The 133,122-nt window shown below is 38.8% G+C and overlaps 2 protein-coding genes and 1 long non-coding RNA gene across 6 annotated transcripts in view; 1 reads left to right on the top strand and 2 right to left on the bottom strand.

Annotated features, from left to right (window-relative positions):
- The window catches only part of LOC129349188 (uncharacterized), a 6,041-nt gene extending 1,362 nt beyond the window's left edge, over positions 1-4,679 (top strand). The window contains exons 2-3 of the long non-coding RNA XR_008602086.1: positions 3,132-3,280; positions 4,205-4,679. This is a non-coding gene — a long non-coding RNA (uncharacterized LOC129349188). The remainder of the gene's footprint in view (positions 1-3,131; positions 3,281-4,204) is intronic.
- A 7,430-nt stretch (positions 4,680-12,109) lies between these two features.
- nos1 (nitric oxide synthase 1 (neuronal)) lies at positions 12,110-69,291 on the bottom strand. 2 transcript variants are annotated; one of them, XR_008602074.1, is made up of 30 exons: positions 69,020-69,291; positions 65,157-65,933; positions 61,408-61,510; positions 51,806-51,943; positions 43,737-43,882; positions 43,006-43,168; positions 41,928-42,019; positions 38,594-38,735; positions 38,366-38,505; positions 37,210-37,384; positions 35,955-36,056; positions 35,084-35,278; positions 34,744-34,829; positions 34,131-34,275; positions 33,132-33,236; positions 32,995-33,053; positions 32,754-32,870; positions 30,612-30,786; positions 30,123-30,261; positions 28,607-28,685; positions 28,229-28,422; positions 26,113-26,282; positions 23,582-23,792; positions 22,589-22,676; positions 21,567-21,688; positions 21,106-21,254; positions 20,064-20,258; positions 19,543-19,661; positions 13,997-17,512; positions 12,110-13,100 (listed from the first exon to the last, which is right to left on the bottom strand). XR_008602074.1 is itself a non-coding variant. In XM_023276244.3 (29 exons), the coding sequence occupies exons 2-29, from the start codon at positions 65,876-65,878 to the stop codon at positions 17,497-17,499; spliced, it is 4,287 nt and encodes a 1,428-aa protein (XP_023132012.2). In that variant the 5' UTR covers positions 65,879-65,933; positions 69,020-69,291; the 3' UTR covers positions 12,110-17,496. The 2 variants fall into 2 exon arrangements, 1 of the variants encoding a protein (XP_023132012.2); XM_023276244.3 differs by having other exon boundaries at positions 12,110-17,512.
- A 19,635-nt stretch (positions 69,292-88,926) lies between these two features.
- ksr2 (kinase suppressor of ras 2) overlaps positions 88,927-133,122 on the bottom strand; it is a 142,095-nt gene continuing 97,899 nt past the window's right edge. For 2 of the 3 annotated variants that reach the window (XM_023276278.3, XM_035950986.2), the window contains 8 exons: positions 129,340-129,409; positions 124,055-124,103; positions 122,700-123,061; positions 117,640-117,736; positions 117,415-117,548; positions 113,407-113,541; positions 109,588-109,717; positions 101,362-105,816 (listed from right to left, as the gene is read on the bottom strand). In XM_023276278.3, the coding sequence (XP_023132046.1) occupies positions 105,670-105,816; positions 109,588-109,717; positions 113,407-113,541; positions 117,415-117,548; positions 117,640-117,736; positions 122,700-123,061; positions 124,055-124,103; positions 129,340-129,409 (1,124 nt within the window). In that variant the 3' untranslated portion in view covers positions 101,362-105,669. Of the gene's footprint in view, positions 91,698-101,361; positions 105,817-109,587; positions 109,718-113,406; positions 113,542-117,414; positions 117,549-117,639; positions 117,737-122,699; positions 123,062-124,054; positions 124,104-129,339; positions 129,410-133,122 lie in introns of those variants that run through there. The other variant, XM_023276279.3, reaches the window with a different exon arrangement.

Raw genomic sequence — 133,122 nt, 5'->3', positions numbered from 1 at the left:
CGGGTCTTCTCCAAAGCTGGAGAGGTCGTCAGCCACAAAAGAAACAGACAGAAACCATGCACTCCCTGGTTTACACTCCATTTATACTGCCACAATGGCAAAGCTGCAGAAGCACTGCCATTCACTTCCACATCACATAATACTAGAGTCCCACACAAAGTAGCACAAGCACTTTCCTGTCCCCCAGTACCTCTATACACACCATATGTATGTATATCTATACACACACACACACACACACACACACACACACACACACACACACACACACACACACACACACACTTATATATATATATATATATATATATATATATATATATATATATATATATATATATATATATATATATATATATATATATATATACACAAAAACACATATACATGCATGCAAACAAACATATATTCCGTTTTAAAACGTTTATTGCAAGTACAAAGCAGTGTGAGACCAGCAGTCCTGAGGCTTGTTCAGTTTTTTCCACTTAGATGCAGTTCTGGCAGAGAGCCAGCAGATGTCACTCTTCTGGTTGTGTCAAATGCTTCGAAGCAGTGAGTCATTCTGAAAGCAGTTGTGTCAAAGTGGTTCATTGCTTCGTGAAGCTTCGATTTCACCATCACTAGTAAACAGCAGAAGCCAAAAATGTGGGCGGGACAGAGTCCTCGGCTCTCAGTCAGTCTGACCAATCACTGTTCTCCGGCTCTCAGTCTGACCAATCACTGCTCTCCGGCTCTCAGTCAGTCTGACCCATACATAGATATTCATATCTCTGGTAGCTGCAGCTCCCAGTGAACAGGAGGATTTCATTAGAGGAAGTCAGACACAGTCACTCAGAAACATTAGAGCTCACACTGAAACGGAGCTACAGCTCTGTGTCTTGTAGAAGATTTATTTTCAAAGCTACACGTGTGACGGTAATAATCCGTGCCAGAGCAGACCTCATTAGCACTTCCGCTGGGTCGGCTAACCTTTCCGGTCACTCCAGGGATGCTGCTGTCGGTAATGTAGCCAGAATATGGATTAATTTTCGTTTGGGCTTGACAAAGACGAGAACAAAAATATTCAGAGCAGGTGGAGCAGCTAGCTAACGCTTATTACAGTTTGATTTACATTTTTAAAATCACATTTTTGAAATCACGTAATTTTTCCGTAAAACAAATCACGGCTTTTATTTTGAAAGACATACCTGGAAACGTTGTTTATCCGTAATTCCGCTAACTTGACTGAACGTGGGCTGCAGTTCCCGTTATTTAAACATCAATATGATGTATAAATGCAGATGGACTTCATATATTTCACTATGCAGACATTTTTATTGATGTTCAGTACATTTTATAGACATAAACATATTTGATAGAAATATTAGAAATGGATTTCTGTTTCCTCATAACAATTTAACTAATGCAATTAAATGTTCATCAGTGATTCATCTTTAGTGTGAAACTTTTACTTTGCACCTATATATTTTTTTTAATGTAGGTCATTTTAAGGTAAGACATTAAAGGATGGTTTTCTTAGGTAAATGAATTTAAGGTTTAATTGACTGAAATCTTTCAGTCAGCGTTGTGTTTCTTTCAATTTGAAATATCTCGATTTAATTAATACAGCTCAGTCAGTTACATTTTATATTATTAAGAATTCTTACTCAGTTTAACACAAGATGACCTATCAGTTCATTGAGTATTTCAGAGCCAGTTTTTTTCTTTTCAATTATCTGTATTTAAAGTGATATTATTAAAATATAATTGCAATGAAACAGCAGCAACATAAGAAACGACCAGATATACAAAGGAAGTGCAGCTATTTTAATATAAAAAAAAAAAATCTATCAGAACATGGTGAAACTGCAGCTAAAATTAAGTTAGCGAAACTACAGATAAGCAATGTTTCCTTTTACTTCCAGAAAAATAAAAGCCTCATATTTGATATTTATTAAAAAATCACTAAAAGTAACACTTCCACCAAGTTTGTTTTAGTTTGTTGGTATTTATCAGTGGAGTAGCAGCATATTTTCCACAGACAGTTTTACTGTCCATTATCTTGTTTTAATCAGTTTTCAGTTTAGTAATTCAGTTCTTCGGCTGATTGGACCAACAGACACTGAAGGACTCCGACAGCTGGTCGGTAATAAATGATAATTTACTGATCAGTGCCGGTTTTAATGAACTTTATGTTCAACTTCAGAGTCAGATATAATGTGAGCAGTGAACTCCAGGAGTTGGTGGAGTCTATTTGTATGTGTTGACCAGAGAAGAGAGTTAGCATCCAGTGAATATTAGCTTTAATGTGAATTAGCAATGCTAACCGAGCCAGCTGACCAGTCCTGATTAGCAGCTAAATGTAGCATCAAGCGAACGATGTTTGTGTTGTTTCCTGTCAGCAGCTGAAGTGTGTTGTGTTCCTGTAATGTGGTTCATTAAGTTCATAAAACTGTGGCTGGTTGACGTTAATGTCACATTCAGGAAACTTAAATGTGATTAAAACAGTAACGTTAATGTTCTTGTTGTGTTGAAGACACGTTTAGTTCTAGTATCAGAAGTACAAGAAGGAAAATGGAAGTTTAATTCTGCTACGTCAACGATTTCAGGAATAAAATAACTAAATGAGTCTTTATGCCTCAAACTTTATTTTATAATAATGAAATAATGAAATAATCACAGATAATAAAGTATAAATAGCAGAGAAAACCTGAGAGAATAATTTCCTGAAAAGTCTGTGAAGGAAAAGCAGCTTTTATCCTGAAAGATCAGAATCAGCTCCGACATCTGCATCTGACAGCATCAAGTCAACCAGAAAGAAAAGAAAAAAAGAAAATGACTTCTTTCTGATCACATCTGTTCCGCTGCTCACAGTCTGCTGCTGCTCACATTCTTCACATTTATAGTCCACTTTTAAAAGTTCAGCAGACAGGTGCTCTGCTTTGGAGTGTGACGATGTCGTCAGTGATGTGGAGAGTGAAGTTTCCGTTTCACCCACAGCGTGCTTTAGGGCAGCCGGGTTGGACTTGATGTTTGAAATACTGACCGACAGCTCAGATTTAACTGTCTGTAGTTTCGTTTTGATGGATGTTAAACTTTCACTCAAAGCCACCAGGAGCTGGGTCTTTAAAATAACCACCGTCTCGTTACAGAGTGAAAGTAGCAGTTCCTCCTGAAGGTCAGAGATTGCAGCATCTGAGGGCCTCTTCAAAAGAAGACGTAGTTGATGAAGGCGTTCTGGAGCAGGACCAGAAAGACCACGACCAAGCAGCCTTGAGATTTTAGGCAGCGTCTCCCTCAGGTGGGTGTTAACGGTGTTCACAGTCAGGTCTGTGGTAATCCTGTCAAAAAACAAAACAGAAAAAAATCTAGATTATAAATCAACATGTAACCAAAGCACTCTGTGCATAACGCCATAGTATAGGATGTAGTTCAGAAAATGTCAAAGTATAGTATACTTTTCAAGAATAACACAGTATAGCCTGTAGTTCATAGTTTAGCATGTCGGCAAAAAAAACCCCCATAGATGATTATGTGGTTCAAAAAGCGCAAAATGATAGTATGTTGCCTAAAATTGTCATGTATTATATGTGGTTCAAAAAATGTCATAGTGTAGTATATTGTCAAAATAGTATGTAATTCAAGAAAACATCAGAGTATAAGATGTCGTCTGAAAAATGCCATAGAATAATATTTCATTGCACAAGTAAAAGTATAGTAATTTTTAAAACTGTTCACATTCTTATAAAATGTTGCTAAAAAACAACAAAAAACCTAAAACAAAAAACGTCATAGTAATATGTCCACTAAAAAAGCGTATAGTATAGCATGTCACTCTAAAAACATCATAGTATAGCCTTTGATCCAGAAAACGTTGTTATGTCCTGGCTGTCTGAAGTAGGTGAGGAGCAACACAAAAACAGTCCAAACGCTGGTTTCCAGAGGGTTAGACGAGGATTTATTTGAAAGAGTAAGTTTACAACAACACAACATGTGAGGGGGTTAAAAGCAAATGGGTGTTAGTAAAATAAAAAGAAATAAACAGAACTAAAAGTAAACTTCACCTTGACATTGATGGGCATTCCAACCAGGAACAAAGTAAAAGACAATCAATAGGAAAAAAACTCTTCCTGTTCACCTCTTAAAACCCAAAAACACACCGCAGTAGCACCCTAAACTAAAACTACCAATGTGTTCCCTGTTTTCCTTTCTGAACAATTCAAAGGTCCCTCTCTATCTCCCCACACATCCACCAACCACTGGAACACATCTCCAAAGTTCTGCTGGACCAGCTCAGCTTCCCCTCAGAAGAAGTGCTGCCACCTGACAGATGAAGGAGCCTTTTGAGAGGCAGCTGGCATCATGATTGGACTGTACTTTGGTCTGTTCCAATCCAGCTTCAGCTCCAGAGACGGCAGGCGGGACGAGTCAACGGAGGCCGGATGGACGAAGGCATGCAGCTGAGTACAATCTAGAAAACAACAGAGGAGGAGTACAGCAGCCCAGGACCAGAACAAGCAGAGTAGCATGGTATGTCTCTTAGAAAACATCATAGTATAACCTTTGGTATGAAAAAACACCATCATATACATCGTAGATTGTACAAATAACAAGTCAAAGGAAAGAGACATACATTGTAGAATTGTAGTAATTGTGGGCTGACTGATTTACTGATTATCAGTATTTTATTTTTTACTGATTTACGGTATTAAATCAGTTTAAGAATGGCACTACTTTGGCTCTGAACCTTTATCTACCTGTGGTCGCTCTGTCTTCTGGAGTGATTTGATTGGTTGTACGTCACGAATGAAACTCTTTTAACTTAACATCTGTTAACAAAACAAAAACGTATCAACAAAGTTTTCTGTTAGAGTTTGTGTTCTTCTGAGTTTAACTCCAAGATTTTAAATACTTTCATTTACTGCAAATGATTATCTACTCCAAATCTCTCACTAATAATCATCAGCCTTAAAAACCCACAAAACACCCCTCTATACTCCACCACACTTAGTACAGTCCAGTTCCCCTTCTATAAATCTACTTGGAATCTTCCACTTCCTGTTTGTCAAAGTGGCCTTCTACCTGGACAGGTTTTGTTGGAGCTCATGAAACAAACATTTTGGGTAACTGCACTTTAATATGGATGGATGACACTGAATTAGAGTCTGTTTTAATGAGACTGAGTTAAGATGTGTATCTCTGTCATTAAATAGGAAATTATTTCTCAGAATTCACAGAGAAAAGTCTGAAATGTTTGCTCGTTTAGCGTCCCACATGTTCTTTGGCTCAGCTAAAGCTAACTCTCTCCAACTTCTGGATCTCTTGAGTTGCTTGTTGTTAAAATATCTTGCTACAGGTGCTGAAGCTCCGAAAGTCTGAGATCTTTGTTCAAAATAAGCTCATTCTCAAGTCTTATCTGAACTGTCCTCTTTTGTTTGAACTTTCCCTAAACTTAGGAGTTAATGACAGAGCAGCACATCCAGACTCAGTGTCATTTATGTAGAGATTAAACTTCGGTGTCATTCATTGATGTTAAAGTGCAGTTTTTCAAAATGTTTGTTGCACATGCTCCCGACCAAACCAGTCCAGGTGGAAGACGATGTGAAGAGAAAGCTCCAGAGGATGAATATCACACATTTACGTTGGAAATAAATGTCCTTTAATTAGACATTGTCATGCAAAAGTTGGATTTCCCTTTAATGATGTTCAAATCTTTGTTGAGTGTTTTGTTGATGTTGGTTTCTAAATGTTTTCTGACACTCGGCACCAAAGATTAAAACCTTCTACGGCTCACAAGCTGCAACAATTCACACATTATCAACTATCTTTCTGACTAAATGAAGATAAAAAGTGAAAAACTGCCTGATTCCTGCATCATGAATGTAAATCTTTTTGGTTTTTATGACAGTAAACTGAATATATTTGGGTTTGACATTTTATAAACCAAAACAAGAAATGAATTATCGGAGAAAATAATCAACAGATTAATGGACAAAGAAAATGTGTTTTCCAACATATATGCTTGAATTACTCCATTACAAGATACATACAATTTTAATTCAATTTTATTTATATAACGCCAATTACAGGTCAAATTGTTTCAAGACGCTTTATTTTTATATTTTTTGTCATATTTAAAATATGACAAAGTAAGAAATATAAACCTCTTGACTAATCCAATTTATTATTTGGTTTTTAAGAGACTAATGGACGATTAAAATAACTTTCTCCACTAAAATTAATAAAGATGAGGTCAAATAGAAGGAAGAGTTTAAAATACTGCAGTCCCACGACGACAAGAATAAAGTTTGTCAAGAAAAGCTAAACCTGCTGGTGGATTCCATTAAAGTCCAAATAAATGATAATAAAGTGTGATACTAAAGGTTTGTGGTGCTAAAAATCTCAAAGAGATCAAGTTGAACATCTGGATGGAGGTTGATAAAAGTTGACGTCCCTTCATTTCTCTGGAGCGACTCCATGAATTTTATGGATGGTGGTTAAAGACCTGCTCTTCTAGTCGTCTTCCTTCTAGTCGCTGTAAAAAGTCAGTCCATCCTGGCCGACTTCAACACCTCTTCATGACAACTTGTTCTGCCTCCGACCTGGTGGAAACTCAAGAAACTCGGAAAAACCTGTGGAGACTCGAAGAACTCGTGGAGACTCGAAGAACTCGTCGGGTGGGGGAAGGTGTGGTGGGCGGTGGGGGGCGGTGGGGGAGTAGAGGGGGGAGGCCGCCACCCACCTCCCTGCCTACTCTCCGCCCTGACTCCACCCAGACTCCGCCTTGGCTCCACCCATGTGGTCACTTCAGGAACTACGATGCCAAAGGGACGACGAATTTATTTCTTTGTATCTGATCTGTAGCTCAGTGAGTTAAGGATTTGCCTGTGGAGCTGCAGGTCGCCGGTTCAAGACCAGACACTTCATAAATTTTTCTCAAAATCCTGACAAAGACAAAGAAAGAAAACTGCCGGTGGCTGGTCTCGAACCTGCGACCTTCCACTCTGTAGTCTCTCTTCTTATCTCCCTGAGCTATTCGCTCAGATACTAATTCTTCTTTTTTTTGCGCATTTATCATCTATTTTTTGTTGTTTTCGAGTTTTTTTTTTAACTCGAGTCTCGACTCGACCGTTTTTCTCGGGAGGTTGGACTTCAGCCTTTGTGCTGGAGGGTGGAACCCTCAGTTCCAAGACTTTCCAAGCCCCCAGACCTCCCGAGTCCTCAGGACCTGAGCTTTCACACAGTCTGAGGGCTGAAATTTTCTAAGTCCCACAGTAGATCTCTGTTAGATTGAACTTTCAGACAGTCCAAGGACTGATATCTTCTAAGTTCCTGAGTAGTTCTCTGTTAGTTTGAACCTTTCCACAGTCTGAGGACTGAAAACCTTAAAGTTCTTGAGTAGTTCTCTGTTAGTTTGAACCTTCAGACAGTCTGAGGGTTGAAATTTTAGAAGTTTCTCAGTACTTCTCTGTTAGTTTGAACCTTTAGACAGTCTGAGGACTGAAATCTTAAAAGTTCTTGAGCAGTTCTCTATTAGTTTGAACCTTCAGACAGTCTGAGGACTGAAATTTTAGAAGTTTCTCAATACTTCTCTGTTAGTTTGAACTTTCTGGTTAACAGAAGCCTTAAAACTTGTGACCATGAGTCTTGATTTCACATTTAGACCATCCATCTGAGTTCTTCTCAGACCTTCACCTGTGGGTTTTTTAAAAATCCTCAACAAACTTTGATTTTCTTCACTGAACAGTAAAGTTTGTGGAGATCAGAAGGTAACATTAGTTTGATCCATGCCTTCAACTACTAGTAGACTTTATCTAGAAAGCAGTTTTCTGAAATCAGTTCTTAGTAAATCTGTCCACAATCAAACCAAGAACTTAGAAGGAGGAAATGTTTGAACAAACAATTGATGTTTTCATTTCAGACTAGAAAACGCTTGAAGACTTTTATCTGTTTTTGCTTTTTTTGATCGTTTTATTGTCTCTTCTGTTTAATTTGATCTTCTAAAGTTTAACTGGTGTCTTTTCAAATGTTTTGTCTTTAGTTTGATTCTTCTTAAATGTTTAGTTTTGCTCTTTTCTCACCTTTTATTCTTCTCTAATGTCTGATTTGATTTCCAAATGTTTTGTCTTTTTAATGTTTGTTGTTTCTTCAAATGTTTTATCGGCTTGTTTGAAAAATTTCCTTTTCTTTCCCAACGTTTAATTTTTCGATTAAACTTTAAGGTTTTTCTTTTTAAATGGTTTACCACCTTTTAATGTTTGATTTTCTTTTTAAATGATTAACTGTATTTTCTGTTTAATTCCTATTTGAAGTTGTATTGTCTTTAAGATTTAATTTTCTAATTAAACATTGAATTTTTTAATTAAATGTTTTGTCTTTTTAAAGGTTCAATAATCTAATTTAATGTTTTGTATTTTTTTAAGTTTAACATGATTCTTGTTTAAAAAGTATTTTTTAAATGTGTAATTATGTAAAATATTTTCTCTGTAATATTTGATAATGTTATTTTAAAAATGTTGTTTAATTTCATACTTACATGTTTTGTATCATGTTTAATTATCTAATTCAATATTTTGTCAGTTTAATTAAAATAAACATTAAATAAAATTAAATGAAATTAAACTGACAAAATATTGAATTAGATAATTAAACACAATACAAAACATGTAAGTATGAAATTAAACAAATTTTTTAAAATAACATTATTAAATATTACAGAAAACATATTGTACATAATTACACATTTAAAAAATACTTTTTAAACAATTTTTTAAATTTTATTGTATTACATTTTTTCCCTTTGATTTAATTGCTTTTTGTTATGTAGTTTATTTCTTTAATCTTCTTTTTCTGTCAAGATTTTAACCCCAACCTTAAAAATGAAACAAACCCTGACATCACAATGAAAATACTTCTGTTGTCACAATCATGAGTTAGTCAATTATTCAGTTTATCAATTCAACTTTATTTGTTTTGCACCTTTCACACAGATGACAAAACTAAACAAGCAAAGAGAATAAACTATGCTAAAATAAAGATTAAAACTCAAAAACGTATTTTAAAAAAAGAGATTTAACATGGTAATAAAATATGTTGTGTCCAGGGGATGGAGGGAGTTTATTGAAATTTTCTTGGGCTCACATGGGAAATCCTTTAAAATAGAAATTTGATATTCAGTCTAAGGAAACTGGAAACTGCAGAGCGACAGAAAAACCAACAATATCTCCTGTTTTCTCCTTTAATGAGTTGACTCTTCTCGTGCTTTCAGACCAAAGAACTACAGACTCTTCACAACCTGCTCAAACTCTTGGTACAGGACCTCACCACACGGGTCAAGAAGGTTTCCTTCTCATTTCTACTCTGAAGCTCACCTTCTCTAACTGCTGACAAATGTTTCTGCTGCTCTAAAGTCTGGTCTCCAGAACTTCCTAAAAACTCTCAAAGTCTCTTCTGCTGCAGGTTGCTTTGTAGAACTGTTCCAGAAAACCTCACTAAACCACATGGAGGGGCCTCAAGATAGTCGTCCAAATGAAACCGTACAAAAACCAAACTAGCACAACCCAAACGCTAAAGTCTCCTGCAGCCTACCAGAGAACCTCTGAGAACAGAGAATCAGGACAGGAACTCTTACCTTCCGGACAACCAACGCTGGTTCTCAAACAAGAATACAGAATGTGTCTGACCAAAAACCTCTAAAGACTCACTACAGCCAAGATAAAGACACAACTCAGCTGCACCAAATCCACTAATCACTGCACACATTAGAACCATGTGCTAACTGTGGCTAAAGAACCACATTTACCAAGACAACTATCCAGTACAAAGCCCTAAAACACACCAAGAAACACATTAAAGATGATTTTACTGCTGGAAGCTGCAAGCCAACACCTAAAGAACAAACTAAACCAACGGAGCCAAACCCGGATCACTGGTGAAGAGAAGCAGAGGAAATGTTTGTAGCTGCAGCTAAATAAAGCAGGAAGACACTGAGCTGCTCAGGTGTTCCTGATAACACCAAGCAACCACCTGAACAGCCAATAGGAACACAGCTTCCTGGAAGTCCAGAGGGCTGGCTTAGTCAAGGAAATTTAGTTTAAAGTTGAAGCAGAAAGTTAACAAAGAAAGTTGAAAACCACCTTCTGATCCCTGAAATCTCTGAGTTTTCACACAAAGAACGCCTGAACATGTCAAACTGGTTCCATAGTAGAACCATCATTGTAAAAACGTCATAGTATGGTGTGTTGTTCAAAAAACAATACGACCCAGCTGTTTAGGGTTGCAGAGGAGCAAAACAAAAACAGGACAAACGCTGGTTTCCAGGGGGTTAGGAGGATATTTATTTGAAAGAGGAAGTTTACAACAACACATGTGAGCAGAAAAATCACAAAGTCTGGCTTTAGTTCAGCTGAAAATATTAGTTTTTGTCTTTTTTATTGACCAAACTATTCAGGAAGTAGATGAAGAATAATTAAAGCTCTCGTGTAGAAATCCAACTTATTTTGGATCCTTGTGGAGAGTTTAATCTTTTGTAAAGCTGTTGAGTTTTTAGAGTCACATGGATTGTTTTGACATTTAATAACCGAGTCCTGAAATAAAATTACAGTTGTGGATTTCTGTCATTTAGTCTGGACTAAACAAATAACAGCAGCATGAATCTCAAACGTCATTATGAGGCATCTGGATTGAGGTTTCTCACTTGATAATGATCAAGACATGAAATTTAGGTTGGTTTAAAGGAATATTCCACCTTAAATCTTTGAATGTTGACCTAAAAGGTTGGTTTCAGGAAGTATTCCACCTACAAGGTCCTCACACATCCACCTTAAAGGAACATTCCACCAAAAATCCTTGGACATGCACCTAAAATGTTGCTTTAACCAAGTATTCCATCCAAAATCCTCAGAGACCTGAGGGGCTGGTTAAAAGGAATATTTCATCTAAAACCTCAAATATAGACCTGAAAGGGTGGTTTAGAAAAAAATCCTTCAATGTAGACCAAAAAAGTTAGTATGGAGGAATATTCCACCTGAACTGTAGACCTGAGAAGTTGGTTTGGAAGAATATACCATCCTAAACATCCTTAAATGTAGACTAAAAGATGGTTTGGAAGAAAATTCCACCTAAAATCCTCCAATGTAGAGCTAAAAGGTAAGTTTAATGGTATATTCCACCTAAAATTCACTACTGTAGACCTTGGAGGTTGGTCTGATGCTATATTCCACCCAACATCTTTGAACATAAACTTAAAAAGTTCAAAGGAATATTCTACCTAAAATCCTTCAATGTAGACCAAAAAATCTTGGTGTAAAGGAGTATTCCACCTTAAATGTAGACCTAAAGGATGGTTTGGAGTAATATTCTACTCTAAAATCTTCCAATGTAGACCTAAAAGGTTGATCTGATGGTGTATTCTACCGAACATCCTGGAACATTTACCTAAAATGTTGGTTTAATGGTGTATTCCCAGAAGAACCCTTGAACATTGGGCTTATTGGTATATTCCATCCAAAATACTTGTACATATACCAAGAAGTCAGTGTAAAGGAAATGTAGACCTAAAAGGATTGTTTGAAGGAATATTTAAACGATTATTTTCATTATTTAATAATCTGTTTTCTGTCAGAACCCTGGCAAACTTATTTTCATCAGTTTTTTTTAGTGGAAGTCACAAATAAAGGAGCTCTTGGTTTTTCCTGGCGTTACTGAGTCCAAAGCTGCTGTTTCAACACAGAACGTTCACATGCATCCACAAACCTCTCAGCACTCAAACACCCACAGACAGGCGGCCGGCTGGACCGAGGCTCGGCGGCGTCCTCAGACCCACGAGTCGGGGAGTCGCTGAACCTGTTGGTCCAGTTTGAAGGCCTCCGTGTGGTCCAGTAGAAGTCCACGTAGTCGGTGTCGGCTTTGAACCGCAGCGACTGGCCGCCATCAGGTGGACCGGCTCGTCCTCGTAGGACTCCTCCTGTAGCCTTGAGGGAACCACAGGAACATTCAGTAGCTGTTGGAGTTCTTCCTGTCAGGCTCGTGGTAGAACAGCTCTGAAGAATCTTGTACTTGTCTTATCTGGAACAATCTAACAGCCTAAACTGTTAACAGCAGTGTAAAGAAGCAAACACTCAGGCATAGATTAGGACTCAAACTAGATTTATTTTAGAAAACAAATCAGCTTAGAGGCATTTGTTCACACGTGGCTGAATAGGAGGCCGTCCAATCAGATTGGAGGTCTTCACTCTGTAGGTTGTTTGTTTGGTGAGACTCTTGGACCTTCATCAGCTGACGTGGATGTTTGATGGTCTTCCTCTCTAGTGCCAGATGATTCATCCATGAATTCAGCAGCTACAGACTGAAATGAAGCTCATGCTGCCGTTATTGAATTCCTGTTCCAGATCAAATGTTCAGAGCTCACCTTGAATGCAGCCGTCTGCTGTATAGTTTTTCTTATTGTAGTCTTCAAAAAAGTCTTTTTCCTCATGTAAGGATGTGGTGAGACTCTTTCTCAGTCGCTGCAGACGTCCCTCATTGTGCATCTCCAGAGAAGAAACAGAAAAACTGGTCACTGCTTCAGCATCACAAACGCTCTCCAGCATTGAGAGTGTTTTAGGAATTCATTCATTGTGGAAAAGAAAAACTTTTATAAATATTTCATTTGTATAAGTACTTCTACACGTACAGATACCTCTTTCTAAGTTTGATCAAATCACGATAACTGCGTGTCCTGTTGTACGATGTTTTCCCAACAGATGGCGCTACCCTCATGAATGGAGCATCAACAAGTGACGTCTACAACACAACAGAAATGTCTGGAAGCCAGTGGCCTCCACTTTCAGCACCTCTTGTAATTGTAGAGGCCAAATATAACTTTTATTAATCTGGTGATGTGTGAATAAATTTGGTATTGAAATATTTATGCAAGTTTTTCTTTTCCTGATGTGTGTAAACATTATTTTGGCTGACTCTGTATAATGGGTTTCTGACAGGTCACCAGGCAACATCTTTTTATAATAATGACAAACATACCTGCATTCTACAGGAGTGATTTTCCTCATGTGCAGGTAAAGATGTGTGAGGAGCTTAGAGATGACAGGAGCAGGAGTCATCCTCACTAATTCAGCTTCCACCTAGAAACAGAAAGACCACAAACAAACACACTGATATACTCTCAAACGTTCAACCTCACAGCCTCAAAATATCTGTTTAGGAAGTGTTGTGTTTCTAAATTCTGCTGAAAGCATTGACAGACATTCTCTTACAAGGTTGTATAAAAAGTAGCCTGTCCTCTGAGCTACTGAGAAATCTTCCTGAACAAAGTTTGTACGTGTAAATCAGCTAAAAAAAAAAACTAAAGCCTCAGTCAGAGATGACAGGTATCGCAAATTATAAACAACTTTCTTTGTTATCTCAGACTTTCTACTTCAACCTCACATAAAAAGGGGAGTTTAACTCGTCAGGTGACTGAAAATAAACAGGCTTGTACAGTTCTAGATCCAAAAGTAGGATGTTTCATCTCATGTTTTACTACAAATACATGCAATAATAAATAAATACAATGGCTGGTTGTTATGTTATTCATTATTAATATCACTTTATATACTGGATTGAACTTGAGCAGTGGGAGAGAAAAGGAATTTAATGAAATTATGGAGATTCAGAGAGGTAATGTGCAATGTTAAGCGCGGTTTAATTCAAACCAGCTGAATGTTAAACTTCAGTGCAGCTGAACGGGTTTCAGTTAACCTTAAAGTAAAATAACTTTTTTTAAAGCTAAAATACACAGCAGAGAAATACAGGTTGAGAAGGTCATTCTAATAATGAGGACAGCTGCAGTAGCAACTAACACAGGTGTTCAGCAGTAAGTTAGCCACCAGTGTTAATTAGCCCGCTAGCTAACTTAGCCGCTTAGCTAGCTAACGGTCCGGACCAACTGCTCAAACACGACAAAACACAACTCTTCACAAGTCGCTGACTTAACGTACAACAAAAAAACGCTACTGGTTCAAAGTATTTATCTTCTTACCGTGTTTTACTCCAAAAACAAGGTCAACAGCAGCCAGAGATGCTACCAGACGTACCGACCATAGATATACATAGCAGACTAGATACGCTAGCGCCCTGTCTTCTATAGATATCTATGGTCTGACCAATCTCTGCTCTCTGGCTCTCAGTCAGTCTGACCAATCACTGCTCTCTGGCTCCGCCCCCTGAGAATCTTGCTGTCGTTTGGCTCCACAGTTGCTGATGACCACTTCCGGTCTGAGAAAATGAGAAAACGGACCGTTTTTTGTTTGTCTCTTACTGATTTTATTTTTTTGTTATTCTAAATACAAAATCAAAATCAAAGCATTTTTAATATTTCGTATATCCCTTTTTGATCATGAAAAGGAAAAACACCTTGTATTTCAATTTTATTTTTTGTATTTTAAAACGAAAATCAAATAACCACTCGTTTTGTTTTTCAATACCCATTTCAGAACGGAAAATCCAATTGCCAAAATATACACGAACCATAAACCTTTCCAGTCCGGTTTCTATCTCACATAAACAAGAAACACACAACAAACCAAGCGAATAGTGTTTACATATTCTGTAAATGTTTCTCTTTATTCGTAAGTAAATGCAAAGTCCTTGCAGTTGATGCATTAAAATGGAATATCCTCAATCAAGTACACAACAAAGGTCATTATAGCAGAGGCTGATTGGATCAGAGTTGTTCATAGCAGCAGCGATATGCAAACACAGAAAGAGAAAACCCCCCTCGAGAATGTTGTTACCAATCCAAAGCCCAGTGAGAAAGGCCGGACAACCTCACGATACAGTCTCACTGACTGACACAGTGCTGGTAAATAGACAGAGCTTCTTAAATATCAACAGGAGACAGAAGATCACCATGCATTTATTTAATGCCACTGTTTTATCCTCATACCTAAAGGATATGAGTGACACCATATAGAATAGGCCATTTTTTTTGTTCTTTTCAAATCAAGCAGAATCATAGTGCTCATTTACATAATCAAAATACATTCTTACAAAAGATTGAAGTGGTACTCTTTATAGTTTATACTTTGTCTTTTAATATATATATATATATTTATATATATAGAAGCTATATATAGAAGCTATATCTTGTATCAATTCTTTTCTTGTTGCACATTTTACATCACAGACATTTTCTTGACGGCTCTCATTCCAGTTCAACGAAACCAAGTTTAAACAAATCATATAGAGGAGACATTCATCCAGAATGAACAGTGGGGACAACGGGAATCACCCATTATATCCCACTAATAAGAAAAGAAATACACAAAAAAAACATACCCTCAGCAGCTGTTCGGGACATTTAAAAATCACATTGAAATCATTGAATCATGCTGACAGCTATCTTTAATTTGACAAAGAAAGGAAATAAACAGGACTCAGAAGCTGACGAGAAAAAGCATTAATCCAGAGTTGGCGCTCAAAAAACCCTGCGCGAATATTTTCAAATCACAACCCTGACTCATTGGAAAGCAGCAAATGACCAAAGCGGCAGTTGGAATTTGAACAACTGAGCTGCTAAAGATCAGAAAAAACATCAAGCCAAGTGGGCCCGTTATCGTCCGTAAGATTAACTTTGCAGGCTTGTGTGACTCGAATATCATGCTTAGTTTAAAATCCGACCAGTTTGACAAGGTAACAGACGACGAGCAGAGTAACTAATGTCAAAAACACACACCTGAGATCATGCATGTTCACACCCACTCGTATAGAGATGGTTTTCTAGGGCACACGTTTGCACGCACGCACACACACACACACACACACAGTGCTGATGCCACTGAGCAGGTGTCAGGTCACAGTGAAGAGGTGGCACATGAGCCACAGGGAAACACAAAATAAAAAACATGCAACAGAGACTACAGAAAGAATGAATGTAGGCAAGTAGTTAATGTAAGGCAAGAGGCAGAGAATGCTGTTGATGAATAGGACGAGCTGACAGCCGTCGGATATGATCTGGGCAGCGTCCTTTTCGCAGATATGTCACGTTTAAAGTGAGAAGATGCTTACTTTTTCGACTGATATCACCATCCTGCTTCCAGTAAATATGATGAGGAGCCAATTAGTCGACTGGAAACGGAAAACAACCAGCCTGGCTCTTTAAACAGGTAGCAAATTCCTGCAAGCGCATTTAAAGCTCACTAATTAGCGTGCTGCATTAGCTTTAGTGCAGAAACTCATGCATAGAATTTGTAAATTGCAGTTAAATGTCGAGGGTTAAGGGATAAAAAGTCTGCCAGATCGTTTTGTTGCCTGTTAAAAGAACACGATATAATGCCTTAATGTATTTATGGTGCATTATATTGTTACATTTGTACAGCTGTTCCCTATTTTTAGTTCTTATGTTAAGCTAAAGCTGCATGGATGAAAAAAATGCAACCTAGTCACAATGTCCGTGGCAAAAAATAAGCTGGATTTGTCTTAACACAACACAAAACAGTAAACAATCTCAGTTGCTACCCTCTGATGACCTCCCAGATTTGTGGAATCCTCAAGAAAGTAAGCACAACACCCCAAATATCAAACAATTCCTTTAAATTAACTAATGATTTAGCCATCGATCAGTTATCTATAATTCAAGAAGCTGCATGATTATATGATTTGGCAGCACACTGTGAAAACACATCAAGACTGAGATACTGAAATTTGAGAGTGGTGAAGAAGTTTGAATATTTTTTTGAGTTTATTTAAAAACGCACTGACGTCAGGCTCCTTGGCAGCTGCTGGAGGTTCGACCAAGCAGCAGCTGGGACACACAAGATTATGATGTGACAGAATAAACAGGCCACTGAAAAGAGCGCTGGCACAGAGGCTGATGCACTTTGATGGATTGCCAGTGAAGAGCTAGATAATACATTTATTTAGGGTGGAACAGAATTGCTGTTTTCATAATTCAGGGTGACCTGTCAACACGTCAAATTTTGTTTGCAACACATCTGTCTTTCTGTTTTTCTGTCTACATGCCTGTACATCTTTCTAACTTTGATATCAATAAAAAAACAGCCCAAATAGATCGGACCTGTCCTGATTCCTTCCCAACAAGCAAAGTGAACAGAAATGTCAGTTTGTTATCAATGCCACACATTTCTTTGCAAATATAAAACCTCAATAAAAGCCTTTTTAACATTAACACAGAGTATATTATATTTTTTTCGAGTATATTCGTGTCTTGGTCATGCATTCACAATGAGGCAGGTCATTACACTAGGTGCTCACATTATGAATCAAAAATGATCAATTTATAATTTTTGGAAGTACCATCGACAAGCAAAACAGATTCTCAGAAAACAGAACATTTCCAACTTGCTACAGACAAAATCGCAGCGCCCAACAGAAACATTAAAGTGGTATAAAAAAAGAAGAAAGAAAGAAACCCCTTTTTGTTTTGTTTTTTACAGTACAAAAATTGGCACAGTATTCTTTAACCAGCGTCACTGTGTCGTCTTGACTGGTTGTTGTCAGAAAGCCTCCTGATTCATCGACCTACAAGCAGAAAACCCTGAGAGAGAAAAGACAGAAGGAGGGACAGTGAGACAGACAGACAGACAGAGAGGAGCAGAGACATGGAAATAGAGATGTTACAGTCATTACTCATTCAGCGAGCAGCGGCTTTGATGGCCAAATGTGAAATTCAAGTGACAATCCACCCAGGAACCATCGCCTGTGATGCATTATGTTGGCACTTAATGAGCCATAGTGACTATAGGGCCCTTGTTGTGCTCTCATGGCGAGGGTATATGAAGTATCTAATCTGGAATATGCACAAATAACGTCGGAAACAAAAACAGAAATGGAACAGAGCCACTCGCTTTCACTCTAATCCTGTTAGTTTAAAGGCCCTTCTCCGCAGGTTTCTATGGTTACCCACTCTGTTTTCATCTCAAACTAGGGGTTTTAACACGCCGGCAGAGCCAACAACTACAGGTTGCACATTCAAGTTGACTTACAAACATCTATCGGATAAAGAGCTGCTCTGGTGATCTCACTGGTTGACATAAATGTTACTAAAATCTGCCAATTTTCGTTGTTTTTTTTCTCTCAAAATATGAACTGACCAGCTGGCAAATTTGAAGAAGAATCTCCGGAATAATCATGAATAAATATGAAAACCCATCATCCTTGTATTTGTGCTCTGTGCGGACACTAGACATTACCATGCTTCCTACAATCCACTAAGACATACAGCAGCAATTAATGAATGAGTGAGTAACCCATGAGGAAATGAATGAATGTGAGTTCCTTTCCGGTTTCATTTGGTGCACGAGATGCTATTTTCAAACATGATTCATGCCTTTGAGTCAGCAGGGTCCCTACATGGCTTAACAAATCAGTGAAATGCTAGTATGATACTTGAACAGATCTAGGACTAAAAGTCAAGCCGCCTGCAGGCCACTGTTTGGGTATTCTGAAGGAATTTATATTTACACCTGAAATCTTAAAATTATGATAGATAGATAGATAGATAGATAGATAGATAGATAGATAGATAGATAGATAGATAGATAGATAGATAGATAGATAGATAGATAGATAGATAGATAGATAGATAGATAGATAGATAGATAGATAGATAGATAGATAGATAGATAGATAGATTGATTGATTGATTATACCTTTACTAATCCCACAGGGGGGAAATTTACAATGTAACAGCAGCAGCAAATAGAACAGAACAGAAGTTAAGTAAAACTGAAGATTGTGAAGGCCATGGGACTGTCTTAAAGTATTTATGGTGCACAGAACCAAGTGTTAAATGGAGTTTTCTCATAAAATGACATGATTACTACAAAATAAAAGCTTTGGGGAAAAAAATCTGAAATTATGAAAACAATGCATTGGAAACAACTAAACTGAAATTTCTTAATCTGTTTCTTAATTATCAGTTTATCCATGTAGCACTTGGGTCAGCAGCTGATTGATTTCTACAACTGTAGAACAAATTTCCGGTATTTAACCCTCATGTGCCTATTAGGGCATTTTTGTCCTTTACATTTTTGATTTTTAGATAATTTTATTTTTATTTTTTGGGGGGAGGGGGGTTATTTTGAAATTTTAACCTCAGCCCCCATGATACATTAATAATACACTGTGTATACAAAATTGTTATACTCAGGACCTTAAGGACTAAGATGGCCCCACTGAAACCCATAAAACTGCTACTTTTGATCCCTCCACCATTACATTATGAAATCATGCATTCTGTGCTATTAGGTTTTGATTCTGGAGCTTTTGCTTCAAAACTGTCATTTTTACTAGATTATATTTGATGAAAATTTGGTAATAATGATCAGGATTGATGTAGATCTAAAGTGATAAGTCATTGAAAGTGAATAATAATATATATTGTTTTTCTGGACATTTAATTACCTCAGTATAACGTTTTTTATTTGACACCTGAAGGTTAAGAGCAGGATTGTTACCAATTCTTATGCCTTTTGTACTATTTTCCTATTAAACTTTCGTCTCGATTTGCATTTTACAGCAGTTTTTCTTTGCGCTTCCTCTGCAAAACACTCACAAGCCACTTACTCATCTGAGTCCTTTTTGCTCTCCTCATTGTAGGCGATGGACTCTGAACGAAGCCGGTTGGTGACCTCGTAGGTGCGTAGGGTGACGCCGAAGATGTCCTCATGGTAGCGGTTCTCATCCTGGTGACAACAGGACACGTGAAGGCGGAGAAAGAGGATGAACAGATGTTGGATGTAGCGAACGATGAATCAAGCAGAGCTGACAATCATCTATTCATGTGTTTACTACACAGGTAAGTGTGTAGTAGCAAGTGTGGTGACGTGCGTCGTTATTCTTAGTTTTTTTCCAGCCTTTTTTACCCTTGAGTTCACTCATGAAAGTAATCCAGTGGGTAGTGTTTTTCACCCTTTTTTAAAAAAACAATGACTCAATATGGCTTCATTTTTTTCAACTGTTCCATGCTTGACACTCAGTTACATACACTTTTCAACTACTTCATGTGGGGTTCTAATTAAAATCAATATCCTCCTCGAGGGGGTTTAAAAGTGAACATAATGTTGACAGTGTTGTACATCTCTTACCCGGAGCTTGCTGATGAAGAAGCCAGCATCCTCCAGGCTCATGCTGCCCTGCTGCTTGATGATTTGCTGGACAGTCTTGAGAACATCTCCGGCCATTGTAACGTCACCACACACATAGATGTGTCCACCTTCCTCCCTCAGGCACTGGTACACCGTCTGTGACAGATGCTCTCGCAGTACATCCTGTACGTATTTCTGACACAGAGGTAGGGAAGAAAGGATGAGTATGCAGCAAGAAGTCAAGTGTGAGAAGAAAAAAAAGCAGGGAAGGAAATACTGGGAATTAAATGAGTCAGGAGACTGGAAAAAAAGGTCAAATTTGCAAACTGCATTAAAAAAAAATGGTGCGTACAGGAACAGAATATTCTTAGAGTAATGGGAAATTATACTCTGCAGAACAGGGGTGTCAAACTCGTTTTAGTTCAGGTGCCACATAGAGCTCAATTTGATCTGAAGTGGGCCAGACCAGTAAAATCACAGCATACTAACCTAGATATAACAACTCTAAATTTTTCCCTTTGTTTTAGTGCAAAAAATATATTCTGACAATGTTAACATTTAAGGAACTATCTTTTTTGCAAAACATTAGGAATAACCTGAAATTTCTTAAGAAAAATAAGTTAAATTTCAACAATATTATGCCTCAGTTATCATTTACACATTACAACTTACAGATCACAGTGTATCTATAAAGGCACAAAACATTTAGTCACCTGGAACTGCACTTTATAGTATTTTATTTTCTAATCAAAGCAACTTGTCACGGTCTAGAAATCCTTTTAAATACCTTATTTTACAAATGTACAGTTTGCTGAAATTATTGCTAACATTAACAAGAACCATTCAGCACAGCAAAGGAAGCAGAGGCACGAAGAAGACTTAGACGATAGAACAAAAACTAGAGTGGAAAGTGTTAAAATGGAAGCATACAGTGTCAATTGGAGCGTTGACATTTAAGAATATAACCACAGCAGTTCTTATTCAGCCTTTTCTCCACTCTGTGAATTTATTTCAAACCCACACAGCAGTTTAACAGTTGCACCTTTGGTTTGCCGGGTTCTCTGGAATAGGCCGTGTAGAGCTCCTTGAACACCTCTTTGTTCTTGGCCTGGATGGTCTCCTCCTTGTAGATGTGGTCCATCTCCGACTGCCGACAGCCGAACACCAGGATCATGGGGCATGACTCAATTCCTTGGAGATGACAGGCAGAGTTACTGTGTTGTTCAGAACAGGACAATGTGAAGTGATAGTGTATTATCTAAACCACTGATGGGGATTTGGTCTAAATTCCATTATTACACCCAGACGTGTGCGATAGCGTTTTAACTGGAAGAATAAATCCATCAGCTTGTCCTGGATATTTTCACAATGAGACATCAAATTGAAGATTTTATCTAAAGGCTTTTTTTACAGCAGTGAAAATCCACCACAAAGCCTCTCTACAAGTTGGTGACAAATAAATCTCTAAAGAACAAGGGGGGAAAAAAGAGAAGTATGTCTAACCGTTGTGCTCAAGGTCGTATAGTCTTTGCTGCCAGAAGCTTCTGAATGGGGCGATACCTGTTCCTGGACCCACCAGGATACACGGTGCTTGGTTGTCTTTGGGAAGTTGGAATGATGGTGCACTAAAACAATACAACAGACAAAATAATTAATGAAAAGAAATATCTTAAAAGTGCCCACAAAGCCTATACAAGTCATATCTTTCTTCCCAAGAGTTATATGAGAAGACTTTCATGCCTGTATGCTAAATATGAAGCTACTTCCAGAAGCTGATGTTTAATACATCATGCTAAGGTCTTCAGTATAAGACAACTTTTTGGTTCTTGGAGAGTTTTTCACCTCTAATCCAAGAGACTTAGATGGATGAAAGTCACCTGGAACAACAGTTTCCAAACAGAAGATGGGGAAGCCACTTACCAGGTGCTTATAATGCAGTCTTGAGGTACCTCGTTAGAAAATATAACCCCCATTAACATGTTGAGTCATCACTCTACTGGCAGTTTCACAAAACTCCACAAGTTGTTGGGTTGTTAATGAGTCAGTGCCCAGTGCCACTGGATGACTGAGAATCAAAACAGATTTTCGTAGCTTAGCACACAAAGCTACCCTGAGTATGTCTAGCGGTAGTAAAAATCTGCCTAGAATACATCTAAAGATCACTAATTAAGACATTAATCATGTTTATTTACTGCAAACTAATACATTTTCCTACACATAACCTCTGGTAAAATGGTAATGTACCATTTTCAAACTTAAGCTTTTGTACAACATCCTAATTAGTGAGCTTCAGTGGCACAGTTTTTGTGATGTTTAGACATCTAGCTCTTGTTTTCTAGGGGGTGAATATCGCCACATATTTAGCACATGGTAAGAATGTGGTTTTAATTTTCTCATCTAAGTGTTGGCAAGGAAGCAAAGCAGATTATTTTCAACAAATGTCAAACTTCTCTTTTAACATCTCAAAATACAAATTTATTTGCAATTTGGCAAAATTCCCTTAATAAAAAGGTTTTGATATTTACCCTCGGACGAAACATGGCACCATCTCCCCCTTCTCTATCCTGTTGAGCCACGACGAACATACTCCATGGTGGACAGGCCCCTCTCCATCTGAAAAGGATGATTACCAGGCAAGCACTTTACCTTTTTTCCTCCCCTCTGCCTCCCACTCTTTTTAAGTGTGCAAACTAACAAGAGGAGATTGGCCTGAACGCGCTCACAAGGCTAGGGCTATTTCTCTCGCTGTCTCTCTAAAGGGAAATTGCAGTAATTCAGCTGTTGCTTAGACAATCATAGTAATATGCTTGCACAATTATGTGAATTATGTGTGAGAGAAAACAGCAGTGAGCTGCTATGGTAATGTTTACTGGCTACTTCAAAGACTGAGATTACAGATGCTAACTGCAAAGGTTGAGCTATAAGAGCCTTGTGATACTAGGCAGAAAAGCTTACACCAAACCTGGATATCTAATGTATTTTACATACTGTCCCCACATACCTGCATTGTTTTGTTTTAGTTGCGTTTGGGCTCATATCTCTGAATTGAATCCGTTCACAGGTATACATTCTTCCGTGGTATCTCTACATCTATGTTGCTTGTAATTATAGTTGTGGTCTGGCTACCCTGTGAAGCTTTCCAAGATAACTACCGATCAGTTTTCTTTGAGGCATCAGAGAGTTTTCAGAGACGCTGAGTCATTTGACTTTTTGAGCCTTTGCAGCAGCCTTGAAGAGGCCGCGGCACGGTGCCTTTTATGCACAGCATAAACTGAGCATACACAGGACATATATGAGTAAAACTGCAAAAATACTGTTTTCTTCAAACAGCAGCATGTGAAAAAAATGCTGAAGACCAATTTCAGACCCTGAAAAGCCTCACAGGGCCACTAAACTTTACCTTTCTAGGCAGCACTGTAACCGAGGCTACACCTACGCCACTTTAAAATGCTTGGAGAGGCATAATAGCTGTTCTTGAACTGAAAAAAATAATCCTGCTTCAAGAAGTGGCTCCTTACCTCTGGCACGATAGGAGACCACAGCCACTGTGAGGTGGATCTCTCCTGGGTGCAGGTCTGGAGAGGAGCTGATGGAGTAGTAGCGAGGCTGAAGCAGGGGCAGCTGGGTGAGTAGGAGGGTGGAGGGCATCTGGATGGAGGGGAACTCCTCCATCACCTCCACCAGCGTGGGATTGTTGTACCACTTCCACTCTTCATACTCCTGCAAGCCCTGGGGTGTTAAGAAGAAAGACAAAGGAGGATGAAGCATGAGTGGATGTTTCTTAAACCCTTGTCAGACACTGGATGCGTACAGTAGAATTGCTGGATTCATCAGCCTGTTAAAGCTAATGTTCCTGGCAGCTTCCTTCAATGATCTCAATCACAGTGATGGATATTTGTCAATGACATGAGACTGGACAGCAAATAACATGATTTTTAATGCATAATAATGCACTAATAAACAAAAGACAATATCTAAGCTAACAACAAGCTCATCAAACTGTCCAAATAACCAGCAGCCTCGTTTATTTACGAATTCCTAATAACTGAAATTTCTCTTCCCATGATATGATAACCTAGAAACCACTTTACAAACGAGAAAAATAGAATATCCCAACAGTTATGATGGAACCCAGGACCAAATCTGATAACAAACGATTTAATTCCAGCTTATAAACTGTGGCTCTGAATCGACGAAAAGTATACAGCATGACTTGTTGTCCTGATTGATCCCGTCTCCATGTCGAGGATAATTTATGATTTTTAGTATCTATTGAAGTTATACGGTGCTGCTGTTCCACATCTGCAAATGCATGGTTGTTAATTAGCTAAGAGGAAAGATTCCTGCAAACAGCTGGAAGCAACAAAGTAAACTTGCAAAAGCTCCTGCAAAAGCTTTGTCATAAAAAATAAAAACCTACTGTAATTATGGGTCAGTCTCATTAATCTGAGCTGTTGAGTCTCTGTTTTCATGTCGGTAAAGTTCTATCTGTACACCATTTCCATTCATACCCTAACAGATGTGAAACTGAAGGGCAAAGCGATTGAGAAAGGTGTGCTCTAATTTTTAGGATGCAAGCTGCCTCTTTGTCACCGTCTGTGATTTTTCACCATTAAAATTAGTGCTGAAATGTGGAAAAAGCCTCAAATCACTTCATTCAACTCAAAGTAAATGATGTGACGACATGCAGTTTAGACTAGTGCTGTGTTGAAAGTGATACAGACACTTACTACATCCGACCTAGTGTGATTACAGAAAAGTGACCAAGGTGCTTATTCAGACATGAAACTGACATGTTCAGGTTAATGGAGAGGGCCTTTAGATATAGTTTTTACCTTTCTATGTTGTTAAGTTGTTCTGATTAAGAAGCCAATGTAACTGTTACGATCACAGAACAAACAGACGGTTGTTTCTTCTTTTGGACCCTGTAAATATTTGTGACTCGAGACAAGGAGGCAGCCACAAGACGAACCATTCACCATTCACTGCCCAACTGTTTTCTGTGTGTCATCGCTGACATTTAGATGTGATAAATTTAGAGCGCTGCCACCAGGCTAAAAAACTTTGATAGGGTACCGACTTCTGCTTTGTTCTCAAGCCGCTAATGAGCGACACAGCACCCATTAGGAAGCCCGCTGTGGCCTCTATTCTCAGCCTAAGACACAGTTGGAAGCACCTTATCTACAATTAGCAACATTTTAAGACCAAAAGTACTTTGGCGCCTGCGATTTTTGACCTTGATAAACAGATGGGGTGTTGGGACTTTGCACATGTTAGGAGCTGCTATCTTTTTCTTTAATTAATTAGTTCTTTCATTCTTTTGAAAACAGACATTATAACTTGTTTGCTTTCTAATGCATGTGTATGCTAAAAAGAAGGTTAAAAAAGGCAGAAAACTCTGCATAAGTCCTGAAAAGAGGTTAAGATTGAGCGCGTACAAAAATAAAAATGATCTGCAGTGCTGATTCTACTGTACAGTTTCTTTTTCCGAATGCAGAAGCCTTCCATCTTTCCCTCTTGCTTTGGTGACAATGATTCTGTGTATGAGCATATGAGTCACTGCTTGGCCTCATCCAGCCTTTTCCACACATTGACAAAAATGGAGAGTGAATTGTGGGAGGCACTGCAAGGGGGAACAGCTCTGGGTTAGAACGATCAACCGGTTTAATTTGGCGCCAGCTAACTCCTACTGTACGTATTTCCATCAGTGCAAAGTGCATCAAATCGGCTCGCAGACACAGAAACCATCTCCCATATTTTCAGAGCAAACACTGTGAATGTGTTGGTTGCTGCTGAGCCTTAAACACATGGTGACTTTTTATAGGCTCGTGCTTTAAAAAGAGTTCTAATAAATAAGTGAATAATGTCTGCATACATTTGGCTGTCGGACAGAAAACAAGAGAGGATATGTTTGAATTTAGCCTACGCTCATATTTCACAAATCCCATATGTGTCTGGTCACGACCCAGGCTAAGCACTCAGCACTGCAGCAGCTCAATAACTCCAAAGGTCAGTGCTGATGGTAACACAGAAGACTAAGTGAATTTACCTTACTGAGGATCTCTAGTTTCGTTTTCTGTTTGTCATTGGTTGCCAGAGAAGCAAACTGCTGCAGCAGCACGGGGCTCGGTGGGGTGGTGATGTCCAGGAAGTACTGGAAAGCCTGGTAGATGGTGCAGGGAGGGATACGAGTCTCATTGGTCCAGTTACTGATCACACCTGGAGACAAGGAAAATGTTAAAGCTGTGTTCATTTACATATATAGCAACAGCGGATCAGATGATCTATGTGACATGAAAGGGTAACAGACTCAGATAACTATCACACAGAACTCTGCAGCTCCTTCCACCTTCATGGCATATTTTTGCTTCTTGAAGGTCTTAGTTTTCTTTAATCTTCTGGTCTGTAGCCTTATAAATATTTTTTTCTTGCATCAGGCAACCATTTAATAGAAAAGACGTTTCTCTTAAGAGTTAGTTGAAACCAAAACAAAGGTACAATGATGGTGAGGTGAGCAGAATCGCTTCTACAATTGGAAGCTAATTGTTTGCTAACAACATCTCCACAACACTTTCAGGAAGTTGCATTTTGTCAACAGTCTAGTCTGCTGCCCCCAAGTGGCCAAAATAAAAGTTACACACAACATTTTTTTGTTGTTGTTAAATATGCAACTGTCATTTTAGCTTAGACTCGAATTCACCAAATTTGCAACATGCAAGGTGTATTACAGAACAACAGACCATTATGTCTAATTCTCTTGCACTCATAATAACAAACTTGACCAAGATAAAGTTTAACATAAGATTTCATCTAAATCATTTTATTCTCACATAGAACTAAAAATTCTGAATTTCACAACACAACTGGAAAGCCATTAGTGACACAGCTGTTACCTACAGTCATGTGATAAAAATTCAGGGACCTTTAAGCTGAACTAGGATGAACTGCAGGCTGTGTTTACACAGAACAGATAGGAGATAAGTATGAAAACTAATTCAAAATGTAAGTGGCAAAATATTAGTAGAGTCACCATTTTTCTTTTCCAGTGTTGGTACCACATTTTGATACTTTTTAAAGTGCTGTACATGTTGATTACATACTTTTCATTTTTGTAAATAAATAATGTACGAAATTCAAGGTTTGCTTTACTTTTTTCCACAATTTATGGCATTATAACTTTGTCACATTGCATAAAAGACAATGAGTTCTCTCTACTTCTGGTCAACATTGTGCTGTTTCCACAGAGGTGCAAGACTTCATACAGCAATAAAAAATTAACTCACAGTGAGTAAAGATGTGACAGGAGCAAAATATGCCCCAAATTTGCTTGGGGTTCAGAGGGTTAAATAAAGACAGCGACAGTGACATTTAAGTTGTTGCCTCTTATGGCCCTTTGATATGTTTTTCTGGGATTTTAAACATGTTTGTACATATGGAGTCTAATTATTTCTAAACAGTTTAGTCTTGGTAAATTATGTAAACATTTTGTATTTATTCAACCCTAATTAAAGCAGGAAGTCTCTTGAGATAGGTAAAGCAGTATATAAACACTTCAGTAGATTACATTACACTATAACAGTACTGTGTAGTTGCAAGTTGACATAAGGGATTTCATTGAGTTCACTGATGCATCTGCTTACAGCTGTAACTACTCACATCAAGTAAATAATTGTGTAGGTGTATAAACACTTTAATTATGTCCTTGTTGCTTGAAATGCTAAATTGCAGGGGTGAAATAAAGAATTATTCTTGAAACAGTCCAGCAGTCTTGTGTAGTATGGTTGCTGTTGGAAACAGGAGAAAGCATTTTCACAGAAGAAGGCTGGAAGTTTAATAAGCTATTATCAAGAGTGTCTAATTGTCAAGATACATTTTAATCAATTCTCTGTTTAAGAAACACCTTCCTTCACAGTCGCAGTGAAAATCACAGTTAAGTGACCCAGTGTCGCCACAACTGTCGGCCAATACACAGCTTCACTGGAAGATTTCTGGACATAGACACCTTGCTGAAGTGCGACTTCGTGGTGTCTGCTGAGGAAAGAGAGACTGTTTCTTACTCGCCTTTTGAATTTTGACATTCTGCCCAGATTTCAAACTGCAACCCTCCTGATTTCACGGCTACTGTGTTCGCGGAGTAGCATGACGTCGCTGATAACATCACCCACCTAGAGCCGTGTTCCTCTCCTCCAGGAACTCCACTTTGACTATTTGATTGACAGGTGAAGCGTCCTCCAGCTTATCTATGAGAGCTGTCACCAGGTCCTCGTGGTTGCCAGGGAAGATGCCCAGATGGTCGCCGGGTTTGTAGCGCAGGCTGTCGTGGTTGTTTGCGTGGAGCCGCACAAATATGGTGGAACGACTATAGAAGAGATCAGAGATTTAGGGAAAAACACTGCACCACTTTCAGTCTGTTCCATGTAGTTCACACACCACTATAAACAGAATGAACAGGTTGGACACCAGGAATTAGATCAACTAAACATTTTACAAGTTAAACAAAACATGGTACTAATGATATTTTTCTTGTGGAAAGTGTTACTTACTTGGATTTGGGACTTTGTAAGTTTTGCGATTCAAGCATCTTTGCTCCATAAACTTTCTTCTTGTGAATATTATACAATGCTGTGGGCAAAAAGATATAATACTGGATTACATATAATTACATTATTTATGGATTTATCAGACCCGGTCTGCTTGCAAAATGAACTTGTGTGATTTCTTTCCGAGAGTTAGATGAGAAGATCAATACCAGTCTTGTGTCTGTACATGAAGTACAATTCCAGGTCAGGACAGAAACTTTACTAAACTTTGCATAAAGATTGGAAACTGGGGGTGGTTTAGTGGTTTTAAGGGTGCTATGTGGGGTAACTGCTGTATATTTTTGATGAATTACATCTGGACTTCCATAATAAGTTACTTCACAGATGTACAATATAACATATTAAGGGATTCAAACACTATTATATCCCATAGCACTTATATCAGACAACTATATATTAAAATCATATTGAATGTACCCACTTCAGTGCATATTTTAACAATAGGAAACACAAAAAACTATGATTTTGTTACTTATGAAATTTTCAGACTAATTTCTAGATGTAGCTTGCAGGTATAAACCTGACATTTGCAAATTATTGTTATTAAAATCCCCTCTGCTATGAGAAACAACAACAACCTCCAATCTAGCAACCTACCACACTGACAATCATACATTTTCCAGAAGATCTGGATCATTCAATAAGGAATGTGCTTGGTTCTTTTGATGAATTAGTTAATTTAATGACAATGCTAGCTTGTGCGCATCAGAACAGTTTCCCTGACATTATTTTGCGGGGGCACTGTTGCTGCGCCCTGGGCTTAGCAACATCCAAGATGACAGTAACTGGTTAAAAGTCATACAGATAATCAGTGCGTTTGTTTCCCTTCTATAGCAGAATGATACTGAGGTGCAGTCAGACCATTCTCCATGGCTTAAACAACACTGGAGAATGGTCTGACTATGTGTGACTATTTGCATATAAATTGTACAAATTTCCTCCTGGCAGTTGCTTATACTTCTTGTACAGTTTTGAAAGTGATGTTAACTTTCCCGTCTAACTCTCAACCAGAAATAGGACAAATGTAAATCCCAAAATGCAATCTTGACATCTTCAACTGGCATGATTCCTTTGTTATGATCACATAATAACCTCTTAAAAACACTGTTCCTTCTTGCATCTAAAAAACATTAGACAAGATAAAATGTGTGATTTTCAATGGACAGGGGAGTTTAAAGTTTACAAGTTCCAGTACTATATTTTGAACTCTGGACCTCTACAGTAAAAACAAGTCTTGATATCACATCACATTGTAATTTTTTTCATTCTACAGCAGAGCCACAGATCTCAGCTCCAGGTGATGTAATGGCTGAGTCACTGGTCTTGAGCAACAACCATTCCATCCGTCTACAGATGCATTAGGTTATTTTGTGCTGCAGTACTTAGTAGCGCTTATCGTTTCTTTAAATACCAAAAAAGCATCAGCAGATCATGATTTGTTTACTGCAGGATTACGTACCTTCGGTGAGGACTGGGGCCTCGGCTGTGTACGTTAGGCGGAACTTGCTCTTCTTCCAGCTGCGATCATTGCTGATCAAGGAGTCGTTGGCCTTCTCAATGTTCACGTCGTCGCCAACACAGAACACGTCACAGGCAGCCTTGATACGAAACAACAACAGCAAGCACAGGAAAGAATATGTGCATTTTACAAAAGCATCCCTTCACATTGGGATAACAAAGGATTGTTAAAAAAAAAAAACTTGGACTGCCTCTGCAAGGTCTCAAGGTTAAGTACCTCGAAACAACTTCAAAGTACTACCTTGACTGTTGGGTTGTTTAAAAAGAGCGAGATGGCTTTTTGATTTCGATTGTATTGATGTTGTTGCACAGAAAACAGGGATCACATTAGCCTCTAAACCTTGACAAGAAACCATCATACTCATCTTGAAATAAAGGACAAAAAACCAACCCTTTCCAAGCCCAAAGGGTCTCAGCCCATGAAACCAACCTTAAAAACTTTCTTGGCCCATGTTCTGAATGACTCCTCCTGGCCACACAGCTCATCTCCTTCTCCCATGCGTAGGATGCGCTCACCCCCCAGCTCTTCAAACAGTGTGTCCACAGCGTGGGCAAAGGCGCAGAAGTGTGGGTAGGCCCTGGAGCCAAGGCCAAACACTGAGAACCTAAACAAAGGCACATGAAGAAAAAAAACATGGAGATGGAAGAGAAGCAGGTAGAGAGAGAGAGAGGAAAAAAAGCAGAACTCAAACATACACAAACCCATGTTGAAACTCTCGAAATGCAGTTGAAAACAGCTGACGTATTTACAAGTGCTTGTCCTGTCTGGGTTTGGATAGATGCAAACATGAAATAGATCACTATTTCACTGGGAAGAAGTCAGTCTACATCAGGTTCACGTTTGAGCAAAATTCCTGTTGTCTCCTCTATTTTAACAGATCAGCAAACTGTCCACTGCAATAACATTTGTCATCCCAAAGGAGCTTTACAGATGCTCTCCTATGGAGTGGGCACTGAGGCAAGATTATAATGAAAAAGCTAAACTAAGAGGAATACTGTGGTTAAGTACGATAATGGCATATTATAAAACTGGCAGAACGGATCAATAAAGTTGCAACTTGTGCATTTTATATTATTGTATTGCTAAGAAATATGATTATTCCCTTGGCCTTTCTTAATTAATGACTATAAAATACAGTCCATGTATTTTCTACTCATTAATCAGTGAAAATGTTTTGTCTGCTTCCTAATTTAAGGCCAAGCTTTTAAAAACCAATCTCATTTGCATCCAGCAGATATTATTGGTGCAGAAATGTTTTCCTGTGCCATGACTATGCAACAACAGGCAAGAAATGGACAAATAATGACATTCCTAAAGCTGCTAGTTACCACAAAAAGGTAATCCAAGAAGATAGTTAAATGCAAGCAGAAATAGTCAAATCGTTAATGTTCCTTAAATATATTCTTACTTCTGTGTACTGTGCATCATTTTTGAATAGTTATACAATATATCAGTGCTGAAATGCTACATGACTGACTGGTTTTTAGCTTGAAAGACAGAAAAGCTTGTTAACCTTTTCAAAATCTGCTAGTGGGTTTCTGAATCAACTTTTTAAAAAAAAAATCTATTAAAAAATCACCAAAATTACACAATTTTTCAGACTGTAAAAACTGTAAAAACAGGAAGAAAAAAACAACTCGCTCATCTGTGACATGTAGTTCTGTCAAAAAAATTGCCAAAAGTACAACATTTAAACTGTAATAACAGAAAGAAATGCTGGATTTTCAGTTTTCTGATGGTCAAGAACTACTCATCTGTGACATGCCGCCAGAAAAACTGAACCAAATCTAAGCTGATATTTCAGCATCTCATTTAAAAATTTGTCAAAAATGAAATCTTAGCTCTATCCAGATTCTGCTATAAACAAAAAAATCTGCATTTTTCAGTGCAACTGTGAAGCCATTAGTGACTCAGCTGTGACCACCAGTCATATAATAAATAATCAGTGACCGTTCTGCTGAACTGGGTTGAACTGCAGGCTGTGTTCACACAAATAGAAGCAACGTATGCAAGCAAATTAAACATTTAAGTAGCTAAATATGTGTAGTATGTAGATTGTTTTTTCCACTTTTGAGATCACCTGTTGAAAAAAATGTTGATCTCAGTTTTTTCAATTTTCATGAAGCAAATGATCAAAGAAACTTTTTCTCAGATTTATGTCATTATAACTGTGTCAAACTGCACAGAAGACATTTTTGAGCTCTTTCTACTTCTAGCCATGGTAGTGCTGTTTCCATGAAGGAGCAGGACTTTATACTGGAGTGAAAAATGAGGCCAATGTGAGTAATAATGTGACAGCCAGAACTGCTTGCAATTGAAAAAGGTTTAAGCCCAGATATAAACACCTGTATGAAAGCATTTCAGTGACTACAGATTAAAATGCGAAGCATGTAAGAACACGTTGATCTTGTTGACTTGACCATATTTTTTTTTTCAATCTTGATGTCTAAATCTCTTATCCTGCAAATCGCCACATTGTTTTGAGCTTGAATACTTAGTATTCTTTAGGCAGGCGAAGTCACACAAAGTCCTGTTAGGGCTCTTTGATTTAATCTGGTTCAGTTTGTTTACCTGACATTAGCGAGGGGTCCAGTGCTCTCAAAGTTAATCCTGGCCTCCGGTTCATCGCTGGAGGACTTCCGAGTATCAGAGTAAGAGGACACGCTGTTGAAACGGACCTTGTAGCTCCTTCCCAAGGGGGGAGCAAAAGCAAAGAGAGATGAAACACACGATGTTTATCTCAGTTGGATAAAAAAGATGAAAACTGGCATTGATGAATTCAAACACAGGTGGGTTGAGGGACCGAACTCACTTTCTGTCCTCTGTGTTGGATGTTGGGTGGCGCATTTCCATTAAGGCAGCTCCAAATTTCTGCAGCAGCAAATGCAAGATGGTTAGCATTCTGTGTTGATTAACTAGAGCTGGTAAATATCACATATCTATACATACTTCTCCATTCTCAGGTGGATCTCCGTTTCCAAATGTGCTGGTCACCACTAAAACCAGCGTCTCGTGCTCCAGATCCACCACATCATATTCATCCATGGACATGACCTGCATAAAGAAAAGACCATTGTGCTGAGAGAATCTTATACATGGTTGCAGTCTTTATCTCGCTCTTGTGTCCTATACACACACACACAGACACACACAGACACACACTCCAAATGACAGATGACTTGAGCGTGTAAATTAAGGCCGAACACACAGCCGTTGGCAGAGGAGGAGGCTGTAATGACCACTCTGTCCTCACCTCTAACGAGATGATAATATGCTGCTGCCGCACAACGAGCAGCCATGATGCACACTCAGCGTGATGGTGTTTGTCTGCCATGGGCCGCACTCGCATTTCACATACATGCACAACCACACACACGACCGAAAGGCGTGAAGAGAAAACAGGCTTTAGCCCCACAACAACGGCGATTTGCCCCTCGGCGTTCAGCATCTGCCCTGTGATCCATCTACAGCACACCCACTCAGTGACACACACATTTGCACACTTGCATGCATCTTCTTGTGTGATTGATCACACTGGGGAGAGCAGGAAAGGGAAAATAAGACATGACCTGGAGGAAAAAGCAAATAGTGTATGATTGAGCACAGCATCTTTTTTTTTTTTTTTTTTTTTTTTGCTTCAGGATCTCGTCTCCAAACTACTGCTCTGCTCAACGCTTGGATGGTTAAATCTTGCCTTTGACCCTGCGGCGCTTTTTGCTGCATGAGAGATGTAAGGAAAAAAATGTGACAAAAGACACACTTTCTCCTCCAACCCTTTTCCCGTCGTCTGTACTCAGCTGGCATCTGCTTGGCTTCATCATCCGGAGAGCGGGGAGGGAGGGGTGGCAGCGTTTTTGAATTCCTCCGTTTTTCAATTAGACATCGGTACAATGACACATGCGCTCGAACTTTGGGGAAAACGATGATGCAAGGTGGGAGCAAGCGTACCTTTGCGTCAAAGGCGTGCTTGAAGATTTCACACAGAGTTTTGGCATAATCTTGCGATTTGCCCGTCTCTGTGGCGAACAGTATGGTGGCTTTAACCCTCTTGGCCATGGCTTGGCCCATGAGCTTCGCTGAAAACTTCACAGCCCTGCAGAGGTGAGCAGACACAGATACAGATCAGACAACAACCTTTCGAGAGCTCTCTCATGCTCATATGTCCGATAAAACATTTCCTTTGGAACCAGCGACGGAAGGTGGTGAGGTTCACTGTAGCAGGCAGCCATGGATGGATGACAATTGTGATTACCTAGCTTGTCATATCCTCGAGGCAATTATATTAATAGCACAACATAGACGAGCACAAGTGCATGCAAACACAGACAAAACTCTGATTACTCCCCGAGGGGTTGATTGGATAAATTTCACTGCTGAGTACACCAGCTTCCTTCTCGTGTGTCTAACTTTTTATCAGGAAAGTGATTACCCGTTTGGCCTTAAACTAACAAATACACATCATTATTATTATTATATTTCACATTTAGGGTCACAGTTTACCCTTGAGTCTATCATTGAGCCAAAGTGGGAAAACAAATTAAACAAAAACAAGTGCACGTACTTGGCGAGTTTCTTGAATCCGATGGCTCTTTTCTTAGTGGGCGTCCCGTTGACTCCTTTCCACACATGGGTATTCCAGGGATCAGGCTTTTGCAGGTGGAAAAATACATTAAAGTAATCTTTCATTAAGGATATTTCATATACAGAGGTATATTCTGTGGTAGTCAAGAGTTTTCTGGGGATTCTGATTGTAATTTACCCTAATATTTTCCTGGGATCCTGCAACGATGTTAACGTAGAACAGATATTGACACCTCTGCTTGTTCTATTGCAAATTCATCATGTCAGAAGATGATAAAACCACTACAAGCTGATGTTTAGGAATTCCAGGAAACTCTCACCTGGTACTCAAAGGACGGGGTGAGGCGGTAATTGAGCATTTCTTGGTGAAAAACCGGCGTGATGCTTCCTGACATGGGAGGAACTATCCACACCCAGTCTCCAGGACAACCTCCTCGAACCCGATACTCGTTTTCCATGTGCTTCATGAAGGACTCTGTGGCTGAATGATGGTCGACTATGGTCACTTTGCAGGACTACAGATAGGAAGCAAAGACAGGAGGGATCATTTTACAACCAAATTTGACATGTTTTATTTTATTGATGAATGCTTTTTAGGTTATAATCCACTTTAGAAATAATGTACGTATGTGTACGTACAGAAACAGCTAAACCTGAACCAGGTGTATTTTCATTTTAGCAAAACTACAAGTGCCTGCTACTTATTGAGCATAAAGTTGAGAAGTCTATTATGTTCTAGAAGCAACTTGAGATCTTTATATATAGATGGTTAGACTTTTTTCACTATAAAACTTTGTGAATCCAAGAAGCAACGGGCAAGTGGTCTGAGATGCAAGTAGATTTCTGCATCTACTCTTGACTCAATTTTCTGGCGGTAGAAAATCTAGACTTCAGCCAATTACAGGGCTTTTGAGATCAGGTGAGATGGCATAAGAAGCTACAAAGTTACCACAGTGAGATTAAAAAAATATTTTACTGAAGACAGTGAGGCTTGAATCCTGTGTGAATTCAGAATTTAAAGGTGCCTTTAATTTGACTTTTTTGCACTTGCATATGGCTGTGCTCATCATGTGGGAGGGGCTTAAGTCACAGAGAAGAGCTGCAGGAGAACGGCTGTAGATTTCTGCCTACTCCAGATTTAACACCTGTTTTTGTTAATGTTTTAATGCTCTAAATGAATGCTTCACGTACCTGGAAGCTGTAGAGAACAGCAATGTTGATCTCCACCAGTGCCTGGTCTTTCCAAAGGGATGAAGTCTTCCTGGTGTCTAAGGCCATCTTGTTAGCAACCTCCTACATAATACAGAAAGGAAGGATTGACATGACAGTTGTGATGTAAAAATCATTGTGCAATTGGTAGCCGTAATTGCTAAATCTCCTCTTTCTCTCTTATCTAAACTTGATCTGGTAATTCCTGGAGCATACACTTTAGAATTAGATTTTAAAACACAACATATTAGTTTTATTTTACATGTTCGACTTATTTCGACATCATCTGTGTATCCTTAGCCTTGGTTATGATGTTAAATGTTTGCCACATTAGTGCAGAAAGCAAAGGGACGATACATCTGTTAAGGTTAAGGTACAGGGTTTAGATTTTCTGAATCAAATGTACTATTCCAATATGTCTCATGCATCTAGCAGGAGCTCAGATTAATAGTGGTTCATTTTTGAAAATAAAAGGAAACATTTTCTATATGTTCCTCCGCATCTTTGATTGTGTATCATCAAAGTAAAGACACCTGCAACCTTTCATTTACTGCTTGTTTTCTTCTTCTTCACTAAATAATTTATGCACAATATGCTACAGAGAAAAAAATATATAGTGAAGTGCAAAAGCCGAAAGAACTCTTTTTAACTTCAAGCACAGTTTCCGTACTTCATTTATAAGACAGATCCACCAAAGCTGGCACCCGTGTGCCCTCAAGTGCTCTTCATAATTGGACCGCTCTGGTTTGGTCTGAGATTTTTGGATGGGAAACACTCTCTTTCACTTGTCTGAGTAATGTGATACATGCAAAGATAGCAGACAGTCTGGTAGCCTAATGATGTGCCTTATCACAAATACATTTTTGCTGCATGCTCTCCACAAAGACACAGATTTAAGCTGGTAAATGTTACAGAAGATCTTGTAATTATGTTTGTCCCTCTAAGTGCATATATAAATACACAAGCACCTATACAAATCAACACATTCTGCATTGTATCAGGCAGGTTTTTTCATGTTAAGCGAGTTTGCAACAAACCACAGCAAGGATTATTGACAAGTGTTGTTAATCAGCTTTCTCCGCAGCGTGCACAATTAGAAGAATGGCATTCCGATTGGATCGTTTGGTGACACAACACATGCTCATGTCTGCACAAGGCTTGAGTCAATCTGTGCCTCCAATTCTTTATCCCCCCCCCTCCTCGGATCATGAGTCTATGCTTTGGCATGGCGAACTACCTCCAGAATATTGTAGCGCGAGCTGTCGCAGAAGTCCCTCACACCAATCTCTGTGCCCATGTACCAGCCACTGAAGGGGCAGCCGGTGAACTCCAGACCACCGATCTCCAGCAACATGTTGGAAACTGCCGGGAGTCCGTACCACTTCAGGTCCAGGTCTTTGAACCACTCATACCTGAACAGAGCACACAGTGAGGGATGACGGTGAAGGAGTGCAGCTATTTCACATAATTCAATTCACTGCATTCCCTACTGAGGTCAGGAAATTGTCAATTTCCACATTTGCGATACACACAGAGCACAGATAATTACCCCAGGGACACATACTACAAAAAAGAAGCGCAGCCAAAACAAACATCAACACAAAGAGAACCACTTCTGACAGCTTTTTATTACTGGACAGAACCACTGGACCTCAATCTACTTCCCACCACTCGGTCCTTCCAGCCTCTAGGGGGATTGATAACACTGCTTTCAGTGTATTATTTGCAGCGCTGGGTCTAATCTCGTGTAATGATGAGACACTGTTGGCGGTCGCGGCCTGTGCCAAGCGGCTGCCAGAGAGGAGGGCCAGCTGATGCAGGGTTCGGAGCAAGAGTTGCCAATTTTGGGGGGTGTAGGGGGGAGTCTGGCAGAAGGATCTGTGTGTCGAGGGATTCTGAAGGGCTCTCTGTGGCGTGCAGCGATGTAGCGATAGCTCGGCGTGCATCTTTGTGTGTACGAGCGATAATACCCAATTCTTTGCTGTGATTATGGAAATTGCAGTGCAGCAGCAGCTTAATGCTTAGCATCTCAAGGGCATTATGGGGTTTTTTTTGTACAGTGGCTACCACTGTTAAAAAAAAAAGTTTTCTGAAAAGTAAACACATAACAATGAAAAACAGGAGGAAGCTTGAAATCTCAGTAACAAGCCCCATGGTTACCACAAAAAGCTGGCATAGCAACAGATCAAGCGCGGCTCGTTGTGTTTTCTGGGAATAATCAGCACAGTTGGAATGTGACCATAACCGAATCAGACTTCTTGGCTTAAAAATACTCCATTGTTTAAGAAGTGTTGTTTAAAGATGTGCAAGTGGGTGGATGTCTTTTTTGTGCGGCCGCCCTCTGTTCTTGTTTTCTTTTTTGCTACATCCTGTGGATTATGTGCATAACTCACTTTGGGTGTGTGATCGGCACCTCCAGAATGAGGTCTTCGGGGATCTCAAACAGCTCGGGGTCATTTCCGTTGGCTTGCAGCAGGAGGGGCAGGACATCAAAACGACCCTTCGGAGCTTTCCATCCGAGCTGCATGCAGATCTGGTGACCAAAGAGCTACATGTGAGCTGAATGCAAACAGTAAGAGAGAGATGGTGAAAGTAAGAATGCTGCGGTTTGGATTTTTAACCTCTGTGAATTCAACATTAGCAGGATCTCCCAGGATCTGTCCGTCAGGTTGCTTGTAGCCTGCATAACGAATCAGCTGACTGTTCCACACTCGAAAGTCATGTTTGCCATCTGTCCTCGGAGGGAATATGGTGATGGCCGACCTGCAAAAAACAGAAAAAGACAAACAAAATCTAAAGTTGAAGTCAGGATTGTTTACTGCAGATACTTGAAGCATTTCCATATTAGAGATTTTTACTTGCTTGGGTTATTTCTTCTTGAAAAACATGAGATATGTCAGCTGTTCAACAACACATCAATAGCAAGATGGTCTCTACACGTGCTGTTTATCTAGTTAGAGGCTATGTGATAAAGTATTGACTGATGTATATGGATATATGTAGATTAATGAACAAGATTGCTAAGACGTGGCCAGCACTGGAAACGTAATCTGCCTGAAGGCATTTTTAATTATGTAATGTCAAAGGACTCGTAGCAGTGTCAAAGCTTAGCTACCTTTGCTCAGATCTGCATCCCAGTGGTGTTTTAATGCTGCGACCGGGTAAAAGTGTTAATGCTGCTAAGCTGGTTGTAAGTCGCTGAAGAGGGAAAACACTAACAGCTGGTGTGAATCTGGGACAGTGTTAACAGTCCACATGTGAAGGAAACCAAGCTTTGCATCATAAATAAGTAGTATAGCCACCATAATCAGACTTTATATATAGAAAATCTGCAATTTAATAACTGGTTGTTAAGTTATAAGTTAAAATTGTAATTGCATCACATTTTTAAATAAATCTTTGGTTAACTATGATAACATGGAAAAATGACAAAATGGGAAGTTAAGTTATATTATTCAACACTTTGAACCCCAAAAGCTGATGTTATCTTGAAAAAAACAAAGACAAACAAAAAAAACACCAAAATGCACAATTTTGCAGCAACGGTTTATACAGAAAGACTCACTGGATTTTGGACTTTACAGCAGTCCTTGAACTAATCTTCAGAGATGATTCACTGCATTGAAAAAAAAATCTAAATCTAAGCTTAACATTGTGAAATTTTTTAATCAACAATTCATTTATTCTGCTTGTCTCGTTTAAAAGGTCACCAAAAACAATTTGTTTCCACTAATGAGATTCTGATAACAAAAAAAATTCTGTGTTCCTCAGCAGAACCGAGAAGCCATTAGTGACTCAGCTGTGACTAACAGTGACTTGACAGAAATTCAGGGACAGTTCAGCTGAACAGCAGGCTGTGCTTACACAGAGCAGACAAGAGACGAATAAGGAAAAAGATTTAAAGGTAAATAGTAAAACATCTATAGTATGTGGAGCCACCATTTTTAATTCTATCCAATATTGGTAATGCTTGGAAAAATGTTTTACATGCTGACTCCTGGCTTTTTCAATTTTTGTAAAATAAGCAGTAAAAGATTTTGTTTTCTTTTTCAAATGATTTATGGTTTTCTAACTATATTTTACTGCACAAAAGTTCTCTCTACTTCTAGTCATGGTTGTATTGTTTTCCTAGAAGGGTAGAACTTTACATTACAATGAAAAATGAGCCAACAGTGAGTAAAGGATGTGCAAAAAATGCCCAGAAATTGCTGTGTTAATAGAAATGAGCCAATAGAGTAAAAATAAGGCAGAAGTAACAGACACACAGAAATTGCTTGAAATTCAAAGGTTTAATCCTACATTTTTAATCAGTCCTACACTTTCTAAAGTAATAATAACATTCTGGTACAACAGCAGTATGACATAGATACAGCTTCTGAATATGGGACATTTTGAAAATTACGACCATGCGATAATGAATGGCTCTCTAATGACTGATGAAGGCTTTATCATTGCTTAAGAAATGGGTTTTTAAGCAAAAAATAAGAACAAAGGGGAGAAAACTCATTTTCTCTGCTTAAGTATTTTGTTTGGTTGTTAATTTATTGAAAGTACACTAGTGTTCAAAAGTTTGGGGTCACCAAGACAATTTTATGTTTTCCATGAACATTCACACTTTATTCATGTGCTAACATAATTGCACATGGGTTTTCTATGCAGATATTCCATTAAAAATCATCCGTTTCCTGCTAGAATAGTCATTTACTACATTAACAATGTCTAGACTGTATTTTGATCGAAAATTCTGATTAATTTGATGTTATCTTCATTGAAAAAAAATGCTTTTCTTTAAAAAATATGGACATTTCTGTGACTCCAAACTTTTGAACGGTAATGTAGGTGCAGATAGTTTCCACTCATCCATCTATAAACATCCTAATAATACTTTAAACTGCAAACCTGGTTATTTAATCCCATAAATCATAACTTATGAGCAAAAGACTTGACAGTCATTTAAAAATAAGTAATCCATCATCACTAATTGATTTAAAAAATAAAAATATATCATTATCAAAGACAAATGGTCAAAAATAAGCAGCTAATGCGATTTTTCACCTGATCTCATTGATCATGCATGACTGATTACTTCCTACAGCTTAGTTATAGTTTATACCAACTGATTAAAAGGTGTGATGTCGTATTGTTCAGCGCTGGCCAACATGCATTATCTTTCAGTTCACTTGCAATCTATTTAAAAAGCAACTTTAATAACATTCTGATATATTCTTGCATAATAATCGGATCATTTTGCTGCAGGAAAAACACATTTTTCCCATTAAAACTCATAATCTCGGGTTAAACATTGTTTAACCTCTTCTTGCAGCATATTTATATTCTTCTATTGTTTTTCTCATACCAGCAGGTGATTGAATGAATTAAGCTACTCCAGAATTATCGCAGCAGCTCTAGATTCTTATTTACATGTCTGTTTGTTTACATTAAAGCGAGCCAGACCAAGAGAGCCGCAGCCTGGATGTTCTTCTGGCTCTTTTCAACATGTGTATCCCGGCTGTCTTCTGAAGGCCAGGCTAAGTGTAGTAATGAGTCAGAAGCTATCCATCATCCAAGAAGTAAACAGGAGGTGTCACATGTGATTAGGACTTGGCAGAAAGTGAGTGAGTGCTGCGCAGGTCTGACAAATGACTGCTTGTTAGCAAGGTCTGCCGCCTCACCAGCAGGGCAGCGATCGGTGTGGAGACGCCGACGGATAGATGGACAGGCAGCAGACAGTGTCAGATACAGCGTTCAGAGACGGAGCTCTCGCTGACAGATGGGACAGCGGGTCAAGTCAGGGTAGTCGGAGACAGAGAGGGGTGATGGGACGCATGGAGCGACAGATGGAACGAGTGTAGTCGGAGGAAAATACGAGCAGAGTTGAACCAGACAACAAAGGAAAACAAGGACTTGGATGGAAGAGCTGAGCAGTGTTGGTATACGTGTGTGTTTTCTTTGTACCTCAGGTTGCCTTTGTTGGTGGCGTACTTGATGTGGTTGCAGATGTAGTTGTACATTCCATGGGCTGTTGTGCAGTCTCTGGCATCAAACACCTGCAAAGCGAACACAAAAATAAGAAATCCACATTTACACCACCGTTCAAAAGTTTGTTTGTTTTTTTTCAATGAAGATAACATTAAATGAATCACAAATACAGTCTAGACATTGTTTACCCTTAGATGCATGAATAGGTCAAAAATCGTTTTCATGCAATGTCTTTGTAATAAAAAAGTTTTTTATCATTTCAAATTCCAGCTATTCCTCATAAAATATGTTTCTGATATCATTCCATTTAAATTTTTAAGTTCCCTTTTACACTTTAAAAAAAAGTGTGATATTTGTATTATCATCCCAAGCTCTTTATCACTGATAACATGATACGAGAGGTGATGAAGTGCATAAACTTGGAAAGACGGAGAGCAGCAACAGCTGGAGGAAAAGAGTGGAAAAATGTCAACAAAATGGATGTTGACATTCTTCTACTGCTGGTCTGTATAATATTCTTCTTTTTCAATTATCAAATATATATTAATAAAAACACACCGAGTCTTATACGGGTCATTTTTGACCAACATATGTAAGAGTGCAGGGTCCAATCTTTCGTGCATCTAAGGGTTAATGTGGTAAATGACTGTTCTAGCTGGAAACAGCTGATTTTTAATGGAATATCTCCATAGGGGTACAGAGGAACATTTCCAGCAACCATCACTCCTGTGTTCTAATGCTACATTGTGTTAGCTAATGGTGTTGAAAGGCTCATTGATGATTAGAAAACCCTTGTGCAGTTATGTTAGCACATGAATAAAAGTGGGAGTTTTCATGGAAAACATGGAATTGTCTGGGTGACCCCAAACTTTTGAACGGTATTGTAAGTGCATGCAAAAGTGTCAAATACTGCATTTTTCTTGTACAAATTCATCTCTAGACAATGTGCAAAAGAAATGCATCCCTCCATTTTATGTAACTGTCAGATACAGCATGGAAACAGCATGAAGCTTCAACAAAAGGATGCATTAATTTCAGGTAAATTGAACTCTACCTGTAGTTTGGACCACTGGATCCTCCCCACACATCGGGCAGCATTCCTCCAGGCATGTTTAGCTCCATAAATGAGCTCAGTGTCTTTCAGCTGATAAGTTCCTGAAGCTTCGATCTCCTTGGTCACCTCCTCTCGCCGGTCCACATGTGCCTTCGAGCCATACCTGGAGGTGGACAGGTATAATGTAAAACAAGATCAAACAGTAGAGCACAATGTAAGAGGTGCTACTTGTATAACTGTACAGTCTGGTAGGGATCATTTCAGGTCCATGAGCAAATGTGGGCTTGTTTCACTCATATCATTAATGAACTCTCTGAACCTCAAAACACGTCTGTGAAAAATTGTCAAATTTACACCATATATAAGAGTCAGAATCTGTAATAACAGAAGGAATCATTGGGTTTTCAGCTTTCTGTCATGAAGTACTCATCTTTGACACTCCTTTCTGTGAGCAAACATGCCCAAACCTAAGCCTAAAGTTGTGACGTAAATTAAAAAAAAGTGTTCATCTTTAGTAATAATCTAAAATGTAAAAAATACTACAAATAATTAAAAAGAATTGAATGAGAAGGTGTGTCCAAACATTTGACTGGTACTATACATAGGAGCCACATAGACAAGATCATATAGCATCAGTGATACTTGTCCCCTCTTCAAGTCTCTCTTTCTGTTTCTCTGTCACAAGAACATCTGATCTTTTCCCTCTCTGGGTATTTCCAGGCTGCTCTTGCCTTCTGATGGAGGTGTAGTACTGGTCTATGAAGTCAGTGGCCAGCCGAAGAAGCTCCTCTTTGGTTCTGACCTCGTCTGGTTTGCGGACGTGCTGGTTGGGCATCATCACGGAGCCGATGCACACGTTTTCTGTGCAGATTGGCATCTAAAGAGGCAAACAGACGACAGATGAGGGAGTGTTTTTGGGTGGATTAATTCTGCTTGTTTTTCCTCCTTCAGCGCCAACATGCAACTCCGGAGCCAGGTGATGATGACATACGATGTGATTCTCTGGTAATATGTCAGCAAATATCAACAGAATATACTTCCCAGCATTGAGCAACAATAACAGAAGCTACCACATTTTGTACATGTTGAAAAGTGACATTCATTAGTTTTCTTGCAGTAGCCTTCAGGATTCTTGTTTACTCACAGGAGACATTTCCAGCTTCCATCTGTGTTTTGTTATTGAATGCAAAACGAGCACATCTTTTTAATTAACAAAAGACAGCGCTATCACGTAACATTCCCTCTCTGTTCATTTTAACCTGCTAGATCTTCACTCTGCTTTATAGAAAACGGACCGAAATCGTGAATTATCATGTCTGCAAGAAAGTGAACCCTTTTTTAAATTCCGAGACTGTTTTACTTGTTGTCCTTTTAACTTGATTCTAATGAGTACGCCTTTATGAAAGAAGAAGTCTCGAAGTGCCAAGCCTGTTTATATTTTCTTGCTGGAGAACACTACTAAGCATCAAATTAAGAGTCACTCTTCACCCCTGACAGAGAAATTTCTCAATCACTCCATCTTTCACCCAGGATGGAAGACAAATAGCAGCATTTTAACATGCAAGGCCGACAGGCGTTTGATAAATTACACCCACTTGCACTGAAAGACTTGCAAATTTACCAAGTTCCACTTGATTCAAATAATATGACTTTTTTAAGTAAATTCTGTATAGAGGGAATATAACTGTTTGATTTTCTTTCACTATATCATTCGCACATGGCTGGCACGCTTGTTAATGAATGAGTAAGTGAGTGACTCATGGATTGGTATCCTTCCATTAAGTGGAGACAGGAAGACGGAAAGAGGGAGGAGGAAAGACAAAAAACAAACAAAAACAAACAAGAAAACAGACAGATGCAAAGAGAAAATTGCTCATAGCTCAGAGCAACCCTGTGTGGTCAGTTTAATATAATTAGAGTTGAAGTCAGCTGTCGCTTTGGTTTGCCGTCACCAGCTTGGAGAGAGAAGGAATGAGTGAGCAGGAGCGGACGATGGCAACGATAGCGCAGGCGTGCAGTCCAACAGGAAATCTGACAGTGACCCCGGCGGTGCTAAAATTGGCTTGTTACACTGTCCAAACAGTCAGGCGTGGGCCGGCAGTGTGTCCAAAAACAACAAAAAAAACTTCCCTCTGTGACCCTTCCAACGATTCCAGCCCTCACTCACACAGAGAGAAAAAAATCTGCTAAACAAGACAACAAACACAACATCACAGTCAATCAAAACAGAGTAAATAGGAAAGCACTAAAGGAAACACAAATACATGAAACATTCATCTTTAATCTGAACTATTATATCAATATCAGTTGCAATATTTGTTTCTAAAAAAAATGCATGATGTGTAATGTTTCAATTTCAGATGGAATATTTAAGTTTAATGTTTCATGTGCAACTGTAATTTTCATGTTCAGTATTTCAATTAATGTGCAATATAGCAATTTTATGTGCAGTATTACCTTTTCAGGATCTTATTTCATTGCAGTTGCTATATTTCTGTTTCATGTTTCATGTACAATATTTCAGTTTCACCTGAAAACTAAATTTTCATATTCAATATTTCATTTTCAGGTGCAGTTTTTCAGTTTTAGGTTTCATGCTGAATATTTCAGTTTCATGTTACATGTGCGATATTTCAATTTCAGAGGCAATATTTGTATAAATGGTGCAATATTGCAATTAAATGTTTCATGTGTAATATGTAATTTTCCAGTGCAACACATTAATTTCATATGTAATGTTTCAATTTTGCATGTGATATTATGGTTTCATGTGCAATATTTCATTTTCAGGTCCAATACTACAATACAGTACAATATTTCAGTGTCATTTTTCATGTACAGTGTACAAAGTATTTCAATTTCATGTGCGATATAGAGATTTTGTGTGCAATATTTCATTTTAAGAGGCAATATTTCAATTTTATGTGCTATATTTCACTGTATGCTGCAATTTTTCTATTAAATGTTTAATGTGCAACATTTAATCTTCCAGTACAATATTTTAATTTCGTGTTTAATATTACTTTTTGATGTGTAATATTTCATTTTCATGGTGCAATATTACTCCACTATTTGAGAATCATTGCCAGTACTTACTTTTCATATTATAGCTCACTTCAGTTTCTTTTAGTTAAACTTTTAGTCATTTATCAAACTTACACCAAATCCCTTTCCGTTAGGGAGTCGTTTCTTATAACGTTTTAATTTTTCTGGGCAATATCTCAGAAAAAATTGCCTTCAAGATGAACAAAGCTCTGTTTTCTATCATATATCTTTCCGTCTACACATATATATATATACATATACATATATATAGCTACAAAGAAAAAAATAAGCCAAGAGATGATAATTGCCAACAAGCGAGGACAAGAGAACAACAAAGATGAGACAGAAAAACAAGTTGAGTAAGAGGTGACGGACTAAAAGGGGGGAAATGGATGAGTAGAGCAGGGAGTGTTAAAAATAAAACAAAGGAATCACTCGTGCTCCAGCACGTCCGCTCATCATACTGCTCTGGGCATTCATGCCAGCCAGCTGTCCTTTTCGAAAAAGACGGATCATCCTCGAATACAGCAGCGTCTGTGATATATAATAAATCTGAAGATGCTATTACAGGCCATTCATTGGGATGCACACAACAGCCCGTCCGATAAGTCACCAAAGTAATTAGGCTGCTGTTTGCTGTTTACAAATGGCTGCAGTGTTTTGGAGGATGAATGCTTAAACAGTGGGCCTCACCTTGTGCTGGGTAGACTGGCTTACTAACTAGAGGAAGAAACTGTGGCTGCATGATAAAATGTGGGAGAAATGGATGGACAGAGCAGCCGAGGAATGAAAATTATCACAGAAACACTTTTTAATAATAATGTCTTTGCAAGTAGTGAGGAGGTTCCAAAAGTCTGAGACCACTAATGTGGATACTGCTCTAAATTTAATACTAAATACTTTTAATTGCATTTCATACCAGCTTAAGAATCTGAGCAAAATGTCGAACCTCTATTGCTTGAATGACGGCAGGCACTCAGACTGGCACCATCTTTATCGGTCAACAGCCTGGTGACTATGGAGGAAAATCTCCAGGTAGTTTTTCAAAGCTTTAAGGTGTGTTTGGTCTCATTATCCTGCTGCAGTATGAATCCTTCTCCACAAAGATAGAAACCAGAGGCTGTGACATGCCTCTGAAGAGTGGAATCTCAATGCAACAATTCCCACAGTCATGTTTCATTGTGGGTTTGATTCACTGCAGCATCACCGTCTCTCCTGTTTGTCTCCTTACATACATCTCTGTGTTACAGCAACAAATCAAACTGGGATTCTTCAATAAATAAGACATTTTCAAGTTATCCACTGTGAAATGCTGCCTTGTCCCCAAGTATTCAGCCCCAGTCTCCCTATTGAGAAGTGGTTTAGAGATGCTCCTCGTCCTCTGAGACACCACTAGACTGCTTTCTTTTGACTGTGCTTTTGCTTTTTCTATCTTTCACTGAACAAAGCTTTATGTGTTGATCTACTGAAGTGGCTACTTTTGAGGTGCAAAATTCTACACTGGATAAAACTGGTTAAGGTTCTATAAAGCACTTTAGAGTGTCATGCATTGCCCCCTCACGGCCTAGTCTTGATTTCCATATCCCTGTGTTCTGAACCATGGGGATGACATTAATAATAGGCCTACAATAGCATAGACATGAGTAGCTCAGAAAGAAACCCATTGGACTCCTGTGACTTTGCACTTTTTAAAGGCTTTAGAATCTGGTTACAGATTGAGCTGTAGCACCAGGTCAGTGATTATTCCTGAGGAGTGCTGAGAACAGTGGGTGGACACAGCACAGGACTTCTGGACAGTTTAGAACTTCCCACTCTCTTTGGGCAACTTAGAAATCGAAGCACCTCCACAGTCCGGCAGCGACTACTTCCAACGTTGTTAATGCTGATTTCCAAAGGTGTGGTTGGTGGAGTATGTCTTACACAGTCTCTCCTATAAAAAAGCATTTACTTTGACATCCATTTGTTTTCCTGACACATAGGTAGTCGGTCCACTTGTAGTGCACACAATCTAGAAATTTTAGGCTGCACAAGGATGTCCGCTGAGGGGATGATAAAACCTCTGTCACAAATAAACTTGTAGACCCTTGCAGACATGTGGAAGAATAAATTGGTCTTTAAAAACTTTTAGTCTTACCATGATCTGATGCCGAGAAAGCCCCTCTTCGTTTGGGATAACAATTTGAATTCAAACTCTTTTACATGATGCTATGTATTTTATGTACAGTACCGCTGAAAAGTTTGGGGTCACTTAGAAATGTCTTTATTTTTGAAAGTTTTTTTTCAATGAAGATAACATTAAATGAATGATAAATCCAGTGTAGACATTGTTAATGTGGTAAATGACTATTGTAGCTGGAAACAGCTGATTTTTAATGGAATATCTCCATAGAGGTACAGAGGAACATTTCCAGCAACCATCACTCCTGTGTTCTAATGCTACATTGTGTTAGCTAATGGTGTTGAAAGGCTCATTGATGATTAGAAAACCCTTGTGCAGTTATGTTAGCACATGGAGAAAAGTGGGAGCTTTCATGGAAAACATGAAATTGTCTGGGTGACCCCAAACTTTTGAACGATAATTATATTAGTATTATTGTGACAAAGATATAAAAATGGACTCCTAGCTCTCATAAGCTTGTGATTTTGAACCAAACCCAACTATTTTTCTAACATAAACCAAGTTTAGCCCAGTTAATATACAATACCAATGATGTATTTCTTTATTTATGTGGAAAACATGCTGTGAGGGTGGCGAAATTTCTCACCATGACATTGGATTCGATATGGAAAACTAATGACATCCTCAGTCTCAGCTGTACTTTAGTGTGTAAAAACATTACAACAATATTAAAATTGTGTGAGAGCTAACAGCATGTTTACTATTAGCTCAAAGGAAAAAGTCCAAAACTATTGAGCAAACTGTCAAGTGTCCATCAAGCAGGATTTTGGACATAAATTCTGATCCTCTGACAACAAATGTGGGAGAAAATGCCATTATTCTGCAATGGTTATGAAATCGTCTGCTGCTGAGACAGATCTTGGATGGAGGGTTGGACAAACTGGTTCTGTTGTTACAGATTCATGAATGCATCAGGCATTTTGGGCAGAAATATCCACTCAACGTCACCTACTCAATTTCTCATCACTGTTTTCTAAAAATGCTGAGTCACTGCATGGCCATGTGAGCTGTCCCCATACGGCATGTCACTGATATGCTGTTTTTGTATTCTGAAGGATTCATTGTTTCATAAGCTTTACCCAGATTTATCCAACCCTCCCTTACACACACACACACAGACACAGACACAGACACACACACACACACACACAGACACAGACACACAGACACACAGACACACACACACACACACACACACACACACACACACACACACACACACACACACACACACACACACACACACACACACACACACACACACACACTCTGGCTAAATAGTAACGAGCTGAATCACCAACAGTTCGGGTAAGAGTCTTCTAATGTATAAATAGTTAGTGAGAAGTGGAGAGAAGGAATGCCACACTGTGCTTTTATTCTTCAATCTACTTGACTTGCAAATTACGTGTTGGTAAGTCTGCAAGCTAAATGTTTGTTCAGTCTTCCAAGATACTGTATTAGATGTTCATCAGATACTGTTCAAGCCACAGATATCATACGTGTCCCCTTTGTTTGCTGGCTTACAGTACTACAGCTGTGCACATCTGTGACGTACCAAAACTGACACACAGGACTTCTGCCTTTCATGTATTTGTCCTGGTAAACTCTGATTTATTGTGTTATAATGGCAATCTGGTGTCATATTTAGTCATTGTGCTATGCCAACAAGTGGTATGTTCCATTTCCGAATCAAATATAGTAGCATCAGTGTCATACACTTAAAGTAATTTACGACACAGCCATTTCCAATGTTATCTTTCTGAAGTTTTACTCACGGCAATAAAAACCTGCATATTGCACACTCCATCGTGGGCACTGCACAACTAGCGCAATCCAGCTCTGAAAAACAGATGACCAAGCGTCTCAGACTTGGCACAGTGATTATCAGTAGAAAACAGAGTTCCTGTGAAGCTCAGACAGCGTGAAGGACACTGAACAACATCAGCTTCTTCTTAAATATGGCTGAAGAGCATGAAAAGAAACCTGCTGAATATTGGGAACACATAATTTGGTCAGGTGATATCAAGATAGATTTGTTCAGTTTGCACGAGGTCTTACATGTTTGCCGTAAATCTGGCCAAGACTACCACAGTGAATACACAGTCCTGACAGTGAAGAACAGAGGCGGGAGTGAGGCTGCATGAGTGCATTTATAGATGCACCATGACTTCCTGTGGATATAGCAAAATACTGGCTGATAGGATGACTTCCAGTTTGCAGACGCTTGGTAGAAGATCAATATTCCACCATAATAATGATCAAAAGCACACTGCCAAAATCACCCAAGAGTTTCAATAAAATAAAATAAAATAAAACTATGACCTGGACAAATGTCACCCGAAGTCAATCAAGTAGAAAACATTTGGTTTGTAGTCTAAAGAGAACCCTTCCAGCGAAGACAGTTAAATACGAGCTGTCTCTGAATAAAGGCAGAACATCCCTCCAGAAATTAATGTCACGCTGATATCCTACATGGAAAGGAGAATGGAGTCTGCCATCAGAAATAAAGTTAGACACATTTTGTACTAAAAAAATTAAAGATTTGGGTCTCAATTATGAAAAGTGTGCTGATTTTGTTGCACTAAGTTCCTGCTGTGTGGTCTGCACTTTTAACTGTTAAGTTTTTATTTTTACAGAAGAGCAAATATTCTACTGTTCAATTTTCAAGAAAAGCAATGGCTGCAAGGTGAATTTTTTAACATTTAAGTAGTTTTGCACATCGGTTCTAGTCCATTCTGCTGCATACTGTATATACACACTTTCTACTGTATGAACTTCTCATTTGGGATGATTTGTTTGTGTGATGTCAATTGCAAAATGAACAATTTTGGGTTTGGAACAGCTGGTTAAACAACACAAAGATGTAAGATTTGACATTTTAATAAGTTGTGACTTTGAGAAACTTTTGTTTTTCTGACATGTATAGACTGCCCAAGAAAATACTCATCACATTAATCAGTTAGGAATATAATCATTACTTGTAGCTCTAGAGAGCCCTAAAGAGAATTCAGAAGGTAAATATCACCAAACTAATCACTAACAGTAAAAGCAAGAGTCCTCTAATGTATGAATAGTTAATGAGAGGCAGAGAAAAGGCATGCCATGCTGTGCTATTATTCTTCAATCTACTTGACTTGCAAATTATGTGTTGGTAAGTCTGCAGGCTAAATGACTGTTCAGTCAACCAAGACACTGTATTTGATGTACATCAGTGCCTTTAAGATACTGTTAAAGTCATAGAATAAGGAACAGGCACAGCAAGTTGCAGTTTTGAGGAACTGTGCTTTTTCTGAGGAAACAAATGCAGTAAACGCAGAAATTTAAACATTTGTTTTCATTGCATGACTGGATATCGGGGCATTGCATTACGATTGCATCATATGGGTCATTTGGTGTTTAAATTCAGTGACGGATGTCAAGATGTGAAGAAACAATAGCACCTCAGAGCCTTCATCCTGGTTCAACAGTGGCTTAGAAACCCTAGGATGGCTTGAATCATGACATCAAATTTGTTCTTTTCCCTCCAGCAGCCTGCATTATGCAACTGTTAGGTGGACTAGTTTCCATGTGTCTTACCTTGCTGGAGTTGTGGTGGAGCACGTCGCTGTAGATGGTGCCAGTCTCCCAGTTCTTGATCTTTATAAAGCGGGGGCATTTGGAGGGGCTGCCATTCTGCAGCGACTTAATGGGTGAGGTCCTGCCTTGGGCCGGAGGCTGCAGAGAGCACACACACATTTACACATGAGTCATTACTTTATGCCTTTGCGCTGTATCTGGCTAATAGGTTCTGACCCATGCGACACTTTTGGTGCAAGCTGGATAAGTTGTTTATGACTGGGAGTCATACTAAACTAAGCTGAAAAGTGACGCAGCCCTCCCACTGCAAAGATGAAGTGGATTTGAATGCAACAACTGGACATTTAAAGGAGGGTTTAAGATCAGAACAAAATGAGTTTCAGCTGCGCTTTCTCTGTGGACTCACAGTGGGAAAATTGGTTTACCATTGTGCTTTAGCCCCTCTCACATAGACTTATGCACAGAAACCATTTGCAATCTCTCCCACCTCCATCTCTGTTTTATTTTCCGCTGCGAGATAAAGGCAATCAGCACTGATGGTGAGCTAACTCTTGGTTCACTGAATTTTCCATGCTGTCGCTATTGACTGATGAATGCCTGCAATTTAACCCCTAAGCCAACTGTAAGCTTTCCTAGAGAAAGGCACGAGTGATTGCCAAAGATCAGAGCAATCAATCGCACACCTTGGAAGCTCTTTCATCATCTGCCTCTGCATTGTTAATCATACCATGGAACGGCTTCTGAACAACAGCGGCACAATCATCGCACTCGCTGGGGAGACGAATACCAACAGTGTCAGACCAGAGGAGTCTTGGTGCCATTTCGTGTCCTCTCAGACAGCACAAAGAAATGAGGAGGTTTCAATAGAATTTGATTTTTGCACACACAAAGAGCTTAGTTCCCGTGTGTTCATGCTCCAACAGCAGCAAACCCCCGCTGTGCCGCTCAGATATGACACATGGTTAACGCTGAGGTTGTGGACAGGAAGAAAGATCACTGTTCCATAATGACGCTCTCAGTCAAACAGGCAAAGAAAATCAGAGAATTAAGGCTTCTTGACACAAAGAGTGGAGCAGTTGTGTGTTATGTGGATATACGGCTGGCCGGTCACTGACCAGAGGATAGCTTTGGCATTTAGATTTAGGACATTTTTTATATTAATGTCACATTCAGAGAATCCTGAATGTGAACAACTTGTAAATGTCAGTGTATTGTTTTGTTTATACACATAGAATTACTGTGTTTTGCAGGAAGCAGAACAGCTACAGCTTTAGTTGTAATAAACACTACAGAAAGAGACTAAGATGGATAAATAGTGTAATAAAGTAACTGTGCATGTAATTTGGTTTGTGTTAACCAAACTAAACCAAAAAACACCAAAGCATAACAGCAATAGTTAACTTCAATTTCATGTTGCACTTTTAAGTTACAGTTGCTGACATACTCTACTTTTTAGCTTAGCACAAATAGAAATGACTGACCTTCACCTCAATATATAAAATATATTTAAAAAGATGTATTTTGTTGGGTTTCATGTAACATTTAAAAAAAATCTCATCTCTAAGTAGAACAATTAAATGAGTTCATCATACGTGCTGTTTTCTATATGATTTGGGGATGTTTAAACTAAAATGTCATCTGGAAACTGCATTTTATGTAATGTACTTAAAGTATGAGTATATATAAGTATTGCTCCCAATTACAAAGATAATACACACCAGAACAATCTGATCATGAAGAAAAACAGCTTTGATCATAATCAACACTACAGAAAGGCATCAGGACAAAAAAAAACCAACAACAACAGTGTAATAAAGTAGATGTACATTTAAGTTAGTTTGTGTAAGCCAAACTAAACCAAAAACATGCATCTCTAGCCAGAACATTCAAGGAGAGTTAGTCATTGATGCTTTCTAATTCAGACAGATAAATAAGTCAGATCTCAAAACATGTCATTATGGTGTCTAGAGAAACATTAGAAAGGGAGAATAAAAGATAAAAATTGATGATTTGCTTGGCTTTCCTTGCCTTGTTCTACATTATCTAAGCTGAAATTTGTGACATTTCATCAAAATCACGTTTGTCTACATGTGTCATTGAAAAGTCCATCAAAAATAAACTGGCTGCTCTGATCAGATTCTGTCAAAACTAAAAATTCTGAGCCTCTCAATGCAACCGATTCCCCATGACTGACTCAGCTGTGACCTGCAGTGAAAAATTCTGATATTTAAACCAAAAAAAAGTCTTCTAGAAACTTCATTTTCTGAAATATACATCAGATCAACCCAATAATCAACATTTTTTCATCCATGCCATGCATCCATTTCCTTATCTGAGTCCGGACATGGTGGGGGCAGAATAAGCAGGTCATTCCAGACATCCTTCTCCTCAGCATCCTCCTGAGGCGCTCAGAGGCCAGATAAGATATGTAATCACTGCAGAGAGTTCTATATATACCCTGGGGTCTCTTCCCGCTTGGACATGCCCGGATACCCTCCAAAAGGAAAGCACCCTGTAGGCATCCTAATCATCTGCCCGAACCACTTCAACTGTCTCCTTTTGACGCCCAGGAGCAGCAACTCTGCTCCCTCTGGACATCCGAGTTCCTGACCTTAACTCTCAGGCCTTAGTTGGGGATCTTTTACATGCCACTAATAGCATTCGGAACAGATACTTCTACTTCCAGTCAAGTTTCACCAAATAAACCAGGTACAAAAAGCTGGAGGCTCAGGGAATTTTTTATTGAAAAGACAACCAAAATGGGATCACAGCTGGGCACATCTAAAATGTATGAAAATGATTTGCTTCTTTGTCCCCACAAGCTCAGCAGCAATCTATCTGTTTTCAATTTCTTTTGGGACAGAGCACAGAAATAGTAGATTCCATTTTTTCATCTGAACTCACTCTAAGAATTTTTTCACTGTTGATCAAGTGTCTCATCTTCTTCTTACCTCTTAGCCATGTTAACCCTTGTTTCCCATTTTGTTTGAATTCAATGTACTTTCTTTAATAGATACAGATAAATAGATACTTCATTCGTCCCATTGGTCAAATTCAAGGTATCCAGTAGCTCACATAAATGGCTTTTTTGGAAGGTTTGTCTTTGTATCCATTTATACAATTTTCCCAATATATTTTTAATTTCTAAATATGCTATGTAAGTGTAAAATGCTGTAACCCTAGACTAACCTTTAACCCTAACCCTCACCCAGGCCAAACTTAAGACTTTAAGATCCTGGAAGTTAAAAATTGTACCTTGACATATAGGGTTTATGACTATAGTGTATTTTTGTGTATTTATGGAGCAGAGATCCAGTTTTTAAACCTTTTGTCCTCCTTTTTAAGTGTAAATCTGGGACCATATGTGAACCATTTTGAAATGCCAACAGCTTTCCTCCAGTTATATTGCTTAATTTGTCTAGAAGAAATCAAATGTATATGTGCAAAAAATTGTATGCAAACTTATTCAAGTGCAAAACAGTAAAGTTGAACAAGTCAGAGATATACAAGTACAACATAAATAGTGATGGATTCAATTACTTGGATGGATTAAACCAGCGGTTCTCCAATTTTTTGTCAGGCCCCCCTTCAGAGGACAAAAATCTTCTGCACCCCCCAATAACTTTGTATATATACAAAGTTTATATAGATATATATATATAAAATGTTTTTATATTGAAACGTGAATATGCAGGGCTGTGTTATTTTATCTGATTCCATTTTGTTGTTTTTCCACAGTAAAGATCAGGAGTGTCAAATTCATTTTAGTTCAGGGGCCACACAAAGTCCAATTTGTGCTCAAGTGAACCCCACCAGTAAAATCACCGCATAATAACCTATAAATCCTCACAACTCCAACTTTTTCCCCTTTGTTTTAGTTAAAAAAACTACATTCTGAAAATGTTCACATTTAATGAATTATCTTTTTACAAAACATTAAGAACACCCTGAAATTTCTTTATAAAAACAAGCGCAATTTCAACAACATTATACCTCAGTTGCTCATTTCCACATTACGACTTCCAGATCACAGAGTGTCTACAAAGGAACAAAACATTTAGTCACCTGGAACTGAACAGTCTAGTATTTGACTTTATGATCAAAACAACTTATCAAGGTCTAGAAATTATTAAAAATGTACAGTTTTACAAATGTAATGCCTTCTCTGTCATTCTCTGTCATTTTTTATCCTTTGCATTTCGCCCTGCGGGCCGAAATGGACCATCTGGCGGCCGTTTTTGGTCAGCGGGCCGCATGTTTGACACCCCTGGTAGAAATAATCAGAGTAGATGAGCCAAGGTGGTGACCTGATCAAGTACGCCGCTGTTCTATTTCATCTTTACGATGCGCTCTCCCGTTTTCAGGAGCCCAGCACAGTTTGTGCGCCGCGAAAACAGGCCGACGTTAAAACAATAGTTCAGTTAATTAGTTCCACGTAGACGGACCTTTTCCTCCCAGTCGCGAGAAACACTGGATTAAACCATCAATTATTGCATTGTATTCATGCAATAATTAAATGTATTCATTGCTTGTTCAGTCTCCTCAGATCTAGCTGGTGTACACCAACCTAATAAAGGCCTTTGTTGTGCAGCTTATTTCAGATTTGGAAGAGCTAGACCGCCTCTACTTTTTGATAACTAGTGTCTTGTTAGTTTTATTTCTCATATTTATCCAGAAAGTTATTCATTTCATTCTCAAAAGTGTTTATCTGGTGCTTCTATGGGTATTAACTGAAAAGGACATATTCCTATTGATTAATTGATTCAATAAGCTAAGACGTAAGTATTCTACCAAATTCCAGAATTTCTTTGTTAAAAGGATCAATAACTACTTTCTACTAATCTGGATAAATCTTTGGGGAAACAAGTTTAACCAACTTTTCACCTCAGCATCATTGGGATTTTAGGGATGATCCTGGCAATAGCTGAAACTAAGAATCTGTGTCTTTTAGACATTTAACTTCTAACCTGAGCGCCAGCAGGGATTGTGTTGGGCTGCCTAAATACACAAGTACACAACTACATCATCTGCAAACACTTTCTGCTTGTCTGCCATTTTCAGCCCCCTAACTGTATCATTCTGTCTTCTTCTGTAAGCTAATGGCTCAAAAAAATTGCAGAGAGGCGGAGACTCAATAGGCAGCATCAGCCAGTTGGTCACTCGAGGATAAAAGATTCTCAGAGTTCCTCATTAAATCTTGAATCGTGCTGATGGCCTTTGATATAACCTTTCCACTATTTGGTTTATTGCCTCAGTGAAGGCAAAATTTTCCATAATTTTAATAAGAAACCTTCATGAGCCGAAGGCTTTTTCTGCGTCTAGACCCACTCTGGGTTATAGATCTGATTACCAGCAGTGTTCTTCGAATATTGTATTGAGTCTGTCGAGTCCAAATAAATAATTTTTTAATCCATATTGAAAATCAGTGGTAGAACCTTTCCTATGCTAGTCGCTCTGATGGAAATAAACAATTCATGACTTACATTTACTTATTGTTCTATAGCTTATCTTTTCCAGGTTTTCTATGACTAATAGTGTTGCCTCTCTCTGTTACATTTCTCTTTTAAACAAAAAGACCCAATGAAGTGTTTTCAGTAAGAGTCAGAGCATCTTTCATGGTTTAACAGCACTCTCTCTAAATCCATTTGAGTTGGGGATTTGTTTGAGTTAATTCTTGCTTTCGCAGAGTTTGGGCATTGCTCACGTCTTTCTGTAAGTGAAAGCAGGTTTGATGATTATAAAAATGTTTACTTTCATTTTCAACCTGTTATTGAGCATTCAAGTTTTCATAGATTTTTAATATCATTGAAATCTTGATATACATCATATGTTGAATTTTCAGAATAAATTTGGGTTTTGTCTGTTGTTTATGCAGCATAAATGCTAGTAGCCATGTGTTTTACTGCCTCCATGTTTTTGTTGGTGCACATTAACCATTTTTTACATTTGGGGGGATTTGTCATTATTTTTGTTGTTGCTGTTTTAACTTTTTCTGTTTACCCAGTATTTTTTTTTTAAATTTCTTGAGCCAGTCTCTCAGAGAAATTAATTTACTCTTCATTACCACTTCACACCCACTCTAAAGCACAGTTGGGGACACCCTAATTGCCACTATACCCCTTGGCTTAATGCTCAACCAGTGTTTATTTAGGATATTTGAGTTGAAATTCAAGAATGTTTCTTTCTATATTGACACATAGGATTCAGATTAACAAGAACTTTCATGACGATGTCGCACGAAATTTACGTAACTAATAATTCCCTTTTTGCCCATCTAGAACCCCTTTTAGTAGCAATTCTTTGCATGTCTTCATACCAAGATACATCCAACATTAGTTAACTTTTAACTCATATGGTTAAATGTAATCGCTTGTTCTCAGGTCCTTGCTTTAAATTTATTTGCTCTGTAGTGGTCAAGCAGCACTGTGGGACCAAATAAGGTTGTATCTAACAAAACAACAACCTTAGAAATAGATTTGACTTGAACAGAGTAGCTGAAAGTATTGCTTAATAGTTGCTGATTAATTGGAATGATAAAAAAAAAAAACTCCCAAACTTTAGTGGTTTATGCCCTCATGTGTGTTTTTATAAGAGTTTTACCTGATAACCTGCTTTGTTGTAGATTGGTGCCGTCATTGCGGTTTTTCACCTGTAGACACCTCACATACATCCCATCCTCCACCTGTTGCCATGGGAATGCTTTCCTTACATTTTCCTCCATGCTCGTATCTAACAAGACCTTTATGGATTTTCCACATTGATCTCATGCCTCCTCATCTCCTGTGCAGCCTCTTGAGTGTTTGCATAGGTCCTGGTATTTCTACGGATACAGATTTTTGTGGTGGAGATTTGGAAGCGTATTTAATTTACATTTAATGTCTTCTTGATCCTTTTGTAGGCTCAGTGTTTGTGCATCACCTCAGTTGCATCTTCATGGTAAAAAAAAAAACAAACAGTTTGTCAGTAACCTAGATCTTTTGTTTCCAAGTTTTAGTGCTTTTTAGTCTTTGATTTTCAACCGAAGAAAGTTCAAAACAATAGATCTCAGTGGAGAATTAGTGCCACATTTTGTAATTCATTGCTAATTTGTTGACAAATGACTCTGTATCTACTAGGATACACTACTGTAAATGTTACTTCTCCAAGGTCTAGTCACTAAATCTTGCTTTGATGTTGTTTTAGAAGAAGCAGAAGAGCATCTTTGGTTACTGTGCTGCTGGCTCCGGTTTCTTGTGCTTGTACGGTTCCATTAGCTGTTTGCAAATATCTTGTTTTTGTGCAGTTAGATCTTGTATCTCTTCAAAGATAATGGAAATCTAAAAATGTCTCATGCATGCTGCGTTTAAATTCCCGGAGATATTTTGCAACTAAACTCAGTTCCCAAAATAAGTCAGAGTTTTCTGGTTAAAGCCCATTAGCATCTCATCACCATTTTTTTCTTCCTTCACCCTCTACTTCAGGTTGTTCAGCTGATAGAATTTTCATTTTCTGATTTTTCATTTTCTGCTACTTCTCCTCTCACAGTTATTGAACACAGTCACCAAATTGTCAGTAATTCGAGTATAAGATGATGTTGGAGCTCATGGCTGTGGCTGCATTCTGTATTTCAGTCTCAAAAAAGAAAAACTGCCAGCACTGCCAGTACTTTTTAAGAAAAGCTGCAGGAATTTTGAGAGGTAAATCTTCCACCGTTCAAATGGTCTGGTACATAACTGCATTGCATAAATGGAAAGCTTGCCAGTACAGTAACAGTAATGTGTCTTGGTGAAAGATATTACACTTTCTGAAATATAACTAAAGTTAAAGCTAAACTTAAGGTTTAAGAATGAATTTGCTGGTGCATATTGCATGTCCACTATGTTAGACGGCTCAATCTTCCACTGAGTATTGCATACTACTGAGGGAAGCTGCTGATCTACACTTACAGACAGTGTAAATCTCATCAAGCATCAATCAGCAGCCTTCAGTGTCAAGAATAAGGTGTGGACATAACAGAAGTGAGGATCAGTGGTGGTAGAAAAGAGGAAGAAGTGACACTAAATGGATGACGATAGTTCCATAATGTGGCTTAATCACCAAAGTCTGTCTTGTAAATGCTGCTATGTGGCTCCTCATCCACTTATCAATTAAAACTTTTGCTGGGAAATTGAGATGATGAGCGCAAGACAGGGAGTAAATGGGAAAAGGGAGGCAGAAGAAAGTGAGACTGACAGCCTGGGAAATGGAAAGAGATGTTATGCATTAAATATTTATACGGTTTAGTCATGGTTTTTCAGAGACAAGTAAATTTCTGGTTTGACAATTGACACCTTATTCACTGATGATTAAACCACAGCGTGACGAAAAAAAGAAACGAAGGCACAGAGGCATATTTTCTGCTTTCAGTGGATCATCAAAGGTGGTGTTTCCAGAGCTCAGTAGCTGGTGGAATTTGACAGAACATTCTGCCACCTTTCCTTTGCAACAGGCTTATTAAACATTACATTATGCAGAAGCAGAAACTCAAGCTGGAGGCACATGGACAATCCTTCACCAAAGCGAGAAAACTAATTTGCAGGCCATCAATGTGTCACTTGGAATCCTTGTAGTTAAAAAAAATGACTTCCATTTTCAGAAACTATCTTACTTGTGGGTTTATTTTTTTAATGAACTTGGTGTCTGACTTGAGTCTGTCAAATTAAACGCTTAGCAGTGAGCCATCGAAGTTAGCATCAGCGTCTAGCAAAGCGCCTGCAGGGGAACTTCTAGCTGCATGAGTCAGTGCTCATGCAAAAACTGGACTCAAACTGATCTCACTACCCCAAACACACCTTCTTGCCAACAGATAAGTCCAAGCAGCCACACACAAGGATAGACATATGGCTTCCTGGCACATTATACATGCATCCAACTGCCGTCAAGCATGCATCCTCCATATCTCCCCGCTCTCTCCCCGACACTTTCACACACTTATTCTCACAAGCATGCACATTAACACCGTTCTCTGCAGGTCTGACAGACTGGATCAATTTAAGAGGAACCACATTTGATGGAGAGAGACGGAGCAGCAGCTGCTGGCATTCATTAGGAAATCATTTCGCCCCATCCGGTCCCATTGATGAGGGGCTTGAGCAAACATCAGAAGTGGGTGGATAACGCAGACCATGTGCAGATTATGACACTATCCCTGTCACAGACACTCAGACCTGCAACCAGACCCTTCTGTGGGGAATGCATAAGCTGGATTTAATGCTGCACCAGCTTGCCAGCGGAAGGATCTAATGCCTAGGTGATAGGATCTTAAGCAAATGCTTTAGCACCATGTGCAAAGAAGCGACACGGATGTGCGTGCTCAGTTTCTGAAAGCACGGAAAGGGCCAAGAGTGTGGATTATTGTACGAGGCTAAAGAGTCAGGCAGGCGAAGGCAGCCATGGATGCACATGCATTATACAGCTGCAGGGATTCACTGAGTGCCCACTCATGAACACTTGTACACAGACGAGAAAAAACTGCTTCGAGTTATTGATCCAGCAAAGAAGACATGAACAAACTTATTTGATTTTACACATGATCTTTTGCACTCTAAATTACTTCAAGGGTTGAGCATTTGTTTGGTTTTTACCTTGTCACTGTCAGCTTTGTTGAGCACCACCGGCATGTTTTCCAGCATTCTGTCGTTATCTGGCGCCAGCTGGGGGGACGTGCCGTTTCCCACGCCAAGGTCCCTGCAAGTCATATACAATTTTCTGTCAGGTGCGTGAACTCGCATCTTGTGCAAACTGTATTCTCATTTCAATTTAAAAAACAAAACAAAAAAAAAAAAAACAGCCAAAGCATGCACACACAAACACAGACACATACAGAGTAAACAAGCCTCAATTCGTTCTTTTTTTTTCCCAGCAAATAAATAAAACATGGACTTGTACACTCTCCAAAATGCTGTTAAATCAGGAAACCCTTCACAATTTCTGAAGGCTCTGCACACCCACATAGGGATTTCTCTGTTCAAGACATGGCGGGTGCACGGAGACCGGCATGGTTCCGTGCAGCAGTGGGACTACTTGTACCTGACTACTAGGTCAGGAAATTCTCACCACAGCTAAGTGAGAAAAGCCAAAAAAATAAATAAACCCCTGTAAGCTTGGGATGTAAGAAATCAATCACAGAATATGTGGGGTTTTTTTTGTGAATTTGTGATTTGAAATTGCTTTAGACTGAGTTTTGTGTCTTAATTTCTGATATTTCAAATCTAAACACCTACACACATTTTATAATCAACAAAGGATGAAATATAAAGTAAATATGCTGCTGACAGGATTTAGTCTTGATACCAGGCTCATATGTGTCATGACTAAGGTGATGCTATGGTGGGACACTTTTATCACTCAATCCTTTGGCAGTGGCAGTAAATATAGAGGTGCAGTGAAGAAGTGTGTAATTATGGTGACATTTAACACTGAATGTGGGGAAAAATGTCATTTTACTCATGTTGATACAAAGACATAGGCCAGCAAAGTAAGTAAAAATGGTTATAAAGGAAATAATGAAATAAATAAATGCCGCTTGGAGGGAGATTCGTGTCCCTGGGATCTTCTTACGTCAATTCAATAATATATACCTCCATTTCATTTTTATTTTCAAAGCCCTCGATGCTGAACATGGCTGTTTACTGCCAGTATTTCGCCGGCATTTTTTGAAATTTCAATTCGAATAATTGTAAACTAAACAGGAAGGCTCTGTGACCTGTTGATTCCTCTTCACTTCTGCAGTAGCTGGCATGTTCTGAGTGGCTGCATACATAAAAATTAGCATACAGAGCGGCATATCTCCATAAATCAGTTTGCCCTGTGTGTTTGTCAATGTGTCTCCAAGAGCAGCAACACTCATCAGACGAAACTGGCATAACCTTAGATCACAAGCGGATTGACGAGTAGACCACTTGTGGCAGCCAACTACAAAATAGTTCCCTATTTAGTCCCATTTTCTGAATACATTAAGCTTTTGTAGACATGCATTGGCATAAGATAAGGTAATATACGACTTCATTAATTCCAAGCAAAATTCTTGAAAACAATTCTATTGGACTATTCTTGCGGAAATTGCAGGTGTGATTGTAGAAAGTTGCTGCAACTTGTAGTCGCTAGAGCTCTTAAAGTTCAACATATCTACAGGTGGAAGCTGGTTTAAAACATGCAACAGATCAGACAGGAAATCACTAGTATCGCACATGACTGCTACTCAGATCCAGACTTTTTCAGGATTTATTGTCTGCAAATCAGTGATCTTGAGGATAAATGTCACTTTTTCTGACTATATGTTCCTAGATCATTTAATGACTAGATTAACTGTAGGTGTAATCACAAGAACACTTTTTTTTTTAGCCTAAACTGGACTGGGAGGAAAAGACTGATCTGTCTTTTAATTCACAAATTTAAACAGATATAAAATTGTGTAAATAAATAGTGAATCACGATGTCTGATTGCCTTTCTGTCTTTCTTAGAATAGATCACAATCACCACTCACCCTGTAAAGATGAAACCATACGATCCTGAGACACTGAATGTTTGGAGGGGGGGGGATCCCTGAGCTGCCTCAGTGGCAAAACCCCACAAGACACAAACGAACTGAGAAAACTCGGCTCTTGTTCGTGTGCTTTCAAGTTTACATTCCTCCAATCGAAAAACACCCACACACACTTTGCCTCCCACTGTCTTTCACACTCCTAACCCCCCTCCTCCTCCACTTGTCAATGCTAATTGTAAATCCTCAAAGGCTTTCTCCCATTCGCCTCGCCGTATCTCTTCATTGCCACAGTTTGCAAGAGTGTATTCAGTCCCGCAAATTCAGAGGATCGGTGTTCAAACAGGCAGAAACAACAAGAGAAGTTGTGTCATTTGTCATTAGCTGACGTGGAGCGTCATCAGCCTCATGCTGAATTGTGAAATTGTAACAGCTTGTCCTCTGAAAACAAGCGGCTTTATTATAATGTCCTTTTCTATTCCTGGCAAACAGTCATCAGGACATAATTTGAGATGTTATTGCCAAACAGTTGCCCAGAGATAACAAATACTGACTATTCTCTTCACAGTAACCTTTCTGTTGAAGTTCTCGCCAGAAGTCTTCTTCCACAGCTCGCCAACTCTTCCTTAGCACAAAAATATGACATCAGGTTGTCTATAGCTTCACATGTATTTGAAAGTCCTCATTCCTGGTACCTCAGGTGGCTTCATTACATAAAGCCACTCTTAACAAGACTTCTCTGTTCATGCTGAGTTGTTTTTTTTTCCGGAGCACACGTCTCCCCTAGAAAAACAATGAATCACTCAAAGGGTATGTATGAGGGAGAGGAGGATGTGCATGGCTTGGTCAAGAATGAGATATTGATTCAAGGAAACTGCAGCTTCAGTTTGATTTCAATTGGTCGTGGGAGTACAATGACAGAAAAAAACGAGATGCCGATAACTGCAGTGCACTGTGCAGACCATTTGACAGAGTCAAACGCTGACTCTGACCGTGGAGAAAGAAGCTCCAGAGCAAACACTTCAAGAAACTTCAAGCAACATTTATGACTCCTCATCATCAAAACCTGTTAAATGTACAGAACTGTCGCCAGTTTCACACTTCACAGCTACTTTCTTGCTGCGTCTGACCTCTGTATCCAAGAGAGAAGTGTTTGGAAGAAATTTGGCTCTAAAGCAGGCTGAAAAAGAAGGACAACTTTATGACAAGCTCTCTGTTGCAGAATGCTAGTTGGGATTTAAAATCAGTATAAGGGCTAACATCCAATACTGATGACGCACATTCGAAAAAGCTCAAATAAATATGAATTGTGGCAAAACTTCCACAAATAAATGCAGATTGGAGCAACATTCAGACATATTCATTGCTAAGGACTTTCTGAATAACATAAAATAACGCTAGATAGAGCTTTTAAAAGAAAAAAACTGCTTTTACCTACATAAAGAAGCAGAATCAGTAACTGCAGAATAACAACTAAAATTTTTAGGACGAATGTTGTGAGGAAACTCATCAGGTTTGCCGGAGACCAGCATGCAGACAGTAATTACTTGGCACTGTACACTGAGTCATATTAAGCAAATGAGAGGCTGTCTGTAGCTGCTAATGTAACACAGATGCGTCAGGTAGCTAAGAGACTGCAGGGCGGCACAGTGAATAAGGATGCTTTCAATAACAGGACCAGGTGCAAGTTCTTCTATCAGCCAATAATCATCTTCTTTAAGAATCCTTGACCTAAATCGTGATTCCAATTCTGTCTAGGCTCTAACTGCTACCTTCCCTGTGCAGGGGGCATAGAGGACAAAGACACTTTAACGAAGGGATCAATAAGGTAGTATCACATCGCAAATTACCAGGCCACTTGAATCTCGGCATCTCTTCTCCCAGCATTCCTCTGGCCTTCACCATTGATCTCCTTTTTGCTGTTTTTGATGAGGCGCAGCACCGGCTCGATCTCCTTCAGCAGCTCATTGTTCTCCTCCAGCCCGTTGCACAGGAGGCCTCCGCGGCTACCGTCCCTCATCAGCAGAGGGTCCTGGCCCTGCACGCCTCCCCTCTGCAGGAGGGACTGGGTGATGGACGGAGAGGACAGGTTCTCGATGGCCCGGAGCTGGGGCTCCTTGTTGACCTGCTGCTGCTGCCCGGGGCTGAGTGCGCTCAGAGGGGACCAGTGCTCGTAGGACTTGGAGGCCGGGAAGGTGGGGCGCGTGACCCTCACTGTGCGCTGGCGGCCATCTCCAGACAGGGTGGTCTCCAGGTGGGTGGTGAAGCCCTCGGGCCCGCGGAGGATCAGCACGGCGTGGCTCTCAGGCAGGACATTCTTCAGCGTCTCCAGGGCTCGCTCGTAGGACAGGTCCACCAGGGGCTTGTTGTTGACAGCCAGCACGATGTCGCCCACCTGCACCAGGCCGCACTCCTCCGCCGCTCCGCCTCGGATCAGATCTGACACGATGACAGGTGGCTTGGACACCCTCTGCTTCACCAGGAAGCCCAGACCGCCGACCTTCCTCTTGAAAAGGCGCACAGAGATGATGTTGGGCTGCAGCTGGCACACTGTAGGCTCCGATTCCTGCATGTTGCCTGTGTGTGATTATGCGCGCTTGCAGGTGTTTGTGTCCCCAGGGATGTTTCTGAAAAGCAACAGAAGGGGAGGAAACACAAGTTTTGTTAGGTTTTCGGAGGCAAATTATCTTTACTGCATGATTTGTTTACAGTGAGTTGATTGAGCATCAGTCATAGAGATTATATGAGTCATTAAAACAGAAGCTAACAGATCATTAAGTTCTGTTGAGCTACAGATGCAAAACATTGTTGTGAACTTGAAAAACCTACAATCCAGCTGATGAAACTTGTTCGCACATCTGTGATCCTCAGTATCGGCATCACAGATACTAAAACCTTTTCTCAAATTCAGGCACCATTTGAAAATCTTTCTATATACTGAGCTGTTTGTTTTCTCTAGTGGGGAAAAGTGGCTAAGCATCTTTGCAAGCCTTGAGTACAATTTTGTGCTATTTCAGAGGAAACATTCAACTTTTAGCAACAGATTAAAATTTTAAACTGGAAAACATTTGAAACCTATGAGAAGTTTTTTTAAAAAAAATGTGATGTATTTCATAGATAAAACCACCCAACAGTTAAGCAGCTAACATGTTAATGCATCAGTGATAATGATCCAATAACAACCTAATGTCACTGACTGGGGGCATTCAGCATAATGAGCAATTTGCATACGTTTAGAGTGCAAGATTGGAGCATTTTTACGCAGTGGGGTTGCTGTTGTTACTTGAAGCTGGTTTAATCCAACTCCAAGAGAAGCATAAAGTTTGTTTTTTGCTTGCCACTATTTTAATTCTACTCAAGTTTCTTTAAAAAAAAAAAAAAAAAAAAGGGGGGGGGGGATCCAGAAATCACAGACTTATTCATGCAAACCTGAAGTGTCTCTGATACTGAGCTTGAATAGAGCTTAGAAACTGAAGTTTTTGTCGGGTGCAGACAGAGGATATGCCTCCACGTTGTGTTTAAATGTCTAAATCGCTTCTTTTGTTAATGCAAAATCGTATATAAGACGTTTGCATGTGTTTTTGCAAGATCACAACAATCTATTTAACACAAAAGGCACTAAATCCGATCATCCTGCAGCATGTGCTCGTCTTCTTTCACTCCGTGCGTCATTGTTTCTGCACTCGAATTGAACTTTACCAGACGCTTACATGAATGCGTTTGACTCCTTTAGATGCAAAAGACACTACGAGCGTGTTATGGTTGCTCTTTGAAAAAAAAGAAAGACATCGTTGCATCTGGTCGCGTGGGTGGCGTCGCCTTGAATGTACAGTTTGTCAACATAAAAAAGAGAGAGAGAAATGAGTGGTGCTGCTCTGTGAGCCCGCTGTGCGCTCCGTACAGGAAAAGCAGCGCAGCGCAGGAATACTTCAGCACCAAGGTCAGCGCTCCGCCTTCACAGCAACACAACAGCATCGAGACCGTCTCCAACAACTCAGAGAGGCTTTCTGAACTCTGTCCCGCAGACAGGAATCACTGGAAAATGTGCGATATAACGCCAACTTCAACTGAAGCAGCGAGGCTTCATAAGAATGCAAATTTATTCTCATCTTGGCCACAAGTAGCTGTAAAAAGTCTTTGCGCAGCAGTGAAATCACGCACTCAAGAGGTCAGGTCCTCAGTCAGTTCATGGCTTTAGGTGGGGAAAAAAAGATGGCACTGGTTCATAAATGCTGCCTGAACTGTCCTGGGGCGCAGGAATAACTTACATAGCGGCCCTTTAATCTTCTCTCTTTGTAGCTGCACCCTACGAAGATAAGAAATTGGCAATAATGGATGAGGAAACTGGTGGAAATGTGCTCTGAATACGAAGATTAAAATCAGGTTTTTTAAAAGAATACTCTAGGGTCTGGGTTGGGTAGGATGATTGCCAATTATAGGTATGTGGTTACAATTCTTCTACTTAAAGCAATAATAACCACTGGTTTTGTACCACGTGGTAGCTGATTCACATCAAAAATGGACGTTTCATTAAGAAAACTGTGCAAATGCACAATCGCAGATGCATCATCTACAGTCACAATCCAGATTATTCAGGAAAAAAAAAAATTGAAACTCTTAATTCCTACATGGGGGAGAAAGTTGAACGATTTTATGGTTTTAGTTTCTGCACTGAGCTTGTAATACACGTTCTAGATGCTTGAATTAGCTACACAGTTCAAGTATTTATACTGATAATTTTAACATATACAAACGGGGGCAAAAAGTTGTTCTCTTTTCTGTAAGGCTACTTTTGTGGCCTGTCTTGTAGAAGCTAAAATCTATAATACTTTGCTCACATGTTGCACATAAAGTTGAAAATGGCACGAGATGCCACAAATCAAGTGGGTGTCAGGTAGTATTATTCCAACAGGTTGGTCTTCACATCTTAGTACATTCTACCTGATGGGAACTAAGAGGTTACATAAACAATGCACAATGTGTGGGTGATAATAGTGACTGAATGTCTGTTTTTACGCATAAACGGTTAATCCAGTAATGCGCCAAACAGACAGAAAAGATGACTTTAGTTATTTTTGCTGCAGCATCAACAACAAATTCAAGATTCGCATCTCCACTACCGCAACGCATAAAAACGAAACAGATTTCTCCTCTAACTCACTGCCTGCAAGAGCAAGGATGTCCTCTCTCTCTCATTTCTGCTGTCAAGAGAAGTCCAAAGCACAACTGTGTGGAGCCATCAGGAGAAAAGCATTTATCAGTCTTTAATAAAACAACATAGATTTGCAAAGAAGGAAATTGACATTTAATTTTCTGCTAAGCACGTAGATGGCTTAACGTACATGTAATGACCAGAAATTATTTTTTGCACTGCTCTCCAGCACGAATGCACTCGACAACAAAAATGCACAAAATGTTCTCACCGAGCATGAATTTTGTGTCTATTTCTCTCTGCAACAAGTTCTGGCGACTCTTTTGCAAACATGAATAAAAGAAAAACACCAACAAAGGCTGCAAACTCCAACAATTTGTGCGTCAATTTTTATTTTTTCCAAAATAAAACGCGCAATAGTTGAGGGACGCTCCGTTTATTCTCAAGCTCTCCATTCTTCACCCAATACCACCAGCGGAATGCGCAGCCTAATTTTCCCCAGAAATAAATGAACCAAGAGAAAAAAAAGATGGAGCAGAGTGAATTAAAACTACAACTCACCCCTGAGAGCGAGGTCGCTGTCACAACGACCTGCTGCAGTGAACTTGGAATGAAACTCCTGCGCTCCCCGTGTCTCTTCCCTTTAACAGCGGCTGCACAGATCTTTCATCCAAATAAAAAAATAAAAAAAGAAACGTCTCCAAGTCGCGGCAGCAGCAGCAGCAGCAGCGCTCTGCCTCTCTAGAGACGAGGCATGCTTGTGCCTTTTCCGCGCACCGGGGCGCCTTATAAATACAGAGCAACGGGAGACACAGTGACGAGCTGGGAGAGAGCCGTGCGCGGGCATTTAAATGAACTGTAGGTGGGTTCAGTTATCTCGGCTATCGTCATCACTCAGCATGCAACAGCAGACTCTCCCCGCACTCCTCCTGGACCCACTGTAGGCCTTCAGAGGGAGCAGAACGGAAGAGGTAAGACGCATCAGAGCAGCTTGTGGACGCTTTTCACCAGGAGACTCTGGAACTTGCAGTCAAGTCGGATTAATCGAGGAGAGGATGAAGATCTTTGCGCAGATTTGTAATGGAAATAAGATAAGAAAGGCAGTAATTTGGACAGAGCGTGCAGCTGGAGGCTTTTAAAGAATCCACACTTGGTTTTAAGACATGTAATTGGCCATACATGCCATGCAATGCACCGTTTAATGTGAAGAATCCACTATTTGTGCAATATTCCAGTTGTGCAGCAAGCAAATGAGCACCATTACCCAACAATGCAGAGAGGCTGAGACTGAATTGTTGTTATTTATATTTAGCCTTCATCTATTCAAAGATCCTATTCAAATTAAATCCTTTCTTAAAAGACAAAGTGCAGAGTTCCCCTTGGATTCCCTTTGAGCAAACACTGCAGCTGACTGCTTGCTCAAAGGGGATCCAAAGGGAATTTTAGATTATTGATTTCTCTGTTTAAAATTTATCTATGAGAGGCAAATAAAAGCAGCTTTATGGTCATTTAGGGTTTACCTTTCCAAGGTTTTTGAACTGCATCAGGTGATTCCTTGTAAATAATCATACAGGGAGCTTTAGAAACAAGGATCCAGGTTCTAAATATCAGGTTTGCTCAGTTTCAATTGGTAATTTGACTTAAGAAAAAAGATTTTAGACAACTATTAAAATGGATCAGCAGCAGGAGATAGAGATGCGTGTAGTCCATAAAACTATAGCTTGCAAAAGATCCTGATTTCATATTTTCATTTAATCAATAAATAAAGAGATTAAAATTTAGAAGTCTTTCAAGTCATTTCGAAAGTAAAACCCCCGTTTTCTAATTAATATGTTGCAAAGTTGCCAAAGTTTGAGTTGAGAAATGGAGTAAAGTTGTATCAAATGACATGGGAGTGACCATCTTTCCTGTTTGTCAAGAAGCAGGCTCCTTTTATAGTTGTGTTTCTCTGTTAGACAAAGACAAGATGACCAGTTTTACACTCAGTGAACCTGGAAAACAGGAGCCTCAGGTTTGTAGTCAATCATTTCAGAGCTCATTAAATGTTAAATGTTGACCAGTTAAACACTGATCAGTTGGTCAAACTTCACATGCATGTCATTTTAAAGTAAAAATGTAAAAAAAAAAAAAAAAAAATAAGAGCAAAAATGTCATAATACACAATAACACACATGGCATGCATTCATTTTACCCTCATGAATAACTGCAAATCATCATAATGGCCTTTAAACCAGATCAGGGATTAATCTATAATTACGGCTCACAATGAAACACATTTCCCACTAAAATGTAGTGCAAATGTCTAACATAACTACATCAAGAAAATGTGTATTACTATGTTTTCCCATCCAGTATGTGAATTTTATGGCATGGACACAGCTGGTTGATGAAGTCAGATGCCAGTAAACCACTGCAGAGAGCACAATGAGATCATTAATTAAGAGTCATTACACTCCATGCGGTAAACATTACGGAAACATGGCATTTGTGATTTTTTCTTCCTGGTTAATTGGTTCACATAGGTTTGACGTCTCATCTGCTTTTACTTTTTTCTTTCCAATCCAAACGTGTGATACAGGAGTCACGTTGTTCATCATTATTTAGAGGTGAAATCCGGTATTGCATTGTGTATTTATCAATTTTTCCACCTCAGCCATGTCTAAATCCTCTTCTTTCCTTGCATTTCCACTTGTTTTTTAAAGAAAAAATGTCAAAATCTGAATAAAAAGCAGACATGTAGCAGCTGATGGGCACGCTTTAGTCCCAACACACGGCAATGTGTTTGCAGAATAACTACAGCATAGATCACCATTGTTGCACTGCACATCTTTGCACTTTTAAACTTTATTTTTATTTTTATTTTTTCTGTTAAAAATTTTGCCACCCTTGTATATATTGTAAATAAAACTGCTGTAACAATGTAAATTTCCCCTGGAGTGGGGAGAAATAAAGAACTTTATCTTATCTTATCTTATCTTATCAGCCAGCCTCCCTCTTGATGTAAATTAAGCTTGAACATTTGTCTGAACCCCCCCACCACCGTGTCTACCCCACTTTGGTAACCGAGTGATAACAAATGGTGTCACTCCAGACATTATAGCGCCTCTTCTCTGCATGCAAGTCTTTTTTTTAAGTTTCTCCCCAGAATAGAAGAAAATAATTACCTCCATTCATCATAACGGACTGAAAGAGACACCAGTAGAGTCCTTGTGTTCTCTCTGTTATCGTTCAGATGAGATATTTAGGGAGTTAAAGTGGCAAGAAAAGTATGTGAACACTGGAAATGCTTGCTTTGTGAGTCATAAAATGTGAAATGATGCTCATAATGCAACTGGTTGAACTTCTTTTGGCAAGGCTGACCTCAAACAAGTGCTTCTAGTAGTTATAGATCAAAGCTGCACAAAGTTTAGGAGGAATTTTGGATTCTTTTCACAGCTGCATCTACTCAGCAACACTCATAGGATGTTTCTACTGGGTTTGGACTCGAAAAGGTGGATTTTTTTTCTACAGTAGATTTACTTTGTCCTAAGTCACCCAACTTTTCCAGCCACTCTGACACTGTCTTTTAAGATACCTGATAAACTTGGGAATTCATTTTCCCCTCATTGGTGGCAAGTAAATCCAGGCCCAGAGGCAACAAAGCAGCCCCAAAAAATGATGTTCCTGCCACTGATCCTCTCCTTTGGGATGATTCTTTCATGTTTCAGGGCCTTTTTTTTTTTTTTTTTTTTAACACCATACATAGTGCTGCATGTTCCCTCCAAATAATTCAGCCCTCTTCTCACCAGTCCACCAACCCTTTTCCCAGCAGGTTGAGGAGTGCTAAGTGCTGTTAGGCAAACTTCAGGCAAGCATTGATGCTTTTTTTCCTCTTTTTTCTGGGGAGCAGACATGGACATTGTGCCCAAAGATTTGCTTCTGGCAGACTCATGAACAGAAATGTTAAGCAGCTCCAGAGACTCCATTAAGCCTTTTGCTCTTACTCAGGCCTTTCATTTTAACTTTGTGCTTTTGATTTTTGTGCTGTTAGTTTAAATGGGTTTTGAATTGTAACTAAAATGCGTATCAGACCATATGTTAACCATGTTTTATGGATATTTATGCACAAATGTAGAGTTTTTTAAAGGGTTTTGTTACCACCTGTAAATGCTGAAGTGATTAGATACATAACTGTTGCTGAAAATTGATGCATTTGGGAAAAAAATCATTCAAAGAGATGCTTTTTCGCTGTACGTTGCTGCATAATGGCACCAGCTGTTTTTGGCTCTAGTCACTGATCGGCTACACCCTTCGCTCCAATGCTAGAAAACTCGGTTCAGGGTAAAAGTTTCAGAAAAACCAAGGCCTTAAAAATACTTTAGATCATCATCGACCAATCAGGTGGCAATGCACAAACACCTGAAGAGGAAACACACATGCACTATTCCAGAAGATGCAAACCCACCTTCAGTGGTGTCTGTTCATTCATAGAAAGAGCTTCTTAACGTGTTTATCCTTGTAGCTGCTATATACACGCATAAAGCCCTCAACACATCGGTCTACTACCTTTTGATAAATAAGCATTTGAGAAAATGTTTGGGCTAAAATCTGGGCTTGTTCTACTTTGGCTGTAGCTTCATCTTGTTGGGACATTAACAGCATGAAACAACAGATAACCTGTGAATAATTGTGATCAGTGTGATTAGAGGCATTAGTTAAAGGAATCTGACTACATACAGATCGTTTGTGTAGATAGGTGGAGGTGAACCCCTCCTCATTTGGTCTTTCTGTTTATTAATGTTGACAACTACAGGGGCTACAGAGAAAACTGTACTTCCTAAAGTTAAGTTTACCTGTCTGATTAGAGTGAGACATGAAGTCTAAAGAAGCCATTACCTGTGTGAGTTTCTTCCTTGCAGGTGCCATCTTGTCCTGGAGCTTGAAGAAGGAGCCACGCCTCCAGAGCTACTCTCATATTGGTTCACTGAGTAGGTGGGATCTCAAATACACCTGGATAGAAGATGTATCCTCATTGGTCAGTTTAAACTGGAAAGGCACACCCCCTGCCCTTTATATATGAGTGTACTGGGAGAGAAATGAGGAAATGGTTTGTTCCAAAGGCAGCACAAAACCAATTTTTGAACGTTTTTTTCCTTTTGCTAATTTTTAAAAAAGATTTGCTGTTTGTTTAAAAACTACATTGTCCAGCACCTCTCAAGATTTTCTACACTTGTCCTTGCAACAAGTACACAGAGAATATTATATACTAGTATATCTATCTATCTATCTATCTATCTATCTATCTATCTATCTATCTATCTATCTATCTATCTATCTATCTATCTATCTATCTATCTATCTATCTATCTATCTATGTTTAGAGAAAGAGCAGATCTAACGGTTTTACTTTAATGGGTTTATTAAAAGCCAGACTTTCTTTGGAGTTGCACTGCTGGCCAAAAAAGCTCTGTTCTCAATTTATTTTGTGACTTTCGATCTGCAGTTTTGCTCTAAAGGTCATATAATTCTCATTTTTACTGTGTTTTGTGCTTCTAAACTTGGAGGTGTGAAATAACAGCACAAATAATTAGCATCCCAGTTTTACACATGAATAGAAATTTGACCCAGAGGACATTTAACACCTAACTAACCAAGAGTCATCCAAATCGAATTGGGACTGCCAGACAGAGATAGTTTTCTTCTTGAAGGGAGCACAAGCAACTGCAGCTCTTCAGTTTTTAGAGCAAAACAGCGTTAAAATCAGGTTTGATCCAGTTATGGTGAAGTGAACTGCAGCATTTTGAGCTGAAAAAATGAAAAAACACACTGTAAAACTTTGATTAATTGGCGAAATAGTGGCACAATATGGAAGCTTTAACGTGTAAACCTGTGTTTACCTTCAGTTTTGTGCCTGGTAAAGGTCAGTTTGATTTTTTGGGGGGGGAATTAATTACTTAGATTAGTTGTTTAATTGAAAACATAGTCGATAAATGAATGGACACAGTTGCCGGTCACAAGTGGAGTCTGTTTACACAACTCAATTGAAAAGTTTCACTTATTTAGTTGTACAGTTGAAGTCATAGTAGCGTTCCAACTGTATGTGGTTGTTCGTGAATGATCAGCGAGGCAAGCGCCGCCTTGTATCAGCCGCCGAATGGAGCGCAGTTCCTGGAAATCACACAGCAACAGTAGAGTTTAAAGAAAGAAAAGAGCGATGCCTTTGAATCCACTTTAAGGGTATATCTTTAGAAACACACAGACATGCATACGCTCATTCAGCACACACATACACCCACATTCCACGGTCGGCCATGTCATTATGTCAATCACTTCCTGCTTGAGTGCTACCATCTGCCCTCTCATAAAGCCACACACCATGCGGATCTCTGTGCAAAGCCCCTGCTTAGCCCAGTTACGTTGCCCAGAGTTAAGACTCCCCGCTTAAAATTACATTTGTTTCTTTTAATACATCCTCCGCTCTGCTCTTCCTGCTTGTCCTTCGAACCTTAGTCTTTTTATTTTCATTTATGCATTTGTGTGTGGCTACCGGAAATGTTTCCTTTGCATGACTATTTTTATGGTTGCATGGAAGCACATAGAAATGATTTACTCAGCACACGTAATCCAGAATTCACATCTTTTAGGCTTATTTCAGTCTTTTTCCTGTGATGATGATATTTTATCAGCCTATTGAACCAACAACCAGTCACCATTTACCAGATTTTGAAATGATACAGTGGCGCATTTATCTCCTAAACTGAGGATTTGATCCACTGGAGAAGTTCTAGCATTACTGCAGAACCTGTGGATGTAGAGCGAGTATCTAGAATGATGTAGATGCACACATTTCATGATACTATGCAGTGGTTCCTACCATCTTGCCATGGTACTACCCCATCTTACTCCATTCCTTAGATAGATAGATAGATAGATAGATAGATAGATAGATAGATAGATAGATAGATAGATAGATAGATAGATAGATAGATAGATAGATAGATAGATAGATAGATAGATAGATAGATAGATAGATAGATAGATAGATAGATAGATAGATAGATAGATTATTCTCTAAAAGATATGCTCTACAACACTTTAAACTTTAAACAGTACTATAAACAGGCAGGTGCTCTGTCTTTTTTTGCAGCTTTTACTTCAACATTTTTCTGTGATGCTTCTGGGTGGACTAGGTGGGTCTGTTTACAGTATTAACTGCATTCTAAACATCCGTCTAATCAATAAATGCATCCTAAATTGAATAATTGTGTTTTCAGTCAGCATCTGGATAAAGTTTCACTCTCTAGTGTCACTTGTAAATAAGGGATGATATACATTGCCCGGCCAAAAAAAAAAAAAAAGTTGCACTCTAATATTTTGTTGGATTGCCTTTCGTTTTGAGTACAGCACTCATTCACTGTGGCGTCATTTTGATAAGCTACTGCAATGTCACAGTATTTATTTCTGTCCAGAGTTGGATTAATTTTTCACCAAGACCTTATATTGATGATGGGAGAGTCGGGCCACTGGGCAAAGTCTTCTCCAGAACATCCCACAGATTCTCAGTGGTGCTGAGATCTGGACTCCGTGGAGGACAATCCACAAGTGAAAATGATGCTTCATGCTCCCTAAACCACTCATTCACAATGTGAACCCTGTGAATCTTGGAACATGTCCATGTCATCAGGTTATTTTAACAGTAGCAAAACAAAGGCTTGCCAAAAGTGATGAACTGATCAACAGACCTTTATAAATGTAATTTACATGTAATTTGGTATTCAGACAGAACATGCACATGCAAAACACATGCTTGTGCTCAGCACAAGGTCATTTTTATTGAAGATTTCATCCGTCAGAAATGATACTTCAACTGAGCAGCCTTGGCGGAGTACTGCGCTCTCTGAATGCTTTTCTAGTTATTATTGTTATTGTATTTATACTGCAATAGTCCAAAATTATGTGAATATGCATGTAGGCTACATAGTTTTAGTGAAATAACATAACCTCTGCCTCATTGCCTCTAGTTCCTCATTTTGTTTCCTGTCATTCCTGTTGTGCATTTAATGTCTTTCAAGGTTTGAGTTTTCATTTGGTTTTTCATTATATTCACTTCGGATATCTTTTTCCACACAACTTTTTCTGAGAAGCACGACTAAGAGAGCTGAAGAGAACTTTAGATGATGTCAATCTGAGAGCTCCGGAAACGTCTGCCAATAGAGGCAGTTTTGCGTCTGTCGTTTCGAGATATACGACTACCCCTGAGCTTGTGAGTGCAAGGGAAATCGTGAGTTCATTCAATTTTTTCCAGACTTGCGAGGATTTTGGCTCCAGGCGGATGTACCTCGTTCTCTCTCTACACTCTAGGTCTGTGGGCTTATCAATGTTAAACTGCATTACAAACCGAAGAGACCAAAAGGACAGATGGCCTCTTTAATGTATATCTGCTTTTTAACCAATCCCATGATGTAGCGTTAAGCTGCTTCCCCCAAAAACAGGAATCGGCAAAAGAGTGTAAAAAATAGTTCATGACTCTTAATGCTCTGCACCAATCTGACTAGCTAAGAAGGGGATTATTTCACAGAACATGAGAAAGAAAAAGTTGCTAAAAATTAGGGGGTGGGTTTAGTGGGTTTATGAAATTACAGGAAAAAGACGGATGGAAAAAGGATTTTGTGTTTTTGCAATCAACACTTTTAACGGACTTCAGAGCTGTTTTGAGAGCTATGCATATGAAAAATTAATAGTCACATGACAATAATTTTACACCTGTTGTGCTTTCTTTTTATGCATAAAACTCTGTTTCTGCCTGTCCATAATTTCATTAGTTATTTGGTTCATGTTTGCAAGATAAAAATGTTGAAAAAAGTGTAATAAAGCAAAGATTTTTTTTTTAATGTACAGTGGTGCCCAATGAGCAGTGCAAATTTTCTTCTTTTCTTAAAATCATACAAAATGAAAATGCACATTTTTAACAAAACTAAAGCTCAAATTCAGTGGATTTTGGATTATTTTACTGCACCTCTACTGTGGTGCATGCAAACTTACAAAAAAAGATGATGTTGCAGGCAAATAACTCTGCTCATCACACACAGACTGAATGTTTTAACTGTAAATTCATTAATGAACGCTGATACATTGATCCCTGAAGCTTGGACTGTAATACAAAGCATCTGAAAAATTGTGGTGTCTTTTGTTGTTTTGTGCTCTGCAAAGTATTTGACTTGGCATCAGCTGACACTATCTTCAGTGAACAGCAGATGTGGGCAACGTAGTAAAATATACATCCATATAAATGTGACTGCAACAGGTGCAAATGCAATTATTCTTGGGGTCTGAGTTCATCATCTGTGACGCATTTCTTTTCCAAACTAAACCTTTGATCTTAACAGGATTCTCCTCCCAAAAATAATTTCAGTGAAACAGGTGAGAAATTCCCAGTCGCACAAGCTGAGAGGGATTTTTTTTTTTGACACTATGAAATGTCAGAGAAGATCTATAATACGTTTTCTTCTCAGCATGAACGTTCGAAGCTCAGAAGTTGCCAGCTTACGTAGCAGTGTTGTGGGCTTGAAGATGAAGTGGGCAGTGCAGGCAAAATAGTGATAAAAATGAGATTGTCTGAACATATGCAAGATGATTCCAGGGTTCTCCTGTTGGCTACGATGTGGAGCCCTCGATTCTTTTGATGTGATCTGCAACGTAAAATCCGAGTCGATTCCCCTGCTGCTTCTGGGTGAAGCTAAAACCCCGTAAAGACCAGTGGGCCTGTGAGAGGCAGGAACTCAGCCGGGACTTGTCATGCAAAATCTCTGACTTGAAAAGAAAACACCCACTCTTTGTTGGCATCCAGATCGTCTTGTAAGCAACAAAATTGAGCACAGCTAAAAGGGTCAAAGCTGCAGAGGCAAAAGAGAAGAAAGAAGCTGATTTGAAAAGACCCAAGGGCGACGCTGGATATATGCTGTGTGCACTTTGTCAAGGTCATCGGGCAAAATCATTATCGGCACAGATGAGTTCCACTTTGTTTCGTGTTTGTCGGCTTCACAACAGACTGTCAGGGGTGATAACAGTGGCCTATGGTGCCACCCCTGAAATGCTGGTGGGTGGTATGTAAAAGCTTAGAGTGTTTTAGATGTGGGAAGTCTTTTATCCAAACCGTATCATATTTGACTGTACTCTTAACATTTTTAATATTTTATCATATGCAGTATGAGCTATCTAAGTTTAAAATTTTCTGTGTTTTACAGCCGTTTCACACACTGTATTCCACAAACTTTGTCAAAGATTTATTCATTCCTATCTTGGTGTGTGTTGTACATTATTTATCCAACCAAAACAAAGAAATCAAACTGCTGTCAACCATTGTGCTGAACACATGTGGACCATTTGTTTATATAGGACCAAAGTCACAGCTGGTCAGTGTTTTCAAATTTGCACTGAAAAACAAAAGGCTTCTTGCACAACCTCTAAAAAAAACCACATTTAAGACCCTAGATGGTGAAAATCTAGCTGTTTTACCTTGTTAATGTCTTCATATGGTGTTTTTTTATGCTGTAAGACACACCATGAGCAAAACAGTGGCAAAGTCGATGCCATGACTCCACTTTATGCCAATGATAGTCTCAAAACACAGATTTCTTGGGTTTCATATGTAAAAACCCAAGGAACTAATCCTGTCAACTTCATTATTCTTCCTCAGAATGGATTTCAACATGTATGGCTTAATTATTCCGTAATTGCAACTTGCTATAGTGTAGCGTAGTTTTATAGTGTTTGAGCGGAGCCATAGGTGAGCTGGTGTGCTCGAGCATATAGATTTGCACATGCTAAAAGAAGCAACAGTGTAGAGTTACATACACTTTAAGGCAGGAATGGATTGTTTTCATTGAAAAAATCCTAAACTTTTTTACTTTCTAATGGTTTAATCATGGTTGTAGAGGAAGTTTAAAAAGTGAAGTGGCCTCATGGGCCTCTTGAGTGCTTCCAAGTGTTTCTTAGCAAATTCAAAAGCAATAAAGCAATATTCTGAGCAACGACTGTGAAATCTCACATTTGAAATTGCTGGATATGATGAAAATTTCAGGAAGGGCACATTTCACTGTGGTCCCAGATGAATGATGAGATCAAGGTGCATGTCCGGCTTTAAACCTTTTGAAATCTTCCTCCTGTGGCGCCAACAATGAACTCAATATGGTCAGATACATTATAGTCCACATGAGGCTGCTTTGACCCATTACCATTTCGGAACTAATCTAACTGAGGTGTTGAAGTTACTTTGCCAAATTCCAGCAAAGGGCAATGATGGGTGCCATGGGAGTGGCAAACAATTTCACATTCATAATCTATAAGTCCAAGGATGAGTGGTGCTATTGATCTCTGGAACTTTAAATTAGTTCTGCAAAAAACTTCCTCCAAATGAGACGCTTGTATGGCTTCTGTTTTGTGTTGTAGATATCTGAACAAACAACTGTAATGGCTCCTGCACACATCTATTAACACATTACAATCTCAGTGGGAAAACAACAGCAGTGTGTATTATTTGGACGAGTCGGCTAATGTCATTATCTAGTAAATGGCTAACATTACCAGTACATTTATCCTCCTGCTTCTTTGTGGATGGTGCAGAGTGATTTCCATTTTTACTCTTGTGACATCCCCGTGTTGAAAGATAGTCTCCCTGCAACATCTTCCTGTCTTAATGCAGACAGTTAAGCTTAAAGGTGTGTTTTATGTGTGTCTCTGTTTCAAAGTGCTTCCATCTGCTTCAGAAATGCTGCCAGGTAGAAGTCTATTCTTGTCCAACCCTGAAAGGTCAAACTTGTGATTAGCCACGAGGCTCTTCAGTGCTTCACCTCGCACACTTCAGATGCCCTCTGCAAAGTAATTGCTGCAGGGATTCACCTCAGGCTCAGTGAAATGTGTAATATCATACAACAAAAATAAAACTTCTCTGCATTTTGTAGTTCTAAATTTGTGGCAACATTAAAGAAGCTTTGTGTTTAAACAGCTCACACTGTCTGCATGTCAGGGCTTTCTTAATTACATTATACTACAGTTTGCTGACTGCTGATCTTACATGCACACACCACAGAGCTGCCATGCAAGTTGGCTGCCTGCCGTTGGGAGCAACTTATGGTTCAGTGTCTTGCCCAAGGACTTGTGGAGGGGCAAGAGATTGAACCATCAACCTTGCGGTTAGCAGACAACCCGCTCTGCCACCTGAGCCACAGCAGCCAAATATGTACATCCAGATTTATGAATGGGTATCAGAGCCAAGGATGCACGACTCGTTACTGGAGTAAAAGTCCAAACTATTCGTTGTACACTGAAGCACAATCAGGCCAAGTATCCAAGATACATAAGCAAGAATCAGTGGTCAAAATACAAACAGGAAGTTCTAGGAATCATGAGAAAAGGCTGAGATGCTGGCAGGAAGGCACAAGATGAACTGGCGAGGAACAAGAAGAAAGGGATGAGTATATGTGGAGACAACGACACCCAGGTGGAGCACATTAGGGCGGGGCAGGTAATCACACAGGTGGAAAAGCAGAATGGCACTGTAAAGACACCTGAAGCAAGACAGAAGGTGGGTACAGACACAAAACAGGAAGTGTTTGAAGAATAAAACAGGAAGAATGTGACCTAAGTCCGGGAGCTGGACGCGACACATCCCATACATGCTCCCTTAGCTTTGCCATTCCACATGACACCACAAGTAGTAGGGGGTTAAATTTGACCCCATAGGTGGGGTAGTTGTTGCTGGACACCGGGGCAAATCCACCCACCACTGTGCGTGTGCATCATGTTTCTTGTGACCAATGCAGTTCAACTAGCGCCACCTACAGCTATGCTATAAGGATATCTGTGACCAAGACTTCAAGTACTTCAAATCAACCCTGCCAACGTGAAAAATTCCAAACAGGATGGTCTTAAATGGCAACATGCACCCTACAGTCAACTGCTGGCCTGCAAAACCTCCTGAAAAGTAAAGAGAGTAAAGAGGAAAATGCTGCAACAGGACACAACCACACTATCAACATCATCAGGGTCAGTCTCTCCTGAATGGAACTGCACAACCACAAACCTGTCTCTTTAACATTATAGTCTTGCACACTTAAAACTGCATTCTCACCTAAGCCTTGAAAATAAATGGAATTTTGTTCAGAAATTAAGACATTTCTGTGACAATACAGCAAAAGGATTCCAGTTTGAAAGAGCCACTAAGTCTTAGATTAGCTTAGATTCAGCAAAATATCATAAATTGGATTAAAACGCAACCCTTTCACCACATTTTTAAGCTTTTCTTGCATTTTTTTTTTTTGTTTGTTTTTTTGGCAAATCCTGCTAAATTTAATATGTGGTTGGCTGGAATGGACACCAGTAAGAAAATAAACAGAAAAAACAGACATTGCAACCATAATCTGGCAGAAAACACTTCTCTCAAAATGTAACTTACAATGCAGTTTAATTGTATAGGAATGTATTTAATGGCATGTGTAAAAAAAACAAAACAAAAAAAAAACATTGAATTTGTCTATTTTTCTTCTACACATGTATCTGTTCTTATGGAATGAACAATGTTGTATTTTTTCAGCATCAGGTTTGCAGAAAAGTTGTTTTCAAGCCTGATCCAAGGCTTCGGAGTTGTGCTGGTTCTCACTCAAGCCATCTCATCAGGGACTGATGTATACAAGGTGACTGCAAGGTGAACCTGAATTACTGCAATTAACCCTAATTAACTGTAATTAAGTGTGTGGTTGGATAGAAACCAGCATTAATCAGAGATGGGATTTCGGAGCTGCTGGTTTCCACTCTTCGAATTGCAGCAACAATAGCACAATGATCTTGTTCTTTTTCTCATCTTACTTCTACATGCATGATCAAAACACAGATACCAATAAACTATGGTTGCCTTGTTCCTCACAATTTTTAAATATTTTTTTAGCATATTTTGCTGTGCTGCACTTTCAATCGGTCGAGCTATAGGAGGGAAGTTTGTCAATATTGTTTCACGTCATCAATTAGGTCTGCCTCAATTATTAATAGTCAAGAATAACATGACATTAATAGCTTCTTTAACGCAAACACATTTTTTCTCTAAGTAAAAAGATTAGTGATGGCATGAATGCAGTGTAATCAGTTCAGTTTCAATATTTGGGCTTTTTGTGAAGTTTTTTTTTTTTTTTAAGAGAGTTAACAATAGAGAAATGAGAAATCTATTCTCTAGCTCACAAAACAGATTAGAGATATGTTTTTATAAAAGACTACTCATCCAGAGCTTCCCACTAATGTTTTTGTTAATATTCTAGTTTCACAAAATGCCCAGCTTCTTTAAAATGACATCAAGGCTCTTTCCTATCCAGTCATAAGTAAAAAGCAGATGAAAGTTTATTAGTGAGACAATATACCGCTCTGTATTTGCCTCTACAAAATATCAGCTGAAGCATCGGTCGGTGGTCCGACGGCAAATGGATGTTTACTTATGGTAATATTAAGTTGGGAGTCCACACAGGCGGGGAGGTAATTTCAGCTTTTTTTTCCCTCTTTCTTTTATGTCTGCTGATTTGCATTTCCCCTCTGAAGTCTGAAATTACTGATTGTATCCAACAGGGAGGCTCATGAGCCAAACACACCTCCAGCTGACACAGTCATGCCATTCCCATGAGTGCGACGGCTACGTGCCTTTCATGGTTCCGGTTTATGACTGAGGCAAAATGTGCCTCATCGTGATGGTTGTGATCCAGCTGACAAACCTGCAGACAGGAGCTCTGGAGATCATTAAGGAGATCCTGAGGGGATTTAGATACTGGAGATGGGGTAGAAAGGTGATGACTTGTATCAAAAATTATCATGACATCTTTACCGATGTCAAAGTGGTTATTTCTTAACTGTCAGGTCATGCTTGTTCTAGATTCCTCAGTTTTCCAACCAGACTGTATTGTTTCACTTTGTTTTTCATCCGAGAGTTTCATTCATTTCTTCACCGAGTTTGCACCTAAAAAAATGATGCAGCCACACAGAATATAGTTACTCATCACAGAAAATATACTAATTAGCAGGCTGTTTGTTTAAAAGGTGATTAAAGTCAAACAGAATCAGATCCATCCATCCATCACTTTACCTTATTGAAACTTACTCACCAGTCCATCACAAGGCTGCAAAAACACTGCCAATCACTAAATGTCTAGCCCTGAGTTCCTACCAGCAATCTAACTCAATTTCAACTTAATTTACTCACTGTTGCAGAATCTGGAAATATCTACTCCTTTGCACCTTGTATTTATTTACCAAACCTACATGCTCACATACTAGATGTTCCCATACAACTGCACCTTGTATGTTATTTTTGCATTACTTTAAGCCATTACTTTTTCATACATGTTCAACAATGCAATATCAGTTACACTGCTGTTTTGATTGTTCTTAATCCACTAAATAAGCTATCCTATTGTTCTCATAGATACACATTTTTCTACTAGATTTTCATTCTATTCATACTTCTGCACTTTTAAAAATGTCATATGATTTTGTGAATGAACCGACAGGACTGCTGCGTAATTTTGTTGTACACTGTGCAATGAAGTTCTACTATTCTACCTCTAACACAGAGACAGACAACCATGCACACTCACATCTGTGGCCAGTTTACACTAACCAGTCAAGCTATCATGCATGTTTTTGGACTGTGGGAGGAAGCCAGAAACCCACACAGACACAGGGAAAACATGCAACCTACCCGCAGAAAGGCCAAAGTCAACCTGCATAACCTTGCAAACTACTGTACCATAATGCTACCCAGATACAGGAAGAACTAGTACTTTTGCATATTTTTGGTTTATTTTCCTACTGATATTTCCTAAATGTTTGACTATCCCCTTTGCTGCTGTAACAATGCAAATTTCCTAATTGCAGAATTATAAAGGTTTACCGTATCATATTTTTATTTGAGTAATTAAGAAACAAAGCCAAAATCAACGCTGGTGGCTCTGTGATGTTATACTTAAGCTAACATGGTCACAATGAATGTTTAGCAGATATATCGCTTGCCACGCTCTCCATCTCAGCGTGATAGCATTTACTAATAAGCACTACATGCAAAGTGCAGCTGCAGCTAACAGGAATGTCATTAGTTGTGCACACATCAGGTCATAACGCAAACACAAGCTGAAATTTTTGACCAGCTGTTGGCTTTAAATCAAAAGGTGAGGGATTCCCAAAGGTATTTAAATCCATCTACGCAGGACTTGATTGTTTGTACAGCTCTACTGGAGCAGTTCATCTTTAATGCTGCCTGTCTCTGCGTGTTGGCTCTGCAAAAGGTAGTGCTGGACGGAGAAGTTCATGCTGTCTGGCTAAACACAACTGTAGCACTTGCAATGGAAATATGCTATGATTAGGAGGGCTAAGGGCTAGGCTATGGAAAAAGTTCAGCTCTGGGAGCTGTGTGAAAATTAATGAACACAAGACACAGAAATTAGATTACCGGTAATGTATTAAAAATAGTCAACAGAAAATACCTGAATATATCAAGGTAGAACAATGATCAAAATAATAAATTAAAACAACAACAGAAAATCAGAAAATCAAACATTCACCTGTAATTCAAGCAATTCAATCATAATACAGCAGCTTCACTTTAAACAATTTAAATGACTATGTGCTATATTCAATTCAATAATGCAAAGACGGTTCTTAATTCAGGTGAGTGTGGTTCCACTGTTGCCAATGGTGTTAGTCAAAGTAATTTATCCATGACACAAGTCCATGAACAAATCCTAACAAGTCCAAATAAATCCAAACGAGTCTAAACAAGGTGCAAAATATAAACAGGGTGAAACAATCTAAACAAGTCCTACCACATCATTGGGGAAGGGATGAAGCTGTGAGGCTTGAGGCCTGCCAATGAGTGGGGTGGATGAAGGGGTGAACCTTTTCAGACTGTTCCAGTTCTTTCGAGGGGCTCTCCATCAATTCAAATCATCCATAGGAGCTTAACCTGTTCAGCAGACAGGCTGCTTCATCATCATCATATTTTTCATTAGTTGCTCACCAATGTTTGGTTTATGTTGGTGGAATCCAGAAGTCCAAGAGCTGGTTGTGGAGTTGAAGGCCTGTTAGCATTAGCATGAGTATTAGCATGATACCAACAGCTTCAACTTGCTTCACATGAATTTTAACTCACTTTCTTTGATGCTGTGATTTCCAGGATTCCAGGCTTGTGAAAAGTGAATGTGTTTCCAGAGATGAGTGAATGTGGGGTGATCCTGCTGTTCAAGTACTAAATGTGATTGAGTGAATCTGGATGTGCTTGAAACAAAGGAACGGGGGTGGATTCCAGGTGGGAGAGAGACTGCAGGTGATTGGCTCAGGTGTTGTGAGTGACAGTGAATGGTTCCAATACTGTGGAAGTGACTGATTGTGACTGATTGCAGTGGTCTGTTCATGTTGGTATTCTTGATGGCCAACAATGAACTACTGCAGAGTGAACTATTGCAGAGTGAGTGTTACACAACACACTGACACCTGTAGCAAAATTAGTTCAAGCAGATTGGCAACCTTCAAGCCTTTAAAAACTAAAGCTGGACAGATGGAAACAGTTTCATGCAAAAGTATGGTTGTTGAAAGTGATTGCAAAGTAGACAAGAAAAGCACTCAGAGCGCAGTACTTTGCCAAGGCTGCTCAGTCGTTGTATCATTTCTGACGGTTGAAATCATGAAAAAAAATTGTGGCAGAAATCACAGCATTATACAATGTGCCATTTAATATAGATGAACCCACAAACAAAATGACCTTGTGCTGAGCACAGGCGTGTGTTATGCATGTGTACGTTATGTACAGATACCGAATCATGTGACCTAAATATGTAGCGGGTGGCAGGAATTGATGGGACTCAGAAACACCCCCACAATTTAATCAATTGTTCCTTGGATCATTTCTGACAGACAAGTCCTGAAAAATCAGTAATGGTCGATTTGTAATAGGATCAACATCATGTGATCGTCAGCAGGCAGTTGATGTAGTGTTCACTTCTTGTCATAGTTACAGTGACGCTGTGTCACTATCTCGCAATGATACAGAAATCTTTAACAAATCCCTGGATCAGGACTGTAAGTCACATCACTGCCAAAATCTAATCACTTGGTCCTTGTGCCATTTCTGACCTTCCCTTCAAATTTCATCCAAATCCATTATTCTGGTGTTGAGTAATGTTGCTAACAGACAGACAGACAGACAAATGTATGCTGATCATCATCAGGACGAACCCTAAAAACACCGAGATACTGCATGAGGATCCCAGCTGCAGGTCAAAATGCTTTCTTTACCCTCATTGTTTTATGTCCATGTTCTCTCTTTCTATTGAATAAAAAGAAGATATAATTCTTAATCGAATCAAAAGTGCGTTTTGCTCATTGATTCTCCTTTTAGATGTTTTGGCTTCACTGCGCAGTGAATGATGTATATTCAGAAGAAGGTTTTATCCTGCAAACATGATATGACACCACAACATTCTGAGCTTTTACAGCGCCTTGCTCTTTTGATAGTCACAAATAATTCTAAATCATCACAGAGTAGCGCAGGTAGTGTTACAATCATCCAACCACCTGCAAGAGAAATAAATCCAGTCCAAACCGGGTATGTTTTTAACACACAGAAGGTCATAGATGAGCTTTGAATAACTGTGCAGCTGTAAATAATGTTGCTGCAGAAGGACCTTTTTGTGTAAAGGTCTTTAAGTGTGAATTTAACCAAGTAGGTACAGATGAGGGAGGGATAAATGGAAATGATGTGAATGCAGCATTTTGGAAAGTAGCATTTTATTTGTTATATTTTAACTGATGATTAACGAGCACAAATTCTTATGATCAGCTTACAAAACGCCCTGTTTTAAGTGTAAGTGTGTGTGTGTGTGTGTGTGTGTGTGTGTGTGTGTGTGTGTGTGTGTGTGTGTGTATGTAGGTGTGTGTGTGTGTGTGTGTGTGTGTGTGTGTATCCTCCAAATTACTGCCATGAGCTATAATAAAATAGTGTCAAATGAGTTGCGTTGGCCTTCTTTGGTCAATATCAAGAGAATAATAAATTAGCTTTCTAAATTTAATGTCAAGGCAACATAAGCTGCATTAATAGAAACATTAATGATGTCTCGGGGCGTAATGTGAGTCATAATGTGCTTTTTTTTTTTTTTTTTTAAACATCAATCTTGTCTCTCAGAACAAACAAACAGAGACAAAGAGGTAAACCAGGACCTGAGTGAAGTATAAGGTAAGTTATTTTTAAAAGGAAACATATGTTCTGTACATTTCTAGCTTCCAGCTACGGAACATAAACTTCACACAGATTGCATCACTTGAAGTTTTTATTGACATGTTTGTTTGTTTGTTTGTTTTCTTCTCTCTTCTGGACAGTAGAACAAACTCAGATGTTGCACAAAAAACACAAACTTTATAACAAGGCTTGCAAATTTTAATTCGTTGACATTCAGTTGAACAGCAGAAACTAAATCATTTCTGGAAGGGTAGAAAACTTTTATAAACTTTTCACTGTACAAATTATACAAAGAATGAAGATCCATTACAAGCTTGAATGGTAGATATGCTCTTCTGACAGCATTATGCGTTGTCATGACGATGAGGATGGTGATTTTGAGGACGATGAAGTTGCGATTCAGTCGTAATCAAAGTCAGGCGTCTGGAGGGAGGGAGAAGCATCGTGGTGTTGCATTGTGACTCTGTTGCAGCAAAAGCATTTTAGGTGCATAACAAGAACAAAAGAGGCAAAAAATAAAAGACATGTTGTACAGAAGGATGAGCCATGGACAAAAATAACTCTCCTATGCAGCAGACAGTATCCATTCAAAGGGATGAAAGCAGATTCAGAGCACAGTTGAATCAGCAATATGAGCAGTTGTCATGAGAAAGGAGGTTATTCTGTATATTCAGGCTAATCTGTTCATATATTGGAGCAGCCCTTCCCTTTTGGAAAAGCTGCTTGTGTTTGACATCATCCTGTACATGCTCAAGTTTAGCTTTGATTTGGTGACAGAGATAGTCAACTTTTTTTTTTTTTTTTTTTAAATCTTTCCAAATCAAACTTGGGAAGAAAAAAAAAGCGGCAGAAATTATTATAAGAAGCCCTTTCAATGCACTCCCTTGTTTAACAGTCAAATTGAGAAGAATTTCAAGGTGTTTCTCAGTGTTCCTCATTGGAGTAGAAGGTCGTGAATTCTCTAAAAAAGTTTAGGAAAATAAGCATGTGTATCCATGTCTGGGCTTCCTGTAGCCTCTCATGTTTGTCCATCACTGTGGCAGTCAGAAATGTAGGAAAATAAACATCCATGCAGCTGTATGTGCTCATGTTCCCACAGATGACTGTGCTTCGTGTCACCTGTAAATATTTTGTCGAACTAGACGGAATTAGGCGAGCAGAGGGGGAGCTGAGAACACTTCATTTTTCAGTCTTTCTTCTTCTGTGAATTATGCTTTTTGTGTGTGTGTGTGTGTGTGTGTGTGTGTGTGTGTGTGTGTGTGTGTGTGTGTCTCTTTTGGCTTTTTTGATGTCCTGCCACTGTGTTTGATCTCCACAGGGCCCTATTAGCCAAGTGCATGCAGGAAGGTTAAGAGGGAATTGCAGAGAAATGGGTCTAATGGCGTTGGTGTTTAAAAACCTGCAGGGCCTCAATAGGAACTTTAAACCAGTGAATTCATTTTTATGGCAAAATATTCCACCACAAAACACAGAGGAAGCTATGGTTAGCTTTTAAATATATGCATCTCCAATGGGACACAGTGCGCTTGGTGCTGAGCACAAAGTAGAATAGTTTAAATTTCAGGTTTAAAACGAAGGTAAGTCTGTATTAGGGGGTGTGTATGCAGACATTTCTCATGTTTGCAACGCGCCTTGAGCTTTTAAATTTGGGCCATACTGAAAAAACACAAGCACTTTAGCAAAATATTCACCTTTTTAAAATATTAACCTTTACGTTGCATAGCCTTTGCACCTCCACATGTGGGGAAAAAGTTTGAATATTCTATTACTGTGCTTTCTCTCAAAAATATAAAAACTGTATCCGATTATCTGTTTTTTTTTTGTGTGTGTACCTGTGTAATTTGCTCAAACAGCACACATACCCCACAAAAAACCAAACCCCTGACACTTGGAGATTTAACATTTTCAAACTTGCATACATTCCACTGGGTGAATATCACTGGAGATATTTTAACATTCGTCTGGCGGGTTTCTGAAATTCATTCCATTCTTCTTCACTCACACGAAAGAGATTCATTTGTCACCCCAGACAAATGGGTGTGCTGATTTCTAAGTTAGCAGACCATGTAATAGAATCAATTAAACTGAGATATTCACACTGGAAAGTTGGATTCCCTCCACCAGCACTGGGCCCTCTCCATCACCTGTTTTAAAATGATTTTCACAAGAGTTGACTTGCTTGATCTTGCCTAGTAAAGTAGTTTGAAATAGATAACTTTTCTCCTGTCAAGAAATAGAGGATTGTACCTATGAGTGGCTAAAATGTTGGTTTATGGGAGCATTTTGCAGCCAGTAAAAAAGTCTTGGAATCAACATGGAAATTCTGGGTGAGAAAAATAAAGAATAATTGTTTTCCCTTGATAACTCCTGCTGCTGAGATGCCCTTGAACAAGGCACTTAACCTCTTGACTGCGCAGATGCAGCTGCAGTAGTAGTTTGTGGATAAATGTGCAGCTGTGCGTGACGTGTCGCATTCACACAACTGCACAATGTTCAAACAGTTCATGTCAAGTGTCACTTCAATCCTGCCTCAGAGAAATTACTTATATATATACTGCTAATTTGTTTTACAAATACCAGTATGATATAAAATCACTGCCTCGCTTGTGCTCATTGCACAAGCAGTGTTTTTGTGGAGTAAATAAAGCAGTGCATTTCTTGTTCTACACAAAATCCACAGGGAGGTGGTCAGGGTTGATGGTGGGTGTACAAAACACAGAGTTGTGATGCCAGGTACCAGGGTTAGCATCTTGAGCAGTTTGCTTTAGAAAACAAAGCACTTTGGTTGCATTTATGAAAAGACTGTGGTTTTGTGCTTGCGTTTCAAGACATTTTTGACTTCAACATTAAACCAAAACCACCATCTTTCTCACAAATGCTTTGAGTGTGTTTACCACAAACGCATCCACAATTCTTTAGTTAATATTACAGGATATTGTAGGGGAAATCAATTAAATGCTTTGTCAGTGCGTTCATTGAACGTTGTGCTTGGTATATTTTAACAAGCACAATAGAAAATTTGTTGTTGCAAATTAGAAGTATATTAGCATAATTTCTAGAGGCTAGGTTTGCATGCTCAGGTGTGGGACTGTTTTTGGTTCAAAGCACAGCAAAAATTTTAAAAAAAGAAAGAAAAACTATAGATTGAAAAACAAAATGCAAAGTTGTAAGGGAAATTATGCATAAGCAATGCATCACTCGATAATGTTAGAAATGCAGAAATACACATTTTGAAGCAGTGTGGCCATTCCTTACTATCAGATGTAAATTTTAAAAAATGGTGTAAATAAACTACAACGAAATGATTAAATGTTTCTTTTAAGATTTAAGGAAACAGTCCAAAATAACTTCTGTCATGTCAATATTCCAAATACATTATGCATCATTGTGGAATTGTAAAGTCCCATAGTCACCAAAATTACTTCCAAATGTGCATTGTAATTACCAGTTTTGTACGGTGAGCTGTTGTGACAATGTCTCTCGGGGGCTAAGCTAAATATGCTAACAGTGACGTGTTGCACAATTATGGCAGTAAACAAACACATCTGCAGCTGAAGATGGGTCGCAACATGGCATGAATGGCATTTGTGTGCATGTTGGAATCTCCTCAACAGAAAGACAGATGTGCAGTTTTTCAGGGAAGGGCTTCAGGCATAGAGTGGAGAAAGGCCTCTCTGTTTGAAAGTCTGCGGCGCGTTTTGTCACCCACTCAGGCAAAAAGTGGGCCAATACTGACCGCTAAAGGGTCCAATCAGGCATGAGCGGGGAAGCGGGGGGAATATGTATGTATCGCAGGTGGAGCAAGGAGGAGGAGGAGCAAGGAAAAGGTGGAGTTGGGGGTGTTGTGGAAGCAGGGCGAGGCAAGAGAGGGTAAGAGGATGGGTGGCGGGGCAGGCAGGCGGGCAGGCGGGTGGGCAGGAAGGCGGTGGAGCAGATGTGAGCAGAGCTGAGGACGAGCTTCACGCAAAGACACAGTCCCATCGATGCCTCCGTTACAGCCTGGAGCAGGGAGGGGGAGGGAAGGAGAACAGAAACAACAGTAAATAAAGCCGTCTTAACACACAGCCCTGCAGGACACCACACTGTTAGCATGTTCACACAGACCAACAACCAACAACTGCATGACTCCGCCCCTTTTTTCTGCAGGAAATGGCAGCTGAAACACTGCATGCTTAGCATTAGCTTTGTAATAGCAGTTCATGCAGTAATAGTTTCTGCATCACGTGTAGCATTTAATTTCATGCGCAATATTTGACGTTTTTGTTTGTCACATGCAGTATTTCAGTTTCAAGTGTAATATTTCATTTTCATTTCATTTTTCAGGTGCAATATAATATTTCATGTCATTTTTTCACAATCAGTTATGTAATTGCCTGCATGACTTTTTACAGTTCCTTTCTAATCTTATTTTAGCTCATTTATTTTATTCCACTGATGCATCATACTTAAATCATATTGCTTCCTACTTTTAGGAACTGCATTTCATATATTATGTCATTTGTTTTTCTGATCAATATCTGGCACAAGAATTTCTTTCAGGAGTCAGAAAGTTTTGACTTATCTTACCCTGTCTTGTCTTGTTTTATCTTAGCTAATTTAAAATTTCATTTGTTAACATTTGTAACATTTTTTAAGTTTAAAGTTTATTATAATTAAACAGTCTTAAAATTTGTGTAGTAATACTTTGTACTGAGTGAATTTTGTCTTAATTAGCATGTGAATTACAATACAATCAAAACAGTTTTTTTAAGGCCCAGTGACCTTTGACCTTTGAATTTTATCTTATCTTATCTTATCTTATCTTATCTTATCTTATCTTATCTTATCTTATCTTATCTTATCTTATGTTATCTTATCTTATCTTATCTTATCTTATCTTATCTTATCTTAACTTATCTTGTCTTGTCTTGTCTTATCTTAACAATAAAGAGCGATAAAATCCACTGTAAAACGCAAACACAACACTGCATTCCATGTGTTTTTTTAAGTAAAGAGAAAATCTACGACCTGGAAATGATGTCTATGTTAGTTTCTTGCTTGTGCATAGCATACTATGATAGAAAATAATGCTTTCTTTCCCCAAAGAGCGTTAATTGAACCCTCCAAGAGTACTGGGAATCCTATCAAACTTTTGGGGGGACTATATATATTTAATGATTTATTGAAGTTGTTTTTTTGTCCTTTCTCTTCTCACTGGTCTGAAGTTGGTGGGCTCAGCTGGGGAAAAAAATGACATGACATCACATACTTCTGTACCCCAATCACAATTTAGCAACATTTGAATCAAAATTTGATGACAGCTGTGTTGGTGGAGGTGGCGGCAGGGTGAGGGAGGTGGAGGTGGTTGTTTACTTATATTGCTTGTACTGGTAGTCAGTGCAGCCTAGAGTCTCCGCTGGTTGCCTGGCAACCTCCATAGTGATGACAAGACAAGATGGGAAGTGACTTTAGTGCAGACAAGAAATCATGAAGCCGTAACCTAACTGTCATTTCTGCTCTTTGGTTTTTGTGCAGATTAAAGATATCATGTTTAACTTTGGAATTAGCATTTTTGATAGTCAGGCTAGCTGTTTTCCACTGTTTCCAGTTTTGTGCTAATGCCGAGCAAACTGCAACAACAGCAATACATTTAAAATATTCAAAACAGTAACTGGGAATGTTTTTTTTTTTAGTTTTAAGGAGCAGATTTTAAAAAGGACACTGCATTAGCCTGCAACAGCCTGCTGATGACAAAGATCTCAATCACTCAAATGACTTTCTTAAAGGAAAAAAAGAAAATATACTAGTATATAAAGAGAGAGCAACATTAATTGCCAGAATTAGAAAAAGACAAGCTCCAGACAAGCTTCGAAGATTTATCACTGCATGCTGTGCAGGTCAGAGATCCAAACTTTGCACCCAGGAAGAACCATAATGGATCTTAGCAAGTCTGAGTGGCACTGTAGTTGCACATTATCTGCCAGATGGGCCAGCATAGGGCCTGCTGGAGGGGAAGACAGGGTCACATCCTCCATCCTCTTGCATTATGTAAGATTTATTTTTGGGTTGTACAGTTCAAACCAGTGTGGGTTTGCCAAGTGGTTGTCAGACAGTCAACCACTCTCAGGCTCTCGAGCATGATGTGAAATCACCAGTTTAACTGTCAAAAAACTTCTTCCCCAAATCTGTCAGACGGGCCGCCTCGCCGCTTCTAATTATTCAGCCATTAACACGATTCCACCTGATTTGAGGAGAAGAATATTTATGGCATTAGTGCTTGATCTATTTGCTCGCTGAATGAGGCCAACAGCTGCGTGGGATTTACTGCCGTGTACATACAGGTGTTGCCAGCCTGTTTTCTTAGCTCCGAGGCTCAACAAGCGTTTCCCAACTGGCACGACTCTGGGCTCAGTAAGGCAAACCTTTAGGACATCCCTCGTATATGGCTCACTCTGTAATGCTTCTGCTCCCTCTCTGTCTGTCTGTCTTCCAAACCCCTAATGAAATAACATCTCCTGCATAATAAGCCACGTGGGTGTCTTTAAATGAATAAAGAGAGCCCCACGGTCCTTGGAGGCTATGTGGCAGAGCTAATCTGTGGCTCTAAATTTGCTATTTTCAAATATGTATACTGCGTGTCTTTGTAGACCTACACCATGATGTTGAAGGTGAGCTCAGAGTTGGTATAATTAGCCTCATTAATCCTGTCAAGTGAGAACAAGAGGAAAAACATTATGTCTACTCACAGTTTTGATGCAACTATGCTTTCCCAGTTATATCTAGGTGTTGTTGAGGTATGCTGAGCCCGAAGCCTAAAGTCAATGTCACAAATGTGGCTCTTTTTTAACCTAGCTAGATCACCATGGTTACTGACGCTGCACTGCTAACCTGCTTCCGAGGACGTTACATTCTGCCTTTGGGATTTAAATTGGTTTAAGAAACATAATCCTTTCACCAAATCTTTCCCTGACGATATTTTATACAGAGAGAGATTCTCAGCTGAGGGAAGACTTTATATCTGCAAACCCACTGAGTCATACATTAGTAATGCCTCTGAACAAAGCTGTTTCTTCTTCATTGCTTTCCATTATAAAATCCTCTTGACTGAAGTAGGATTGGTCCATTATGCAAAAAAAAGAAGATTCAATTGATGCATCAAACATCCCCTTTTGTGGCAACATGAACAGAGTCAGATGGAGAAAAAATGGGTTAAAAAAGAAAGGTGATGACAGTGGTGATACATATGATCTCTGCTTGGGGTTTTGGGATTTGTCGAACCAGTTAACACAAAGAAAACCTGACTACCGTACGTCCAACTTGCTTCGTACTACACCCCTAAGTGTTGACAGGAGGAAGGTTGGAGTACAACTCTCACGCATGAGACTTGGGTTCACATTTGACTACTGCTTAGCGATAGCACTTTGGTTAAGGCTATAGAAAATTGTAGTTTTCGCTAAATATGGATAAGCACGTTTTGTCTCAAGTCACTGTGGACTTTTTCAGTATTAAGCCAGACTACTGCAGTGAGTAGCAAGTAAGCCAACCATTAAACTTGCAGTAAAGAGCTGTTGTCAATCTCTTCCAGAGAGAAACTACACAAAACACTATCAACACTTCTTGGGCTTTTTCTTCTAGTTACTGTTGCTGCTACTCAATAGGCAGCCACAGCTGAACAGGCCTGGTTATAACTCCTTTGCAAAAGACAGCTGCAGACTACTACTACTACTACTTGTACTACTTTCTAGTTTACTTGGAGTCTGTAAGGAAAAGGTGCTCCATACACATGCAGTAGATTGGCATCTATGTACTAAAGCACGGGTAGAGTTGGTGGAGTTGGTGCCATTGTTGCGTACTTCCGCTAAGAGCCTCATGTATACCCTCCAATGACAAAATATTCTTCACTTGGGCCCTAGTCTGGTGTAATCTGATGTAGGCTACAGGTATAAGATTAGCCTTATTATTGACAGTGCTCACGCTCTTGCATGCGAATGTTCCATCAAAAGAATTCCCCTGTCACTATTTTGTGGGAATCGTTGCTGCACCCTGGGCTTAGGCTGGCCCAAGACAATTGGTTTAAACAAAAACAAATGAGCAAGAGAGTGTTTTTTACCCCAGTGGCAGAATGATAATGAGGTGCAGTCAGACCATTGTGCACAGCTCTACGTCAGCACTAGAGAATGGTCAGGCTGCATGAGACTACTTGGACGCTAGTGGACCTTCACGTACTCGGAGATGTGGATAGTATGAAGCTTTGATTATCCTCCCTTTCTGGCGTAAACAAGGACAAGATTGGATTATTTTTTAATTCCAACACTTTCTCATCTTCGTTTATGAATCTGTGTTTTCATGAATGTGCAGAAGATCCACAAATATGTGTTCCATGCGGGCACAAAGTTGCCGCTGCAGTGCAGTTGGCACAAGGACACAAAATTTGGACTCCTATGGACTTTGCAGGATAACAGAATAAGTAAGCATGGCAATGTCACCCCAGATAGAAGATTTGAAGCTACGATTTACATGCTGCTTATAGGCTTAATCTGCGTTGTGTGAACTTGTTGTTAAAGGGTTTGAATATTACAGATGTCAATCTAAGTTAAAGCCCTGCACTCCAGCTTTAAGAGAAACAACTATTATATTCTAGCGAATGCACCAAAAGAGCAACTATCTAAGGAGTGAATACGTGCCTTCCTGGAACTTATCTACTTCCCATAATACATCTCTGTTTACACCCTTTTAATCAGAGCTGAACATTTTCTGCATTCAGTGTTGTTCTGCAGGGAATTTAGTGTATAATTTTCTCTTTCCTTTATTCTCTTGAGTGCTGTTGCTGTTTGGTGCTGCCACAAGGACAAATTCTGTTCACAGTTGGTCCATAATAGGAACAGCATTCAGACATTAAGTTTTATTACCTGCAGCCTTGTTGCTCTTACAGTATTTGTCCTTGACAGTCAGCTCAGACAGCACAACAGCTTAAAAATGGAAAAAATAACCAAAAAATCAATATATAGAAAGAAATGTGGATGAAGAAAAAACATGAAGAGGTCAAAAACACGACGACCAAATGACCATGTAGTAACATCAGGACAAACATAAAGAAAGACCCCCAGAATGATTTTATGTATTTGGTTTTTGTATAGGTTGTTTTCCTTCATGTGATCCCATCAATATTCACATTCAGCTGATAGTTAAATTTCCTCCCTTTCTTCCTTTGTTCATTATTGACTTTCTCATTCCATCTGCAATTCTTATCTCAACATCTACAACTCTTACTAGCTCAGTTTGGGCAGTTAAGCCACCAAATCTATAGTTTCTTTGGAATTTATTGGGAAGTTGCACGTTTTTATTGTTATTTGTTTTATTGGGATTTTATTATGATTCGTGAATGTACACCTGATTTAATTATCTCTTGGATCCCAACTGTTTTTTAAACCTCTGTGTACTGTACCAAGAAATGCACTGAACCTTATCTGGTTTTAACACTTTCAAGGATCTGGACAGAAACCAAACATTCATGCTCTGATGGGCTGCGGGCCTCCCTGAGATTGGGTGATGTGGATTTTTTACGCTCCAGCAGCCGAGGCTGGACTTCAGAGGTGGAGGTACAGACGGGTAGAGCACTCATCTATCTATCTATTTATCTATTGTTCCATTTTCCTGCACTGTGCCCTCACTAACTCACTCTCTCTCTTCAACCAGTGAGTCACAGGTCTGACATTGTATGATACACACACACACACACACACACACACACACACACACACACACACACACACACACACACACACACACACACACACACACACACACAATCACACACACACAATCATGCACACACTGTCATCAGTATGCCAGCTTGTTCACAGAGGAGTTGAAACAAATGAGAGGCAGAAACGCACCAAATCTCGGGATTTGTACAGTTTGAACGGCTTTACTGGTTTAGATTCCACCCTACATTTAGAATTTTAAAGTGATTTTAAAGTGTAAAGCAGCTGCGTATTCAACATCCTTGGCACCACTATGGAAAACCAAAGTCAATTTGGATGAGCTTCTAGCCAGGTTATGTAAAATAACCATTATATACAGAGTTGTGGGAGGTTGAGAGAGTTGGTTGCACCTGGCTACATCTGACTGTATCTGAATATCTGAATATGGAGAATAGATGGAAATGTGAGCTGCAAATGGACGTGGAATGTTTGTTATTGCAATGTACTCAAATGAATGAGACCACAGCTCGATTTTCTTGATTTGTAATTGGATCTCAGCAAGGTGTAAATGCAAACAGTGCAGCATTACCACATGCTTAATGACTTTGTCTGGTGAAAATCAAGCTTTTTACCTTATTAACATGTTTATATATATATACACACTACCGTTCAAAAGTTTGTTGTCACCCAGGCAATTTTATATTTCCATGAAAACTCCCACTTTTATCCATGTGCTAACATAACTGCACAAGGGTTTTCTAATCGTCAATGAGCCTTTCAACACCATTAGCTAACACAATGTAGCATTAGAACACAGGAGTGATGGTTGCTGGAAATGTTCCTCTGTACCCCTATGGAGATATCAATCAATCAATCAATCAATCAAAATTTATTTGTAGAGCACTTTACAACAACATAACAGAAGACCAAAGTGCTTTCCAACAGCATAATAAAACAAAACAATACAATTTGGATTACTATAAAACCATAGAACCCATAAAAAACACAAAACTACGAAAACCATAAAACCATAAAACAGTGCTAGGATTCCAAGGCACATCTGAATAAGTGGGTTTTCAGTCTGGACTTAAAAAGTGGCAGGTCGGTGATAACACGAAGTTCAAGTGGTAGTGCGTTCCAAAGTCTCGGGGCAGCAACAGCAAAGGAATGATCACCCACTGCTTATACCGGGACCTGGGCACGTCCAGCACCATCTGTGTGGACGACCACAGGGCTCTGCTGCGGTGGTGGATGGTTAAAAGCTCAGCTAGATTTAAAGGAGCAAGGCCATGAAGGGCTTTCAAAACAAATGTTAAAATTTTGAACTCGATACGATGATGAACCAGGAGCCAGTGGAGGGCGGACAGGATGGGGTGATGTGACTGTGTCTGGATGTGCGGGTTAACAGACGGGCAGCTGCATTTTGAACCAGTTGTAATCGACGGAGTGATAACTGTGTGATACCGAAATAAAGTGCATTACAATAGTCCAGTAAAAATCACCTAGAATAGTCATTTACCACATTAACAATGTCTAGACTGCATTTCTGATTCATTTCATGTCATCTTCGTTGAAATAAACCGCCTTTCTTTCAAAAATAAGGACATTTGTAATTGACCTCAAACTTTTGAATGGCAGTGTATAGTCATCATGAGCAAAACAAGCAGCGAACACCATGTCTGAGCCTTTCCATCCTGAATCTGCAATATACTCATGACAATGTAAAAATAAGTGGATCAGACTGCTGATTCCATATGCAACAAACCACTGCAACCAAACCTTTCAACTTCCAGGTCATTGGTTTCCACTTTGAACATGTTTGGGTGAATTACCCCAGTATTACAACTTTCCACTGTGTATAATAGAGTAGTTCTACAATCTGATAAGAATAACTGAAAAAGGACATATTAATCAGATCAGTAGTGGAATGCCACTGCTTTTCTCCTTGTTGTGTAATTGCTCTCTGACTTGTTAGTAGCTTTGAATTTAGGGAAACATTGCCAAATTCCTCACAAAGCCTTCGTCTCAGGCTCATGTCAGGCCTATTGTATGGTAAGATTTTAGAGGTGATGATCAGCAGGTTGGTTGACATGTCATCTTAATGAGTTGCATTTATGTCACTATTTCATGCTCATTCTGGCGCTTGACAAAAGAAACTAAATAATTTTGTGAATGAGAACGGCATAATTGCAAATTCAACTGTAGTAAAATAATGGATATGTGAGCACAGAGAGCAGGAGAGAAGTGTTTCTGTTGTGTGATCTGAATTAGTTTCATGGTTTTGAAGCCTTGAATCGTTGGAAAATATTTAATTTAACTAAGCTGGGCTTCACCATCACACCTATTGTCTAAAACTGTAGCTTTGGCTGCATCGACTGCACCAACTGACCTCCCCACACTGAGGAATTCTCACAGAATCACTTTATGTGAAGGGAGACTTGGATTCTGCTTGCAGCTTTTGTTGAACTTGTGTCAGCTTGAAGAAAGAGGAGGAGTCAGGTGACCTTTTAACTTGGGCATGGATTTTTTTCTTACTAATGTGGTGAGAGCATACAGGTTGAATTAATACCTGGCTGGGATCTGATCGCGATGCACGGCAGACCACCTCCAGATACAGACCAGAGCGTTCTGTGATGCATCGGTGTCTGAATTATCACAGTCATTAACTTTCATCTTCCAAGTGGCAGTTACAACTAGAAAACTGGATTTTTTTCTGATACAACACATCAGTACAGGACAGCATTTCTACCTCTCACAGACCACCTCTGTATTCACACAGCAGCCTCGAGCTGTCACAAAACATGAACGCTTACATCTCGTTAACGTTGCAGTCTTTCCCATCTCTAGCATCCGCTCAGAATTATGTAACCACAGCATCATGCCAGGTGTAAATGGGGTCTTAAAGGTCACTTTTTCCAGCCGTACTTTGTTTTGAATTAATCACCCCTCTCAGTCGTGGAGAGCAGCTACAAAAAAGATGTCCTTTTTAAACCAAATGAGGAAAAATGGCCAACAGTGTTTATAGCTAGTTTAGCATGGTGGTGATATTTATATTACATTTCTTCATTACTGTTGACTCTGCTTTAATCAAATTCATTACTAACCATTATTTTATATTGTCACAATATTCATTACATAATGGGATAATTAAGCTGTAAAGATATTTTTCCTGCTTCCAGTAAGATAATCTGGAATCTCTGTCATGCTTCTGTGTGCAGCTTGAAGCTTCTCTGAATGATGAACCCAGCTAAGCTCAGTTTATAGATGTCATGAAAACAGGTACACTGAACGGAGCAGTAGAAATAAACCTGTAAACTTCAACAGATATCTTTAACCTTAATATAGCAGTGCAGTTAGTTGGGGTGTCGGGGCTATGAGGCTGTTTTTCAGCCTTTTTACACGAAGTTTTCTTGAAATGGCACGAGTTTAAACTGATTTTTACTTAGAATGACAGGTATTGCCGTGGTTTAAGGAAGGCTGTTTATACAGCTGGAAATATTATTGGTCTAATAGACTTTTGAGGATAACAGAAAACTACAGAGCGGCTGCTTGCTTTGATATTCACTTACTGCATAATGACATTAAACCTACTTAAATAATGTCAATGTTAAGATCTGTAGTGCTTCTTTATTTACATTTTATTTTCATTTATACAGACATTGCCACTGTTCTCTGCAAATAATGAATATATAGATTTTTAATAGCTGTCTTTCAGGTAAACAAATAAACACTAAAAAATATTTTGGTTGGTGTATCACTGCTGCTTCAAGTGTTTAAAACTTGAGAGTACACCATCCAGAAGTTGCATGGTTAAACTAAGAGCAAAAGAAAATTACCTATTTAAAAGTTAAACTAATATTTAAGCAGTGATTCATCAACAAATTTGCTCCGTGGCGACGTGTTTAAAAAAATTTCAACCAAATAAAATATGGATAAGGGGCTGACCAAGATAAAAGATGACATAAAAGAAACGGAAAACGTCCAAAATGAAAACATCTTTTTATTGTCATACACTTTGTAAAGGATGAGTGCAAATAAAAGAGCTCGTGATCAAAAAAATCTACCCATCACTAAGCCATGGACCATAAGGCATCATTAAATACAAGCTTTTTGGAGCTATCATCTACAATACAAGGACGGAATCAAGGAAAAGAAACAACACAGCATCAATGCTTATGCAATTCGAAGGAAAAAATGGAGGAAAAGAAAATTAAATGAACAGAAAACAAAAGCAACAAAAAAAAAACACAACACAATTTGTACATTCAAAAGAAAAAAGGTCAAAAAATTCACAAGGAATATTGATATTACGGCAAGTGACGATAAAACATAGTCTACAATCTGTTATGTACACTTGGCACTAATGTTATATCTTTGATTGTTGTCCAGTCAGGTTGTTGTCAACTCTAGCATGTGCACAGGTCGTAACTCTTTTTTTCCTTTTTTTTTCTTTTTAAATTTAAATGCTAGTCTAATCATTTATATAATCTATAAATATACTAAAACAATCATTCTCTCAAACAAAGCTGTTGAAAAGTTTTGCAAAGCCTGACGCAAAATTTGAGATCAAACTGCTCAATGGACAACAGTTCATCAGAAAAATGCTCACATACTTTTATATATAGTGTTGAAGGATTTTTTTTCATAACAAGAATCAATCTTTGATAGTCCATCTCATGCACTTGAAAGTTGTAAACAGTACAAATATAAATGATCCACTTACAATATTTGAATCCCAGCAATTCCAAAATAGACAGACAGACTCCAAAAAACAGCAGCAGATTGTTTGTATGCATTTTCCAACACTGGCAGATGTGTATATAATGAGGTGGAAAATGGCTATTTAACATGATTGGATTGTCTCTATCTATTCGACGTGGCTAGAGAGAATCAAAAGCAGTATACAGCTCGAATGACGCCACAGCTTCCAATTCATGATGATATGATTCAGGTTTTGCGGAAACATACATTTAAAATATAGTCTGATTTACAGTATGAAGTAGAAAACATGGCCTGGGGTGGTCTTCAGCATCCTGATATGTCTTTTCTGATATGTTAAAGGGAAGTTCAGCCAGATTTTAAGTTACTTACTTGTTACTTTTACGAGTGTTGCCTGTAATGCAAGAAGTCAGTAGTTCACACGGAAGGTTTGTGCAAATAAACTATTTCAGGTTTAGAAAAATATGAGATTATTTTTAAATGTGCTCCACGTTCATCCTTACAGCAGTGTTGTAGTCAAACAAACCTCTGTCAAGAACTATCAGATCGAGATAAAAGGCTGCTCAAATTAAAAAGGATAAAACAACGACAAGGTTAAAATTAAGTAAATCTTGCAGTTTATCGCACTGATTAATGAAAAGCATTTGTTTCATTATCAGAGAGTAAAAACATAGAGCTGTATCTCTTCACTAAGAGTCTATATAATGTCTGAAAATGATGGGTCTAATTAAAACAATTATATCACATCAATCACTGGATTTAATATTCATTAGACAGGTAGTGGCACATTGTCATCGCCTAAACAAATTAACTGTCATTGTTAAGCAGCATTCAGACTGAACATGAGCATATTTTTACTTTTTTTGTGTATATATACATGTTTGCTGTAGGTAGCTAACAATTCGAACCACCTCTGTGTGTGTGGAATCTGCCAGTATTGCAGTGTAATAGAGTATTATGTTTCTTTAGATACTGTGCTTTTTCTCTTGTCTGCAAACTATGGAAAATTAAAGTGTCTCCCAAATAATAAGTCACATTTAAAAGCAACAAAAAGAAACACTTAAGGCCAATTTGTGGTTTCACATCTACATGTTAGCAATAGTCTGCATGATGTAAGTTTAGTCATCTCGCCAGCTCCACGAGGGCTTACATGGAACTTCTCCTGGAAATTCTCCTTCATTAACACCTTCATTATTCATCATTAAAAGTGTTTGAATTCAAATAGTCAGTGGTGAACTTGGGAGGTACTTTGATTTGTTCATGCTTTCCATTTTCCACTGGTGCCCAAAGACAGTAAGAAGTTCTAAATTCTCCAGATATCCTGTGCTATGTTCACTCACTATGCTAGGCACACCTCAGAAATAATCACATTGACATCCAGCCTAATCTGTTGCACTAAGAGCTTCAGCAAAAAGCAACTGGGCTGTTTTTGGTTTGTCTTGAAGACGTTTTACTCTCATCCAAGAGGTTCATATGTAGCACGTTTTAGCCTTAGCTACATTCTGTTTTACAATGTGTTTCTCATTCACTCATTTGCAGGCGAATGGCTGCAGAGCTGCCATGCAACGTGCTCACTTGCCATCAGGACCAACTTCAGTGTCTTGCTGAAGGACACTTCGAATCGACAACCTTGAAATTAGGAGACAACCTGCTCTACCACCTGCCACGACTACACTGGTCATGTTAAAACTATGAATTTGCGTGTAAGAGTTTATGCCTTACTATGTTGCTAATATCAGCAAACTCTAATTAAATATTGCAGCATAACTTATGTTACTGAGCCAAATTGCTGACTGCTGTTACAAAAGCTTAGCATCTTAACTAAATGCTAAAAATAGCAGTAGCAGCCTGTAACATTTGGGAATCGATGTACGCACAGTCTTGTGTTTATTAGCTCCAGTTTATATCTAACACCGGTTTATATCCCTTTCCACCTTTAAATAGAGTCGAGCTGCCTCGAGAATTTACTTTGCATTCAGTCTGAACACTCCCTTATTCAGCTGATTTCAAAGTTATGAATTCAAGCAATTTGTCAGTGGTTGGTAAATATATTTAGGAAACTAGAAATGATTTAGAAAAGTAAATCCACAAACTCTTCTACTTCTCTCATTTAAAACAACTTGTAATGTGTCTATTATAGGATTAAATGTTTATGAAATACACAAATTCTCCAAAATCCACAGCACAAAAGTAAAAGAAAACAAGTAAAATAGTGTTTTTGGATAAATATTCAAGATGGGGCTGAATTAATCTGAAGAGTTCCATTTCGAAGTGACTACAACACTGCTGTTAAGCCACTCTGAATTCATTTTAACAGGCCAAAAACAAACTCAAAAGTCCATTTTAACCTTTTGTTTTGTCAGTTTAAGGTCATGGTTTTTCCCTTATATATCCAACAATCACATCATTGCAGAGATGGGAATCTAAAAACTTTTTTTTTCAGTTTTATACATGCTTTAGAAAGCTAAGGTGTAATTTGCAATATTTTGCCATTAGGGTCTGGAAAGTTCATTTACTGACTGAATTAAATGACTTACTGCACTGATTATACCAACTTTTTAAAAATCTGTATCCATTATATTGTGTACCTATTTAAGTAAAATAATATACATTTATTTCTTGTAAAATGGGGAATGGGAGGGGGCTCAGTGGTAGCATTTCTGAAAGGTAAATTAGTTCTGCAACAGTTGACGAGATACATTTCAAGTGTCAGTGATTTCACAGAACAGCATCAAGTGGGGGAGTCCTGGTCTGACTGTTTTTTTGTTTGTTTTTTTTTTTAAGGTTTGTTTTTCGTTTTTTCCAATGACTGTCGCTGTTCAAACATCTTCCTTATGTTCACAGGCAATATTCAAAGCACAGGCTGATCAGAGAACAGTCTCCCATCAAAGAACTGGGCCAACACATCCCCACACAAACAGGGAAGCTGGCTTCTTCACATTCAAATGGTACGGTGTAAATAAGAGGACATTTTAAGTTAAAACACAACTTTTCAGACAAACATGTAACCTGGACATCCACACATGAAGAGACCATGAGGTACCACTTGACAAATGGTCTACACAGTTGACAGACATAAGGAATGGCAAGACAATGTCATGAAAATATACAATATGTGATGTACAACAGTTACATTCATTCAAAACAAAAAAACATGGAAAAAACATCTACATTTGTTCTCAAACTTTTTTTTAAAGTCCAGGATGATGTGATCTGTTGAAAGTTACAAGCAAAGATACATCCAAGAAATAAAATCAAATATAATGAAGGGAACAAGTCAATAGTAAAAGACAAAAAAAAAAAAAAAAAGATAAAGGAAAGATATCCAGTATGGTTTAAAATCAAACCAAAGAAAATATGAGTCCCGACTGCTTTGAGAAACCGGACAGTCAACTTATCTGTACACACACATGCCAACATTCCATGAAAATACACACAGCACGGGCAGTTTTCATCACTGGGCTGGCTTTTGGATTCAGTGCATTCTTTAAGGAGGCGGGTTATTTATGTGGAGTTATGGCGGCTGCTTTTAATAGTTGCTGATTGTTTTGCTGTTTTATGTCCCTAACTCATTTGACATACTCAGCTGACTTCCAGAAGTGCCCTGGGTGGGAAAGGCGGCGGTTCCTTTTTGGCAACTTTTCCAGTAAATCTACCAGCTTGGAGAAGCTGGGTCGCTCTTCCTGCTTGTAGGCCCAGCAGAGGAGCAGAATGTCCTGGGAAACACACAGAGAAAAAAAACAACAAAAAACCTAATTGTTAGACATTTCATTTCATTATCTCCAGATGTATCGGGGGAGTGCCTGGTTACTGAATGAATGCATGTTGTGCACATAATGGCTCTGTATTGACTCGCTGCAATTGGGAGAAATTTACTTTTCTCAAATATTTATTTAGTCGGAAAGGTTTTTAATCTGTGATGTTCAAATGTTAAAGTGGAAGAATGATGTGATGTGAGGCAGAGGACAAATCCATGCAGGTGGTTTGAAAACAACTGCAAGTTTTTGTAACTTGGCCAGCACTTAACACTCAAACTAAAGCTGTTTAATTAGCACTTATTTACGTAGGCCATCTAACGTTAGATTGAAGAGCCAGGCTAGGTGACAAACATTAGGATAAATAATTCTTAAATATTAAGTAGAAGAATAATAGGTAAATGTTTGATCCCAGAGTTTCCATATCACTTTCTTGGGCTTGTCAATTAACCCTCACACTTAGGATTTCCTGTCCAACATATCTACCTAACAACTGCAAGGACCTGCTGCATAAATGAATAATTTTGTCCCTGACTAAGCGAGTGACTGTGGAGTAAGACTATTTGATGGACCAATTAAAATTTGGCTGCCTAAGACTCTTCATATTGACGTTTGGTTGGCTACTATGGGTAGCCCTGTTGCTTTTTGAAGTTGAATCATGGTCAATTTAATTTGGCTCCTCTGACAAGAAGTTAACATACAAAGAAGACTCTTTCATGTAACACATTCCAATACACTAATGTCAATTCATTAAAACATATGATGTAAAATAAGTGATGGAAGGAGTATTCACCCCATTTAAAGTGACTCACCTAATTCAACACAGGTGCGGCCAACTAATGCTGGAAGTTCACAATTAGTGAAACAGAGAACATCTGGATACAGTGAATGTGTCAAATAATTGCATAAAAAAGACCCCTGTATCTCGAAGATCCAGTCACTGGTGTATCAGTACACCTGGCAATAACTATGTCATGAAGACAAAAGAACACTCCAAGCAACTCTGTGAAAAGGTTATTAGAAAGCAAAACAGGGGATGGACACAAGAAAACTTCCAAGTCACTCTATTTCCCTTTGAGTACAGTTAAATCTATCAATAAGTAATTAAAGGAGTATGGTACATGTGTAAATCTGCCTGGAGCACGCTATCCTCCAAAACTGAGTGACTTTACAAGCAAAAGATTAGGCCTAGAGATCTAACACTCCTCCACAGGACTTACAAGTTTCCCTTGCTAGATGGGAGTGACTGTGCAAACAGCGAGTGTTACCTGTTCTTCACCAGTCAAAGCTTTATGGGAGAGTGGCAAAGAGAAAGCCATTGTTGAAACAAGGTCATTATAAAATTCGACTACAGTTAGACAGAAGGCAAGTGGGAGACCCTGAAGTCAACTGGAATAGCGTTCTTTGGTCTGAACATAGACAGTACATTTTGTTTTCACATCATCACAAACACACCATCCCCACTGTGAAGCATGGTGGTGGCAGTATCATGATGTTGAGATGCTTCTTAGTAGGGGTCTCTGGAAGTCTTGTAAAGGTTAAGGGTCATATGAATGCAGAAAATGGCAGAAAAGTATAGGGAACCCCTGGAGGACAACTTGATGCAGTGTGCAAAACAAACGTGACTTGGAAGATTTGCTTTCCAGCAAGACAGTGACTCGAAGCAAACAATCAAAGCTACACACAAATGGCTTAAAGACAACAAGGTGAACGTTCTGGAGTCATAGCTCTGACCTTAATCCAACATACAGATTCTGTGGTTGGACTTTAAAAGCATTTGAAGGGGGTAAGTACTTATGTAATCACTTATTTACATTTTTAATTGACATTGCTTAGCTCAAACCGCTTTCACTTTGACATGAAAGAGCATTTTTATAATTTGCTTTCAGAAAAGCGAAATAAATTTACCATAATTTGATGTTGAAAAAAACAATAAAAAAGGAAACTTCCAAGGGATGTAAATACTTTTCATAGGCACCACATACACACACATGGAGACCTACACATGCAGCGTCAGACAACAGCAGGATCAATGTGAGTGTCTCCAAAGCAACAGATTTGCGCACATTTACATGTGAGGCACATCAGTGGTAGCGTCATGAATTAATCTACTTGTATCTATAAATTATCCCTGATGTGGAGACAGGATCGATTAGGATTTCAAGGGAGATCACACAATGTACTTTTCTTCACCTCAGACAACTGAGCGGTCACACAGAGTCACAGTTTATAAGCTGCAGTTGAATCACTTGTTACAAAGCCGTCATCCTCAGGTTGAGTCATGAGGTTTATCAGAGGTGCTGTGAAATTTCTACTTTGGTGTTAATTAAAGTCTTAAGGTGCCATAAGGTGCTGTGGTTAGATAAAATATCATTCTATATGAATTTTCCATTTCCATTTCAGTAATAATACGCTAATAACAAGATGCTGTCAGATGCACACTTAGCTGAGTTGAGCTACTGGTAATGATTTTATATATTGGGATGTTATTATATTATATGACTTCACTTTTTTGTTCAATACACTGCAGCATCCCTTCTGCTGGACTATTTAAAGGGTCAGTTCACCTAAATTACTATTAAAATAAATCAATATGGGAAATGAATTCAAATAAGTATCCAGTACTACAAATGGTGGCTGAAGGGTTTTTAACTCTGCATTACAGATAATACTACATGTAGGTAAAAGCCAACTTACTGATATTTTTTTTCATGTGTTTTGTTGACTATTTGGTGATACACAAGCAACAGAAGGTAATCAAGTTGCATTACTTCTATATTGTGACACTTGGATTAGGTTACGACTACATTCTTTAATTGGTAACTATGAGTTAGTAGTAGTGATACTGAACCCCATTTTTTAAGCAACCCTCCCAAATATGATTAAAGAGCAGCTCTAACTGTAACGCATGCAGCAGCCATGACACAGCTTTAGGTACTTAAGATGGTAAAATTAAGAAATTGTTGATATCCAGCCGCCTGACACAAGGAGCTAAAACAAAAAGTTGGAAATTTATTCTCTAAGTTGGACTCCACAGCCTTCATGTGTGATTTATAAAGAAATATTGGGTAATAGCTGTGTGTGACAAACATTTGCAACCACATGGAGACAAAGAAAGCTGAATTAACAGGTAACAGCCACAGATCTGTTCAAACTGGGATTGGAAGTGTTTCAAGGAGTGAGATAAAAGAAACCAAAGTCTTGTACTTCTGCATGTTGCCAATTACAGCAAAGGAGAGCTTCAACAGGAATAATTTTTCATCAGAGCAAGCTCATATCTGACACTCTTTGTAAATATTAGCACATTAATGCTTTTTTTCATATATTAAAAATTCATTCCTGAGCTGCTATCTCTTGCTACTACTGCTCACAGCCGTGTGTAAAACTCAGCGATAATCTTTAATTAAAAACTGAGTATTAAAAACATTTCTTGTCAACGCCAAGGTCTTTGAAGTGCAGTTATGCAAAATTAAATAATGTTGACTTTCTAATTGTATTCCTTTGAAAGTTTTTACTTGAAATTTGATTTACGAGCATTCTTCAAAAACTTCTTCTGTTCCTCAGTATCGTCTTAAAATATGTTGTCCCTTAAAGTCTTTATCATGCAAAGTTTATAGAATGTGTGGGAGCAAAATGAGTCAAGGAGTGCTTTAACATGAAAATTATGCAGCAATTCATTTTGACAGAAAGAGTGACACATGAACAGTAAGAAGAGGAAAAATAAGCCCTTACTGATATCTCCTTCCCCATGCCGGTTTGGGCGAGGTTGGGCTTCATCCCGCTGCCAATCTGCCATATGATCACCTCTGCTGGCTGACTCTTGTAAGGCCACTCACGTGCATGTAACTCATACCAGATGGTGCTGTGAAGGCAGAGGAGCAGAGCGGGTCAATGCTTTGGACTTTCTGGTCACAAGAATAACACCATTGTCTTTGAAACACACCTATAGAAGGTTCACAAACAGGCCAGAACAAACACTATCGGGCGATTTCAGTCACAACAAATAAAACTCAATGCTTTGGGATTAATGTGCGGCTGTGGATGTGGCTTCTGCACAGCTGGATCGTCTACGCAAATGCATTCTGGGGATGAATTCTGTCTTCGAGTGTCACTCAGAAGTTAAAAAAACAGCACATTTTTAATTACTACCCGTGCTACATTAGCATACACCACCTTCCCCCGCGCAAATAGCTTGTTTTTTTACATTCTGCTCCTGCACGTCAAGTTTGAGGAGAATTAAAAATAGCCTCTTTGCCAGGAGTAAGGGAAAAAAAAGTGACGGCTGATTGTTGATGAATATGCAAAACCACCGCGGGGGTCACCTCTAGGTAACACAAAGGGCTAACAGAGCAGCTGGACATTGTGCGCCAGTGCTGCGCTCTCCTTCCCTTTAGAATAACATAGTGACGAAACCTCCATATGGGGAACCATCTGAAAATGCAATTGTGTTAGGAGTCAACAGAGCAGGGTCCACCCCCACAAATGAAGCAGCATAATGGCAGCGGAGGAAGAACAGGAGCCACGGGGAGTTTTAATCAGTTTAGGACAAATTTTTAAAAAATGGGCTGCAGAGGAAGAGACGGAAGACATCTTGGCTTGAGAAACTTGAATGGCACTCAGGAAAACAATCGGTAGGCAACAAATGAAGGACTCAGAGAGATGATTTGGGTAGAAATGTGTAAAATAACACATACTTTAAACATAAATATAAATAATAGCATAAATAAACATGCAAATCGTGCTGTTCGAAGACATTTACAGTAAAGGTACAAATTGTTGATATTTACCCCAAAAAAGGAAGCAAAATCACTGGTATATACATTAAAAAATGTTTTTAAAAAGTCTAACTACAGTGTAAAAACAGAACTAATAATAAGCTTCAGCATAAAGGGAGTTGCTCGGTCCTGGTGGAACAGGATTATTGGTTTTATTGTAAATTACATTTACAGTTTGGGTAGTTTTTCTACCTAAATATAAAAAAGAGCATGTTCTATTTAGTATTTAGACACCTAATATCACTTACTATAATATTAACCATTACTCAAAATGTAGATCACATTTTCATTTATTCATTTAGATGTTTAGACATTTGCAGCTCTGAAGAGACAGACAATTGTAATGCAAATTTCCTCGGACTCTTAGATGTAGGAAAAGATTGAAATTCCTTTATCTGATCTACACAAATTGCTGAACATGAAAGCAGACCACAACCAGAAATAGATGCACTGAAACCCAGCTGTAAAACACTCCAAGCATACCTTCAGTTAATAAAACTGCTCCTTTTGACTCATCTTCATCTGTTTGGATGTGGAGGCAAAGTCTTGATCTCTGACTGGGTGGATAGCCGATGAGGTTGTAGTGTCTGAGATGGAGAGTGGAATGAGGCCTGCTTTTCTGAGTATGATGTCCTTTATTATAGTAAATCGACATCCGGCTTGAAGGACAATTTGTTATAGTGGATTACGCAGTTCCCCGCTATTCTTTAAATGTGGTTAGAATGTCGTCCCGCTGCAATAGTCTGTAATTGGAGACACGAGATGACGTCTCTGGAATTCTGAATACTTTATTTATCACTGCAGGATAGTTTTTTTGGTTGAGATTTAGGATGTTGTTTGCTTAAATGAATGCACAACTCTTCCTAAAAGTCCAACAGCGTCCAACAGCAGGATTTCTAGACTCCATAATTGCATCTTTTGAGACAAAGCTTGTAGTCGAATAGTCTCTTTTGCTCAGGAAGGTTCAGAACTGAGCAGAATTACCCAGAAGTATCTACGTGGGGTTTTATTTAGCAGACATCACGTCACTCCAATCCAGCTTCCCTCCACTGTCTCTGTCTGTTTAGAATCGCTTTAAAAGCTCATCAGGGTCTGTCCCCAAGCTGGGGACATCAGAAATGTTGACCCATATGAGACTGTCCTAAAGTCAAGACTAAAAACTCTTTGGCTTTGGAACGACCTGCCTGAGGAGATAAGGCTGCAGCATCAATGTCTTCTTAAACCCATTTCTATAGGCTTGCTTTTATGTGATGTCATCTCTTTTTGTAGTCTAATTCATTTTTGAAATTTTATTTGTTCATCTTTCTCTCCTTTACCCTTGATTTATTTACTCATTTACATATTTGTTTCATGCATTTACTATAATTTTTACTACTACCAGCCTTGTCTTTCTGGTTTTACCCTCCATTTCTTCATTCCATTTATTTTTCTTCCTTACTTGAATGTGGCATTTTTGGCTCTTTTATTATTGAATCTGGTGTAGTTGTATTGATTCATTTAGATTTTTAAATTTTATTATTTTTTTAAAACCATGTTTAACTCTATTTTTCCACTTTCTGGTCTTTCACTTTCTGTTTGGACTGACCAGCTTTTCATTGTTCAATGGTCTTCTTGAATTTCCTTCTTTTCTTCTTTAATCTGTCAACTCCGTTTTGAAAAGGTCTTATATAAATAAAGGTATTATTGTTACTACTACAATAAGTGGTAATTGGAGCTTCTTTATATGCTAAAAAAAAGTGCTTCAGTGCTTCTTTTCTTATCTCTGTTAACCAAGGATACACTAATCCATCCTTAAACATAAAGAAAGAAGGCAACGTAGTCTTGCAAGTCCTTGTTGCTCAAGCATTTAAATGCGCCGTTGCATGAATAGGAAGCCCTGAAAGCACTATAGACCCTCTCTGGTTGTTTTTTTCCTTCATCCTTTTGAATTCTTGTTCACATCATTCCTTGACCTCTTGGTATTTTTTCTTAAGGTGAAGGTAAAGTGTTCTTTAAAAAAAAAAAAAACAGGATTTATTTTTTGACTTTGGTCACAAACCAGCGCTAGTCTCCCACTATACTGTCTGATTGCAACCCCTAATGGCAGAAGCTTCTTAAATAAGTGACAACAGACCATTCCTATTGTCTGCTGACTGAATTAGAGCTAATGAGAGCGCATGGGCTCATGCCATGGCCTTTTAAACACCTACCAACCGTTCTCTTGCATCCACATGGGGCAACCAATCGCTAATCGGCGTGCACTTTATGCACTTCAATCAGCTCCTTCAACATCCCGCTGTCTTCCAGCTGCCATTGCTTATTTGCACACAACATCCATATCTGAGGTTTCATTCATAAAGAGCCAAGTCACATGCTTCTAAATCAGGTTTACGGGACCAAGTGGTGTCTATGTCAACATTGTAATTTCTGTGTAATTAAGTTTTTAAATTATTAATCCTGCTCTCGTTAAATGGTGTCAAGTTGGACATCAAAACACGGACAAAACCAGTAACCAAATTGCCAAATTTAAAATATCAGATTATTACATGATCTGCCTTTGTACAGTAAGCAATAAAAATCTGTATCTATAATGAGATCTGGAAACCTGTTAATGAGAGTTGCCTCTCTGTCACGTGATGTGGAAGTTTTTAAGGAAACAGCTCCATTAAAAGTCAGGAGGAATTTACAGAATTCACACACGTATTTAGGGATTCTTTGTCGGCAGCGTTGCGTAATCAACCCCCCCGGCTCTGTCTAGACAAACGAACAGGAGGGCATCTGGTAAGAGGACGCTCACCCGAAAGCAAAGACATCTGACTGTTTGGAGAACGGAAGCTTGTCCTCCTCTGTGTCCGGAGAGAGTTGCTGGATGATTTCGGGGGCCAGGTGACACAGCCAGCCGTTGGGGATCCTCAGTTTGTCTTCCCTCCGGCTGCAGAGAGAGAAAACATAGAGATGGAGGCTTGTCAAAGTTTCCTGATCTGCTGTATAAGCCATTCCACTGGTGTATTTTCATTAAAGTGTGCTGTCATGGTAGATACCCGAGGTAAAATACGTCTGGGATGCTTTTCAGTTTCTGTTTCAGCTTCCACATCGGTGGCAAATCGCTGTAATTTCAAACCAATTTCATGAACATCATTTATTTTATCATTTATTAAAACAGCAGTGCATCAATGACAATCTTACAAGTTTGCAAGTCGAGATGCAGGATGGTTCTAATCAAGTGTTGATCACAGCCTGTGTCAAACTGAACAATATAACTTTGAGGTACATCAGATTGTGCAGTGCAAACCCACTGAATCGTAGCATTACAATGTAAACAGAAGAAAAAGAGACAAGTGAAAGCGTGTCATCATCTCACTCCATCTGGGCTGCTGTCATGTTTTGAAAATGTAACAAGAACATAAACAGCCAGGGCCTTCCTGCTGGCACTTCTGGTCGTGTAAAACCTGTATTACATGGTCTTATGTGCAGCAATACAATTGGGTATCATTGAGGTAGCTAAGATACAGGTCATGCCAAGGGTTAGACACAGCCGGTCAGTTTATGTTGTGTTGCCAGATTACCAGACATCAACATAAAAAGAGATAGTGACTTGTTTAGTCAGTCATACCTGTTGAATCATTATAGGAATGCAAAAGCTACATGCTGCTTTTACTGGATGCTATGTGCTATAACTATTCCTAGCTAAATGTAGCTTGGTGCCTGGAGTTCATGGAGTCTTGTCAACCCCGTTACGTTGCCACACAGTGCAGCTTAATTACATACATTAGATACATGTGATATTCATTGAGATTTAAAGGTATTTCGTTGATTTTGTTACCATTGGATGGAGTCTGGTAGCTTTTTCCAGTCTAAATGCTAAAGTAAACTAAGCAGCTGCTAATCATGATGCTACTTTTATCACCAAAACATGGTGGTGGTGTAAGTTTTCTGATCCAGCTTGCAGCAAGAAAAGCAAGAAAGAAAATAAATATATTCCTCAAGTAAAAAAAATATTGATGTTGTTGAATTCTGGTGAAATTTTGCTTGGTTGTGAAACATTAATTTAACCTGAAGATAACTCAAAGCTAACTGATCAGTTTCAGGAAGTATAAGTCCCCATGCAAAGAACAAAGTGGACTTGGAAAGTGGCGATGATAGCTACCCATTGGTCAAGTAACCTCTCATAGCAAACACAGAAAAACGCACAGGGTTCCCATGTTTGTTTCAGAAAGGTTGACTGTGACTGTTTTATAGATTAGATTATAGCACTGTGTCAATGTGATTATTCCTGAGTTGTGCCAAGAACAGTAGCTGGACATAGCATAGGATATCTGGAGGATTTAGAACTTCACACTGTGTTTGGGCAGAGTTGCTAGAAAGTACGTATTAATCACAGGATCTCCAAAGTCCGGCAGCAACTACCTTTACTGATGAACTATAGAGATGTGGATGAAGAAGACTCTCATTGCACAGTCTTTTCACATAACAGGTGTTTTAAGTATATGCAGTGAGTGTGGTAACAGATTTTGTAATATTTCGCAACTATATCAATTAGACTTGCAAAGGCACATTTATTAGCGTGACATTTCAGAGTTAGACCTTTAATGGCTTGGTACAAGCTCTGTACCAAACTATTTGTCTAACCCCAAAATGTCACACTAATAAATTTATCTTTGAAAGTTAGACAGTGTGCAAGAGGCAGACTGAAACTTCTGATACGCTCATGCCTCTCCTACACACCTGCCTAATGAAATAAAATGTGCAAAGAGTTCCTTTGGTTTAAATATTTGGCAACCCACCAGGTTGTTTTCTTGCCTTTATGCTCAGACAAGCTAACTGAATCCTCCCTCTAGCTGTTTAACAATTTGAGAGTCAGTCTTATCATCTTAATCTCAATCCAAATACAATACAAAAGCAAATAATACTTTAATTTATAGTGTTAATCTGATCCTCCAAAAACCAAAAGACTTAGGGATGGCTGACACTTTCAAATAAAGAGTCGAATATGTGGATAATCCTTTATAACACCATTCAGACATCTGGAGTAGGTAGACCAGGGAGTTTTGGGTAAATATGTGATTTTTAAAATATGGTTAAATTTGAATTCAGCTATTTAATCTGGTTATCATTTGTTTGAGTTTATCTATATTATGTTGCATAATACATCTAAGAAAATCCTGCTGTGCATGCAGGTGTAGGTGTATTCAGACGTTTCACTGTGCTGCTCTCGCTGGTTTCCAAAAAGCCTCCACACATTTTCTGGGACGCTGATGAAAAGCTTTGGTCTCATGAGGTCAATCTTGAGCGGATACAATACGTGGTTAGCGGTGTGCTCAGCCATGACATGGCAAATTACAGAAAATATACTCTATTTGTTAGTAGAGTGGGACGCAGTTTATAGAATTTCGATTATTACCAGCGACCCAACGTTTTCTTTGTACGATGTTTCAGTTTGTCCTGTCTGTACAGAAAAATTCATCCAACCTCTATTGAATTTCTCTACTTACACCTGACCTGTTCTTTTTCTCTCAAAGAAGAAGAACACCTTGTTTTTAAACACTATTTGTGTTCTCTGGCGGACAAGTGGGAATTTCTTCCATGGCAACAGCGTAGAAGACAGAAGACAAACAGTTTCCAACTAATCTCCATCAATTCAAGTTAAATGATTGCACTCGTGTGAAATTGGGCATATTACACTTTTAGATTTGGTTTCGAAGAGCAGGAGGGAAAAGTGGATGGAAACAAATGTTAATAAGAGCAAAGATGCATGTAAGCTGATTTAAACTGTAAAACTCCTCCTCTTTCTGCAGGAAATTACAGCTAAATCATCAGACACTCAGATCCAAACAATAATGTCAATATAATTTGCAATATTGCTTCAGAGTAGTACTTCACTATATGTAACATTTCCTTTCATGCAGATTCTCATTTCTCAGGTGTAATATTTCAGTTTAGCGTTTAATCTTTCCTTATCACGTGTAATCTTTTATTTTAATTTGCAACATTTTAAATACATGTGCAGCATTTCACTTCCATGTACAACATTGTGAATGTAAAGTGCAATGATTAATTCTCATTTTCAATTTCATTATTTCATTATAATTTTTCACATTACCTATTACCTCAAGTATAATTGCCAGCATTACTTTTAACAGTCTTACTGTATTTAACTATTCTAGTCTTATTTTAGTATATTTATTTTATTTCAGTAACGTATCATACTTATATCTTATTGCTTTATAGTTTTTAGCATTTCCTATTTTTGTCATTTCTTTTTGTCTTTTGCGGCATCTGGCACAAATGTTCCCTTCAGGATTAATAAAGTTGCATCTTATCTTACCTTATCTAAAACTGAATTTGTAAACATTTGCACCATTTTTTAAGTTGATAATTTATTGAAATAAAGTCTTAAAATTCATGTAGTTTGTTATTAGCATGTCAATTATTACGATACAATCAAAACCATATTTTTTGAGGTCATGGTGAATTTGACCACCAGAATTAATTCATGCGTCAGTAAAAGCACCAAATTTAGAGAAATTTTCTCATGTCTATGAGAACAGGACGTACAAATAACCCACAATGAATCCGACCACAGCTGTTGCCTGCGAGGAGGTACGATAACAAGCAGGTGACAAAATGCATAAAAGAACAAATCCGAAATATTGTTATTTCTCTAAATAGAGTCCAATACATCCACTGAAGGTTTTGTTGTCCCTGCACCATATGGACCAACATTGCCTGGATAATGTCCGTCTGTCTCCAAGGTTAATTCTCGCATTGCAAAACAAAGCTGATATTGTGTATTGAACATAATTACCTGCCGGCCTGCAGAACCCCAGATATGGTGAAGAGTCCAAAGTCAGTGATGACGACTTTGCCGTTGTCATAAAACACGTTCTTGGACTTCATGTCTTTGTGTAGGATCCCCTTGGCATGGAGGTAGCCCATCCCCTAAAGGACAGAGAGAGACGGAAAGTGACTGTCTCGTAATATTACCTGTACTGCTGGAGCGTTCAGGGGAATCACTGTTGAGTTATTTTACCTTGACCATCTCTTGTGCGATCTGTCGGGTCTTATTAACGTCCAGGACAACCTTGGCATCCCGCACCACGGAATAAAGGGTCCTGCCTTTACACAAGCTGAAAGACGGAGGACAGTTCAGGGACTAGAAGGCAGGACATTACAATTTCCCCTAGTTCCTATGACACACTCCTGTTTTCTATAATTCATTGAAGCGCAGATGTTTATCACATTTGCAAAGAGGTGATGGATGAATCTACTTAAACATGACTCCCCAAGGCAGGTAAAATTAAGCATCCATTTCACAGAGCATCATATTTTAGGACATTGTGATGCTGCTCGTCAGTCCTTTTGTTGATTTGCTCCATGTATTGTCATGTAATAATGGAAAAAACTGGTCGAATGCTCCACTGTCACAACCTGCTAACAGCACCATCCATCCATCTATTAGCTAAGCCTGCTTTATCCTGCATAGACGACCACTGGAGGTTAGAGACTCTCCCAGCTGACAGTGGGCGAGAGGTGGAGTACAACGCTGGACAGGTCGCCGGTCCGTCACGAGCCTAACACAAAGAGACAGACAACCGTGCACGCTCACAATCAGGCCAACCGAGAATCACCAATTAACCTGCTGTGGGAGGAAGCCAGAGCACCTGCAGAAAGCCCACGCAGGCAAACGCCAGACAGAAGGTTCCATCCCAGAAAGTCCCTAATGTGAAGTGACAATGCTAACCGCTTCACCACCCAGGAATACTGCAGTGATGCAGTAAAAAAAATAGCTAAACTTAACTATTTTTGTTGTGTTGCATATTTTTTATTGTTTCACCAGACAGAAAGATCATAACTTGTTTGGTTAGAGTATATTTTCACTGTCAGTTTTGAAATTAGCCTGGTGACACTTTAGTAGTTCTTTTGCTCAAAAAAAAAAAAAAAATCCAACATATCTACAATAAATCACAGCTATAGAAGGATGGCATGTATATAATGATCTCATCTGTCAGCTCCCTGTACTCACAACCATTTTAGTTGGGATCAAATCCAGTCATGCATCACAGAAATCGCACAATTACCGCAAATGTGATGGAGGCATTTTTCACATATAGGTGTGTTTCCTGAAGCATTTCAACATTAGTTCTGGATAATATTCTATCTAAACTGCCAGTGATGCTTTTAGGACAGGTTTGGTGACACTCGTAGTTTTTTTTTTTGCCAAAAAACGTCCACTATATCTACAATAAATTACAACTATAGGAGAATGACATGTTTTAGTCTTTACAATAGGATATTAAGCCCACATCTATCATCTGTCAGCTCCCCTACATCCCCAGCAATTTTAGTTGGCATCGACCCCAATCATGCATCTCAAAAATCGTACAATCAATGTAAATGCGATGGAAACTGAGTCATTTTTTCACATATTGCCATAGTATTCTGAAGCATTTAGCATTTATTTTGGAATATTTTTTAACTGAATTTCCACTGATAGTTATGGGACTAATTTGGTGACACTTTTGTAGTTCTTTGCTAAAATAAATCCAGTATATCTACAATAAATTACAGCAATTGGAGGCTGACGTGTTCTTGGCATGGTCTTTACAATTGGATATGAAGCTCACAATTGCAAGTCCCTTTAACTTTTAAGAGGCTCAGCAAGAAAGAAGTGATGAACACATGACCAGTAAACTCATAAAAATGCATTTTTTAGCATTTTTTTTCAGATTTTTTATCTGTTTCTCTTAATTTGGAGCACTAGGCACTTTATTTGAACTACAACTATAGCTAATCAGTGGGATCGATGGACAAACAGTGCTACAGTTTTTGCTTTCTTAGTCCCTTTACTCGAATAATAAACATGAACAAATGTGTAGGAAATCTTCTCCTGGATTCAGACTAAACTTCCACTTGTAACCCTGACACAGTCCCTCAAATGGCAGCGTTTGGTGTTAAAGCTTCTTTTCACACACTGCCTTTAAACGGTCATTGTGTTTTACTTCACTTTTAACCAGAAACACGCGAAAAGTTCACGAAGGAGAGCACATCGGTTAGTTACGGCAGTTTGAGATGTTGTTAGAGGACAAAATGTCATCGTTCTGGAGTGAAACGTGAGCCCACAGTGTGCCGGGGTGAAGCTGTTACGCTGCGTTTCAGCTCGGCGATGTCACATTTCTGGAAGGGTGCCGTTAATAGACAGCTCTACAGCCACCCCCCGCCTCAGTCTGGAAGCCCTCCACCCCGACTGTGCCACGCAGGTGACCAACAAAGCACCTGAAGCCAACCGTTCATGCATATTCATTCCTAACAGCAACCTGACAGCAGCCACATTTTTAGTAGCTGTCCTCCCTTGTCCTTTTTTTCATTATTTTTGCCACCACAAATGCAGTTTTACACAGAAGCCAAGAAAAGTAACGAAACGGCCTCAACAATCGTGAACATCACCTCTGTGCTCTGAAATGAAGTAATTACACTATTTACACGGATAAAAACCCCGCGGGAAACATCACAGATGACCCCATGCTCGGCAAAATCAATCCACAGTCAGTCGTGACAAAGGAAACACTTGAAGAACAAAGAAACAATCAATATTTATGGTTCCGCTAATACTACCAGAAACCATTCATCCTTAATTAACAAACAACGCCTCGTTTTGGTGTAATTTTATGGCTGCGTCACGATGCACTTTGTGAGAGTATGATGAAGAAAGACAGACTTTCTTCTTCTTTTCTTTTGCATTCATCAATTTGATAGAAGCAGCAGAGTATTGGAGAAAAACAAAGCCACCTGTTGCACTGACATTTGCCGTTATTTTCAACAATCAGCATCGAGGAGTTCTGAGAAGCAGCCTGCTCATCTGTCAGCTCCCCTGAACTCACAGCAATTTCAGCTGGCATCAACTCCAATCACACGTCTCAGAAATCACACAATCAGTTATTTAAAACATACGACACAGTGAACGTGATGGAAACTGAGTATTTCTGTGTTTCCTAAAGCATTTGTAAAGCCATAAATCCTGAAAATGAATAGATAAAAAGGAAAATACCAGCAGGAGAGAGGCAAATATACAAATAATTTCCCTTTTAACATTATTAGCTCAGCTCCTTAATGAAATAAGAGTACTACAACGCGACCTTGCCTTCTTTATAACTGAGAACATATTCACTAAATACTGCAAAAGTGTGAATCCCTGAGCTAATTAAAGGTGTTCGCTAGGTGAGAGACTTCAGTCACTCCAACCCTGCACGGGCGCTTTATCTGCTGTCAAACTGGAAGTCAAGACAAATGCACCGTTGCTGTGAGGTGTGGGCGGTTCGTCTATTCAGTAACAGTAGCAGCCTGCTCTAATCACAGCCTCTTCATGTTTCATTCTCAGCTGGTCTAAACTCATTGTCCCGTAGGGGGGCAGATGTGTGCAACAGGACAAGGACCGACCGTGGAGACTGCAAAACCACCCAGCGACCAGATCAGAGGCGAAGTAAACCACAGATTTCAGGGCTGTCATGGAAACTTTTAAGAGACTCGGCAAGAAAGAAGTGATAAAGACATGACCGGTAAACTCATAAAAATGCATTTTTTAACACTTTTTTTTTTAGATTTTTCATCCGTTTCTTTTAATTTGGAGAACTAGGCACTTTATTTGAACTATAACATGCTATTTTTCAACACTTTTAATCAGCGCATGCTTGACTGTATGGTATACAGTGTTACACGCACATATAATGCAATGCAAATTTAGTCAATTTTATACAAATTTATACCATTCAAATGTGGGTATTTTAATTTCTGTTGCAATATTTCATACTATAGAGATATTTTTGATGTTATAGCCTGAGCTATACACACATCAACACAAAATAAAAATAGGCTTATAATGGGAAATAATTATATTTATGTTGTATATCCTCTAATGAATTTCTGCAGCAGTCTGTGCTTCTCATCCACCATTTTTTCTGCTAATATCCCTGCATTCTCTCTGTGCTGAAATGTGAATATGAATTGACTTAAACAACAATTTACTGCTTTTTGTAGCTGTATTGGACTTTACATTAGAGTGTTTTATTTTTATTACCTTCTTTATATTATTTTATATTATGATGGGCACCATTATCAAGAGAACTGTGGATGCTTTAAAAAAATACATAGACTGCAAATGGAAGAGAGCTTCTTTGTTTCATGTTTGATTAACCCTCTGAACTCCAAAACCACCCAGCAGGCAGATTATCTTTAACAAATTGCCAAAATTACACATAACTCTGCTTTAAGCAGTCAGATGACAACAAAACTTGGAGTTGTTGGCTGAACTGGGCTGAACTGCAGGCTGTGTTATGCAGACCAGATAGGACACAAACAAAAAATGTGAGTAGAAAAATATCTTTAGCATGCAGCACTCTTTGACACTTGGAAAAATGTTAACCAAATCTAAGCTTAACATTATGCTGTTTGGTTGAAGTGCCTTTACACAGATTTCATTTAGATTTTGCACAAAACAAAGCAAAAACAAAAAATTCTATCAGTAACTCAGCCACATGACAATAATTCAAGGAACTTTCTGCTCAACTGGGATGAACTGCAGGCTGTGTTCATACTGAGCACTGGAACAAATTAAAAACCTACGTAGTAAAATACCTATAGTAAGTAGAGTCATTGTTTTTTTAGTACATGTTAGTTAATAAGTTGTACATATTAGAAAAAAATGTACTTTTGTTTTTAACCTAGTACATAATAACTCTGTTATACTGCATAAAAGACATGTCTGAGTTCTCTCTACTTGTAGACATGGTTGTGTTTTCCATAAAGGTGCAGGACAAGATAAGTTTATGGTGAGCACAAAGGTGACAGGATCTAAGAAATGCCAAGAAACTGCCTGGAGTTTATTGGGTTAAACTGTTTCAGAATGGGTATTGAATGGATTCTATGCACTGAATGTATATTTCTGTACTAAGCTCAAATACAGAATACTATAAATATTAGTGTATAGAACATTTTGAACAAAGCTTGATAAGTGAACTGAACCAAAATGTTATTTAAAAATTCACCTGTAAATTTCATCTCCCAGCTTTCTGTACAACAGCCCTTGTTACCTCTCACCTGGTGATGATGGCCAGGTGCGGTGGGCTCATGCAGGCGCCCATGAACAGCACCACGTTCTCGTGGCGGGTGTTGCGGTAGGCCATCACCTCGCGCTTGAAGGCCTTCAGCTGGTCCTCGTTGTCACGCTCGATGTCGATCAAGCGGATGGCCACCTCGCCATGCCACCGTCCGTGGAAAACCTTCCCGAAGCGACCCTTGCCGATCATCTCCCCGATCTCCAGCTGCTCGAACGGGATGTCCCACTCCTGCAGGAAGATGCTGGTCTGGCTGGCCTTGCGCGGGAAGTTGCGAGCCGACAGGAGCGACAAGTTCATCTCCTCAAACTCGTCGCCGGAGTCCTCGTCGTTGCCCTCCTCATTCTGTGATAGAGCAGAGATTAACTACTCTTTGGTAGCTGGAAACCTGCTTTTCACTGATTTACAGATTTGCAAGTATGGTGATTAAAATGCTCCTATATGCAACAAAGAGGTGGTGTTAAAATATTCTCCCAAGATGTGGAATACACATATTTTGACATTCAGCAGCAGCCAGATAATTTCAATTAACTACAACCTCTTTAAAAATACATTAAGAGGGTTTTTCATGTTTTTCAGTCTCTTTTTTGCAGAACTTTTGATCCTTTCTGGCATCCAAAGTTTCATCGTAGCGTATTAATAAGAAAAATATGCATCAAATACAGATATTTACCTTAGAAGGAGTATAGTATATGAGCTTCTGTGTTTGTGGCAACAGTAAATATGTACTCGGCACTGTTTTTAACAGTAAATATGCTCTGATATATTGGGAAAATATGCGTATGTACAGGTTGCCTCCATATAAAATAGCATATATTATTTCTTTGCTTGCGTGCACTTGAAATACTGACTGCTGTTTGGGTGATTACCAATAAAAGATAGAGTTATGAAAAGAGAAAATAACCAGAGGCAAAAAAAAGAGATTTATTCTGATTTGATTTTAAATATAACACACCGCAAGAGTGAAAATGACCTATTCACAGATGCCTGCTGGAATATCATTCAAGGCGATCTGCATCACATTTTCTCAAAATCTATCATTGTTATAGAAACAGCGATGACGAGCAGCGAAGACGCTTCTTTTCCCTCCGTGCTGCTTTCGACGCATAACTTTACCTGGAGGCTCCCCGGAGAGCCGAGGCAAATTAAGCTAAATGAGAGAACGACGCAAATGACTGCGACAAATGATGGTGGGAGCTGTATTTTGTCTTCATTCACATTCACAAGTAATTTCACACTGACTGATTACTGACAAAAAATGTGGAGAAGTAAGGCAACGTGACGAGTGAAAACACTGAAATGCACTGAAAACATCTCAAAGGTTGCAGAAGGACTCACGTCTGATGTCGGTTCAACTTCGATTTGAAGTAAAGGGTTGCCCTCATTCCTAAAAAGAAAAAAGAAAAAATAAAGAAAGGTTTTCTTTTAAACACAAGTCAGGTTTTTAAATGGCATTTATGTTCTTTATTGTCTTAATGGAGGATAAATGCTAATTTTACATAGGGTTTTACTGGTATCATCAAATTGATGTGATGTTTTCCTTAGAAAGCTGCTGAGCTCTCTGGGACTAGTGACTGTGAAATAAAAGTGCGTTATGCTGTAGTGGTTAATGTAGCCTTCAGCTGAAATGGGGCAGAAATGAGGCAGAGATGAGGCGTGGGCTAAGGAGGCTTCCAGATTTTTTTTCCTTCACTTTTAAACTTAGTCTTCAGCCCAAAGTGACTTGTCAGATTTTGTGCATCTCCCTCTGAGGGTTTTCTCAAAATCAGTCTCCCTTTTATTGCCAAGTAGGTCTGCACATATGAGGAACTGGATTTGCAAACCAGAGAGATGTTGACGGAAAAAATCTGAGGATAAAGCATTTAAAAAGCAAGTGTTGTAGGTCAAATGAGCACTAAGTGTTATAAGACAGATATAAGGCAAGTGTTGCAAATCCACAGTATGAAAGTGATGAAACAGAAACATTTACAATGTGCAAGTTTAGAAAGTACATAGTGTAAACCACTGGAAATATGCAAAGAATAATAATAATCCCTATTAAAAAACTTTGTGTTATTGTAATGCTATAATTCAATGTCTATGGTGGGCTGGGTGTCTCTGGTCTTGTTGAGAAAAACATTTTTACATAGTGCAGTATAGTAAACAGACTCTGACCATAAACAGATGTGTAAAACTGGTACAGTTGCTCTTGAAATTATGTTTTCATTTTTAGGTGAACTGCACTACGATAGCGATGTAATCGGTGGTAAAGCTTGATGTGGAACCCAGACCTGATGTCCAAGACCCAGTGGTGGATTTAAAAGGCAAGTTATGGTTTAAATAATACACTTAAAAAAAAGAGCTAAAATTTGCAACATTTATTAGAGGCAGAATCTGTACAAAATAAATTAATAAAAAGAAAGAAAGAAAAGAAAAAGAGAAGAAAAAATTGACAGATTTTCAACTTTCCAGTGGTCCTTGAATGCATCATCGGTATGTGAAATTTGGTCAAAATTGCTTCATACTTCATTTTCAAAAAATCACCAAAAATACAGCATAAAAAAAATGAAATAAAAATAAAAATCCTGCACTCTTTGGCACAACCATGAAGCTATCAGTCACTCACTTGCAATTAACAGTCTTATTACAACTATTCAGGCACTTTTTACTGGAACTGGGATGAACTGCAGGCTGTGTTTACACTGGGCATGGAAACAAATTAAAAATGTCAGTAGAAAAATATCTATAGTATGTAGAGCCATTGTTTTTTTTTTTCCAGTATTGGTAGCACATACATATTAGTATTAGTACATATTAATTCCAGGTTTTTACAATTTTTGTTAAACATATAATGAAGGAAATCAAGTTTTCCCTTTTTAAAAAAATATTTATGGCATTATAACTTTGCTATACTTTACAAAATACATTTTTGACTCATCTTTACTTCTAGCCATGATTGCGCTGTTTCCATAGGGATGACCTGAACACTTACGAGCAAAAAAATAACAAAATTAAATAAAACACCCAGAAATTGCTTGGAGTTCAGAGGTCTAATTAAATTGATGGAAGATGTCACATTCCAGCTGCACTGAATAAAACTATTCGGAAGCACTGATTCCTTTAAAAGACACCTTTATTCTCCTGATATATTACTGCAGTCTCACAATGTAAAAGTCTTACTGTACGTTCTAATGACAGCAGCCAGTTCAGTAAAAGCTCAGTGAATGTAAATGTTGTCTGTACTCTTGCATCACTTTCTCCTTTTCCTTAACCGAGCAGATTCCTCATGGATTGCAAGTGTGTCTGATATCTTGAAGAGGTCTGCAACCCTGAATCTATAAGCGCAGAAAAACTCAGAGGGCACGAAATATTTGCAGATGATTTCAGCGGTCTTTTTTGTGCATAAGAGCACTTTAATAGACTGAAATAAGTATGCTGTAAAGAGTATTTAGACCTCAGCTGCGTGGCTCGATATCAAAGCTGTCTGCCACCCGATTGTGTGAGCGGGTAACATTTTCAGTCTGCTTTTACCAAGACACGAAAGATGAAACATTTCGTTGATGCAGAATCCCCTTTGTTACACATAAGGTCATTTATTGATGCTGTTTCAGTCAGTAGGAGATGAGCTATTTTCACCACAACTTCTTATTTTTGCTTTTACATTTGTTCAGTTTTCCATTGCCATTCTTTATTTGATAACTTTTGTTGATTTTATCGTCATTTTTTTCAGTCTTTGGTAGCATTTTATTCAATCAGAATGTGTATTGTGCTTCTTAGTTATTACACTGGAAAGAATAAATGGAACCACAGGCTTTTACTGTGCAAATCACCTGCAATTGCCCCACAGGTGGCAAAAGAACACTGATAAGGAGACTAAAATGCGAGTAGGTTAATGTAAGAAAGGGCAATCCTAATTACAGCGGCCTTTTCTGATCCTCGTTTTTAATTTGACAGATTCGTATGAAATTTCAAGTAGCGTTTGCACCCTGAGCTCCTATTATTATCTGACCCTAAGGATGGACATTGTCACCTAACACAGTGGGGGCCGGCGGCACGACATAAATGAACCCACTTCCCTTATTCAACCCATCCACCTCTGTGCACATAGCTGGCTGTGTAACATCAGTGTGTAACCTCTCACAACCTTTCCGTGGTATATTAACGCTGCTTCGCAAAGCAACCCTGGAGTCCGGGCAGAGACCACAGGTGAGGCAGCGTATGAAATAATGCGATTCCTGTGGAGCCAAGGGCCCCTAGTACCGGTTCGATTTCTGCTCTAATGAGAGAATCCTGCAGGGTGTTGGGGTCTGAAACAGGCCCTCATTAACCCTGAGATGAGGCCATTAGGGCTGGAGAAATCTGCCAGCTGCCACTGCGAGAGCATACAAAGATGTGAGTAAGGAGGGACAATAGCATTAATTAAATCAGAAGAATATGGGTTGTGTAACTGCGCTAATGCATTCACATTGGTCAAACGGCAGAGAACAGCGGTGCAAAGCGTGAGGAAAAGGGGAAAAAGTAAAATAGTGCAATTGTGCTTGTAGAGTTAAAGCAACAAGTGGGAATTTAGAAACACAAGGGTTAAAGTTCCGTGTGTCTTTAACCCATTTTTAAAGAGATTTTCTAAAAATTTAGCTGCGTTTGGAAGCAGCAATAAGTACAAAGTACATGTATTTATTTCGCTCTTAAGAAGCCATGATAGATACTGTGATGCTTTTACTGACTGATCCCAGTGAGGAAATTTAGATTTTGCTCACTCAGGTCAGATTGCAGAGTGAGCTGACGTAAACACAAGCATTTATTTAACCTGTAGATTTTACAAAAGGGTCATTCCAGAATTTGAGGACATTTTACGTCCCACCCATCGAATTTCAAATAACCCATGTACAAAACACTAAAATATGCAGTTTAATTGGCCTGAGACCAAATCTAGAAAAACTAGGAGAAAAGAACATTTGAAAATATTTTTAAAAATACCAAATATGCCTGGAGTTCCCCCTAAAATGCCATTTTTCTCAAAAAAATTTTCTTCAAAATTTTGAAGCCCAAATGTCCTCCAATTCTGGAATGACCAGTATCTTGCTCAAGAACATTTACTGTGGCAGTCCATCCAATGTAAAACCGTATGCCTTTTCATAACTTTTTGCAATTAAGTTCTAAAACGACATTTTCTTAAAGGATAAACACAGTTCTGACACAAAAAATGCATGAAAAACACTATACAAGGTATCCCTGTACATCCTTGAACAGGAAATATGTAAAAATCTAAGCTATTCCCCAAAGACAAAACACAAGAGGGTGATTCTTTCGCTTTTAATCAAACTCTAAAACACTGCATGATAAACTGGAAAATTAACCGGCCTCTGTTCTACTAGTCTTGACCTGACATTGTATTCATTTAAAGACTGATTCTTCTGTTAAAGGCTCCATAATGGCTCAATAATATGGTATTTAAATCAGCTACATGTGTATTTGTAAAATCTGGAAATGTGACAGATTTTACACCCATTTAGCCAAAACTGTGGCCTCGACTGTTTTTTTTCCTGTCCGTCCATCCAATAAGTATAAATACAGTATATATACATAAGCATATTTCAGTGTATTACAATAAAAATGACCAGGTCATCCACTGCCTGCACATCTGCCTCTCAATCAGCCCCAGATGTGAAGAAGTTTTGAGCCTGTATTGGTCTGATCCTTTCTGGTTAAAAAATAAATAAATAAAAAATGCGTGTATTTGTGCAAAACTGACAGTGGTAGTTTTACAGTTCAGTGGCTGAATGTGGTCTCAAGATATGGAAAATAATCTTTTGTGTCACATTATAATGATTATGATAATGAATGTAAACCTCAAACAATCCTGTTCTATTCAGACACATATGGCGCCCGCTGTGATGCATTATTTGCAGTCCTGTATTATCCACTGATTCCTATTATTTCCACAAAATTGCTTCCTACTTTTTATTTATCTCAAAGCTGGCAGCTGCAACAGGAATGCGGATGAAGACGTCGGTTTATATTAAAATGCAGATATGTAACATGCACACAGCCATGCCCCATACATGAGTTTACAAAATCGTATCATTGCTTTTCTCTGTCTTGTCGACCATGCTGATATTTAAAAAAATAAATAAAATGAACCCTGGCATTATCCGCTATTGATTAATCCATTACAATCTATGGGTATTTCATCACAACTGACCATCCGGCTATAGATGGAGGTTCCTCTTGCATCTGTGATAGATTGAGATCCTAATCTAATTAACATCTGGGTCGAAAGGCTTCTCATCACTAATCATCCTCTTCCGGTTGTTCCCCCATGACCACTGGCTTCCTCAAAGAGCCAGTGAAAATCCAGTTGGCATCCCAAGTGTAGCGTGAACTAAAGGCCATGCTAACATTCGTCTCTGAGTAATCGTCATGTCGTCCCTCGCATTGAAATTGTCACCCAAATATCCGTGCTCCAATAAGTTTGACTTGGCCTCTGACCAGCAGCCACAGATAGAAAGAGAGAAGAGGAGGGGTGAGGCGTGCAGATGAGAGGAAGATGGACAGACAGAGAGAAGATCACAGTACTTTCCTGCTTTCTTTAAATGCTGTCATGTGGTTTTTCGTGAGAAGCTCTTGTGATAGATTCTACTCACCCTGGTTCAGAAAGGACAGGGTGCAGAATCACCTGTGGTGCTCTGCTGGGGGGAGCCTCTGGAGCAACATCTGGAGACATCAAACCAACAGGTTAGCAGTTCATTTGGTATTAAAGCACTTTAAACATTTACATTGCTTTGGGTGTTGTAGAACCGAAGTGGAAGATATTTAGCTATAGATAGGACATATGTATCTCCAGCAGTGGGGATCAGAAACCATGAATGGAAGAAATAATGTGAATATGAAGTTTGAATGACCTAATGCCCTATTAAGTAAACCTTCCCACTGTTGCTCATATAAGAGACTAAAATAAATACGGACACAAACCCAGTTATTGTGGGAAAACATGATTAAAACAGTAAAACCTGACTATGAACCATACATCTGGATAGTCCTGATAACTGAAGCTAAACTACACTATACAACAGAAGTGAGTACATCCCAATGCAATTTTACTTTAATGTCATATGATTCAAACTAGTGGCAGCTTGTATCACTTCTAAGTTGAACAGCAGGGTATTTGTTCTAATGTAAAATTAAAAACTCACAGTTTAGATCATCTATATTAAAATTATAGGCCTGGCAGTGGGAACTCGTTGAATACTTATTATATTTTTTTCAATATCTCACATGTTCTCTTTTATCTCCACATGGAGGATAACAAATTTCTGGATATTTTGCAATTCTTCTGAGACAAATTGCAGCTGTTCTTTGTTGGCAGTGCTGTTACTTTTCTTTCTCTTTAAAATACAACAAAGATGTTCTATTGGATTCCAGTCAGGCGACACACTCCACCTGGTCATAGTTTTCAATTTGTTCTTTTTTTTTTTTTTTTTTAGAAACTCGTGTGATTTTAATGCAAGCTTTGGATTATTTTCATGCTAGATTACCCCTTTTTTTGTTAAGTTTCTGCAGACTTGGGGTCATCCTGTCAGCCAGTTTTTTCATGCAGCCCAGTATCAACACACTACCAGCTACGTGCTTCACTATCAGGACTATGCATTCACTGTGAGGTGGGCCAGTTCACATCAAACATGCTGGATCTCATCCAAGCTAATAAATATTTTGTGCTTTTTTTCTGATCAAAGATTGTTTCCCAATATTAATCTTTTAGAAAAGTTTCATCTGACAAGTTTTAGCCAATAAGTAAGTTTTGTTTGTTGGACAACAGTCAAAGAAGTTGCCGGTATAGTGTCCTTTGCACTGTCAGAGCTGTGACAGAAACTCAGATTTCCACTGATTTTCCCTGTACCAAGTCTGAAGCGGCTATCTATTTTCAGTTAGACTGACTAAAAAGCAGCGATCTGTCTGTAATATCATTTTAAGAGAATGCAATTCAGCTCTGATTAGTGGTAGCGTAGCTCATTCTTGACCACCTGATTACTGCGGCAACAGCGTTTCAAGTGATTTTAATTGGTGTGTGGTCTTCCTGTATTCTTTTACAGCTTCAAAATCAGATTTTTCTTTTTGGCAAATGGTTCGCACTTACATAGCGCTTCTCTACCTTGGTGGTACTCAAAGTGCTTTACATTCACACACCAATGGCGACAGAGCTATCATGCTGCCATCAGGGGCAACTTCGAGTTCAGTGTCTTCGACATGTGGAGGGGTGGGAGATTTGACCCTTAACCTTGCAATTAGTGGACAACCCTCTCTGCCACCTGAGCCACAGCCACCCCTAGTTTTTCTGGTGATTTTTTTCCATGTGGAGCCATGATATAGACATGTATGTGTTCAACACAGGTTATTTTATGACCAAGCTCATGCAGTTATACTCATGGAGCATCATGGGTGCATTCAATTTAGTCAGTGATCACAGGTTTTCTAATTTATACGTCGGTGATTAAAAGTGTACTCATTTTTGTCGCGCTGAATTTCTACTTTAGGCTGTATTTATTTGAATTAATCAATATTAAAAGATTATCAATGTTTTACAACATATGTGACTCCAAAGCATTTTTTTTTTAAACATTTATTAGCGAAAATGCTCAACTTGTAAACTTAGAAACAACTCTTAAGAGGTGATACAAATTTGATTGATTTGACAATCAAATGATATGTTACTGGGGAGTACTCCTTTCTGTTGTATACTGTATAAATTAACTTCCACTATCCTTCGAATGTGTATTAACCCTGCTTTACACAGGATTTACAAACATCCATGGTACCATATGATACACCACTTCCTTCTAAAATGTTTAAACTAATTTATTGTAGGAAGTCATGCAAGAAGACTGTGGTTTAAAGTATTTTAAATTAAATTTGTGTTGAAACTGGACCAGAAGAAACTGGACAGTATACCGTTTTGAAGAATGTGAAGAATACAACTAAAAGTCCTGGTTATTTGATGATGCAATTATAACTTTTACACACAGAAACCATTTTTTGATAAAACTTTCGTGTACTCTGTGCCAGTTTTTGTTCAGATAGCCACACTGAGGGAGGCTTGGCCATACAACAAAGTGTAAAAATCATAAGAAACAAACCAAGAAGTCTGTCTAATCTGTTGGACAGAAATGTTCTATAAAGATGTCAAACTGTGCCGTCAGACAGTGGTCATTCTGTATCCAGAGTTTACTGTTCTGCCTTCAGGCTGACACTACACTCAAACAAAGATTAGCTGTAATCATTTCAAATACTTGTTGGTTCCCGGTGCAGTCAGATCATAAATGGTCAGGTAGGAACCTTTAAAAGTTTAGATTGTTTCTCCATCTTCTAGGATCTGAACGTGGATTTTTAATGTATTTATTGTACATATGTGTTCTATTATCTACCCTGAAATTGTATTATGTTACATGTTGTTGTCATGGTTTCTCAGTTGTCTACATGTCTGGCTCTGATGCTGCAACCAAAGTGCCCATATAGGATCTTACTAAAGACTGAACTGGACTGAACTGATATCTCATTCACTGGCTTTAGAGCACAAAGAGAAAGTATTGATTCTATTTATTTTTTTGAAAATGAAGCCTTTTAGGAACGGATATTTGTCTGGCATCAAAACCCTGTATGTAATGAAACTCTGTAAAAAAAAAAAAAAGTGGATTTAATGCATAGAAAAGTTTTGTGACGGAAATATTGTATTAAAAAAAAATCGCTGCTGGAATTCAATATTTTTCTATTCACCCAGAGTGCCTTAGACGTCGCTTTGTCTGAACGCAGCGAAGAAAATGTCAGCAGTACAATGAAAATCCTTCCAATTCTCCTAGTCATATTGAATTTTTCTTTTAATGTCTTGCACAGAAATATCAATCAATGTATAATATGTACCCATGGCGGGACCACTGGCGCACTCTGTGGCATGCAGTCTTAAAAGCACGTTGAAAAAGGAAATTTAATTTGATGACCACAAAATGACACGCGTATACACCTATACACTGCATGTTACATTAGTGAAGAATGAGGAGGAGCAGGCTGAATTCTCCTTGCTGCTCTTTGGAATGTTCACCGTGTAGGATGGCGGCAGGTCAGCTGTTCTGTCATATCTACCTCTGAAAGACATCAGAGGATTCGATGTCATGCTCGCCTGCCTGTGTAGGAACGCTCTGACAATTTGTGACACAAAGTGTGAGCCACAAAAGACATTCCCTGTGCGGCACGGCGCATTAGAAGCTGGCACCGACGCTTCACAGCAAGAAGGACCTGGTTGTGTTTTCTGTGCGGACGTTTTCGTGGATTGGCTCCAAAGACCTGCAAGCCGGGAGGACTGGAAGCTGTAATTTGTCGAACGGTGTGACTCTGAGCCAGTCATATATCACTGAGCATGTGATTCATGTGACAGGAAG

This window comes from Amphiprion ocellaris, chromosome 6 (assembly GCF_022539595.1).
Source record: "Amphiprion ocellaris isolate individual 3 ecotype Okinawa chromosome 6, ASM2253959v1, whole genome shotgun sequence".
NCBI lineage: Eukaryota > Metazoa > Chordata > Actinopteri > Pomacentridae > Amphiprion > Amphiprion ocellaris.
Note: the sequence above shows the minus strand (reverse complement) of the source record. Positions and strands in the feature narration are given on the sequence as shown.

Bases quoted from the DNA above. Each gene is read 5' to 3' on its own strand.
- nos1 (XM_023276244.3), bottom strand. From the start codon at position 65,878: ATGCAGGAATCGGAGCCTACAGTGTGCCAGCTGCAGCCCAACATCATC. The intron at 42,020-43,005 runs GTAGAGTTCAAT...TTCGCTTTGCAG, and splicing joins TCCAGTGGTCCAAACTACAG to GTGTTTGATGCCAGAGACTG. The intron at 30,787-32,753 runs GTAAACAAACTG...GCCTTTGTTTAG, and splicing joins GGACCCCTCGCTAATGTCAG to GTTCTCAGTGTTTGGCCTTG.